At 40.9% G+C, this 125,593-nt stretch overlaps 1 long non-coding RNA gene across 5 annotated transcripts; it reads left to right on the top strand.

Moving 5' to 3' along the window:
* The first annotated feature begins 27,177 nt into the window (after positions 1 to 27,177).
* Positions 27,178 to 120,911, top strand: LOC111755362 (uncharacterized). Of its 5 annotated transcripts, XR_010049882.1 has the most exons (4): positions 27,178 to 27,332; positions 27,437 to 27,474; positions 113,227 to 113,336; positions 114,960 to 120,911. It is a non-coding gene; the product is annotated as an uncharacterized LOC111755362 (long non-coding RNA). The 5 variants fall into 5 exon arrangements; XR_010049884.1 differs by lacking the exons at positions 27,178 to 27,332; positions 27,437 to 27,474 and adding an exon at positions 38,968 to 39,405 and having other exon boundaries at positions 113,230 to 113,336; XR_010049883.1 differs by lacking the exons at positions 27,178 to 27,332; positions 27,437 to 27,474 and adding an exon at positions 38,969 to 39,405.
* The last annotated feature ends 4,682 nt before the right edge of the window (positions 120,912 to 125,593 follow it).

Genomic DNA, 125,593 nt, shown 5'->3' on the forward strand with positions numbered 1-125,593 from the left:
TAGGTGGGTCAAGGGCTCTGGTTTTAGAGCCGGAGTTCCAGTTCCAGGTGAGTCACATACTGACTTTGGGCAAGTCACTTAGCTTCTTTGAGAGCCAATCGAGGATTACAAATCGGGATCCAAGTAAGAGGTAGAAAGCAGGAAGCAGGGAGGTCAGTCTTTGGGAAATGGGAAGGGGTAACAGATGGGGGTGATGTGCTGTGTACGTGTATCACTTACCCACAAAGAGTGCATTCATGATGTACTGCAAACACGGATGAATAGATTAATAAATAAGTAGGTAGATAAAGAGCAAGGATTATAGTAATTACCTAGGTAGGTTCTTTCAAAGACTAAGTGAGCTGGATGTAAAGTGAGCACTTGATGAGCGTGGTATGAAGTTAGCAATCGTTACTCCCACAGAGCCACAACCTGCGGTTTTCTTACAGCATGTGGGAGTTGGCACTGGTGGCCACACCAGTCACAAACACCTCTGTGAGGTGCCATGTTTTTTCTTTGCAAAGTTTTTTCCTCCACCCTTGGGAGGTGTGCTTTCTCTTCCCAGTCTCTGCTTCCAGGCCCATGCTGAGCAGAGCATAGCTTCTGCCTGGTAGTGCTGCATCCCCCTTGTCCTAAGAGACTGCCCTGTCTGGGGTCCCCTGGGTGCTCTCAGGGCTTCTTCCTAGGGAAGGAGCTGTGTAAGCCCAAGAAGGGCTGTCGTGGATGCTCCTTCCTCATGCCATTTCCAGTTGGAGGAAAAGTTCTGGTAGGTTTTCAAGTTGAGGTCTGAGGCTCCTGTTCCTGGAGCTCTGTGAGGATCAAGATCATTGCTGTTCCCTCTGGAAGACCTGGTCTCTCCTCCATTTTTCCATGCCCCTGAGCTCGGGTTAATGTTTCGTTTCCTGTATTATTAGGGTTGCCCCTTCTTCATACATGGCCCCTTCAGAAAAGTTCCCTCTGCAAAACGCTTGGGTGAGCATGACTCACCGTAGCCAAGCGCCTTCTCTGGCTTTGCCTTGCTTTCTGACCCATACCCGTATTTTTCTAACACAGCTCTCTGGATATTTTCCCTGCTAGGTCACACTCATACTAAGCAATACGAAGTCAATAATCTTCAAGTTTGTCAATAACATCCCTTGTTTGGGCCAGTCTTGTTCATTTCCACTTCCCCAGGGTTAAATGATTCCACCGAGGACGTGTTCTTCCTCAGCCTAGCAGCTAATTTAGATCGGGAGCCCTTCATCTATTACCGTTCTGCCTGGTTCCCGGTAACAGAACTCATCTTGTCCTTGCCTTAGTCACAGCACCATCAGTTTTTAGAATTCATCCAACACTTTTTTTCAGTGTTTTATGCTAATCTTCTCCAATTTGTCCAGATTTGATGGACAGTCTTTGTATAATTGTCCTATCCTGAAAAGAGATTTCCCCAGTTGGTCTTTATGTGTGGTGCAAATCCCACCTTTACATGGTATTTCGGGTTCTGGCTCCTCTGGAGGGTTATTCTAAGTCTCCTTTCTAAGAGCTTGCCTTTATTCCTCCTTTAGGAATCACGGGACCCAAGGTACTGTTCCCTGGTTTTGTTGCAAGTGAAACATTTCCCTCTGTTACATAATAACCTTTTAAAGAGCATCTGGGTTTGAGCCTGTCTCTGTATTTGGCCTGCCTGGCATCTTTCTGTCTTTCATATTCGTCAATAGTCTGCTTGGACATGTGTCACTGTTCTGAGTACACCTCTTTCCTCCTCGAGCTGAATCAACTGGCTTTATTTTGTTTGCACCGCTATACCATTCTACTCTGATCAAAATAATTAAGTGTATTTTAAAATCACTTTACTTTCTCCTCAATTCCTTTAGCAAATTGGATTCCTAGATTTGTAAAACTCTCTGAGCAGTTTCTGTATTGTAATTCAGGACCACAGAATGTTCATTTTACAACAAAGCTACTGTTTTTCTGTTGGTGAAGACAGAATTTGGATTTATGAAATCTAGAAGAATGACCAAAATGTATGATAAACAAATTTAGAATCGACTTGGTTGGATTAACAGCCGAGGATGAAGTCCATGAATCTGAGACTAGCTCATCCAGGTCTCATTCTGGTCCCCAAATGCAGTTGAAAATAACATAATGAAGACTGGAAATGGAGCCAGCGGGTCTAGTGCTGTCTAGCCAGTCCAGGTATAATTTAAAGCCAGACTATTTCTGTGGTTCACATAAACTCAGCTGCCCTTGTACGTTAAAGAGCTGCCTTGCAGATTTACTGATTTTTGATTTTGTTTTTTCCTTCTGGTTTTTGAGACAGGGTCTCATTGCATAGTTCAGGCTGGCCTTGGACTCTCTACGTAGCCCAGGCTGGTCTTAACTCATGGAATCCTCCTGCCTCAGCCTTCTTAGTGCTGGGATTACAGGGTACGTCACCATGCCTGCCCGGATTTACTTTTAAAACATAGAAAAGCAGCAAATACTTTTCCACTTTGCTGAAATGACCTCATCCCACCTCAAACTTGTGCAAAGCTTTAGCTGAAGCTCTCTGTGTGATACAAAGGCAGCAGCAGCCTCTGCAGAGGCAGGTGGGACCCGCTAGCAGTTCACAGCCCTTCCCAGCTGCTGTGTGAGAGTCACGTTCAGCCCCTATCTGGCACTCGCTGAAGGCTGAGGCTGTAGGAAAATAATTCCAGCTGCAGTTCTTTGCTGTGAGCCCTCAAGTCCTAACTGTGTCACCCTTGCTTATTACAAAGTTCAAGGCTCCCTCTCTCTGTGCACAGAGCCTGCGGTGAAAATGTAACCACAGGCCTGTGTGTTCAGCCGTGTGATCCAACATCCCATGGAGGCTGGAAGCAAGCAGACCCCCACACCGTGGAGCCCTTTCACACTGAAGCACCAGCCAGAGGGAAGCCCTCCCCCAAATCTCCATCTTTGAAATCTGTTCTTCATAGTGACTTCTGGGTCTTCTGACCAACTTGGTCTCATAAGCATAGCACTTCTGAGTTTTGTGTGGCATCCTGCTGAGTGATTGGACCTGAGAGGGTAGTACGAGTACTACCAGCTGATCCGAAGTGAAGGGTTATCCTGGGAAACCCTGAACATGTGACGGATATTTTAAATCACTGCAGGCTTGTTCTTGCAAACTCTGCACTGGGCTCACTTTTCTGATTTTAAAACTTACTATAAAAAACAAAACAAACAAACCAACAAACCCGACAGCATTTCCAGCAGTGGGGCACCAGTGTGTAGACTTGCGGGGATGAACCCCCAGCCTGTGTGCTGCAGTGGCCAGCAGTCAGCCAGGGGTTTTCTAGTTTAATTGCAGTGTGTGCACCTAGCCATTAACCAGTGGGTTTAGGGTGCAATTTGGGTACTTGGTCTCTAACAGTTTTGCTCTCCCTGATACAGACAACAGAATACTTGGAGTCCAGAAATAAGCCAGTGCATCTATGATCGATGGCACCTGACGTTCAATAGATGTGCCAAAGCCAGTCACTGGGAAAAAAGTCTTTTCCAGCAGCGGTGCTGACAAAGTAGATTGGTACCTGTGGAAGGCTAAGTGTGTTAGACTCACACTTTGTATCTATAGAAATTAACTCAAATGAGCCAGAACTCTGTATGAGAACCAAACCCATGCAACTCTTAGAAGGACAGATGGGAGGGGGGTCAATTTTATGATACTAGATTTGGCACTGGAGTTTTAGACATCATAGAAAAAACATGAATAAAAAGCAAATAAGCACCTGGTAAATTACACTTCATCAGGTTTTATGCATTGAAAAAATCGGTAAGATAAAATATATAGGAACAAAACATATTTGCCCAATGAGATTGCTGTCAAAGGCTTAATGTTAACATATAAGGAACGCTCATGCTTAGTAACAAAAGGACAAACAAACTGATTAAAAATTGGCAAAAGACCTAAACAAAATTTCTGCAGACAAGATATCCACATATGAAAAACAGATCAGCATCCTTAGTCATTAGAGAAACGCAAATCAAAACCACAACAAAATACCACTTCACAAACACAAGCACAATGATAATGAAATACACACAAAATCACAAACGTTGGTGATGAGGTAGAGAAACTGGAACCATTTTACATTGCTTGTAATAACATAAAATGGCACAGCTACTTTGGAAAATCATGTAGTGGTTTCTGCAATAAAATAAAAACTGTATGCTGTTTTTGTAAGTACGTCTACATAGTAGCCAAAAAATAGAAACCAAATGTCTGGGCGTGGGTTAACATAGAAGTAACCTGTGATAGGTGTGTGTGGTGGAACATTACTCAGTCACGAAAAGGAGTAATGCAGAGCCAAGCATGCACCATGTGGATACATTTTGAAAACATTATCCTCTGTGAAAGAAGTCAGACACAAGACAACCCACTGCACGATTCCACTCCTACTAAACCCCGAATGAATACATCTATGGAGCCCGAATGAAGGTTGATATTTGCAGGGGCCTGGGTTAGGAAGAGCTTGGAGGAGACTGCTTTGCGTGTAGCTGGTTTTACTCGGGTATGAAGGCAATGTTTGGGAAATAGATAGGGTGACGGCTGCACACATCCAACCCTCTAAGTACCAGTGAGCTGCTCACTTCACAACTGTTGATTTTGTATTACGTCAATTCCCCCTTAAATCGTTTTTTAGGGAAAAAAGTGGGGAAGCGCTTGCTGCAGCTGGCCCAGCCAAAGGCGCCCACCTCCCGCAGAGCGGCTGCGCCCAGGATGCGCACAGAAGGGTTAGGGGTCGGGAGCCGCCTGGTGGTTGCGGCCACACGGAGCCGACCCGGTGCTCTCCTTGTCCTGGTTATTCACCCTCCTGTGCTGGCCCTCAGCTGCCGCCCTAAAGGAACCAGGTTCCCCGCGTGCCTCCGCGAGACCAGTGCCTCCCGTGGCGCTCGGAGTTTTCTGTCCTCCCGCTCCGAGCTCTGTGGCACTTCAGCCAGGCCTGTTACTGTGTCCCAGCGCGCGAGGCCCAAACTCTGTGGAGAATTTCACCATGACCCATGGGGCTGGCTCTCAGTGGCTTCTCCAATGTGTGCTTGTCTGCCGCCGCGTGCCACAGTGGGCTCCCCGTGCCACACGAATGCGTCAAGGGAGTCGCAGGCTGCTACCCTCTTTCAGCACTTGGGTGCGCAACGCGGCGGGGCTGTGAGCCATGGGTGTGCTCGGGCGCGATCACCCTTCAGAGGCCAGTGAGCCCTTACATAGTGCAGGACACTCCCTGTTCTTCCCTGAAGTTGGCTCAGTGTACACTGTACCCACATGCGGATATATTCTGCGCATAATAAATTACCTCATGTTTGTTAGCTCACAGTAACAAAGGGGTGCAGTTTTTCAGTTTTCTGTGTGTCAGGGATTCAGGTCTGGGCCCTGTGACTCTGAGGGCCAGGCTCCAGGGAGGTGACATCCTGCAAAGTTTAAAAACATTACTTCAATTTCACTTATTTGATCTACTCCAGTCACCTATTCATAAATTCTTTTGATTCTTTTGGCACGCATGCTATAAAATTTGACCACGTAATGTTTCTGTCACCTCTGGAAAGTCTTCCTGAGATGGTATGGTCCCCATTGCACTTTCTGCAATTGTCTACAATGATGTATTTGTTAGTGTTCTGTCAAGAAACCGAACCTGCTTGTCATCTCTCTCTGCCTCTGCCTCAGTCTCTCTCTCTGTTTGTCTCTCACTTTATTCTAAGCAACCAGCTCATGTGAGCAGACCCTGGCCAAGGTTTGCAGTTGGAAGCCAGCAGCCCAAGAAAACCAGTTGGCAGTGACAGGTGGCTCTTACAGGGCCTTTGTTTTGTCCGGGCTGTCATTTTGACACGACTCACATGTATCAAGAAGGGTAATTGGCTCTATATAGTCTACTGATTCAAATGCTTATCCTATCCAGGAACTCCCTCGCAGACACACCTAGAGTCATATCCAGCCAAGTGTCTATGCGCCCTGCCACCCTGTCATGGTTTTGTATAAGCAGGCACTTGTAGGTTCTTTATATAGTAATGATCTTCACTCAAGGGACTTACTTGTTTAATGCCAATCTCTGGTCTAGACTGGGCCATAGGTTGGAGATTGTATAATTGCTGTATTCACATTTAGCCCAGGGCTAAATAATGTAGCATTGGCACTGTAAGATGTGTAGTTCATGATTTAGGGACGTTGCCCTTTTCTGAAAAGCTTTGTGCTACTCTTTTCCATATAGCAGGAATGATTCCGGCAGTGAGAGACAGGCTAGTGAAAACACTTCCCTCTCCTTTCATGCTGTTATTATTCCTCGCCACTATCCTTATGTGACTGGTGCTGCTACTGTTCTGCCAGCTGTGGAACTGTGCAATCCTCCAGACAGTCTGAGCTCTGGAGATGGCACTGTCTTCTTAGCTAGGTGTGGAAACTTCATGCGAGCGTACCATTTAGGTACAATTTCTCTCACACACGTGCACGAGACCATTTAGGCACTATTTTTCTCGTGTGCATGTGCATGTGCCCATATAGGTACTATTTCACACGCAAGTGCACGTGCCCACGGAAGTACTATTTCTCTTAGGCATATACACACATGCCCGTGTCACTATTCTCTTACGCGCATGCGCACGTACCCACGTATGTACGTACTAATCCTCTTTCATCGTTTCTTCAGGACAGACATGGTGAGCCAGGTGGCGTCCGCTCGTAGGTGTGTTTGCCTTGCTCTGGGTTCTCAGCGATACCGTTTCTCTGTGACTTTAAGTAGGAACACGGTGAGAGAGGATGGGTTCTGAAGAGAAGGCCCGCATGGGACCCGCGGCTGGCTGGCGCCCTCGGCTGGGCGCGGGGCGGCTCCTGGAAGCTGCGCGCGGACATGTGATGCTTGTTACGGTGAGAGACCCAGCGTGATGGCCGGCTTGGTGAGCACTGGTGGTTTTCCTCCAGTTCACAGACCCTCTAGAACTTGTTCCAGAACTTTTGATGGAATAATGATGGAGCATATGGGTACAGTTTCTTTACAGTTAAGCATATGTGCTTCTCGTCGATGTCGGAAGCCTTTCCCCGTTTATTGGTATTTCTCAAGGTTTCCAAGATGTAAAAGTTGAGGCCTCTGCTGAGAAGGGCGCTGTCAGTGAGCCCGCTGCCGGCTGTGCGCTGGGTCTGAGGCCACCGCGGGCGACGCTCGGTGTCTCCCACCGACTTCCTGATGGCGGCACGGCCCTCTGGCTGCTTAGCCAGGTCTTACAGGCCAGCTCCCCCGCGGGTCGAGGGGGACTCGCGGGTTCCGGCTCTGCTCTGCCCAGCACTGCCGTCCGCTGGGTGCCAGGTGCGGGCCTCCGCAGCGGCCTCGCAGCTACTCACGGACCGGATGTCAGTGACCTGACAGTGATCTGTCAGGAAATCTCTTCGGAAATTTTGGGGGACCAGGAATCAAACTCAGGGTCTTGCGCGTGCCAGGCAGGCGCTTACACTGCGCTGTATTCCTGGCCCTCTTTTGAAGTTTTTAAAAAGACTTGACTTCTCTTTTATCTTCATGAGGGTAGGCTCAATACTCCTAGGTTTTACTGGAGTAAACTTGTTTCAGTATTTCCTATATTTTCCCTTTGTGTCTGTTTTCTGGTGTGTAGATGTCTTCATCCGTAGTCTCAGAATTTTAACACCAACAGTTTTATTTTTACTGTAATGACTTATCCCTGATCCGAGTATTGTTACAAGTCTATTTACCACTGAAAACAAATGACCTAATTGTTAATGTTGTAAAACAATTTCTTTCAAAGCTGATCACGCAAAAGAACTCGACTCCGCAAAGATTAGTTCACTTTCTCCTAAGAGAAGGAATAGTAGACAAAAATATATAAAATGTTAATTGCAGAAGGTTCTGTTTTATGAAAGAAACATGGAGGAAAAAAAAAATCTCTAAAGGGAACCCTCTGTTGTAATTGCTGAAACTATTACGACTTCATTAATCATATTTAAAATGTAGACCTTTAACTGACATATATGTTACGTTCTAAAGAAATTATAAAATGTAAAATGTTGGCATTAATTAACTCTTTATTCTCTCTCAACTAAGACATGTGTTTTTTAGGTATTATCAATTCTGCTTTTTAACTTAAGTTAAAAAACTTAACTTTTAACTTAAAAAAAGCTACATTTTTGAGATTTGTGTTTTTGTGATATACAGTGTATCAACAGAATTTTGAGACGTTTTACAATTATAACCTTATAATTTTGAATGTTGTTTACACTAATAAGGGCTTTGTACACTTTGTTTACTAACTATTGTATATGTGATTGCATAAGTTTTACCATTACATTTATCCCAACTGAGTCTAAAGTTAATTTGTGCCTCTTTTAAAAATACTTGGGTTAAACTTTCTAGAATAGCAATATAAATAAAATATGATAATTAAAATAATAAAAGTTATTAGTGCAGTTATATAATTATGTTGCTAAAGGCTGTTCTATTTTTTGTTAAATTTATGTCTCATGTATTATATTTTCTAAAATTAGCTCTAAGAAAATACATTTTTGCACAGTGCTTCATAATTTATAAAAGTATGTCATATACATGCAGTCTTTATATATCATTACAAATAAATAGATGTAGTTATGGTTAATTCTCTATATTTCTCTTAACTTTTAGATGCACATATGACAGTCCAATGCTTTGACACAATTACTAAATGTCAAATATTTTAGATGCCCAAGAAATTGAGTTCACAGAATACTTGTGTTTTCAAAGACAAGCAGCTTTGTGAGGGGGAAACGCGAGTTTCAGACAACAGAGGCCTGGTTTATTTCTACTCATCTAAATCGAGTCATTTAAATAACTGAATTGTGTATGCTGACCTGTTCCACCAGCGTGCGACTGGAGTGTAGGAAAAAAAGATGTATGCGGCGGTGTGAGTGGAAAGAGGCATAAAGCGCACTGGAAAACTACCAAACGTCCCCTGCAAATGGGCCCTATTCAGAATCAGTAAGCGTATGATGAGTGAAGTGGTTTTGAATATCGCCTTTAGATTCCATGCTGTTAGAAGGCCAGCCCTGAACATGGCAACTCTTATTCCACACACAGTACCTCTTCACTCTCAATTTAACCCCAAAATCTGATGAACCCATTACTCCATACTTGATTTCATGGAACAAGGAGTAGATATAGTTACAAATGATCAATCACAAGCCGTGAGCCAAAGCAGCAAGGCATTAACAATTCACACTGTCTCGGTCCACTGGCTCCGGCAGAAGATGTGCCAGCATATTTAATGCACAGCTACTTCGTTCAAGGAAGAAAAGACACAGCTTGGGCTGCCATTTCAAAGCAGAGAGGGCTTTCTGGGACGTCACACTGCCTGAGCCCCAAAGTCGACCTGCACATAACCAGCAATTAATAGCCAGGTGTCCCGGGGAGGTCACCATGCCTGGATTAAATCTGACCCAGGTGAAGGCAGCAGGACTGAGACTCCTGCCCTCCCCTGCACTTCTCTTCTGTTTGATCCTATCAGTGTCTCCCGTAGCACCAGTATAATGCTGTGGACCCCACGGGCAATGCTCCGTCAGTTTAATGGGATCACTGAAGAAATCCCACGCAGCTGTGAACCATCGCCCTAAGTGTAGCCATCCTGTGCCTGTCATTTTGTTCAGCAGAGGACAAATCCAAATTTGGGTAGGCATCGGTATTTAAGAAAACAACTGCTGAATCTTCTCTCATAAGTACCTTGGGGACGATGAGATTTGACATATAGCATGTAAACAAAAGTACACGTTAGCTGTTGGCTCAGTTTGGTTTGAATCAAAGCATACTCCTAGAGGTGGATTGACACGGGTGAGGAGGAGCTCTGTGTCTCTCCATAGACCTGGCCTCTGAGTGACGTGGGCTGATGACATGGGACTAGGTGGCCTAAGGCCAGTGCTGGTCATTGGGCTGGGGAGCGCTCAAACTTTGTATCTCTTACAAACTCATTTTCAGTTTTGTTTCTGAAAAACTTTTTTGATCAATATTACTTTCTACTTTTTGAGATAGGGTCTTGCTATGTAGCCTGGGCTGGCCTTGAACTCACAGTGATCCTCCTGCCTCAGCCTCCTGAGTGCTGAGATCACAGGTGGACAACACCACACCTGTCTAACACCACTTTAAAAATGAATTCTGTTTGACATGAAGGGAAATCCTCAGATGTCTTCTTAGCATGTTTCTTAACAGTGTCTGGTTGACACTGGTGGGTATTTCTGAGGCTGAGACCTGCAGCCCGATGGCCCAAAGCACACAGAAGTTTCTTGATTGCTAACTTGCTGCAGGCAGAGCTTTTCATTCATAATTTCATACACTCTGCCTGGAATGTGAACATTACAACATTGTGTACATTCTGGTTCTGTGTGCTTCATTGCATGAATTTTAACTTTTAACTGGAAGTGGGTTATCAGAGCCTTTGACTGTTTCCTGTGCTTTTTGAAAATATAGTAATAAAATATCCGGGTCTTTTTAGCTCTTCACAGTAAAGTCAGGCATGATATGCAAAGAGCTTTGTGAAGATGTCAGTGTTGCCATTGGTGACAGACGTCATCTCCAGGTAGAGGTCTTGAGGGACACCCTGTCTGTATCTCTTTACTGAGTCCAAGTAGCCTTTTGGCTTCTTGTGAGAGGGATTTTGGGTCCTTGTCAGAGCTTTTTCTCATGGTTTGGATGGGAGGCCCTCTTGGAAGCTGAACAGATTATGTTCATATTTAGTATTTGAATTCACTGTTTGGAGTCTCTGGAAAATCTTATTTAAAGTTATTTTGACAATATAATATTATTGTTTGGCCTTTTAAAATTTAATTTTCCTTCAGAAGCATAATTTCTGACAGAATAAAACAAAACTCTTATGGTAGATTTTCTACTTTTAAGACTACTCACCTGTGGTCATATTGCCAGATCTCCTACGGTTTTTTTTTTCCCTTAGTTCACAAAATAATGTTTTGAAGATAGTTAAAATAAAGCATCTGAACATGCACTAAATGTGCTTGGGCATTCCTGGGTGTGTACATTTATTTTACAGCTTTAGAGTACATTTTTATTAGGTTACGGAAAGTCATGGCTCCTGAGTGGTTCTATCCAGCTATATCCACAGTGTTAAAATCTACCCAGAAGCTTATGCAGTAGACCTGAAGCATTTTCATGTGCCCAGGAGCCTTTATTGAGCACTGCTCTTACAAAACTTAAACCAATTGTCAAATAAAAAGAATTTAGAAAAATAAAACCAAGTACTATGACTTCAGACTCCACCAGGCTGGAGGCTCACTGGAGGAAGGGAGTGGGGAGGGGTAAAGATAAAGACTAATAAAAATCAGTGAGGGAAATACAAAGGACCAAGAAGTAAAGGTATAAAAAGTGCCATCGGACACCCGTGGTGGCGGCTGATGATCCTACAGATCATGACTTCTGCAGAAGAGGTAGCATTTGATGTGAAGCTTGAAGGACGAGAATATGCTATCCACCAGGTGGAACCCGAGCAGACAGAACAACCCGCCTTGCTAGTTATGAAGCTGACATTGCCTCCCTTTTGGCCGTTCAGTCTGCTCACTGGTGGTGTGTTAGCCCTGTCGAGGCAAGCCACTGTTCCTGCTCACCCTCTAGTTACCCATCGTCCTCCATCTTTGCTCCAAACCCACTGAAAATTTGGATCAATTTTCCACATATCCTATAGACATCATGTGAGATTCATCAGAATGAGTAAGAAGCCTTTATTCATGGAACTTTTCCCCTTTCCTATGGCAGAAATGACGCTGTTGGACTGAAGCATGCATATCGATCCTTGTAAGGGATGACTGACTTCTAAGCATTTATCTAACGTAAAACGATGAGGGCTCGCTTAATGAGGAGACTGGATGTGCAGACAGTCAAGTAAGCAGGAGAAAAAGGCAGAATGAAATGCAGGGCTTGTAGCTGACAAGTGCCTCTGTACAGTTAGACCCACGAACCCTGGGAGACAGGTGGTGCTTCTGGGGAGCAGCTTGAAGGAGGTGATTTCTGGTTTGCAAGGACATGGGAGAGGACATGCCCCTCGCCCAGGGCCACCATGGGCCTGGCCAGCTCCGACCACTCTGAGCTGCGCTCTTCAAGCAGGAGCACTTCTGTGAACCTTTCTAAATCTTGCCTGTATTTATATGTCTTTAATAGAATGGAGTTTTACTTCAGAAAAAGAGAGGTGGACCACTCTACCCAGAGAAGAAAACCCTGGCTAGGAGCTCTTAACTGATATGAATTTAGGACTATCCAGTAAAACATAAATAATTTACACCCATGTTAAAATCAATGGCTGGGGTTGAAAAGTCAAGCAACCTTTTTTTAAAACAAAAATCAATGCTTCTGTTTTATTATTATTATTTTTGCTTCTATTTTAAAACTATATCTTAGGGCAAGGCTCTTTTTCTTTTTAATAACGGTGACTGCTTTAGTTCTAATTGCTTAATACATGTTATTTTTCAATATAGCATCTGAAGGCTGGTTTCTACTTCCTTTCCAAGTATTTAGACGTATCATTTTCTTCTGTTTTCTGTACCTTCCTACTTAGTGGAAACATTGTTCGTGGAGTGTGCTTTGTCCTCCTTTTCAAGAAGATCATCAAAGTTACTAGTTTGCAGTTTCCCCAAAGAAAGCGCTTCCTAATCCCCGGTTCAGAGGCTAACCTTTATTAGTGCTCTTGTGGGCATAATGAGGGCCCTGCTTCCAGCAGGGAGGTTCTGGAATACTGAACAGATTATTCAACAAGTTCAGAGCAGATTCTGAAGCCCTTATAGACCTGCTGGTGAATACTGCTTTCTTTGCCTGACTGTTTCTGGTTTCCATAGTATTCCTAATTACATAGCCCATGTGGTGCAGGGTGCTTTCCCATCCAGCCTCCATCCTGACACTGCGTACACTGTGGGATCGCTAACTTTTTTCCAAGTTGTGTGTTTTTCTTAAATGATTATGAAGAGTACAAAGTCTGAAAGAGGAAGAGTTCAGTGTTAGAAAATTTACTAAGTGATTTTTTTCTGTTTTGTTTTCAAATATATTATGCTAACAATGAATCAGAAAGTTACTTGTGAATAACATGGATGAGACATGGTGGCAACTTTCGTAACAGTTTCTCATGTTTATATTCAAGATGACTAGGATGTAAATATTTTAAATTTATTACTCAATTTGTTTAACTTTATTTCAATTTAATATCTACTTTTTTAATGTTTTTAAATGTTCAAAAAGTATACTAGGTTAAATGCATATTCCAATTAAAAGTAAGTTCAAATCTAAATACAAAGTTGTGTATGAATGTTGGAAGCCACATGTGCTGATGATTCTTATGTTATAAATTTTAGGAAAAATTTTGATTGAGTTTGAGTTTAGTACCTGTTTTTTTTTTTTTTTTTTTGAAACATCAAGGAATTCTAATTCTGAAAAGAACTTGGTTCTTTTGCTTGTTTTATAGTATATCATGTGATCTCATGGTTTTTTTTTTTAAGTTTGAGGCATTTGCTACAGTACAATTTACAGAGAAACATCAGCTGCTCTGTGGGTATGAAACTGAGCTCAATAGGTGAGTTTCAGGAATTAGTTTCTCCAACTGGCTGAGCCTCAGGCATGCATTGGAGAAGGTGCCTGACAGTCATGGGGTTGTTGCTCCCTTTCAACTTTATTTATATTCTACTCTAGTAGAATATAAAGTCTAAGAAAAGTCTTAAAATCTATTCTCAGTATTCTCTGAAGCGCTGAATATATTAGGCAGACTAAATTGTGCTTTGGTAGAGAATTGTAGCACTTAGTGCGCCTCACACATAACTTTTTAACTAAGAGCAAAATTCAGCAGAATACCAGTAGCCAAGGTCATTTGCATAACAGCCTCTCAGCGGCTCCGCTGAACCTAATTGTAATTCAATTTCCACATTACTACACTAGGCCTCTGCGTAAAATATGCAGCATATAACATAACCAACGCGCAGCCCATTTCCTCTCTGGTATCGATTTAATTTCCTTTTCTAATAGAGATGTGTATCAGAATCAAGAAGCCAAGACATAGCTATTTGGTATGTTTATATTTGGGTCACATGCATGTGCTTCATGAAGGCCATGTAGCAAAAAGTGATATCCTTTATTTTTTCCACGTGTGCCTAAGATTTTATTATTTCTTTATTTCTGGCTTTTCAGATGAAAATTAAATCTTGGAAAATGTGAGCTAGCTGCCATGTTATTTGAATATTTTATACTAGAAAGACGTTATAGGTTAATCGTGTGAAAAAAAGTGTATAAACATGTCTGTCAAGTCCATATAGATGTTGTATTACAGGCCCACAAGTAAATATCTTTCCTGTGTTTGCAAAACATACACTGGAAGAGCTTTCCTAAATCCATGACTCGTTTATATCCCAGAAACTTGGAAACAAGAGGGCATGGTGAGATGCTTGCTTAAGGCAGCCTCCTTATCTTTAAACAGTCTTACCAGCCTGTTTTCTGGGCTACTTACAGAATGACAATGAGAAGCCTTGAGAAGGGTGGCGTAGGGAGGTGTGGGCTTGTTTCGTGAATAATGTCCAGATGTGATGTTTTTGGTAGACAGACGCCACTACAGGAAGCTCTATCCAGAAACAACATGGATCGTACAATTTTATCAGGACAATGCGAGTTGATTTCAGCAAGGTTGGTTCCAACTCATCTGTGATAAATGAGAAGATAAGGCAATCAGTGCACACCATGACACTCCATGCAGCTAGTTAGACATACTTCAGAACTATTCAGGTGTGCGCACAAAGCTTCGGAGTCGTGCTTGCGCCGGGGGTGTCGCGATATAAATACATCCTTCATGGTGGCCACTCATATAAAGCGGGAATTGCCTCCCCAAGCCTTAACCCAGGTCAGATATAAATAATAGATGTTAACAGCGAGCTCTGGTATTGGGGCTGCCGCGGTCCAGGCAGTGTGTTTCGGTTGGGTCACAAGAATTCTTTCTTTCCTTGCTCTTCTCGAATAGCTCCTCTGCCTGAGAGGCGCCTGCACAATTCCATCGCACCTTTGTGGGGACCACTTTGGGTGTCTAAGGGAGAAGCCTCAGCCCCTCGGGAGCTCAGATGTATACTCAAGGAGTTCTTTTGGCCTCACGCCGATGATTAGTCTACAAAATAGTATTACACGCAGGTGAGTCATCCTTTTCCAGATTGCTTTACTGTGTGTTGTTGAAATGTCCTTGATTGCATAGGGACAGTGATTGACACTGTGTCACTGGGAAGCCGTGACACATATTTTATGAACTCAGGGCTGGTCGAGGAGCAGATGTGGCCACTGTAACCTCGAGCCGACACTAATGAGGCTGATTGTGTCTGTCTTGTGGTGTGGGTGTTCTGTGTCCCATCTCTGCTGCTCCCTCTGTGGAAATTCTGTGGACAGTTATCCTGAATGAGAAGACGAAAGCTCCTCAGTCATTTGCAGGTGTCGCCCCCTCCTTTCTTCAGTCTAAAATCAGATCGCCTTTACAGAAGTTGGGCTAAAATAAAACGGGTCATGTTCTGAGGCATGACATGGTAAATTAATTTCACATCAAGAGCAACTTTTTTATGCTTATTAACTTGTGGGTTTCAGGAGCAAAATGTAGAAATAGAAGTCATGTGTTTAAGCCAGGTTAAATTAGATTATGTCTTTGAATTCCTATTCACCCACTCCATAATTTGTGTGTGTAAGCAATTGTATATTTTTATAATTATTTGCATGGACTTTTGCCTTAAAATAGGACTCACGTTTTAAAGCAGAATAATTGATGCCCTTTGTAAAATCAAAATGGAGTCGCCACATTGTTAAAATCTTTGCACTTGGTTTTCAGGGTGAAATACATTTCTATCACGTTTAATAAGGACTCGGTTTATATTTTGAACTGGGAGGTTGCAGTTTAGAACTGGGCTCATTATCGCAGGCCACGAGCGGCTGAAAAATGAGTATTTTCAAAGCACCAGGCTATTTCTGCGGCAGAAAGGAGGGGCGGGAGGCGGGCAGGAAACTTGGGCGTTGGCGTTGACACAGCACCTCCTGCCGGCGGCTTCGGGGAAGTGCAGCTGCCCACGCCTGGAGGAGTGTGGATTGAGGGTTAGAAACCTCTCCTCCTGTGAGAAGCTTTCTGGTTTCTAAATGCGTTTGGTTTGCCCTTTAATTAACTTCAGAAACAGGACTGCTAACTGTCGTAGGTGAGGCTATTCGCATCAGTAAGTATAAAAAATTATAGGCCAGATTCTCATCAATGTTCATTATTAAACTACCACATACAAAACAGGTATAAAATATTATACATTATTGCAGTAGAAATATTATTTAATTTTGAAAATATGAGGTTGCAAAGTATAAGCAATTGCAATTCAATCATTTATTTGATATTCTGTGGTTCGATTCCACTTACTGGAAGGCTCACATTACTTAAGGAAAACATGAGACCATTTTTCCAGAGTAAAAAACATTGTTTAAATCAAATCTGAAGGCCAACACTTTCTAACTTTTATTGAAAGAGAGTGGTAGACATGATAAACATCTCAGAAAGTAGTGGCATTTTTTTCCTGCTATCTTACACATTTTAAATTTAAATTTATATAAATGGCTATACTAGCTTTAAAAGTTATGTTGAGAATTATTGCTTTGACTTAAAGAATCTCTCTATGACTCAAAATCGATGAAATACACATTTTATTAATGTGAGTGCAAACAAAATTTAACATGTTTAGTGTATCCAAAATTTTCTATTTGGACAACCTGTAAGAATTTCAACATCATGTTCCATTAAAGAATACTTTAAAAATTCCTCTTTTGCTATCTCTAACTGAAAGCTTTTACCTTTCACTAAGTTGTAACAATTCGAAGTGTCATAAAATGACACTTGTTTTATTTTAACCTATAAAAATGAAAAGAAATAGAAGTCTGCCCACTAGATATTTTCATGCAAATTTCTGTTTCTTTAGACTTGCTCACTTATTTGTATTTGTGGCTCTGTTCCATGACTGGTTATGCCATGACTTAATCTAAAATTATTTTCAGTGTTTAGAAGCATCCTTGTGGTGGTCTCATTATCTGGCCATGAGTGAGTGGTTAAATGTTAAACCTGGCAATGTCTTTATTTATCAGTAGGATTTCCTAGCAAACAGCCCTTTCACAGTAATGAACTTTATCTTAACCACATTTACTCCATTTGACCTTTGGGATAGATTTTTGTATTTAGTTTCATGTAAGATTGCTTTGAGGAGTGACTAGATAGGCAAAATGGAGATGGATGAAGACTTCTATTTCCCTAACAAATCCAAGTTTATAAAACACAGGATTTTATTAACTCTTGGTATCATTTCCATTTAGTCTTCTTCTGACATCCCATATAAAAACCATATTGTTTTGCTGTCTGTCAAAGGATCGTAGGCTTTAAATTTTGACGTTCTCAAAGGACATTTCTTTTAAATTAATTGCAATAATAGAGCTTTGAAAGAAACGTCAGGGCTGCTGGTTTTATGTTTATGAACTTACTCAATTTTTAATTTTTAACTTCAGCTTGTCTATTGCAGCCTGCAACTAAATTGTCTACCACATTATGGTGGTCACAAATACATACTGATTCGTTTGTATTGAAATGAGCTCTTATATTCAAATAGCATCGAGCCACTTAGTCTTACATCTATCACATTTATTTCCTTAAAAGCGGAAACATCTTGGAAATTGCTGAGAGCTAAGCAGAATTTATTTAATTGGTAATCTCCGAAATGGCAGGACTGTGAAATGTAGTTAACACTTTCAGGCCAGCCTGCGTCCAGCTCATTAGCATTCTTGCTGCAGAGCCACATTGGTGGGGGTGTTGGAGTAGGAATGCCATTGTGTGGAGTCCCAGTGTTTGGGGACAAACACTGCTGTGGAGGGAACGTGTGAAAAGGCCACAGTGCCGTCAGTGAATGAGAGGGGCTGTGCTCTCTGTGAGCTTCAAGCAGGGGAGCCGTCATTCACAGGCCTGCACAGCCCGCAGAGGCCAAAACACAGCCTGCAGCACCTTTTAAAATGATATTAGCGCGTTTTAAGCGTGATCTTCTCTATTTATGATCCTGCACAGAGCTTTTAGTTGCTGTCAGTAAACAAAATATGCCAGTGTGTTCACAAATACTGTAAAGATGAATCAAAGTGTGTGGAGCCGTGCCAGGGAGCCCTATGAATAATCATCCGGACGCCTGCGGGCCGGGAGTGGGGTTGGGGTTGGGGGACCCTCTCTTTTCTGGAGTCTTCCCAATTTGCAGACTTTGATGACCCCTCCCCCAATTCTTGGAGACTTTTACACAATGAATGCACAGCACTCTTCTTTCTCCCTCTCTCTTCTTTTTTCCTTAATACAATTTTTGGAGGAGCCGATCAACCTTCAGCGTGAATCACTCAGAGCTTTTCACAGTGCAGCGTGCTTGTTGGATGGTGTGTTCATTTCTAAAATGCAGAGGACACAAAGCCAGTGAGGTTTCCGTGTGACAGCCCCGTGCGCTTTGCTCTAATGAGGAGAGTCCGTCCCAAGCTGACAATCCATTTACCGCCACGGGATGAAGGGATCCGAAGGAGCTTTTAATTCTACACATTTTTGGCATTTTGGAGAAGAATGTTCAAACCTGAAATGAGACGTTAGCTTGCTTAATTATTTTAATACATTAAATAAGCAACAAAATATCCTCAAGCATGGTTTAAGGTTTTCAGGCATTTTCTAAACTTTGGCAATACATTAAAATGCATTAGCAATTGCTGTTTATGTCTGAAACTGTGGGAATGTTTTATTCCTGAAATTTTATTTTGAAAATGTGTACTTGAGCTGTTTGTAATAAACCATTACTTAATCTAGTTGGCTGCGAAGTATATAATTGGGCCCAGGCAACTTAAAATTTTTTTGTGTGTATATGGTCTTTTAAAATCAATCTAAGCGAAGTAACTTTCCTGACCGCTATTGTGGTCTATTTCTGAAAGCTCCATATTTGGTACATTGAGTTTAGAAATCTAGGTGCTAACTTTGTATTTCAGAAACTGGGTTGTACTGTTTCACTGGGAACCATATTACAGATTTATTTTGTAGGTATACCATTAAATAAGAAAATAATGTCTAATCTGAGAGTATAGTTTTTCAGTTTCAAATTAAAATGTCTTTATTAATATGCTAACCTAAGTTTTGCCAAAGCTGCTAGATTTTGTTAAAAATGTATAATGTTGGCTCTCTACATACACTTCCAGTAAGTTTATAATTAGCGGTGAAACAATAATGTAGTATATTCAGAACTGACTCAGCTCAAAACATTCCTGAATTATAGTTAGTACTGGCAGAATTTGTTCATTGTAAACACACTTTTAAAAGAGCTTAGTATTTTTCATTTTTCATAAAAGAAGTATAGAAAGTTTCTTTTTGAACCTGTATTTTAAGTCAGTCACAATCATTTATTGATCTTAACATTACTAAAAGATGAACTTGTTTTATGTCCTATACTGTATATATTTTAAAAATTGAATCTTGTCCTTGAATTAGCCTTTTTGGTACAATGCTCAGGATATTTAAATTTTGAACTAACTTCTTAGGTCCTTTAAGACCTTGGAATGAAATGTCTTAATATGTAAACATAACCTACTCTCAGGACCATGAACAAAGCGTGGTGGTCATTTCAAAATGAAAACTATTCTTGAAGGTTCTGATCAGTAATTTTTGAATATTAGGTTGTTTATAGATTTGAGTGAGTGTTGATCCCTCCCCCCCCCAAACCAAGCTACATTCTAGTTACTTGAAGTATTTTAAGAACCTTAAACTTGTGTCTTTTTCTAAGTGTCATGCTTTGAGCAGGCCTAACATCAGTTAAATGAAGTGAAAATTGCATTCTTGTCTTGATAGAGATGAAAATGGATTTCTGGTCATGAAATAGATGTAGTTGTCACTTTTTAAAAAAGGTGTCAGCAGTTTGCTTCAGCGAGTAAGGTGCCAATTCAGTATGGCAGTAAACTTGTGATCTGAGCAATCAATAAATGCTTCAATAACTTCTGCTTCATTACACTTATAATAAGAGGCTATAGATCCACGGCACATAAAATGTTGATAAAGAGGACTGCGTGGGGCTTGGCTGGGGCGCCTCACTGCAAGGACAGCCGGTACAACATTGCCATCTAGAGTTTGTGCATGGGTAATTATGGCAGAGGGGGCGGGCAGGGCAAGGAGGAAGACTGAAGTTTCCTGTTTTCCTTCATTTTCTGTGGCCCCTCCACCTCCACAGGACATTTCATCTGACTTGTCACGGAACTGCTGCTAATGTGTGTTCTTCTCCAGTCCTTTTAGAATTATACTACCAAATGTCACATGTGTATCTCTGGCTGAAGATTGAACTTTTTACCATAAAATAAATATTAACTCACTTTGGAAAGAAGTTTGCAATTTTTTTTTTTTGGCACGGCAATCAGTTATATAAAAACAGAATCTTAATAACCTCACAGTTGGGTGCCTTTCAATTAAAAATTTATGTTTGTTAATATTAAACACACCTTCAAAACTCAAGGGTCAACCAACTTCACAAATGGTACATTAAAAGAAATGCATCTTATTAAAACTATAAGGCTTAGGTAAGGAAGCTAGGTTGCCCTGATGATGTAATCAATTGTGAATGTATTGCTCAAGTGTGAGTTCCATTTGGGGATTATATAAGACTATTTCTTTATCTTTCATATTACAAAATATCACTGCCTGATTTCTTTAATAACAATTACTTCAATTATTTCATTTCTAAATGAAATTTTGGAATGAACTAATTTTGGGAGTGGTTTCAAAACGAAGCATTATTGTAACTCTGTCTTCCTTTGAACTTGGGAGTGCTTACCTGGAAATTCCATAAAACTCTGAATTCAATGCTTTATGATAGTCTAGGTAAGTAGCAATATGGCTATGGATTGATTCAAAAAGGAGAGTTGACTAATCTGGAAATGGTCTTTATCTTTACTTTCCATTTTTTATTTATGTAGACGGTTTGAATAAGTTTGTTAGACCTGGGCACTTAGTTTCTCTGGGAAGGCTTTGGCACTAATAAATCAAGAATGTCACTTTATAATATACTGTTTATGTATTTGTGTTTTCATAGGTCTGTGCATGAATGACTTCTATGCCTGTGAATAGTGGAAATGATTGTAACATTTTTTCACTTCCTGACCAGAATTTTATCCTCACACGTGCCAATGTAGTATCATCTCTTTATATTTAATTTAGTTCTTTAGACGAAGACACTGTATTTTGAAATTTATGGTCACACTGAGTGGGAAGCGTTGCTTTTAAAAACTTCCACATCTGTACAGAATCATTCTAGTAAGGTTGGTGAAAGTAGCCCTGACAAGTTTTCTTTAAAATTACGTAGCTACCTACAGATATTATTGCCTATGACTTTTCCGAAATGAGAGTAACTTTTATGGAGTTACAGCAGCAAAATGAAAGAGTGTGTCTGATAGATCCCTAAGCAGCCTCAGCACCCACAGGTGTTACTTGTAGGGAAACAATCACGCCATGACCAGCTGGTTAGCGGGCTCAGTGTTTCTCTGTGCCCAGCACCCCACGTGCCCACCCACTCCTTCCTGGACCAAACGCTCAAGCCTGGGGAATGGACATGAATAGGAGTGCTGCAGTCTTAGGAGAGGGCAGGCCAGCCCCTGGCCAGGGCTCAGATAGCATTTCCCATCTGTGATTCAAACGGATCGGGTTGTCAGCCAGGTCTAGTTACATCCTTGATTACTAAGAAAGCCCACTAATGATTGATAAAGGGAAACCCTTCAGTTCACCCAGGCACAGAGAGTCTAATGGTTTTCTTGGAGATGTAGGTAGAGTGGTCTCTTCTTACCTGTTCCTGATAAGCATCTGCTTTTAACAAATTGCTGATTTTAAAATAATAGAACTCATTCTTTATTCATATTTTATATACATGGTAGAACATGGAAATGAATACAGCATTCATTTGCTGCTGTCTTTGGTCAAGCATTCCCATGTTAACTGTACTAGAAAATGAATTTTATGTAATTTTCTAAAAAAAAAAAAATCAGTGGTCTCTTACCCTTGTAAGGGACCTGAGGTTTTTAAACAGCCATGGACAAAAGGACAGGGTAAGTCCATTTATGGACACTTACCGTACTTCCCTGGGAGCAAACACGGAGAGCTGGGGAAAGTAAACGGTGCTAGAAATATCTGAGACTGTAGGTTGGCAAGCTGTGTGGGTTTTATGGCTTCCTTTCCTGGAATGCTTGGGACCAGCACTGGTTTGGATTTTGGATCCTTTTGGATTTGGGAATATCAGCACTCAGAAGCTTTGGGTTTTGGAGCTTTTCTTATTTCAGATTTTTGGGCTTGGAATGCTGACTTACCCTGTACCGTCCAGTGCCCTGTCCTCATGTGCTTTTACGCTTGAGGTTAATGAAAGTGAAATAAAATTAAAAATTCATCTCAGTCTCACTGGCTGCATTTTCTGCTTTGCATTTCTGTGGTTTTACCTACTTTTGATACACATAATGAGTGGGATCATGCCATATTTGTCCTTTTGTGGCTGGCTTCTCTTAGGGTCGTCTCTCTGAGGTTGGGGCACGGTGTGACGTGGGATAGTATCTTCTCCCTTTGAGGGCGGAGTGACACCCTATTGTGTACGTTTTCCTCCTCTCTGTCATGGACATTTGGGGTGCTTCTACTTTTTGGCCCCTAGGAATAATGACGTGATGAGTATGTGTGTGCAAATGTTTCTGCCCTGATTTCTTTGGATATTTGCCCAGATTGGGACCATTGAATCACACGTCATTCCAATTTTGCTTTTGTTGCTTGTGATTTTGGAATCATATGCAAGGAATCGTGGTGATACGACACCCTGGACTTGCTTCCTGTCTTTCTTCCTCTGGGAGTTTGGTAGCTTTCCATCTTACACTGGAGTCTATCATTTTGAGTTAATTTTTCATGTGGTGTAACGTGAGGGTTCAGCTTTACTGTTTTACATGTGGATGTTTAGTTTCCCAATATTTTTTGCTGGAGAGACTGTCTGTTCCTTTCAGTGTAGTCTTTGTACCCTTGTGGAAGATTATCTGGCATTAAACAGAGATTTCCTTGTCTGTTATTTTTAGGATCTCATAATCTGTTCTGTTGGTCTCTGTTTTTCTGTTAGTAACAGACTCCAGTATGTAACAGAATGTATTCCAGTTAGTAACAGACTGTAATGAGTATGATAATAACTAAAGACTTTTACATAAAGTTTTTATTCTAAATTAGTTTCCTCCTGTTCCTAATTTGTTTGTTTGCTTTGTAGTTTACTTTGAAATTAGGAATTGTGACACTTTCACTTCTTCTTTGCAAGAACGTTTTAGCTATTTGGAACTTATTGAGAGTCCATGACAATGTTAGGGTTTTTTTTTTCCTGCTTCTGCAAAAACAATTGATTTTTTTTTTAAAAAACAGGAATTGCTTTAGAAAATGTGACCTTTTAACTGTTAAATCTTCCAGTAATAAGTATGGATTATTTTTCTACTCATTTGTGTCTTTGTTGATTTCTTTTAGCAAATTTTTATAGTATTCACTGTAAAAGTCTTTCATTTCTTTAAATTGGTTAAGTTTGTTCCGTGGTACTTTCTCCTTTTTGATGGTGTAGTAAAAGGGATTGTTTCCTTAATTTCATTTTTGGATTGATCATTGCCAGTATATAAAAGTGCAGCTGGGTTTTGTGTGATATTTTACATTTTTAATTAATTTGCTTAAATTATTAGTTGTAACAGCTTTGTATTATGATTTTGTACATATAAGATCATCTCATCTGTAAACAGACTTTCCTTTCTCTGTTTCAGATGCCTTTTATTTTTTTCCTTTCTGATTGCTCTGGTTGTAACTTCTAGAGTTATGCCAAGTAGTTAAGTAGCCCTGACTTGTTCTTGATCTTAGATGGAAATCTTTCATTTCTTGAAAATATTACTGTATTGAGTATGATAATAATTAAAGACTTTTACATAAAGTTTTTATTCTAAGTTAGTTTCCTCCTGTTCCTAATTTGTTGACTGTTTTTATCATAATAGTATATTGAGTTTTGTCATAGGCCTTTTCTGTTTCAATTGAGAGATTCACCACTTTTATCATTTATTTTATTAATGTTGAGTATTATATTGCCTTTCATTTGTTGCTGCATCCTTGTCTTCTAGGTATTAACCCAAATTAGTCACTGGTTCTTAACATTTGTGGCTTTTCTGGGTTCCGCTACCATTTGGTTCCTCAGAGGCTGTGTATGAATTTACAGGTCGTATATCTGTTTATTCAAGTCATAATTTATACCACATATTTTGTCTAATACTTTTCATTGAGAAATATTTATTTGGTCATTAAATATAGTGAATTATGTTGATGCATTTTTAAATATCAAAGGAATCATACATTTAATTATTATCATCTGAATGTATTTTTAATCAATTTATTACAGTGGTATTGATGATTTTTGTGCTTGTTATCATGAAGGATATTGATCCATAGTTTCTTTTTCTTATAGTGTCTTTGTCTGGTTTTGGTATTTAGGTATTTTTGGTATTTGGGAGGTTTTAATGTAAAGTTGCCTTGATAAAGTGAATCAGGAAGTATCTATTTCCTTTCTACTTGTTAAATCTGTATTATCACCATACTTGCTTTTCTTCTTAAATGTTTGATAGAAATCACTGGTGAAACCATCCAGGCTTGGAATTTGCTTGTAGACAGATTTGTTAATTATGAATTAAATGTCTTTAATATACACAGAGCGATTCACATGATGTAACTCTTTTGGGCTCATCTTTTATACTATAATAGTCTTTTTTCTCCTTTTTTGTTTTTGGTGCTGGTGTTTCAATCCAGGGCCTTACAAACATGCACTCTACCACTAAGTTACTTCCACAGCCCAAGGACTGTAAAAGTCTTTGAAGGATTTAAACTAAAAAAATTAATGATGTGAGGTTAATTGTGTCATCTGTTTGCTTTTTATGTCCTAATGAAACTTTGAGATTTCTAACCTTTTCATTTTCAAATTAATTGATTTAGTTAAAAGGTGACAAATTTTATATGTATTTTTCAGGAAATGTCTTTTGATTTGATTTTTCTATTTCTTATTTGTTCTTATTATTTTACACTTTGTTATCCTTTACTTCTGCTTATATGGATTTAATTGATACTACTAGTTTTTCAAAATAGATTCTTAAATCATTGACTTTAGATCTTTCTACTTTTCTAATATAAACAGCTAATGCTGTAATTTCCTTCACATCCTGCTTTTTGTGTGCCTACCCAATTTCAGTATGCTGTGTTTTTTTCTTCAGTTGAAAAGGTTTTAAAAGTTTCCTTGTCATTTGTTCATCTGTTGTTTAGAAGTTTGTTCAGTATTATCCACTTGTTTGAAGATTCAGATGCATTTTTGTAGCTTATTTTCCTTGTGGTCAGAGGACATACTATGTATAGTTTTAATTCTTCGAAAGTTTTTTGAGATTTGTTTTGTGACTGTGGTCTAAGTAAATGCTTCTTGTCTACTTTCTTTCTTGGCTGGCGTGTTCATGAATGTTAGTTTGCTCAAGCTGGCCTAGGGTCTCAGTTGAGTCTTCTGTTATCCTTGCTGTAGTTAAGGATTTGTCTGTTTTTCCTTTGAGTCTCATCAGAACTTTATACATATACTTGAAGCTGTTATTAAGTCGATGCACATTTAGAACTATTATATTTTCATGATAAATTGACTCCGAAAATCATTGTGAAATGTTCCCCTTTATTCTTGGATGTGTTTAGCATTCTGAAGTCTGCTTTGTTGTTTAAGAACATAATTATTTTACCTTTTCAAAGATGTTGTCATAAAATGCTATTTTCCATCTCTTTTGGGTGGGATGTAGCTCAGTGGTGAGACTTTAAATGTATCTGAGTCTTTTTGTTGATATGAAACTCTGTTCTTAATCATTCTCCTCACTGCCCAGTTGTTCTGCCTCCCACTTCTTATTTGGAGTAGGAATGTGTTTCTTCCTTTTATTTAAAATACAATAAAATATTTATACATAGAATATTAACATAAACAGCTGTGTAACTCCAATCCAATTTTATCAGATCCTTTCTTCAAAACATTTCCTCACTTTTTGTAGAGATAATCAGTTTCATAAATTCCATAATTTTATATTAGGAAATTTATCATATATATATATGTATATATATATCATATGCATGTACATCTTGCCTTTACCAAACTTTAGATAAATGACATATTACACATGTCACTCTGTACTTACGATATCTGTGAGCTATACTGATGTTGATATATAAAGTTATGCATTGACTTTTTAAGTGCTGCACAGCATTTCATTGTATGAATATTTTGTAATCTAATTATCTAATTACTTGTTGTCAGACCATTTAATTTCCAGCTGTTGTCTGTTGCAAATAATACTTTACAAGTATTTGTGTGTGTTACTTCTTCTTTGCATGTATTAAGATTTCTCCATGCTATATATCTAGAGGTACAATTGTTGTGAAAATAATACATATATCTTTGTAGAATGTGGCAACTGTCTTAGTTTGTATGTTCACCAGCGGTTTCCAGGATTCCCATTTTTCCTCATCTTCTCACATATGGATACATACACATAGACCTCAGTGGCTTATCTAATAATAGTTAATTCTACATCTGAGCAGTGCTAAGAACGCCAGTGTCGCTGTCGTGCTACACTCAGTAACTATTGTGACATGCAAAGGAGCATGTAAGCAAGAAGTTTATCATCATCGCCACCTTAATAAAGTTGCACAGACTGGCTGCCCACATGCAGTGTGTGGTGCAGGCTCCCTCCCCCACCCCGGGTGACCAGCCCTTTCAGGCAGGTCCTCCTAACCTGCACAGTGAGTGACTGGAGATGAGGGAGAGGGAAGGCAAAGGCATTCAGCTGTGTGGTGTATGTACCAACTCCATGCGAGGAATACAGGCACCACATAATGCCAACGTACACGAATAAAAATTTATCAAGAATGAGATGATGCCTAAGAAGGGTGGTATTTATGTTTTTCTAGTACATGGAAAACAAGGTTACCAGCTGCTCTTGTTACCGTTCTTTTTCTTTTGTCAACTCTAGTTGTTACCACCTCTGTCCAGCACCCCTCCTGGCTCTGGGTTCAGGACACACTTGTTGCCAAACCAGTGGCAGATTGAAACTTTGTTCAGGTTTTCTTTCTAAATAATTGGATTCTTCCAATGAATCTAACTTTCTGGTGCTCTGTCTTTCAGTGATCTATGTGGATGTGCCGAGTATCACCCTTGAATATGTCCTTTCTGGGGAAGCACTTCCCAAAGCCACTGCGCCAGAGTCTGTTCATATGCAGAGTCCAGGGGCTGGCGAGGGATCTAATTCCTTAAAGATGCTCTGCAGAGGATTCTGATAGTTAGAGTAAGTGTGCTGAGAATGTTTTTTCTTTCTATTGAACTTTTTTGGAGATCAGTTAAAAATATTCTTTATGACAAAACATTATCACTTTCCATTTCTTTTAACAGATCTTGTGTTCTTCTGCAGATGTAAATTTCACATAGAGGTAGGTTTTCTACAACTAAATTTGTGATAAAACGTTTACTCAAAAATTTTTGGCTGTGAATTTGTTTTACTCATTTTTTAAAAAATGTGGGCTATGTGTATGAATAGATATGCGTGTGTCTGTGTGTGTAGCATTCCTCAGGTGAGGGCCAGCTAGCCTTTAGAGCACTGTTGTCGGGGTGGAACTGCTCATATTGTCCTTCCTTCTCTGCTTCTTTAGGCTGTTCATGAGGTCTGCCTCATTATTTCAAGCGGCATCTCACATGGTCAGAAAATTCTACTCTCCATTTTCAGCAAAATTTTCCGGGATCCACCAGGTTTTCCTGAAAATCAGCACCTTATAGATTTGAGATATTTTCCAGATTTGTGGACAGGTCCTGTATCAGCGGTTAGGTTCCAGGGAGGGAAAGTGAAAGTGGAAAGCTTTAGAGTTATAAGGCAGATGAAGAGCTTGAAGTGTTACTGGGCGAAGTTAGACTCAAGTTGTAGTCCTCTCCAGCCTATCATCAGTGTGACATTTAGTGTTGTACCTAATTATGACCCATCTTACTTTATGCACATGTATTTATGCTGATATCATGAAGGATAGAATTTACTTTCTGAAGTCTTCTGCAGATGCCATTAGAAACTGGGCAGTAAATATAACCTGTGTAACCTGATGTCAGGAGAAATAAAATCAAGGAGGCATATTAATGACAGTAGCCTCAAAAGCGAGGTCTATTTAAGGAAAACAAAGTCTTTTGCTACATTTAAGTATGACCTGAAGCTAGAAGCATAGAAAATAGAATTTGAAAAGAAGGGCATTGGTTTTATTTTTTCTATAAACATTTATTGTTAGAGTACCAAGAGAAGAGTTTTTGAGAATAATCATTATAATGACTATATCTCGTATTTTATGCCAATATGTACACCATTTGCTTTTGTTTCTTGATATTTTAGCTTCTGTGAGGACTTCATGAGACGAGAGAATTCATCCCCCTCTGTTTGGGGCTCCTCACTCTGTATTATGTTGAATTCTATATTGACTATCTCAGGGAGCCTCTGTAGCCAGTTGTTATCTATTCCAGGACTTTAGTACATATTAGAAATGTTTATTTCTTATTTGTTCTATGTGCTTATGAAGCTTTCTATAATTTCTGCTTTGGAAATCTTTGGATGGTGGTTGATTTTTTACAAGCATAAGACAAAGGTTCAATATGATAGGTTTCTCCACATAGTAGGTACAAATGCCAGAGAAAACATTTCTGCATTAGAAATGCTGACGTTTCTTTAAAATATACAACAGATTTTCAAGAAGCCAGTGTCGACCTCAAGTTAACATAGAACCTTGATTGATTAGATGTGAACAGGGCTTCAGACCACACATTGTGAAAATAATAATTTTTAAAAGCTTAGTTCCACATGCATATTATTTTATGACATTTTTCAACAAAATAAAATGATTGCACTCGGTTACTTTTGTATCTTTAAAGTTAGAAAGAAAACCAAGTAACTTACATATATGATCAGATGTTGAATTGTTTATAAGTCTGTGTGTTTTACAGTTTCTTGTTTCTAAGATATCTTGTAGCATTGTAATGAATGCACTTTTTAACCCCGTATGCACTTGCCTGAAGTGGAACAGACCACAGTCAACTGGATGGACTGTAGAGAAGTGCACTGTTTTTCTATGGAAAGTATAAACAGTCTGCATCTTTTTGTATAGAGGTTACTTCTGGTTTTCTAGTGCATGTCAGTTTGTAGATAGATTACATGAACTACTTTGTGCTGTTCTTCTATACACTATCTATACTGTAAGCAGTTGTGGTTTTTCTTACTAAGGCAGGTTTGTAAAACCTACTTGAGATTTTTTATAAACCTCTATGTTAGAGAATTTAAAAACTTAAGGCTTTTCTTAAACTGACTTAAAATCATTTTGAAGTTCATATACTTCAGCTGGTCTTGAGTGGGCTTGTCTATTTTCAGAAGTAAACAGATGACATGTATTTCTGGTCATAGTTTCTTTATTTTTATAAAGGTGATCAGTGTGTGCTTTGACACCTTTGTGAAATGCATTTGAGTACTCTTCCCTTCTCCCCCTCCTCTTCTTCAGTGAAGGCTGAGTGTGTGTGTGTGTGTGTGTGTGTGTGAAATTCACCCAGCAGGGAAGAGTCTCCTTTATTGCCTTGTAGGGAAGATTCTCTTTATTGCCTTTTTTATCCTATTTGTAGAATTCTTTCTTTTTTTTTTAAGAGGATAAAAGCAAGGAAAATAAAATAGAATAAAACCAATCAAAACAAACCAGTGTAAGTGGTATAGGACTTCAAAACAATACGAAATCAACAATAGTTACCATCATGTTTCTTATTGTCTTCAAAATAGCTGCAAATACCTTCAGACGTAGTAAAAATCAAACAACAGAATAGAACCAATAAAAACAAAACAATGAATGCAACAAAGGATTTCAAAGCAAGAGAGCAGTAAATCCAAAATGGCTACCATAATGTATATGGCTATCTTTAAAATAGCTGCTCATGCCATCAGATGAAACAAAATCATACAAAGCAAAACATAACAAAACCCAACAAAACAAAGAAAATGATATAGGACTTCAACACAAAACAATAGGAAATCTGCAGTGGTTACCACCCTCAGAAGGACATCCCCACTAGATGCCATCCTCTGTACCACTGTCCTCCAAATAGACCACTGGCCCTACATCTGCAAGGTCAGTGAAACACTAGAAGACCACAGGCATCCAATTGTACTTCACCTCAATAGCTATCATTACAGGCTGTGCTTCTCCGGATCAGGTGGTTGCTTCCAGAGGAGTGGGGGGATTGGCTTTTCTTGTTTGCCATCCCACATGCTGGAGGGAGCTGGCGTCTGGCTGTCCCCCTGCCACTGGCGGCCTGTGCATGGCACTGTTCACGGGGAGGGCTTGCTTCGTGGTGAATCCTTGTTATTTTCCCCCGCAGTCCACAGATGGCCCCAACTTGTAAAATTACTTCTATGAGAAATGTATTCTGAACCTTACACTGATTCATAATGATATTTATTGAAACAAAATTCACTGGTAATGATAATAACAAAAATAAAGATTTAGTAACTGAACCTTGATGGGCAAATGAAACTGACTTATGTTTAGGAAAACCACTCCTAGCCTGTCCAGGCTGTGTAACCTGTAATTCCAGCTGCTCAGGAGGCTGAGGCAGAAGAAACACAAGTTTGAGGCCAGCCCGGGTGGCTTACTGAGACTGTCTCTCAAAATAAAAAATAAAAAAAAGAACTGGGACTCAGCAGTAAAGCATCCCTGGGTTTGATTTCTAGTACCAAAAACAAACAAATAAACAAATGCAAGGAGACTAGACGAGCACAGAGACCTGGCTGTGGCATGAGGGTCAGGGTAGCCTTTCCAAGGCTGTACAGCGTCTCTGTCCCAAGTGGGGAGACAGGGTGCAGCGGGGAGCCTGCCTGCTGGGAGTATGTAGCTCAGTCTACAGTAGTGCAAAGTGCCTGTCATGGGACTGTGGTCTCCAGGTGTCCAGTGCCTGCCGGGTTTCATTGTATGACGTGCACTCAGCCTCCCAGGGGATGAGTGGGAGGGGTCCATAGCCTGAGAGTCAGAGCCTGCGAGTAGATGCACTGTGGATGTGGACCTGCTGTTTGCAAGCTGTGCTGTCCACATTGCCACTCTGTGATGCGGATCTGCCGTGTTGCAGGCCAGGTCTTGGAGTGCCCTGGGCTCAGGAGCCTAAATTCAAGTGCTGCAGACTTGTTTAGCACGCACTCAGTGCCATGTTTTTGCATGGATTACAAATTAGTGATTGATTCAAATGTTGCCCTTTGTAAGCATCAGACATCTCTCTGTGCATCTGACTCTTGGGGTCACCAGCCTGAGTCTGTCTTCTAAAATCCCTCGCACCATGCAGAATAAGATGGAGATTCAGAGGAAATGTCAGGCCCAGATCAGCTTTCCCCGACCTCTCTTGGAAGCTTGTGGGGCATTGTCCTGTGAACTGTGTGGTTGGCTCTGCAGGCAAGGGTCACCACTTGCCGAGTGGATGTGGTCAGTGTGTGAGACAGTGTGGGCCAGGGTGCCAGCTCCATTTAGTGCAGAAAGGCCGTCCCATCTCCAGGCCGAGTGGAAGCTCCCGGTGTGAAGGGCAACTGAAAATAGTTCAGAATTTTAGCTAACTGGACACTATACCTCCATCTGCATCTTACAGCTAGCTCATGTCCACAGCAATTGAAATTATCAGTGTTCAGCTATGGTACTAGCATTGACAGATACTTATGTGTCAATTGTGTATACATGTTTCAGTTTGCCTTGGATTCGTTTTCTAAATATAGAACTTTTAAACTTTAAATTAATTTTAACTTACGTATAAAATCATAAAAATTGTAAGTGTTAACTGGGCATGGTGGCACATGCCTATAATTCCAGCACTTGGGAGGCTGAGGCCAGAGGATTGCCACAAGTTTGAGGCCAGCTTAGACTACAGAGTGAGTTCAAGGCCAGGCTGAACTACACAGAGAGGCTGTGATTTTATGCTTCATTAACAAAGTTTCTTATAACTAAAGTATTAAACATCATTGCAGGATGGTTACCTCAGTAAGTCCATAAGCAAGTGACCTGGTTTCATGACAGCCTGGGGGACTGTAAGCACGCACACTTCTGATTACGCAGACGAACTGCTTGCCACTCATCAGAAGGAACCGAGTCCCCACGTGGTCACTTCGAGGAGATGTTAATCATTTTGGTAGTGTTTAGAATGAACTCAGGGACTTAGGCATAAATACCTCTTTATTTTTCCATAATAAGTTAATATATTTTCCGTCGATGTTTTTAAATATTGAGATTGCATCATAGATGAATAAATGATCTGTAAAGTGACAGAAAATTTTGAAATGTGTGGTGGAAATCTCCCTCATTAAAAACCTTCCCTGAGATAACTGCAGTCAGCAGCATCTTCTGGGCACATTTGTGCATGCATGGGCCACCCACACATTGCAGCGTATTTATTCTTTTCACAATAATGTCGACCACATGCTTTTCCCTGTATCTGTCCCATGTCCCTGTCAGTTCATAGACGGTAACCACTTCCAGGGTTTGTGTGTATTGCACTGCATTAGGCTTTGGACAGGAAGGGAATTCTCCTTTAGGTGTTATGACAAGTGATAAGGACACTCGGGACCCAGGCAGGTGTGAACCCCAGCATTCATTTACTATTGCTGGTATTTGGGAAGATGACTTTGACTCGAGGCTGACGTGGTCTGGACCTAACTCATGCACCAGCATGCAGTGAAGAGACGGAAGTGGCACATATTTTTAATCCCAGCACTTTGGAAGGTTGAGGCATGAGGTTTACAAGTTCGATCCCCACCTGGGCAACTTAGCAAGACCCTGTGCCAAAATAAAAAAAAAAAAATAAGAAGGGCTAGGCATGCAGCTCAGTGTAAAGGCTCTGGTTTCAATAACTGCATAGCTGTATTCCTTCGTGAAGGACAGCACATCACCTGCCTGCAGGAGAGGAGAAGCAGGCCCACACCCTCAACTCAGGAAGGACGCGTGTGGGGAGGGAGGTAGGGACGTTGTACCGGCGAGCTGGTCTAGGTCCCAGCATCTGATGCACAAGAGAAAGACAGAGCCCACTTTGCTTTCTGGGAGTGCAGAGACACACATGCAGCACCTGCTGAGAATGCTCAGCGTCGTAGCTATATCTGTGTGATCACTGAGGGACATCGAGCTCACTTCCTGTCTCTTCTCCACCAGCAGTGCTGTACTGTGCTTCATGCCCTTACACACCTCTGTGGCTGGTGCTGAGCAGTGATGCTAGTACTAGGGTTATTGGAACAGAGGATATGCAGAGTTCCCCAGGTGTCACCTGCTAGCACACATCCTAACCTTTACTTACTGTGTCAGCCTGACACATGAAACATTAGATCACCTCCAAGCCCACTGATTATTAGGAAAGTTGAGGTGTATTTCTATATGTTTCCTGGTGACTTGAGTCTCCTTGGTAACTCACTCATCCATATTTGTGTTCAGTTAGCTCAGTTTGTCTTTGCGGTAGTTAAGTTGTAAATATTGTTTATGGGCTGAGTGTGTTTTGGGTGCATGTCATACCACAATGTAATGGGTTAATTTCTCCTGAAGCTTGTCATTGTCTTTTAAATTTTCTAATGTCCTTTGATGAACACAAATTAGATTTCTATTTGTCATTCTTTAGAAAGTGCTTTTTTTGTTTGCAAAAAGGTTTAAGATACTGAAATGATTATTCCATTTGGTTTTTTTTTAAAGAAAGAAGTACTGGTGCACATTCTTAAGTGACTAACTCTTTCTTTCTTGATGAAAGAAGCCTGTTTGATTAATTTCATACTGTGGTGGGGGCTAAGGGGAGAAAGCAACTCCTTGAAAAGCATCAAAGAAGCAAGTTGTGAAGAGTGTACACTGAATTTTTTTTTTTTTTTTTTTTTTTTTTGGTACCGGGGATTTAACTCAACACCTTGCACTTGCCAGGCAGGTGCTTATGCCGCTGAGCTAAATCCCTGGCCCGAGTGTGTGCTGATTTTAAAGATGCATTGCATATATGTATTTGCTCCTGACAAATACGAATGGCATTAATGAATAGGATGAGTGAATCTAGGATGTGCAGTCATTTGAGCTATCATAATTCTTTATCACAGTAATTGCTGTTGTACCAATAGGTTGTTGTTGTCCCAGAGGGACACAAAAGTCTGGGTATGTGGAATCAGTTTAGCTCTGACCCCAAGACACAGGCTGACTGATATGAGGACTCTTGGATATGCCCGATGAGTTGGGAAGATGATTCTCTGTAGATGAGAACCACTTTTTAGTTTGCACTTGAAGTCATAAATACATTCTGAACTAGCCAGTGGATCAACCAAGCAAATTATGCCTTGAAAAACTGGCTTTCTAAGGAGTTCTGTACCTCTCCTGCTTGGGGCCAAGGGCTGACTCCAGAGGCATGGAGAGGTCTGTTTGTTCATGAATCCTGGGAGGCAGGGATATGGCCAAGGTGACTTGGCCTCATGGTGGAATGCCAAATAAGAAGTCTGCTTTGTGCTTTAGGGGTCATGGATTGCATGATGATATCACAAGATAAGAATAAATTTAACGATTTAAGTTCTAGAAACAGTGCATGGCCTGTTCTGAGATCCACAGTAGGAACTCAGTGAGCACCCTATTGGTCATGCAGCTCACAAGCTTCCCTTTGAGATTTGTTTTGGGCCACACAGAGGTGCAATGTCTCGTGGGAAGCTGGAGTGACTGATTGTGTGTGGCACTGAGAATTCTCAGCCTAGGAAAGCATTCTTTACCAAAGAGACACTTTCTTCCTGCTTAGAAGAGCAGTCTTGGGCCATTCAAGAACAGAGAGGGGGACCAGGGATATAGCCACTGCCTGACATGCACAAGCCACTGAGCTTGAGTCCCAGCCCCGGGGACAGGGACAGGAAAGCCAGAGATTCTGGCAGCCTGAGGTTGTAGCGTATCACATGGACGATGAGTAACACATGAATGTGGGTGTGGGAGAGACTCAGATTTACAGGTGATGCCGTGGGTCAGAGGCTGGTGGGTATTGGTGCTTACTCACTCAGCAAGGGTGGATGCAAAGGGGGAAGGAATGATTACACGGCAGTCCGACTGCTCCATTGGTCCCCAGGTCACTGTATCTCCTTGTTCTGATGGCTGTTTTTTGGACTCCCACTCCCTCTCCTTCTTGTGCATTCATACTCTATCCTAGAAGAATACTCTATATTCTTTCTAATCTCTTCTGTCTCTTGACATCCTTTCCTCTGCGATGGAGGAAGTCATGCCAGTCACACAAAGTGCCCTGGTGCATGTTTAGGAATCCATGTTTTCCTCTTGAAAAGCACTGGGGCTTTTAGGCATGGGTGTGACATGAGCTCCTGTTTGCTTGAGATTCTGGGGCTGACCACTGTGTGGACTGGGGGAACTGGAGGGAGAGTGGACAGGTGATTACTGCTGGGCTGCAGGAGTGTCCAGGCAGAAGTTGGTTTGCACAGATTGTGTCGTGGAAATGACATGGGATGGTAAGAATCAGATTATATTTTGGAGAGGACTATATAGCTGGATTAAATTTTGGGGATGGAGGAAAAGAAAGGAGTGGAAGGTGTGTCCTGATTCTTTGGTGTGAGCCCAAAATATTGGCCCCATTGACTGCAATGGATAAGTACAGAGTGAGGGAAGGCTGTGGCAGTAGCTATTCAAGCAAGGGTGTTGAGCAGGCAGCTGGACAGAGGACAGAGATCTGAGCAAGGGACACAAATGATAGTATTAATGCCTAGAAAGATTTCCAGCCATGGTGCAGAACAAATAGAGAATGGGCAGGTGATACAGAATGTGGATTCTCCAAAGCCTCATGACCTGGCAAGGGGACCAAGCAAGAAAGCCAAGAAGGAAGAGTGGGGAGTACAGAGCTCGGAGAGAAAGTGTCCAAGCTGATACCCATCCTGTCCGGGGAGACGTGGGGCGTGATCTTTCCCTTGACTTGGGAGCAGGCCTGACAAAAGAGGTGACCAAGCCAGCGTGATACAGGGTTCTGTTTCCAAAGACATTAGGAACAGTCAGCGCCACTTTGCATCCTTGTGTTACTTCATAGTTGAGGGTAAACAATATTTAAAAATGCATAAGAAGATGAAGGTACGTGACAGTGCTCACTTTTACAAAAATACGACTTCTGTCAACAGAACAGGGACCTGGAAGGTATCATTAAACCAATTTCGATCTTCACATTTATAGTGAGGGAGAATGTGCAATTGTCCTATGTTCCAGTAAACAGAGAACACATCTTTTACCCGTCTGAGGTCACACACTCCTTAAGTTCCACCCACAAGGCCCCTTAAACATCCAGGGACCCAGACTGAGATGTCTGTCTCCAAGGACTGGGATGCTTCAGGTTAAACACCTTTGGCAAGAGTGATCTGCTGATGCTTATGTTTTGCTTGGCGCCATGAGTAGATCTTCTGGCAATGGCAGTGTGTGCGGGATTTGAGACAGTGGGGCCGGCTCCAGGCTCAAGGGCCAGGCAGCTTTGGAGGGCTTTGCGGTGCAGGATGGTGCACTGTAGAGGAAATGTCAGAATCCACACTCACATCCTGGTCTTTCTTAGCTCTGGCAGAAGCAACCTGAAAATCCAAAAAATGACTTATTTAAAAGCAGCTGCCACTTTATACTTTCAAGACACACAAGGAAAAAAAACCCCAACAATCCTGAGAGGCATCTAAAAGAAGCTGTGCCAGCTCTGTCTTCCTTAGGTGACAGTGAACCAGTCTTTAAGAATTTACAATGAGTGTCTTGTCTATTCCTTGCCCGCGTGTACGTCCCGCTCCTCCCATCTGTCAGGCGTCTCCTCCACGGCCCTTGTCTTCTTTCTGTGGGCTCACAGGCAGGGCTTCAGGTGGCCCAGGCTGTGTGGCCTCTCACTATTTTGTAGTTGCTTTTCAGTGTATTTTTATTTCAGGTCTATTTCAGGAGTGCTAGGAGGGGACAGAGGGTACAGGTGAAAGTGACAGCTGCCAGGAGACTTGAAGAAGCTCTTCTGGATGCAGGTACTAATTTGTGGATGTTATGACACTTTCTTCCTGATCCAAGTATTGCATTTTCTGGGCTTGATAGCTCTGAAAGTAACTAGATCCTTGTTTCTGAAAGAAAGAAGAAAGATCTTTCTTTTCAGTGCTGGGGAGTGAACTCAGAGGGTTGTACATGCTAGAGGTCTACCACTGAGTCATACCCCTGGCTTTTGAGAGTTCTAAAAAATACTTTAGTTACAGTGGAGAAATTAATACGATAGATTCAATTTCTTTAAAATGACCACATAGACAAAATATGCAGTTCATATACGTTTATTAATAATAGCAATACATTATTTTAATTGTGGTAACAATTTTAATTTAGTAATATTAAATGTAGCAGATATTTTACAACCTTCTTTCATTTAAGAAGTAAGGCAGCATATAATAAAAGACAGATCCAAAGAAATCATTGAAATAAGGACTAGTGCTTAAGTCACATTCGATCATTTATTCATTGGGTATCAAGCATGTGCCCTTTAAACCAGGGCTAGAATAATAACTATGATGACTCTGTTTCTGCCCTTTAATATGAGTGGAGTCTGACAGGACAGAGGACAGTCACGTTATGTTTGTGGACAGTCAAAGCTGCTGGTGTGAGAGGGAGGCATAGGAAGACCCGCCTGGAGGTGGTCTGGGGTTGGAAAAGCTTGTTTTCTTTGTTAGGTACCAGTAACGCTCATCCTGTTAGTAACTGTGTATTTCTAGGGTGCTTGGGAGCTTGACAAGTCCTAAAAAGGTAATACATAACATTTTCAATTATTAAATATCCTTAGAAGACAATAACAATGACGAACCACGATAGGCTGGTTGTTAGTAGCCAGTGAGAGCGTGGCGCAATCACTTTTATTGCTTTAAATGAACTTGTTGCCATATTTCTTGATGTAACACAGGAATTATCTGTTTATCAAAGCAATCTAGATGAATAAGTCATAAGACATTTGAGACTTAAAAAGCCAAAAGTGTTCCTTTTAATGTGAAAATTACACATTTGCCTGAATATAGGAATTGTGTATCTAACCTTATTTTTACATTAATTGTAGATCTAACAATTAAATGACTTGTTTGGTTCAATTTGATCTAACGATTTTAATTGGTTGAGTTCCTGAATCATTAAGAAATAAAGGAGAATGTTTTTCCTTACTCAAAAATTTATATTGTTGCCACAATGGCAGTTTTCACTGTTTTTTCAAAAATCCTCTTACTTTTTAAAAAAATTACTAAATATGTTCCGTAATGCTTGTCACACATTAATGTCAATGAATCTAAGCTATGTTTAAGTTACCCACTGGCATCTAGTAATTATCTAGAGCCATGAAATGCAAGGCAGTATCTTCTGATGTGTAAAATTTCAATCTTGAAGAGAATCTCTTAATTTAAAACCAATCTTTAGACAGTTTTAATTTAAACTTTTTTGAATTAAAAATTGTAGTTTCCTTAATTAAAGAAAATGCCCCTTTTGGTTAATTGTTTATTATGGTCCTGTATCCAAACATATTATAAATTGCTAGAAAGATGCTATGGTATATATATATTATCAAGGTAAGTTTCAAGTCATTAAAAAATCTTTCATTTCTTAAACAAAAATTTTCATTGTATAAAAATATTAGATTCCTTATAAAAGGTGACCTACTGAATATATATTAAAAGTACTTACTGAAACCAAATGATCTCATATAAAATTTTAGTGTTTCTTGGAGATATGTTCCTTCTACATAATGAAAGAACATTAAAATAACTTTTTATTTTGTCACGAGAACTTTTTAGCTAAATTTTGTTGTCAGTCCCCTTTGGGATCAGCATTACAAAACCCCAAATAGCCAAACCTGAGAATCATGTTGGTATCAGACACCAAGTATGTGAATTCTGATACCTTTTCATCACTTGTACACTAGGAATTCTATTTTTTAAATGATATCCTGCCAGCTTTTTCACAATCCATTAATTCCTGGATCAACATCAGAAGGAATGTCAGAGCAGAGTGAAATTCTTGTAAGACACAGATGTCAGGATCAAAAGTCAGAGACATTCTCAGAGCAGCAGGGAAGCCAGCTTGTTAGACTTTAATCGGAACAATTAGTATCTGCCATGTGACAGTCTCCATGCCCTGCCTTGGATTTCTCTTAAGTTCCAGGCATGCTGAAAAGATAAGAGTCTTCCAACTTTGATGGAAAATTTCGAAAGCTTGGCCCTCATTACTGTGGGCCGTGACTCTTTGGTTTTGTTGATCCTGGCTCAGTGTCCTTAGATGGTAAACTGTCTGCGCACTTAGAGAACTGGGGCCCGACTGCTGATGGACCTCGTTTTCGTCTTCCCCGAGGGGAGGTAATACAAAGTGAGTGGCTTTATGGATGTTTGTGATTGTTGCGACCCAAGAGGCTTTCCCAGCAATCTCCTTGCTCACTGAGGGAGGGCTTTTAAGGCTGGTCTCAGACTGCCCTGAGGATGGATGCTCTACGAATGTGAATCATTGATGAGGGAAAAAGTAATTAAAGTTGGATGGTGGTGGTTTCGTCAAAGAATGTTTCTGAAATCAGCTATGATATTTTTGGCTGTGTCCTCACTAAACCAAAATTTCCTTTGAAGAAAAATTCAATCTACCAATTTTCACTGCATATTGTCAGTGCACTAACTTAATTCATTTTCCTCCCAGTAATATTATTTTGATTTTTTCAGGAGGACTTTTGTAGAAAATCTGTAACAATTCCCTTATTCAGAGGTTAGCTTTGGGAGCATTTCCAGCAGCTTCCCTGTTGGTGTGCACCTGTGCTCCCAGCCTTTTGGGCTGCTCAGGTGGGAGGATCGCGTGATCCTAGGAATTTGAGGCCAGCCCGAGCAATGCAGTAAGACTGGATCTCAAAAACCCAGAACATGGAAACAACAACAGCAGTAATAACAGAACCTGTGAGACAATGACACTCATTTCTGCATGTGAGGAGTGGCCCTTTAAAAAGGAAGGGAAAGTAGTTGGAAAGATCCAGAAGCCTAACTTCCCCTGCCTTGGGCACCAGCCTCTGCTGTTGGCAGAAAGGCATCACTATCTCACTATCACTATCGTTAGGCAGCGACAGTTTAAGAAACATGCCAAAAACGCAGGGAAAGAGTGAGCGTAAGAATACAGCAGGACTGCAGGAGGAGACCGAGAGCCTGTGGTGGAAATGGGCAGGAATAGTTAGTTACAAGGACAGGCTGGCAGGTGGGAGGCGGGTTAGAAGCAGAGGTGTTGCCCCCACTGTAACAGGGTGTCCTCCAAATAATTATATTTTGATGTTGCCTACGGAGACTTTCTCAATAATATTAAAAATATGAAAGACAGTTGAGACATGAGACAAAACAGCTTTACTGTTCTGTAATACTAATTAAATTAAATATATTGTTAACCAAAAACTGACTCCCAGTCAAATCCCACAGTCATGCTTCCCAGCTGACATTCTGGCCCTGTGCACAGCAGGGAGTGTTGCAGGCCACGGAAACAAACGCAGGCTGAAACTGCAGTGGGAGGAGGAGCAGTGCTTAGCCCCTTGTGGGGACTTTAGAGACAGAGGCGGATTGCTGGGCAGTGCTGTCCTGTGGGGAGCAGTAGCCTGCTTCTGTGTCCCTGTGGGCCATGGTAATGTGATGGTGAAGATCACGGCCATGGGCTTTGTGCAGTCACTGCACACACCTCACATCTGGCCTCCTAACAACAAGGAAGCGTGTATTTTCTGAGTCAGAGACGACATACTGTGCTCCAAGAGCTGAGCCACGTATTTGAGGTTGCTTCACCAGGAAGCATGAGGCCAGTGCGAAGCTCCAGGCTCCCTCCTCTGCACAGTCATGGCCTCCCATAGTCCAGAGGTGGCAGAAATGGCAAAGTGACACCCAAAGATGCCTGCTGCTTTCTGTGGTTTGGAGCTTGCTGGGAGCAGCTTTTAGATTAGGACCACATCTCCAGCTCCGTTCCTCAGTGCCTAGGACTAATTCCCACCTGTGCATTGACAGTGCTAGGTGTGTGTGCTTACTCCAGAGCAATCAGAAGCCAGCACACCTTCCTGTAGACTTGAAATCCCTGGTGTGGATCTTGCCACTCTTGTGCCTGGGAAGGTAGAGGCGCGTGGTGAAGGAGTCCTAGGTCCCAGGGTTGCGATGGAGCCAGCCGCTCAGTAGATGCCTGTGTTGGATTAAATGTGAACAAGGTGTGAATATCTAGTGCATCAATCCACTGAGACGCTGAGTTTTGTTAGATCACCTAACAAATGCACTGAATCTGAGGAGATTCTGCCTGAGATGAGAGAAGAGGTGTGGTGTAGATTTAGGAGGACGTTATCAAGCATGATTATTCTGTACAAGACTGAAGACATGCACATTGTTAGGCATCAGCTGGAGGACGCAGGTGCACAGGGCTCTCTGTCCTTTTGAGGTGACAGGTGACAGGTAAGATCCAAAGGAGGATTCAGTTTATGTGCTGGTTGAGAGGACAGACATTTAAATGAGAAAAAGGAAGGTCTGAATTTAGTTGCAAATCTTACAACCTATGAGAATTTTAAATATTTCACTTAATGTCTGAGAGCAAATTTCTAGAATTTAGGGATAAAAATGCTTACTTGCTGTGATTATTTAGGAATAAATAAAATAACCAGTAAAGAAACAAGCATAGAAGCTATTACAGCTTCCATGTGGTCATTTTAAGTATCAGTATTACTATATTTATTAAGCATTTTTAGCGTTAGCAGAAAAGAAAGGGGAGATTAGAATGTTTAGTTCTATAATGAAATATTGAACTCTCCCAATACATTTTCTTTAAAAGATTTGATGATAGTTGTAATCATAAGGAAATGTAATCACAATTTATACCAAATGTAGAATGCTCTTGGAAGAATCATCTTGGACAGTATCTTTGAAGCACTTTTAGGTACACCTTAGGCTAAGCCAGTTTCTTGTGTTACATCTGTGACATAATAACTATGTATTTGGTCTCTGCCCCAGTTCCTGACATAGGTTCTAAAATCCTCACAATTTCTGCAGTGATGAGACAGCAGGGAAGTCTGACGTTGTGATACTTGGTCTCAGCCCAGGTTCAGCACACAGGAGTCTTACAGCGAGAGGACTTCCTTGTGGATGCTAAGGAGGTGATGTGCATTTGGGGTTCTGGGTTGGGATGGTTATCAGAGAGCCGAGGCACAACCAGAGACTTGGGAGTTCAGACATGGCCCCCCACACGACTTCTGGGGGGAGCAGTGTTAGAAATTACTTAGTCATGCGTGAACACGGATGTAACCAGTCATGCCTACAGGATAAAGCCTCAGTAAAACCCTAAATGGCAAGTTCAGAGAGCTTCTGGGATGAGGAGTGCATCCAGACACCAAGTGGGAGGTGAACCCCGGCAGCCCTGCTGCATACCCTGTTGTAAGCATGCCTTCCATTTGACAGTCTCAGAGTTTTAGTCTTTGGAGTAAACCAGTAACTGTAATGGAGGTCTTTTTCCAACTTTTGTGACCCATGATCACAAAGAAGGGACGCTCAGAAGGTTGCTCATAAGAAACCAAGATTTGTTGCAAGTTGGGTAGAAGTGTGGGTGATCTGGGGACCCCCTATTTATACTGGTGTCTGGGCCAAGGGAAGCCCTGTGGCATAGAACCTGGAATTTTTGGGGTCTGCACTGGCTTTGGGCAGCTGGTGTGAGGAATGAGTTCATCTTCAGGGCCCCCACCGGTGTCCAGGGAGTTAGAGACAGGTTGTTGTTGTAGGGGGAACCTCACATCTTTGGTGCTGGAAGTATGTGAGTATAGAGAAAGAGTGTTTTCCATTTACCTCCTCGTGGCTGTTTGTAGTCAGATGGATGAGGGCAATGGAATAAAAAAAGGCAGAAAGGTGCGGTTTAGGGAAGCTTCCCCACAACAGGAACAGGAAGTGAATGGAAGAGATGGTAGAAGGAACAGAAAGATATAGTCAGGAATCACAGCAAGGCCTAAGATCTGGGCTGAGAAGTCAGGGAGAAAAAAATTAATCATATTGGTCCTAGTTTATATGGAGCCAATAACCTAGTAGAAGTGGTCACTGTGTAAGTACACAAAGTTAAATGCGCAGTATGTTAGAGCTGGGGCGGAGTGTCACAAGCACAGGAATTGTATGCTGTGAGGGAAATGCCTGGAGATGCTGATGTGGGTTGGCAGGTGGGCTGGCAGAAGTACTCTTTACAACATAAAGGTGAGCAAGGAGTAGGAAAGAATCTCAGCTAGGAAGTCAAATCACTGTGTCTATCTCAGTGGCACTGCAGCTACTAAAAAATTACACTGAGTTCAAAGGGTGAAAATTCCCATGTAGGAAACAGAGGTTCCGAAAGAAACAGAGATTGGAACAATAGCAGATTGTTTTGTTTTGTTTTGTTTTGTTTTATGGTGAACTCAGGGCCTTTGCACTCAGTTGTATCCCCAGCCCTTTTTATTTTGAGACAAGATCTTGCTAAGTTGCCCAGGTGTGACTTAATTTGCCATCCTCTTGCTTCAGCTTCCCAGTGTGCTGGAATTTCAGGTGTGCATCACCAGAATTTCAGCTTGAAAGGGTCCTGGAGACAATTTAGTCACTCTCAATCAATGTCCAGATCAGACCTGGAAGTGAAATCAGTGCCAGACATTCCACAGGGATGGATGGGAGACCTTGGCTAGTGGCCACACTAAAGACAGCTCACTGAAGTTACTCCTGACCTCACCTGGTCCCCGCCACGCTTTGCCCTTGGGAAAGCAGCTGGCTCTAACCTCTTCTGCCTGATACAGCAGTTGCACATTAAGGGACTTATGCTAAAAATGGTTAGAAATGGAGTGGACATTACTTACCAAATTGTCACCATAGCATTATTTGTACTAAATATGAACTAAAATGGCCATCACCAAGGGAAGGTTAAATAAATTAAGATATCTCTATGTGATAGAACTGTGTGGCCATTAATTGAGTTTGTGGTGCTATTTTAATGATACAGAGAAGGCTCATAATATAATACTGGCTAAAAAGGTGAAGTTATGGAACAGAATAATAAATATGGCCACATTTTTATTCCACACGGGGAAAGGACACTTTTGTATTTATCTTTTTGTCTCTACCATACTTGTATCAATGCATATGATAGGAGCTCAACACACACATGTGGAATGAATGGCTTACTGAGTAGTGTTTTCACTTTCTTAAAAATGTCTCACACTTTTGAAGCTATGTTGATCTGCATGTTACTTTCCCCTCTTTCTTTTTCCCTCCTTTTAATTTGTGTATTGAACACTCCAGTTCATATGATCTGTAGAGTTCCCAGTGTTGATTTTGACAGTTGTTGTCAGGGCTTAGTTCAACCTGATTCTGTTTCTGCATTTCCTCTCACTGTAGATTGGTTCTGGAACCAAAGACCACCCACATTGGGCTGTAATTTTTGTCAGAACTGTGAGTGGCAGTGTCCTTCACGAGGAGACACATTAGTCAGTGGTCTTTATCTTTGTGAGCTAACAGCTGTCAATGCCCAGTGTCTCACCTGTATTTATTATTTTGCAAAGTGAGGACAAGTGGTTTGTTATTTAATGTGCTTTCTCATAGTGGTACTTCCTTTCTGCTATGCTTGGTTATCTAGTGTAAAGGGAGATAAGGTCTGAATTTTCTCCCTTTATTACCATCTCATAAATGTGTCAAATTAGGTTTATTCTGAATCATTATGAACTATTAGGATTAATCTAAGGAATCTGATTTTAATAGAAACTATAGCAAGTATAAGAATGAAAAATACTACTGATAAAGTATCAGCTTACCAATTACATCAATGCAGTGAAGAAATACATGGTTTGGGGATGCCTCACTTATTGCTAAATATTAAGTATTTCTACATCAGCATGATTGACATTCTTGTTTAAATTGTTTTTCCTCTCTTTGAAGTTGAGTTCTAATCCGCACACGTACCACAAGGAAAACACACATATTGCAAGCGTGTAGCTCTTTGTGACAGCAGAGAAGCATTCCCCTCCCACAGTCACCACTGTGTCAGCTGTCCATGGAGTTTCTTTCTGCACTTCCCTAAGAGGATTTCTATCTGATTCCTATTGCATTGATTAGTTTTATCAGTTCTTGAGTTCCATAAAAAAGCAATCATGCAGCACATGTCCTGTGGGCACCCCCCGGAGGTTCCCATGTGGCTGTGTTTCTGTTCATTATTCCAGATGGCTGCATAGCAGCAGCTGCACAACACACTACCCACCCTTCACTGTCACTTCCTGTAGTATCATTCCCTCTCTTTCTGATGAATCTGGGCTCTTTCCGTTAGTTTTAATTGTGAAAAGTAGAGTGTTCTGATGGATGTCTTTTGGTGGATATGTTTACCATTTCCTATGGAATAATACACATCTAAGGGTGGGATTGCAAGTACATAACCAGAGCAGATGCATTCCTTTAATATATGCTGATGTTTTCAAAAGCAGATGATCCAGTTTATATTCTTATCCCAGTGTATAATCATTCCTTTTCTTCTGTATATTCGCCAACACCTGTTATTATCAGTCTTTTCAATGTTAGCCACACTGATGTCTAGACTGTTGGAATAACTCACTGTCGTTTGGGGTCAATTCTTGTGATTTAATGTCTGTATGCAGTTTTCTCAGGTATTACCTTTTCTCAGGTATTACCACAAGAGGTATACACCTCTTGTGGTTTTGGATTCATTACATTAAAAAGATTATCAAGTGCCTACCGTGTGCAAGGGACTATTCTAGTTGCTGGCGGATAGAGCAGTTAACAAACCTGTTGGGTTCAAAGGACCCCCCACCCCCACAGTTTTTTATTACTTTATGGTGGCTATGCACATTCGTGGTTTTCATTCTGGCATGTCTGTCTGTGCAACACCATGCTTCAGTCATTCCCCTGTCACTGCTTTCTCTCCTTTCCCTCCTCTGCTTTGGCATGGCGAAGGGGTCAATGTGTGTGATGTCTTTGGATCAAATTCATGTACTGCTTTATTTCCTTTCTCATGCCTGATAATAGTCTCCTTTCTACTTCCTATCATGCTTTTTAGATTGCACCTATTAGGGAGAACATGTGATATTTCCGAGTCTGGCTTATTTCACTCTCCCTGATGATCTTTAGATCCATCTATTTTCTGCAAATTACAGCATTTCCTTCTTTTTATGGCTGAATAATATTCCAGTAGGTTTATATTTGTCATTAGTGTATATCACAAAGGTAAGGCTTTACTGTCTTTTTATACATTACCAGATTTTTCCAAAGGCTTTAAAAGAGTTTGTTATTATGTCTGATTTGGAAATGAAAGGATCGCTGCTGGCTGTGAGTTACTCTTTGCCCCAAGCTTCTAGACTCAGATTGAATCATTTTCCTGTTCGATTTGGTTTATTTTTACAACACAGAACTTAGTAGGCTGAGTAGAATGAGCAGAAGTCTTTTTCAGCCAAGAGTTTGCATCAGTGATTTGTTGGAATTCAACAACATGGTGCTGGACATCTGGGGACCTCAGATTCTGCCAAGGGCATCCCCAGAATCAGTCCCCAGGCTGGCTTCTCAGTCTCAGCTGTTGACCACATTTCCACCATTGCATGCAATGCTGTCATGTAGTGATTGCTCTCTCATGAACCCGCTGGTTAGGAGTGTGAAGTGTTTATGGTGGTGTCCCCATGGCTTCGCGTGCTGCAGTCGGAAGGTACCCAATGGAAAATGTGTTGCTAAGCAGTGCATGAGTTTGAAGTGGATTGCTGCTATGAGTAATGTGACAAAGTCATGAGCTGCCCTGTTGCATCCACCTGTCACGTTGTCAGGGGCCCCTGCATCATGTCATGTGTGTCACATGTGGTTATGCAGTAGCTGCAATGACCAGGCTGATCATTTCAACGTTGCAGGGTTGCTATTCAGGGAACTCTTCTGTTAGTCCACACCAGCCCCGAAGCAACACAGTAATGATGCTGGAATTCAGAGACACCAAAAAGACACTGTGGAGCGTGTCTTAGAAGAGGTGAGAGTTCCCACTTAAAGAAAGGAAACAGTCACATTCTGAAGGTGTTATGATCTGTGGTAAGAACAGATCTCTTGTCTAGGAAACTAAGAAGAAGGGAAAAGAAGTTGATGTCACTTTTGCTGCTGTGCTTCCAAATGCGAAACTGCCGGTCACAGTGAGTGGTGTGTGGTTGTGATAGCAAAGGCACTGAACTGTAGGGTGTGCTGTTAGTGGTTTCAGCCATCCCCTTGGGGTCTTGGAATACACACCCCATGAATAAAAAGAGACCACTAATTATTAAGAGGACCTGGGGCATAAAGGAAAACTATAGTCATTGTAATGAAACCTGAAAAAGATTAGTGAGATAATTTTCTAGATTCCTAGCAACCTTCACACTTCCCTTTCCTTGGATCTTGACATATATCCAGTGACAAATGGATGCCTCCCCTCCTTTAGCGGCTGAGGGCCAGTCTATAGCACGAGGACTGGGAACCCTGTTGCTACCATCTTACAACCCCACTTTTGAATAGCACTTGTGAGCATCACTTTCAAAATGCACGGCGTTATGTCAGACCATTTACCTGTGATCCAAGCACTGAGACGCAGCACTCCCTGGCTTTGTTTACAACTTTGATTCTACTGCCTGGAGCCACAACCCTGAGATATACTGAGCAGCTGGAAAATTTCATGCCCCTTCACCTTGTCTGTGGAATATCCAAAAATAGCTCTCTGTTGTTCATGTTTTCCAGCTGTCATAGCTTCCTCATGAATGCTACTGAATCTCTGGCAGGGTTTTAAAATTACCCTTGGAAGCTCAGATATGGCATTTTATTGTCTGCTTTGAGGTGTTTACTGAAGTGGAAATGAGTATCCCCAAATCTGACAGAGGTTTGGTGTAGAAGACATTGTTTTCTTTTGTACCCTCCATTCTTGCTGTTATAACTGGCCATGGAAACTAATAAACTGTGGCCTGTAGTATGAGAGTTTGCTTCCAGACTTCTGCTGCCATATAGGGGAAAGGTGAGAGGATCAATTACTGACAAATGTCCGTGTATATATGTGTTCATTCATTCATTCATTCATTTATTCATTATGCTTCTACTGATACTCCATTGTGTGCTAGGCACTTCGAGGACTAGGAGCAAAATTTATAAAGATGAAAGTTACGGGTGCTGGCTGAGACACTTATAGCTTGGAGAGGCAGTCCTTGTACTGGTCATGTTCTTCAGAGAAATAGAACTGATAGGACATATAAGCTCTCTATATAACGGTACCTCGGTTCATGAACTTAATTCATTCTCCAGTTCTAGAAAGATGGCCGCAGTTGTGTTCGTCACCCAGTGGATGCAAAGTTTGCAAATGGAGGCAAAATGTTCACATACAGAATTGTTCACAAACAGAAGCATTCATGAACTGAGGCACGACTGCAGATGGATTAATTTATTACGGGAATTGGCTTACATGATGTGGAAATCAGAGGTCCAGTGATGTGAATTCTGTGAAGTAGAGGGTGAGGAAGAGCAGCAGTAAAATACATGCTTCACCATCTGTCACCAAACCTTCTTTCAATGTTTACGTATTCATCTCCACCACCCTTTTGGTACCTTTTGACATTGTGTTTGAGATTCCAGGGCACTCTTCCCTCTTCCTGGATAATGTTTGCTGCCACATTCACTGCCTCTTTCTCTGAATGCATATATGTAGGCGTATGCCAGCATCAGGCTACAGGGTGTATTCTTAGAAGGCAAAATTGAAAGGTAAAGGAGAAACTAAAGATGTTACAGGAGCCATAGTTGAAAGTAAATGAAAGGCTGGAGACAAACTTTGCAACTTACAGACAAAAGCATAATTCTCAAGGCTCTAAAGCCCTTTCAAGTCAATAACAAATAGATGGAAAATGGAAAAATGGGCCAAGAGTGTAACTAATAAGTTTACAGAAATAAACACAAATGGCCAATAATACATTGAATAATGTTAATTGAGCTCAGATAATGAAAATGAAACTATGATGTAAAATTTCACCTATAATGCAAAAGATTAAAAAATTTTCTCACACCTGGAGTTGATGAGAGTGTGGATTAAGTAGTTACTTCCACTCACTATTTGTAGGATTATAAGTCAGTGGTTTTTTGGAGGGTGATTTGTATTATATATCATAACACGAGTTTGTTTTCACCAGTATTTGAAACGAGATATTCAATGTTCTTCATTCTAATAGTATTTATAATTAACAAAACAACCTCCACATTAAGTAATAGGGAACTGCTTAAATCAGGATACATCGATTGAGTTAAATATTATTTTGCGATTGGGGATGGATCACATGTAGTGATTAGTGTGATTCTGAATAATTATTGCTACCACTTTACTATAGACATCAATTTTTGTACACTGGGCACATTTAGTACTTTCCTTCTGACTATAGTCTTCTTGCTTGAATATAGAGTACAATTGAGATGCTAGCACATCAGAATGTGCTAGATTTGTGACACTCCTGTGTGTGCTGGCACTGGGACTCCTCGCCACACTTCTCTTAAGGAGCGAGGTACTAAATGCCAGGAGTTCCCTTAGGGTTATCAAGTAGTTAACTTCTTTGGCTGTGAGCAGATCATACACATTGTAACTGTCGGCATTTCCTGCTGTGAAGTAAAGATTTATAGAGGTACTGTGTGACACAGGTATTGTGCTGTTGTTCTGTAAATGAGACATTTGTGTGGGAAGAAGGTAGCACAGAGGAGGGAGCTGGGGGTTCCTGTTGCATCTATTAATTAATGTATGACCATGAACAAATTACCCATTACTGCTGAGCCTCAATTTTATCTACAGTAGGAATAATATGGTCAGCCTTTTTGTTGCTCAGATGATTGGATGATATATGGCAACCTACTTTGCCATAAAATAGGTGCTCAGTGACCTAGAACTCTCCCTGACATGCCTTGGTGAGAGCTGGTATGAAGTCTGTGTTACCTTCCCTACCGTAGATAGGTGGGCATCTATCGGATGCTCCTCATACTGGCTCAGTGGAACATATCCTTAAAATAAGTGGTTCAGGATTTGCAACCATTTGGAACCATGACTTACCGTATTTCTAGAGGCTTCTCACAATAATGCCAAAGGAAGAGTCCTTCCAGATCAGTCCTTCATGGTCTTGGTAAATATGGGAGACAAAATAATGGCCCTCAAAGATGCCCATGTCCTCTGTGTGTGTTAGCCAATGAGCCGAGAGAGATTGTACAAATCAAAGTTAGGGATCTGGAGGCAGAAGTCTGCCCTCGGTTTTCTGGGGGCCCCACGTAATCACAAGGGTCCTCAGAAGAGGGGCCGAAGGTCAGAGTCAGAGGAGGGGCGTGGGGACAGAACACAGTGGGAGAGGATTGTGAGGACAGATGCTGAGACTGGAGGGAGAGCCCTGGCAAAGGACATGCAGCCCTGGAAGCCGGAGAAGGCATGAGGACAGGCACCTGTCTTGTACAGTTATTTTTGGGTCTGTTTTTCTGTCCTAGAACTTAGGGAAAGGCCTTGTAGCTCCCTCACCTGTACCTGGCACACGCTATAGAAGGGCTGCAGAAACTCATTTTCGCAGTGTGCAAGAATGAGGGAATGAACGACACCATCTAACTGCTATGTGTTCTTCATACGCAGATGCCTGGATGGGGCTGGGATGGAGGAAGTAGTGGACTTCACAGAGAAGTCATTTATTAATTCTGTGATTGTGGGCATGAGTTGTTGCTTTTGTGATCTTACCTGCCTATTTTTACGAATTGGACCCTTAACAGTGATCAGATTAAATGAGGTGATATAAATACAAGTCTATGTAGTTAATGTAAATAAAATGGGCCACTATCTGGAGAAGGGATGGATTCCTATGACATCTCTTATTTAGTGATGGATGGCTAGCAACTAGATGATGGCATAGGCAAGGAAACAAATACAGTATTGTTGGGTATTCTTTTTACCAACTCTGTGAAGGTCAGTAATCACATACTTTGATTCTTTTTTTGCTTTCTGGTAGAGAAATGGCGGTGTATATTTTTAATCTTTAGAATCACTTTTTTGTGATGTTTTGAGTAAGTTTTTTTTTATCACAGGTTTATGTGTATTTTCTTTGACCTCTTTTAGGAAGAAGTTGTGATTAGAAACTTCTAGTGATTTCTTCCTCCTTTTCAGTAATTTTTGATCACTGATCTTATGAATGCTTTGAATTAATTAATTGGGCAAACAATTTTTGAGAGCAGGTGTATACCTTCACATTCCGGATTCAGTGTATTAGGAGCCTTAGGTTACCTGCTAGAAACCCGAGCTCTCCAATATGATCCAGTTTTGCTGTCTTTTTTGTGTCAAATCTTGTCTTCAGTTCATAAATCCAACCCAGCTCCTTCCCGTCTGATAGCCAACACAGCCAGGAATGGAATACAACTTTGGGATTAGTATCTGGCTCTGAAAGCAAGACAGAAAACAGGGTTTTTGACATACTGCTTTATTTTATTTTCCACACAATACCGTTACCGTGAGCCTAAAACCTTCTTGCAGATTGCCAAGGAAGGTTTTGGCAGTGAAAGCTTTATGATAAACAGCGTAGAACATTTAAAAAGTGACAGTGTTTCCCCACTGGTTCTTATTCTACCTCTGGGTTACAAATTCAGTGCTACTATTTGCTCTATGGAGACTGTGTTGGTCAGGGTTCTGGATTACTATACATGAATTCAGCTGCTCCCTTAATAAAAACACAGCAAGTAATGGAAAGATGGCCAGAAGGTGGAGAAACAGGCCTGGAGAATGTAGAACCCAGGGGGAAACATAGGCAAATGGCCCTGTGTTTGTCCTGAGTTGTCACCTTCGAAGGAAAGGTGGGGTGCACACAGGAGCTGAGGCCCTGCTCCCTGGGAAGGTTTCCCCTGGACTCCTGAGCAGGGAGACAGAGCTCCCGTCCCCAGCAGTGCACTCAGCAGCCACAGCTCCCTACATTAAATTGGAAGGGGTTTGGAAGGTGTTGGCTAGCTCAGAACAAGACCAGGAAAGAAGAAATACTCACTGTGGAGAACGCTGTGTTCCTGGCACCTTGGTTAGCACTCAGATTTAGTTGATCATTAGAGACATCTTTAAAGAAAATGATTGAATGTGGTTACCCAAGACAGTAGCTGTCGTGGCAGTGTCTGTTCAACAAGATGGGCAGTTTTTCCCTCAAAGACAAAGCCAAGGAGAGTTCATTCACCAGTATGACAGTTGAGAAGCAGTTCAAGAACTTTTGATTTTGTTTTTTCATTTTTTTGCTCTAAATACAGCCTCAGGGAATATCCCCAAAACAAGAATTCTTGAGCTTATTATGTTCAAAAAACTGTTTCATACACGAAGTTCACAACTTCTGTGGCTATGTTATATCAATGGTTCAGAGCTTTCTAAACTGTAATAGCACAAAGAAAAACCATATTTTAAAGAGTAAAAAGTCCATTAACCATCTGTGAAATTTTAATAATGTGACATTCAAATTAAGTGAAATGAAATTTCAAAGCATATGTAGGCTACAAACTAATGTGATTCTTTTTGAATTTGCATAGCCTGACTTTACAAAGACTTACATTGTTTTCTTGCCTCCTTTAGCTATTTAAAAACTTGTGTGTGTGTGTGTGTGTGTGTGTGTGTGTGTGTGTGTGGCACACGGGGCAACTTTACAAAATTGTTAAAATAATTTCATATTCATATTCATTGAACAGTTGTTGAGAATTAAGGCTCTTCTAACTATCTAGTCAAGTCTGTTCCTTGTAAGTTAAATTTTCATTTATTCTCTATTCTTCCATTTTAGGACCATGCCCTTAGACTGAAATGGGGGCTGAGGGAAGACTGGAACCTTGAGATTTATGCAAGTTGAAAATAGAATAAACTTTAATTTAGTAAAATGAAAGATGTTAAAAAAAGTGTTGGGGAGCTTGAAATTCCTTTGTAGGAATAGCACAGCTATAAGAAGAGGGCCAACACCAGGCATAGTGACACATGCCTGTTATCCCATCCACTCAGCAGCCCTAGAGGCTGAGGCAGGAGGATTGCAAATTTGAGGCCAACCTGGATAACTTAACAATACCTTGTCTTAAAATTTAAAATGAAATTGGCTGGTGTCTTGGTTACTTTTTTCTCATTGCTGGGACAAAACACTGATACCCAAAATGAAAGAAGGAAAGATTTATTTAGCTCATAGTTTGTAGGGTTTCAGTCCATAATCAGCTGGCTCCAAGGCAAGGTAGCATGGTACAGGTCAACACTTTAAGGCAGCAGCCAGAGCAAAAGGGGGCAGAGCAAGGCTCTTTTCCTCCCTTATATTGTCCACAGGCCACCGCCCCGCCATTCCAGGGCAGGTGCAGCACTCACAGAAATATCTGTGCCCTCCTCTTGTGGTTACTCACAAAGTAAGGATCCTGGCTCCCTGCTGAGTCTCTCAGTTAAACTTTTAAATGTCTCAAATTGACAAAATGTGTCAACTATAACATCTGGGAATGTGGTTCAGTGTAAACATTGGGTTTAAATCTGCAGTGTTACACACACAAAGAAGAAAAGAATTAGCTTTGATTTTTTTTGTACACTTGCCATAAAAAAAGGAAACCACTGTTAATCAAATGCAGGGTAAACAATAGCCTTAATTTTACCAGACCTGCGTTAGTGACTTTGGAGTGATACAGTCTCATGTATAGCCTTTATGCTGGCTTAGCCCAAATTCTTCCTCACTTTATTATCTTTTCATTTCTCTTAGGAAAGTAATGTTATATTCTGTAGTTTATGGTAAAAACCAAATATTTTTGCAACTGTAAAATGGTGTTGTAATATCAATGTGATTGTCAAACTAAATCAGCCTGTGTCTTTCAGGCACTGATATATGCACCTTGTAGTCTGTTTTTCCCTTTGAGAGTAGGGCTGTATATATAGTTTGTAATATTTCTGTGCATCACCTTTTGGAATTCTATTATTTATGTTATTGGAATGTGTGGTTGGGAAAATCCTTTTTTATAAGCACTTGTTTACAGACACATTTTTTATTGATGTTAGTAAGTAGGCAGTAATACAGATGGAATATATTTCAACTTGATCTCATTAATTTAATGATAAATTGCATATCCAGGAAATGTCTTTAATAGTCTTACTAGGCCACTTTAAGAGATAATGTATAACTTCTTATAATTTAATCTTAGAATTCTTAGTCTGAAACCAATAACTTTTTAAAAAAAGACAATAGGAAAGGAAAAATCTGGTTGGTAAAAGGTGTTATCTTGGATATGAGGTTTAGATGATAGAGAAAATATGTAATTTTCAAAATGATCATTAAGCAGCATGGTACAGATCATAATTAAATTGTACATATGCATATCTAAGCTATTTTATACCTTTTGCATGATAGAAATCTGTCACTCTGACCATCAGGGTTTTTTTCATTCAATCACTTGTTTTCTCTTCTATCAATTTCTCTTTTTAATGTATTGTAGAAAGTGAAATATGCCAAATGAATTTCTCACAGGAGAATAACTCTTTTGAGAGATCCTGAGTCTCTGAACAATACCTATTGAGAATGATTATTAGATCAGTTGACGTGTCTATACGCTCGCCTTGATGGGCTACAACTTGTCACTACTCTGCACATGAAACTTGTTTGAATGAAGGAAAACTTTTCCTAGAATGATCTTGAATTGAAATTAAGTCTGGAAGCTCCTGACTCTCTTGGCCAAATGGTGCAAGCTCTCTGTCTTCTAAACCTCTTGGTGATGCTAGGAAGTCCTGGGAAGTAGAATAACTCAGATCACTCCTGACCAGTGAGCTGCCCTCAGGAATGATGGCTGTCACTTCCAGGGCATAGCATTTGATTTCCATCTGGAGGCACCTAGCGCTCTTCTTCCTTCTGTTTGTGTCTGTTGGGTTGGAGTTGTGTATTGGAGTGAAGAGACACATGGTACCCAGTCATCCAGCCATCCTGTGATGGGCATGAAGGTTGAGTTGTTATAAACCAAGGATTTCCTGTTTACAGCACATGGGCCAAGTCATGGGTATAGCTCCCTTCTGTAGATTGTTTCCAAGAAACACAGCCAAACTGACTTGTTTATGTGTTGTCTATGACTTATTCTGCCCCACACACTGGAATTAAGTAAGTGCAGAAGAAACTATTGTGGACAGCACAGTTGAAAACATTTATTATTTAAACCTTTTTAAAAAAAGTCTCCCTACCATTTGAGGGATATATCCAAGACTGTTTTCTGATGGTTTGTGCTGTAAAGATGCAGGTGTAGAATTATCACATCAGGATGCTGATTTTCTTCCCCACTTTGTCTTATCTAGGCCCAAATATCAATGCTTTAATCTCAGTACCTTCTTGCACCAAACAGAAAGCAACAGAAATATTTATTCTGAAGATGGTGTGCCTGTGTGATACGTGGTACCTTTCTGTGATTGAGGTGGCTAGATTGAACATCAGATTGCATAGTATGAAATATAAATTTGTTATCCAGTGGTTTTTCTTAAATTCATGCTTATCAGGGACATGGGTACCTGAGCCTCATTACTCAGTCAGTGGAATAAGAATCTAGAAAGGCTGGTTTGGGGCCCGGTGTTTTTTTTTTTTTTGTTTGTTTGTTTTGTTTTGTTTTGTACCAGGGATCAAACTCATGACTCCATGCTTGCCAGTCAGGTGCTTACACCACTGAGCTAAATCCACAGCCCAGGTCCCAGTGTATTTTATAAGCTGTTTATAAGCTGGGTGTGGTGGTGCACATCTGTAATCATAGTACCCTGGGAGGCTGAGGGAGTTCAAGCCCAGCCTGGGTGCATAGAGCTGCACCCTGTCTCCAAATAAAAAATAAGAGACCCTGTCTCAAAAAAGAAAAAGGATTGAGAGTGTAGCTCAGTGGGACAGGTATTATTTCAGTCTTTAACCCTGAAAAAAAGAAAAGAAAAGAAAAGAAAAGAAAAGAAAAAGCTCTTTGTCTCTAACATGAAAATGAAATTGGGGTCTATGACTATAAAAATATGGGCAAAGTCTCTTCTTACAACATCTCCATTTAGTAAAGAAGCAAGGACTAAATAAAACAAATGTGCTCGAGGTTCCACGTAAGTGGTGTGCAGACAGAAAATGACGTAGTGAAACAGGAGTCTGAGATGCAAAGAGCTGGGTGGATGAGAGGGGAGAGCTGGAAAGGCCCGTAGAAAGCAATTACAGTAATTATGGATTAGGAGCTTGAAGCCTTGCCTAAGGTAGTTTTTCTGGAAGTAGAAAAAGGAAAGGTGTAATCCGAGAATTTTCACAAAGCCTTGCTGACTGGTAGAATCTAAAGGATGCAGAGAAAAGAGGAACCCGAGAAATTAAATGGCAGATTCCTGACAAATGAAAGGCTGCCTCACTTTGTTTCTTGCTCACTCACTTAACTTTTTGAGGGTTATGCTTAAAGTATGAAGATGTGACCTTTACCCAAGAAACTTAACATTAAAGTCAAATATGTCAGTGTTTAGCACTGATGCATTTTGGGTAATTTTTAAATCTCTCTTTGAATTGTGGTAACATACTGTCTTATCTGTTGATACAGTTACTTAAGCATCCAGTGGTTTTTCTTAAATTTATGCTTAAATATATCTATACCTCCTTTTCCAGCTTCCTTCTACCCACTAATGGGATAAAACATAGGTGCATAATAGTTGCATTTACATAAATTAATGATGTGTGTGTCATAGGCAATAGCAGGGTTATAGCTGATGACAGTTTCACAGACAACCTTTCTAGCTATGGCTCAAATTATAAGATGAGAAACTCAGAGAGAGGCATTGCTGGGACGTCAGGCCCAAGGACCTCAGAGGGGAAGTTCCTGACACTTTCATCTCATGGCCCCACTATAGCTACTGAAGTGTTGGCCATCACACATGCATATATGGAGCAATGGTTGCAGGGACTTCTAGAAGTTCTGTGATTCACATTCATTTCTGGTTCATTGGCCATTCCTGTATGCAGAGGAAGCTGGGGACTTTGCTGTTTCAGTGAGGCCAGGGCCTCGGGCACTGGGAGTGGGAAGTCACACAGGCCATTCTGCACTCTTTCTCTTTCTTTATGTTTTTGAAAAAAATTACTAAGCATCCACTATGTGTCAGGTCTCCTGATTATGGAACAAGATAACAGTGATCCCGCTTTCAGAGAGCTGAGAGTGTCTGGGAAAGAGGCACGAAGCAAGCATTACCTCACATACCTGTTTAAAAGAGAGAAAAGATGAAAAATAATTTTATAGCTTTTTTTGTTTTTCGTTTTATTTCATATTAATTTTCATTTATTACCTTGCATCATTATTTAGAAACAAAGCGATTATGTTATTAAATAAATGTATCCATCCTAAATACAACCAAAAGGTCCACTTTTATTTGATCTGTTTCTTAATGCAATTGTAAAGAACCCTCCAGATACTCAAAATTTTGTATTCAAATATGTTTCTGGCCATTGAATAAAGTATCTCAACTCAGTGGGCTTTGAACACTTTAAAATCAAGATCTAGAAATATTTTTAAAAACCAGAAAATTACAGAGAGTCTTATGAAGAGTTACATCAAAATCTGTCAAGAAATGTTAAATGCTTGAGATTATATTGTTTTCAAACTAACAGGGCAGGCTGCCTTGGCTTCAGGAGTGCTTGCAGAATCCACAAGACCCCCAGGTTACAGTCAAAGGGCGTTATTCTTCACAGTGCAGCAAGTGTCCTAAGCCAGCTTTGTACTGTTCTCTTGTCCCTAACCTTAACAGGGCAACATAGTGTGGCCCATGTGCAAATTCTACAAGCAGTAAGTTTGGGTTATTTCTGAGAAAACCCATGGTTAGCAAGTCTCTAATCTTATAAAGGGGCTATCAACAATCTCAATCTTTGTACCAGAAAGCGATATTATCTTTATTACCCCATTCAAGAAGCAAATCCTCGCTGCAGAGAGTCCCCCCATCTTTGAAGGTGGAACATTATTCAAGCAGCTTTGGAAAGACATTCTAGAACACAAGTCACCATGGCCTTGTCTCATCAGTTACCTAGGAATGCCAGAGGAGCCCGGGCAGAATTGTTCCCCAGCAGAGTCCTAACCTCAGCAAATATGTTTCTGACTCAGACAACAAAAACTGCCCTGACAAGCTGACTTTGGGTAGCATCGAGCCCATATCAATATTAGTGAAAGTGAGTGATCATTTCTGTGATGCAGAAGACGTTTCCTAAGGGAATCTGAGGCTGCTGCACCTTGGAAGGTCTTCCAAAGAAGCCAGTGAGCAATAATAGGCACTTACGAACAAAAGCTAGAAACCGTGTCTGATGTTAGTGGGTGAGGAATACAGCCATCTCCATGGCACTTTGGTTTCATTTCCAAAAGGGGAAATCAGAGAGTTCTTTTCCCCTCTCTGTGTCTAGTGTGGAGAACATCAAAGCAGCGTTCTATCCTTGTGTCCTCTCTCGGGGGCTCCGTGTGACTTGCAGGTGCCTGTGGGATCAAGTGAGTCCACTGCTGCTTTGTGGCTTAGTGTCTTTGGGGATGGGCCGGGGGTTCAGGAGGAGTTCTGGGGAACGTGGGAGTGATATTGGAACCCTCGACCTGGAGGAAGCAGGGCTGGGTGCGGAGTGGGAGGTAGCAGAAACCTGAGAGCCCTGGGGAAGCTGGCCTGGTGGCTTACAGGCTCCCCAGTCTTTGTTCTCTGGTTTTAGTCTGTCCTTGAGTCCTTGATATCACAGTCTCTGACACAAACAGATGATGTCAGCCAACCTAAACTGTATAATGTCTGCTATTTTAGCAAGGAAGGGGGTTTCTCGGACCAAGATTTCACCCACCTCTGAAGCATCACCCATTGACTACCCAGCGCACTGCATTTTCTGGGATTTATGAACAGTGTTGGTGGAGGGGGGTGGTTCTTCTACAGAACACATGAGCGACTCAGAACAAAGTATTAGTTAATGCTGACTGTTCCTGGGGCTCTTTAAGGTGCTATACTTGATTCATGTATTTTTTTAGAGACCATATGAGCTCATTCAATTCCCACAATTAAACGTAGGCCCTGTCATAATCCTCATTTTACCAGCATAACTGAGGAGAGACACAGCAGCAGCATTCTAGATATAGTTAGGGAAATCCTTGTCCTCTTGTTTTTTTTTTTTTTTTGAGATATGGTCTCGCTATGCAGTTCAGGCTAAGCTTGAGCTCATTTTGCAGCTCAGGCTGGTCTCAAACTTGTGACAATCCTCTTACCTAAGCCTCCTGAATGCAGGGATTACAGGAGTTCAGCCACCACACCCAGCCGTCCTCTTGTGTTTTATAATTTACCTAGAAAAATAAAACTAACACTCAAGTAGCGTAATAATATTGACAAAGAAGACGATTATAATGAAAGTGCCTGCATCAGAGCAGGTGCCAGAATGAGGGCAGCAGCGTGGCCTCAGCATGGCTCCCTAAGCCTTTGTTGTCCCGTCACAGGCAGCTGACCCTCCTTAGTTGCTCCGGCCGTTTCCCTTTACACAAACACTCAGACGCTCACGCTGTTTAGCACCAGGTCCTCTGTCTGTCTAAAACACTTTTCCTTGGCCGCTGCACCTGATACCTGAGAGTGAATCCCCCTCCAACTAGAACACTGCCATCTCTGAGACCCTTCCAGCATGGCCGAGGGTTCTTTCATGCCCACGTCTCTCATCATCCTTGACTTTGTGGCAATGACCCAAACTAGATTTAAATAATTTTTCTTTTTGAAAATCCATATTTAAAATTATTAGTGAATATTAGTTGTGTAGAACAGTAGGCCTCATATCTGCATATTCACACATGCAACATATTTTGCTGCCCTCGCTCAGTGACTTTATGGAGGTAAATGTAGAGTCTGTATTTGCCCAATTCTTGGTGAATTGTGGGATCTCAATTTTTTTTGAATGAATGGTCTATTCAATGTAGCATTTAGCTTATCAGAAAAGATCATATGGGAGAGGTCTAGTTTTTCATTGTCACTAAGGACAAGCTGTGTAAGAACTGTTGTGGAGAAAATGAGAGGGTCCTTGAGGTGAGAAGACTGCCTCAAAGTAGTATTTATAAAACCTAAGAGGTTATGCAAACCTTTGATTTCTTTAAATATGTGTACATGTATGCAAACATTGTATCTAGATAGACTTTTGCACACATTCCATATCCACACATATAAATGCATATGTTTGAATATTTATTCACCCACTTTCCTACAGAAAAACCAATGTTTTTTAACTTGTACTTCCAAGCGAACTCCATTTTATGCAATCTCAGATTTAATGCTGAACATTGTCAAGAATTTCTGTATCAATTTGAGTGGGGCAAACTTGCATAAGATTAAAACCTTCGGCATCCAAAAGAAGCACATTGAAAAGCTGATGTTCACCCCACTGTTGTTCTCTGTGCTTGCACATTGTGCACATTGCACAATGACCTCAGTGAGTTGAATTCCTGACAATACTCAGTTGAAGCTTTAAACAAAAATAAACTCACTTGGCTGACCTCAGAGGAAGTAGGTAGTTCAAGTCTGGAGTCACTCATTTTATGACTTTCTTAATCATTTAAAGTATACTTTTTTAAATAAAAAATGAAATGGTTCGTGTTCTTAGTAACAAAAACTAGTAAATATTATAAAAGAGTGTACTGAAACAAGTCTGCTTTTTTTTTTTTGCACCCAAAGGCACTAGTGTTACAGGCTCCTTAGGGATTCTTGCCAGAATGTCCCACCTATTACAAGCTTATAAGGACACTGCTCTTCTCTCCCTCACTTCCTCTATCCTTCTCTGTTAGTGATGGCATATTAGTTACCCTGCATGGTACCTTTTCTGTGTTTACGTATTTTGAGTAGCATCCAGTGCCTTGTATAGCTGACTTGTACTGTATGGATGTACCATAATTTATTCAACCACTTCTCTTGATAAACATTTGATCTTTATTTAATCTTTGGTTATTACAAATAACCATGCAACAAATATTCCTGCACTTTTTAGAGCTTTGTGTGAATTTACCTATAGATAATATCCTACAAATCAATTGCTAACTGTGTTTACCAAGGTCTAGAATTCACCTAGTAAGTAAGTATATCACATCATGGTACAATATTATTAAATAAACAGTCTAATTTGCACAGCATGATACAGCAGTAGTGAGTGCAGTTCCTAAGCTTAACATTTTTATTTCCTACTTAACTAGAATTTAGCACTCACTGTATTGTGCAGTTATCAGTTACTTTCATTGCTTTTTGTAAGCTCTGGATATTTTTTAGATCTAATTTTAATATTTATGCTTTGAATCCAACCATATTGTTAATGATTTAGCACTGAAAATTTTCCTTTATTCCTGGTTCATCTATGTGGATTTATTTTGTTGGAGCATATCCTGAAATTGCAAGGAAAGCTATTTAAAAGCTGTTACTATTTGCAGTGATTTTATGTGTGAATGAAAGTCACTGCAATGCTGTGTGAAGCAAGTTGAAATTAACAGATAAATTATTTGCTAATTTGTTACAAGAATCTGTAGAACTTGATGTGACATTTAAGCTTCATTGAGTAAACTTGATTGGCTTGGAAGTTGCCTAGGGGATTAGTAAAGCATGCTTCTGGGTGGAACATGGAATCATGTTAGGTACTATATTTGGTCTTTGGTCTCACATTTCTCGGGATTGTTCCCGCACTCTGCCTCCATGAACTGGTCATCTTTGCTCTGCCATCTCCTTCTGCCATGATCTTCGTGCCTTGGTCTCTGTTTCCAGGGTTAGGGTTAGGGTAATCCTCAGAAACTGTGAGCTGAATTAAAACTCTTCTTTAAAATGCAGTGTTGAATGTTGTGTGCCAGCAAATCCAAAAGAAGACTAACACAGAAAATTGATACTGGAGAAGAAGACTCATTGCTGTGACTGTACTTGACTGTGTGGTTTTGAAGCCTTTGGAACTGGCTTTTGGGAAGGATTTGGAAAGAGTTGGAGATATGTACTACAGAATCCTTTGACTGCTGTGTGGGAGCACGATGGATATTTCTAGGTGCACATCAGAAGACAAGAATGCTGGCGAGAATGTGAATGGTAAAGGCCAGGCTCAGGAGGTTCCAGTTGGGAATAAAGGTTCCATGGGTTGTTGAATTAGGCACCATGAGTATTATACTCTGGAAAAAAATTGGTACATTTTGCCCATGTCTTGAGGTTTTGTGAGAAACTGGAATTAAGGGTGGTGGGCTAATTGGTCTTGTGGAGGGAAATTCAAAGGCAGCCCAACCATCAGGCTGTGGCAAGGTGCTGACTGCTTTTATTCAGATTTATAGTGAGACTTTGGAGCAAAAATCAGAGAAGAAAAATTTGAAAAGCTTACATTTTGTCCCAGAAGGAGCCATGTATAAAGTAGGGGCCAAAAGAGATGTGGTTGGTGAAGGGATTAGCACCATTAAAAAGAAACCAAGTGCTTTGTACAGCAAGAAGAAAGATGCCTTGAGAGAATCTCAGAAATCAGTAAGACCCCAGCCACTGCAGGTTTAAGGGTACATTCGAGAGGAGAGTCTCTGAATTAACTGCTTGAGAAGGGATACCTGGGAAATTAGTTATCTAGGATTCATTTTACTGTGCTCAGCTGCTGAGGGATTCAGAGGCTGCTGCATCCATGGCCCCAGGGACTCCCAGTATTATCAGACCTTGGCATTATCCTCATGATGTCAATTTCACCAGTTTAAAGAATACAAGGGTTCAGTGTTCAGGGAGGCCTCTATCCCAGTTTCAAAGGAAGACGTGGGAGACCAGGCAAGGACTCTGAGAGAGCAGCATGTGAGGCTATGGGAATGAGCTGAAGGTACAGTGGAGACCCCAAGGAGTCTGAGATGCTAGGAATGTCAAATGTCTTCAGAGGAAAGCTGCAGGCCATGAGTAGAGGAGCCAGCCCGAGGGAGAAGTTATGTGGCTGCAGCAAGCAAGGTGATAGGCCTTAGCCTGTCCAAATCATCTGGAGCTTGCCTCTGACCACCACATGCCCCAGATGCTAGATACAGAGCTAAAGGAATAATGTTTGTATTGCTGTGTTTTGGCCTTGCATTGGTCCAATTCACTTCTATCTCTCTATTCCTTCCTTTATGAGTAGGAATGCTTATGTGTGCTTACCCGTGTCACTGTATTTTGGGATTTAGGTAACTTATTTTTGATTTTTATAGACATTTGCATTCAAGAATTTGCTTGCAGTTTCAGAAGAGACTTTTGAAAAATGCTGGAACCATTGAGATTTTGGGGAGGGCATTATTGCATTGTCAGTTGTAGGCAGGACAGTTGTGTCATGTTAGGTGGAATTATAACTTTGTTTTTATTTTGGAATTAAGTATGGTGTAGGGAGGTTTTGTGTGTGTGAACTGAGAAGAGGTGGAATGTGAGATGTGAGCTTCAGTGTGTCCTCTTGATTATCTGGGGAGCTTCCTAGGGTATTATTAAAGTACTGCTTCTGGGTATGTCCAGGTATGTCATAGAATTATGATCCTGGGTACTATATTTGGTGTCTGGCCCTTTTCTGGTGTCACTGTCTTGTTCTACTGCCAGAATGCCACAGACTAGACATTGTTGGTCCATCATACCCTTCTGCCATGATGTTACTACCTGGTAGACCATGTATTAAATCCTCCAAAATCATGAGCCAAATCTAACTTCTTTCCTTTGATTTATAGGCTTTGGGTATTGAATACCAGCAATGACAAAACTGATTAACAGGTGCTAATTTGTTACAAAAATTTATAGGACTTTACAATAGAAAAAAATGTACCTTAATGCAGGAAAATTATTTTTAAAAATAGAAAGTTGGGAAAGATCAGAATGTAGCACAGATTATGACAAAAAATTAGACAATGTGAGTCAAGCTCACTGAAGAGGCTGCAAGAAAAGGGGTGAGTCAACTGCGTAAGAACAGTGAGCTCTGTAAGGCACTAAACGTGTATTCTGTTGGTAATATTGTTTCCCATAGGGTATGGAATAATAACTCTGAGAGTGCTATACATGCATGTACATGCATATTGAAATTGAGTAATTATGAAAATGAAAAGCAGATGGTAGAAGTTAGGTTTCTTACTGTTGGAGTAGGAATTACAGCCAAGCAAGGGAAAAAGGCTGGAATGATCCATGTAGGCATGAGTTTGAGTTATTAGTGTGAACTCATGTTTAGTATGTATACATAAAAGTAGTTATAGATATGTGTTTACACCTGGGTTAATAAATACACATATTTACTTGCTCTTAGCAACTTGAAACAACCTAGGAGCAATAAGGCTCATTATGTCCAGATCTCGGTTTTTATTTTTATTTTCTTGTAAAAGGGAGTGGTGCTTCTTGGAGAGATGTAACATTTTAGGGTGGGATCAGTAGATAGTTAAGATAAACCTGGAGCCAGGCATGGTGGTGCACATGTGTAATCTAGCTGCTCACAAATCTGAGGTCAGCCTGGGCAACTTAGTGAGAACCTGTTTCAAAGTAAAAGTGGAAATGGGTGGCAGGTAATTCCGGGGTAGAGATTGTGCCTATCATGTGTGAGGCTCTGGATTTATCTAGATTCCATCCCCAGCAATGTGAACAATAGCAGCAGGCATGAAACATTACAATGCCCCAAAGTAAGAAATTGTTCTAAACACACAAAAGTGATATGTCAAATGGACAAAAGGGCCACTGAGAGAGCTTCCTTTGGCCAACATGGAATAATTTGAGTAACAAAATCAATTATTCACTAATTAGTATTTTGGCTATAATCTAATATATAATATAAATATGCATCTATAGTGACATAAAAGTGATTGAAGAAACAACTGAAGGAGTATAGACAACCCTGTGCAGAACAATTCCAGACAACTTATGTAGCTACTTCTCCCTGGAGATGGGGCATAGCTTCCCCATCTCAAGTGGGCTGGGCTGTGACATTCTTCTGAGGACAAAGGGAAGAAAAGAAACCTTACCATGAAAGCCTGTGACAACTGTGTTGGCTAAGTGGTCCACAGCTCTGAACCATATGGGTCTTGGACAGCACTTCAGCTCTCTAATCTTCCTCCAAGCCTGCCTTAATCACAAAGTGCATTGATAATCCTAACTGTCGAAGAGCCTATGAAATCCCTACCCAGTACCCTCCAGATTGTAAAAGTCTAAGAAATCATCACAAGCCAAGAAGAGTCCTAAAGAGATGCAGTGACTAAATGTAATGTGGTCTCCTGAGTGGCATCTGTTTTGGATTGTGTCTAGATGTCTCCCCAAGGCCTCATGTGGTCATGGATGGGGCCTTTTGGAGATGGTTGGATCTAGGGTGTGGGATGCTAGGATCAAGGATGCAATGCTGAGATTGATTCATGGTTTGGTGATAGGGTTACGGCTGCCTCACCCTGGGTGTGAGTGCTTCCTGGATTGAAAAGATATAAGGAAGTTGCCCCTTTTTGCTGCTGGTGCTTCTTCTTGACTTCACTGCATTTGCTGTCTTCTGCCCTGCCATGGACTGTTTTGTCTTTGTGATGCCTCTCTGCTATGCCACCCTGCCTTGTAGCCAGCCAAGTATGAATTGAAACCTCTACAAACTGTGAGCCAAAATAAATCTTTTCTTTTTAAACTTGAGTGTGTGGTGTTTTGTTTCAGTAATGAGAAAAGTAACTAAGATAGATCTTAGAGCAGGAGCAAAACAAGGAAATCTGAAGAAAGCATGTACTGCAGTAAATAATAGTAATGTATTGGGCTTAATTTATTAACTGAAAGAAATGAACTATACAGATGTTATATAATAATAAAGAAACCTGAGTTTGGTATATACAGGGATACTTTACCAGGGATGCTAAACCTATGGCATGCATGCCACATAGCCCTCTCTGTCAGCGTGCAAACCAAGTCACCCCAGCATGGCCATAGTATTTCTTTTAAACTAAACCTCAATATTCAGCTTTAACTGCAGTGTTGGCAGTTTGTGATAAACAACTGAGTTTTGGGTCGTGTTTGGGCAGTTGTCTCTAAAAGGTTCACTGTCACTGCCCTATGCTATCCTTGCAAGATAGCTGTAAATCCAAATCTATTTTAAAATGAAAGTGATTAAAAATAAAATCCCAATTATAATATTCTTTCCATCACAAAGTAATTACAGATATCTACATGTATTCTGCCACTTCACAAGGCTTAGATTATGGATGCTTTGTAATGCAAGAGACTTTGAAATAGGGAGCAACTTTATTTATACCATTGTTGGAAACATTCTTTTGATTTAAATCTTGTATGTATTCCAAGTTTTGGTTAAAATCTCAAGTAATTTTATTTGGAGGAGTTGATGTCAATCTGTACCTTTCCTTAGAAAGATTTATCTTCAGTTGCTTTAACCAACTATCCCATGTACATAACATAACCTTAGTTATTTTACCTTATGTTATTTATACATAGCAGCAAGTCTGTATTAAACTGTTATTTAAAAACACATTTAACAGTGGAAACAAAAAAGACAGTGTGAAATAGAAATGAAAGGACTTACTTTGCTATGAAGCCTGGCTGCTCACAACCAGGAAAGCTGCAGTGGGGGGCAGTGCTTGTTTTCATTGTAGATTTTTGGTTATTTGAAGAACTGGGTTATGCTTTATGTGTCTAAATATTTTTTCATGAATATCATCATCTTTTAAAATAAACTATATAATTAGATAAATGCAGTATTCTTAAACATATGTTGTTTTTTGCATCTTTAATTTCTGTATGAATTTTATACATTTTTATAGTATTTTAAGCTCTTTTTACACATTTTAATGTTCTCAAGGATTTGTGAGCATTTTAAATAAATTTTGATAAGTGCATAGCTCAACAGAGGCTAATGCAACATCTGAAAAAAGTATTAAACTGCATTATAGTAGAAAAGGCACAAATTTTTTTTGAATTAGCATCATGGCAGAACTAAAAATTAGGAAAAAAATAAATGAACAGAAATGATAAAAACAGAAATGCATATAATTCTTTAAAAATTGAAGACATTAATACTTATTCGTGATCTCTAATTTTCATTTACTGTAGTAGTAAACAAATGGTATGTATGTTGCCTGGTAGAATAAACAGTTGTGTCTTTGAACTCATAAGAAATAGGGCCTTTTCTTTGTTTTATATTGTGATTTACAAGTAAAATACTGTTGAATCAAGTACCGGCTTTGAGTTTGGTTCCAGAACCGGGCATCTCACTTGGCTTGGCATGCTCTCAGGGCCTGGTGGGATGGTGTCAGTTTTTGTGGGTCCCAAACCATGAGTGAGCAGGTTTGGGAACTTGGAGTTTCCATGGAGGCCTGGAAGCATGGGGAAGAAAGTGCTATGCCTCACGGCTGAAAAAACAGCATTGGCAAAGTTGAGTTGGGAGTCAAGTCTGTGGGCTAAGGTTAGCTTGGACAGTGGGTTATCTGTATCTCGGATTTCTAATCTGCTAATTCTTATATGTTGTGATAATTTTGTGATTGCCCTTAGACGTGTAAAAATGAATGTGTTTCTCTGATAAAATAGAGACTCCAATATATTTGTATTTCGGTGTTAGTGTTAGCAGTTCGGTGTTAGCAGTTGTTTTGTACAATGATATTTTTGGAGAGAAAATTGCAGTAACAGTGTGAGAAAAATTCTTAGGAAATTCATTGTTGATTTTGATTTATCTGAGTCCTGTAATTATCTTTAAGTAAACCCCCATATGCAAACCACTGACAATGTCAGTGGTATGACTACTCATGAGTTATGATTTAGCTAGGAAGATCTCTTAAATAGATATGGTGCATTTGAAGCCCAATAGACCTAGAGAGACTGAAAAGATGATGCGAATTTTGAGTAATGGATAAAATAAAAATAATTGTAGGTAAAATCCTTTTCTAATGAACTGTTAATTGTTCAAGCCATAAGTGTCTGAATGTAGGAATTAAACTGAGCTGTCTGCTGAGCTTTAGCTATGACAGAAGTTTAAAGTAGTTATTAGCATCCCCAGCTGCAGTACTCTATATGCTACATCATAGGGGTTGACTGAACTCTCAGCACATCACTACAACTTCTTCTTTATGTGTGAGTACCAAACCATCTCATTTTAAAAGCCCAAAAGATCTGAGTGCTTCTTTTATGTCTTTATGTTTAGCATAAACAGAATGTTATCCTTGAAAAAAAACAAAGCAATCCACATACTAAATATCAATTAGCCACCACTCAACTCTGACCTTTCATGGTAGATTAATTAAATACTATTACTTTTTAGAGCAATATATATATATATATATATATATATAGTTGTTAATATGGCTTGGTTATCTCATTTAGAAGAATATATGCATTCCAATACATTGAGTATTTTCTTTCTGGTGAAGTGGAATGCTGTGTGGTCTTTTGGTTGAGAGTAGAGTTTTTTGGAGGGATTGGCCACATTGACTTGATGGTATAATGCTAAACATAAGTAGCAATGTAGAAAATGCCACCACCACCCCAGCTTATGCTGAAGATGTTTGCCAACACAGAATTTGTTCACTTGCACAGTGTATGAGGGCAAAGTCCTTTGAAGTCAGAGGCCATTGCTTGCACCGACTTCAGAAAAGAAAGACAGCTTTAGTCAAAGAAGCAATCCAGTGCGGGATATTGATTTGGCAACATCACAGCTGCTTCTAATAAGCGGGGTGCAAGGGCCGTTTCTGTGGGGCTGGAATTACTTTTCGATTGTGGGGCCACCACATTGGTACTTTTATTTTGCTGTGCCACCTTCGCTGATCAATACTGCGTCGTCCAGCAGACAGTAATTAGGTTTCGGAGAGCTGCTCAACAAAGATCTGTGTTGACTGCGATAGACAGAGCCAGGGAAAAGGTCACACAGAATCAGCAGCCAACTAAAAGGTGATGGGTAAAGAAAAGACCCCTTGCCTGAGAAGTACTTAGCTCTTTTTTAATTACTGTAATTTTCAACAGAAGTCAGAGAGTGAGATGATGAAGTGAAGCACTTTCCTCCCTGCTGTTCCTGATGAGGCTTGATAGGCCTCGAAATTACGCATTGACTCCCCGTTTGATTTCTCCCAGTGTTTAGTGCTAATAACCTGTAGGGCCTCTTTTTTTTTTCTTTGTACCTCTCAGTCCTAGTGTCACCGCTGTAATTACACTGTGTGAAATCTGCACTGCAATCACAGCTGCCAACTCACAGCTTCACAGGCTGGGTCAGACTGAGGATGGCGAGAGGAGAAAAATAGCTAATAGCGAAGAAAGGGGGAAAGGATTTTTCTTTCTTTCTTTTTAAAAAATTTTGGCAATGTTTATAATGAATTTTAATAGAATCTCATTTTTGCAAACTGTGTACAAACATAAGGAATTTCTAGAAGCAGTGCGGGGTGAACGATCCTGATATTCTTTATTCAGTAAAACTTTTAAGAAAAAAAATATGGTGAGGGCCGAATGCAGATCGTAGCGTTGCTGATGCTTTGTTAATTCAGAGTGGAGAGCTGGGGCTCAGGGCTAGTGAATTCTGTGATAAGGCAAACAAAAATGTTTCCAGATAATATGTGTTGTCTTTCCAACAAATATCCCTCCCTTAATCTATCTTCTTGTGCTGTGAGAGGGGGATTAGCCCTGAGAGTTCAAGTAGCACCTCTGGGGTGAGTCAGGTACTGTCGCCTTGGATTTGCTTCCTTGGAGAGCTGGATCCAGGCTCGGGAGCAGCAGCCTGGACGGCAGCAGCAGCCCTCTAGAAAACCTGACATGTTCTTTAGAATCTGTAGTTCTTTCAGGCAAAGAGGTGAGATTTTCAATTATAATTGGATTCTAGTTACTAAACACATCTGTGATCCTCCATAGATCTGTTACACAATTAATGCCAACTGCTAAAGCATGTCACATTTACATAGCATGAATTTTTTATATTAAAATGTTAAGATAAAAGGTTACTAGAAACATAGGTGTCACAAATCAAGTAACATCATAGCTCGTTAATCTACCAGGTCTGGGTTCTCAACACATAATGAGTACTGTAGTAAAAACAAATACTAAAAACGAGTTGTGTCTCTTGTGTGTCCGAGTTGTTGGAGTGTTTCAACATAACTGAACAAGATATTTGAAATCATGTATTTTCAAATGTGTGATCAGTATTAAGACATTTATTCAGGAAACATTCATGTTTATTTGATGCAAAACAGGTAAATCTTACTTAAATGGTTAAGTATTTATAGTCATCTATTAGTAAGTTTTATATTACAGAAACTTCAATTTTATAGAAACTAAGGTGATTTTAAAGTTAACTGCTGATGCATTGCTGTGGTAATAGGAAACTAATGAACTAATGGGAATTAATTTCAGTGTTATGACCATCGATTCACTAATTGCTGGAGGTTGTTACCAGCCCACATGCAGAAGATGTGCTGTGTATGGCATTAAAGGACATGAAACTCGGCTTGGCCTCCTCACCTGGGCTCATGCCGCCACACGCTGGCCCATTGATCACATTGGTGGGGGGGGGTATCGTTGGGGGGGTTTGCACTTTGGAACCCTCTGGGGACTCGTCCTCTGGTTGCCTGGCATTTCCTATCAATAGGAAACAGGAAATTCCTTCCTGACCTTGAAAATTATCATTTGCTTTCTTGAAGCATGAGATTCGATTGGCCTAGCAGTCTTGGCTCACACTTGCCACCTGCATGTGAGTAATGGTTCCTTTTCAGGCATGGTGTTTGACTCTGTGACCTCTCACGGAAATGAACTCCAGATGTAGGCTTGGCACTGGAAAATAAAGATGGAGTTCTTTGAATTAGATAGCAGGAATATGAGCTAGGAACAGCTTATCTGATTTCTCTACGAATGCAAATCTGCCTGGGTCAGAGAGTAGATATTCAAATAGTTCCAGGAAGCATTTGCCCTTTGAAATTGCACTTAAACATCCCACAGTAGTGTTGTTTTGTCTGGATCAGGTGATACAGAAAGTATTTTTCTTGAAAGCTCAACTGGAGGAATAAAGCAGCCATCTTGATGAATTATCATGTCAGAGTTTTTTTGTTTTGTTTCATTTTTTGATGCCAGGAGTTGAACCCAGGGCCTCTCACACATGCTAGGCAAGTACTCTATCCTTGAGCTGCATCCCAAACTCAGGACATCTCTTTTGTTCAGTATGTGCAATTTGTATTGAATCACATCTAAAGCTCAGCTCTGTTTTATGAGTTCTTCAATAATAAAACTATCTGCACAATATTTTACAGCTCATGATGAGATTTTTCACATTTAATTAAAGTTATTTGATTATCCTAGTAGTCCATTAGATAGGTATTACAATTATTGACCCAAATTCCCATTAGCCTTGAAAATAATATTAGGATGGAATTAATAAAATAGGAAAGCGTCTGGCTTTAAGTGTTCTATCAATGGACAAGTATAGTGGAAGAATAAGGGAGGTCTTATTAGGGTATAACTTGATAAAATTAAATGAATAGATATAAATTCACTATAAATCAGATTTAACCAGTCTTTTGTGTGTATATATCCTGAGAAGTCATGCTTAAGTTTGAATGAATTAATATTGTTAATTTTATTTCAGTTGTGTGCATGTTTGAATTTAAATATAATGGTTCAAAATATTTATAATGAAACTTTTATGTTGTTTTTTATTTAATTGTTTGAGTTTGAAAGACATCTTACATTCTTTCAAGGAAAATTATTAAAAACTAAGAAAGCAGTTTTTGTCAGTCTTACATAGTCAGGGAGTAGAATGGTAGCAGGGTTGGCATTATATTGATTAGGGCTCATACAGTCTCAGTAAGACAGGAAGAATAGTGATCAACTGCTGCTAACAGTGAGCTGTAGAGGTGCAAATTGTCAAGTGGATTTTAATTGTTCTCATTATAGAAAAATAAGCACATGGGGTAATGCATACTTTTCCATCCGATTCAGTCATTCTATAACATACGTATTTTAAGACATCATGTTGCGTATCATAAATATTTACAAATTTTGCCAATTAAAAGTGTTTTAGTATTAAAAATATGTTATGGCTACTTTTTAATGTTGGTAAAATGCTATAATGTCAAATTTTCTTTCTTTCTTATCTTTCTTTGTGGGAAGGATCTGCTGACTGAACCTAGGGAATTATGAATGTGAGACACAGGCTGTATCACTGAGCTACACCCCAGCCCATGGTTTAGACCTTCTTAACCCTGAGGATCTGTGTGTTATGTATATCCATGACTCCGAAGCCATCACAGCTGGGCATCTCAGGCTGTCTGCCTTTCTGGACTCATCACACATGCACCCTCTGTCCGTCCCCACCCTCAGCCCTGGGAACCATCTTTCTGCTTTGTGCTGGGAATTTGAGTACTCAGCAGAATACTCTGTATTCATTATTTCATGACTTGCTATTCCGGTTGGCATAATGTCTTCAAGGTTTACCCGTGTTTGATATATATATATATATATATATATATATATATATATATCAGAATTTTTTCCTTTTAATATTCCTTTGCACATATAGACCATATTTTGTTTATCTGTTCATTCACTGAAATATATTTGGGTTTTTTCCTCCATCTTTTGGCCGTTGTGGTTATTTCCGCTACTTTTAATTGAAGAATTTAGTCTTTAAATTGAGTCATCTCAGTGGGTAAATGTGTGTTTTACAGCTAGAATGTGTAAATGATTAATTCTTTTTTATTGACATCCATTGCCATTCCTTTGATATTCTTAAAATATTTTATTTACAACTATCCATTGTCTTGACCTGAAAGTTTTCTATTGTACTGAGCCAGCTATGCCCAAAGAGCTGAAAAGAAAGGTGTATATCATAGATCATTATCATGGAGGAGATGGAGGCTGAATTTAGTATGCAGACTTGAATTGTTTGTTCTGTAGAATGTATATACATATTTAAAAATTAGCATCTATAACTAGGGAAATTTTTATGTTAAATTCTGGATTTCTGGTTTTTCAGAAAATCTGGAATATCTGGCAGCACATTAAACCACTTTCCCACGTTTTCTGGGGCTAAGTAGCAGTTGCCACCTTTAGACAGAATTGGAAGTTGTTAGTGGAACACTGTTTTAGTTACCTTTCTCATTCCCAAGATACAGTAACTGACAACCACAAGTTAAAGAACAAGAGGGTTGTTTTGGCTCACATTTTATAGAGCTTCAGTCCATAGCTGGCTGGCTCCTAGGCAGGGTGGCATGGCAGACAGGCCTGGTGGAGGAGGATGGCTCACGGCATGGAGGACAGGAATAGAGGGAGAAGGAGAGAGATGGATCCTCCCAGCCCCCCATCCCAGTGACCACCTCCTTCTATATCCCATTTAGCTGTGAAGTCACAGTAGACTAACCTACTGAAGAGTGTCTCATCCTTCTCTGCTACTTCCCAAAGTTCCACCCAAAGAGCACAGGAGGTCTAGGGCCCTTCAGACATAAACCATGCCACCCTGTGGGCATGCAGCCTGCCTGTCTCTGGAGCATGTGCCCAGCCCTGGCCAGAGTTCCATTCTCCAGAGCTGGGTGGTGCTGGAAGAGTGAGAGGTCCACTTTCTAGGGTAAAATTAAGGCTGGATTTCATAAACTCAGTACAAAAAAAAGACAGCAAAATGACCCATTTGTAACTTTGGTATTGATTACATTTTAAATGGTAATATTTCGGTTAAGTAAGATGTATTTCTAAAATAAATTTCATCTTTTTAAAGCTTTTGTTTTCTTGGAGTTTGAACAAATTATCATTGAGCTGGTGATCAAACCCAAGGCCTCACGCTTCTCTGCTGCTGAGCTGCAACCCATTCCCTTTGAACCTATTTCACTGCTGGCACTGGGCCAGCTCAGGCGATGCGTAGATCGTCATGTTGGATTTCTCCTGGGCAGCTACCATCATCGATTAAGGCCAAATCCAGGGATCCCCACGCCTGTGGGCTGAATCTCACTGGTCACCAGTTGGATGTGATTAGAAAGCCTAGCCTGGTCTTCACAGGTGGACACCTGTAATTTATCTGATGAGAGGAAACACTAGCTTCATACTCCACTTAAATGAAATGTTATTCTCCCCAAATAATTTCTTTCTTGTCATTAGCAGATTTGTATTCCAAATATTACATCAGTTGTTAGTATAGTACAAATTTGTGGAAATTTGTTTTATCTCTTGTTCATTTTTTTCTTTTTTGTCTCTTGGCCTCAACACCTAAAGCATTATGGTCTGTTTCTTCATAAAACAGTCTTCCAACAGCTGGCCTGCAGGCTGCTGGTAAGGTAGCTTTGAAAGGAATCTGAGTGTAGAATCAGCGGAACTTTGATACCAGTGGACACGTGGTCCAGTTTTATTCACTGATCTAACATCTGAGTCTTAGTTTTATCATCTGTAGAATGGTAGTAATGATTCCATGTAAAATTGTTTTGAGGACTACGACACTCCTGAGGTGGTTTGTGAAACAGGTTTGTGATTCTGATACTTCCTCTGCCTCTGCTGGGCTTTTCTGTCCATGCTGCCTTGGGTCAGCCTTTTCTGTTCTTAGCTTAGTAGTCATGTATCTCAGAGAATCATTTCCTTTTCTGGCCCTGAGCTTAGGGTAGCTCTCCCTAGGAATTATGCGCTCCCTATTTTTGTGCCCATCCTACTACGGTCCTTGTCCTTTATGTATCTTCTTTCTTTCTTTCTTTTTTTCCTCGTACCAGGGATCGAACTCACACCTCATGCTTGCCATACAGGCACTTAAGCCACTGAGCTAAATCCTCCACCCTTGTGTATCTTCTTTCTAAGATGTTAGGCTCCATGAGGGAAATGTCACTTGTTATTCATCATTTCTTTGAACTGACAAATAATAACTATTTAATAATTTTTTTTAATGCTGTCAGTGATACAAATTGCTGTATATGTGACATAAAACAGCACAGGATTCAGAGGAAGGGTATTTATTTATTTTTTTAGGATGATTTCAGAGTTTGTGTCTAGATATGAATCATTGTCAAACTTAGCTGTTCCTACTACAATACTTTCTCTTTTTTTCCCAATGCTGGGGATCACACCCAGGTCCTTGTGCATGGTAGATGAGTGCTCTGCTACTGAACTATGCCTCAACCCTACAGTACTTTCTTAAAGTAATGAGAAATACAAGTACCATAAAGCGCAGTGGACCTACCTAGCACAACGCCCAGCATGGAGTAGGTGTTAATGTTTTCTCTGTCCTCTAAGGGCAGACAATGGTGACAAATCAGAACAGTGAACGCCAAAACAGCAAGAGAATATAGATCCCAGATACAATTAGAAGGTCAAAGTTTAGAGACATTAAGTGAGTCCCTCTTATTATCAGATTCAAATTCTCAAGAATAAAGTTTTTAGCTCTTTTTTTTTAAGTGAACAGAATTTGAACTAGAAAGGAACAAAAACTTAGAATCTAGATGAAGTTCTGAAAACCAAAACTAAAGAAAAAATACCCTTGAAGTGTTGATTAGTGACCAGTTGATACCGTAATATGTGTTTGGCCATAGTTGTTTCCAGTTGGAGTGGCATAGGTGGCTCCAGGGACCAGGTGCACGTGGTATGCATGACAAGGGCGCTATAGGAGGCTTTGCTAGCACAGCTGGATTCAATAAAGAAGATTCAGTGCCAGGCTCCCCCATGTGTCTTTTCCTAACTTCGTGAATTTTAAAAGACTACATTTACATGGTGAAAGTGGCTTCAGAAGATGAAGTCATTTCCCCCTTCATCTGGAATGTCTGTCTTGGTCAGTTTTCTTTCCTTGTGACAAAATGCATTAAAAATGCACCCTCCAGAATGGAGGGTGATTCAGCTGAGGCTTTGGAGGCTGGAAAGTCCAAGAACATAGTGTTGCCCAGAGATCATCTTCAGAGGACTCTCTTGCTGCATGACACCATGGTGGGGGCTCACAGGTGAGGCCCAGGAAGCTCGTCAGAGGGGCCTCACTTTTAGAGAAGGCCACACCTTTGATGACCTATTAACCCATGCACCTGAACACAGGCTTCTTATGACCCAGGCACCTCCCAGGGGCCCCATCTCCAGATATTATGAATGTGACACCTGGGACTAAGTGTCCAACATGAACTTTGAGAATAGCGTTACAGGAAACAACAGTGTCAAGAGTGAGTGAGTGAGAGAGTGTGTGTGTGTGTGTGTGTGCGTGTGTGTGTGTGTGAGAAAGAGAGAGAGAGAGAGAGAGAGAGAGAGAGAATATGAGTGTTTTTGCATGCATGCATATGTGAGTGACATGACCTGACGTTGTGGGGATATATTTTTTACCCTCCCCAATCCCAACAGAATCTAGGGCCATAGCCCTGTAAACATGGTAGGAAATCCCAGATGTAGGGCAGTGAGCTCCACGTGGGACAGACTAGGAAGGGTGAATGGGGAGATTTTCCCACATGCACCACTTGGAGGGTCTCGGGGACCTCTATATCTCATGAGAGTCACTGTGGCATTATCTCAGGGAGCATCATAGAGGAAGGAGGAGGGGGAGATGGTGCAGGTGGAGTCAGGGTAAGGAGCGGGGTTGTAATCTGCAGAGAGTCGGGAGGTGGTGGAGGGCTTTGAGTGGACAGAGTAAAAGTAAACTGCTCAGCTTAAAGGTTTTTGACCAGCATGGAGAGAACATCCAGATTTTAAGGTCTGTCTTCCCACATGGTGGCAGCCTACTGGTGAGGAACAACAGCTTGACCCATTGAGTGGGCAGAGCTTGGTATGTATTTCAGTTAAAGTTCACAGGAAGACCTTGAGGATCCTGCTTTGTTTGTGGCTGAATTAGTGTGTCCACAGATAGACGGTGCTGCTAGGTAGTTTGCCATACTTGTTAGCTCTCAGCCAGGACAGATGGAATGGGAAGAGGACAAGTGACCTCCCGAATGGCTCCACGGGCAGCAGGGAATATGAGGCACACCTGTGAGGTGGAAGGACTGTGTGAACACAGTCGGAGAGCATCTAGGTTGATGTTTTGGTAATGGCACCTTGTTCTGGGAACGGAAAGACAATGACAGCCTGCCTCTTGCAAGGTGACCTCGAGAAGGGTTAGGGAGGAATTCTGTAAGCAGAGAAGTAAGGAAAGGTGAGTTTCCCCAGACATTCTTAGTACTCAGTTGTTTATCAGCCTAAGTATTTCACACTCACTCATCCCCTGCTTTGAACAGATAACATGTCCACCCTGTGATGAGCACCACATGGGGCAGCGCCTCGCTTTCCATGGCAGCCATCTCCTCTTTCCTCTGAGATGTGATTGCTCTCTGTCTTCCATCCTGGGGTGCAGGGGTGGCTGTGGCCATGTTTCATGTTCTCCCAGAACAATGGAGCAAAAACTATGGATCCCCTTGCCAAGAGGCTGTGGGATTATGCAGAGAAAGGGTAATATGCTCCATTCCTGTCACTTGTCCCACCACCTGGCTTGCATGGTGACTAGAAGAGCTTTAGATAAAAAAATTACAGGTGGCCTGAATCAGGTTGAATAAAAATTTCAAAACCTTATTTTTATCTTTAATTAATAAACGGTAATTGTCACATGTTTATCATTGCTTTGGGAGGAGATTAACCACCTCCTCTTAATGATTTTGAAATATGCAACAGTAATATTAAACAGTTCTGATGCTATGTGATGGATTACTGAAAGTTATTCCTCTTGTCTAACCGAAGCTGTGTACTCTTTGCCCAAGAAGTGTAATTGGGGTCTGTGTAAGTCATTTTAAAAGGCATTTGAAGGCATTGATGTACACAAAAGCAAGTGGTCAAAAATACGATATTTCAGTTAATATAAATTCCATATATCTTACATGCATTTATATTTCTATATATGTGTATAGGAAAATTCTTAACTATTGCATACTTTATAATACTATTAACTGTTATACACTTAATAATGCCTGTGAGTACTCATTAGTTGCTGTATTGATTGTGTTAGAACACATTACTAGATATTTTCACAATACAAATGACATTGTTTTTGATCTTAGAGACAAGATGAGAGTTGGATAAATCATTTTAATAAATTTCAATAATAGTTGCTGATAGCCGGTGGATCTAAATCCAGTTTCTCTTTTGGACAACAGTCAAAAATAAATTCTCCCGAACTAACACCTCCCCATGCAATGTTTTCTTAGTACTTTTATTAAAATTCAAACTAATAGAATTGCTGTCTCAACTCTGGATTTGTGACGATGCTTCGCTCTGAATCTGTCACTGTCTGGCTATCGCCTCCTTTTGTTTCTCATCTTTTCCAGGTGCCTCATGCATAGTGAAAAATCCTAGGGCCAGAGGCACTCGTGCCTGGATGTTAATCTCGTTTCTCTGTTCTCTTTGTCTTGAGTTCTTGGGCAAGTCATGTAGCCTCTTTGGCACTGTTTTCACAACATGCTGAGATTTATTCTTTTCTCAAGGACTGAATAATTCTGTTTATCTCAGTGCCCTGGATGGTGTGACAGTGAGGGTCCACGCCTTATGTCTGCTTCATCTTTGTTCTCACCTTACTGCACTTTTAAGAAACAGTCAACAGCTGAATGTGGGCACACACCTGTCGTCCTAGCAGTCCGGGAGACTGAGGCAGGAGGGCTGCAAGTTTGATCCCAACCTCTCCTACTTAGTGACTCGGCAAGACCCTGTCTCAAAATTTAAAAAGGGTTGGGGTGCAGCTCAGTGTGAAGGCCCTGGGTTCAATCACCTGATACTGTAGCCATCAGTCGGTGTGCACAGAGCTGAGTGCAGCTGTTAAATGAGAATTCGGAAACCTCCCACTGCCCTACATTAGCTGACTACGTCCTCATTCTTAAAGAAATGTAATAGGTAGTTGGCAATTTTAAAAGCAAAACTGATAGTTTAAAAAATCTTTTTGTTTAATTTTTAATTTTAGGGTTCCCCTTGAGTTATAGTTTATCTTTAAAGATTGAGATGACATTAGCAAAAAGACAGCTATGTTGGGGCCAATGTGATGGAGGACAGATTGGAGGTGAGTAGTGGAGGTATTGATGGGTAGTGAGAAAAGAAGCACTGCTACAGGTAAATGTAGTGTGTGGGCAGGCCAATTTGGCAGAAATTTAATAACTGGAGGCAAAAGGAGGTGAAGAAGAGCAGCAAGGGGGCAGCATCACCTATGAACTCACTGCCCTGTGACGCTGTTCCCAGGATGTTGACGAACGTGTACCCTTTTTACTCAGATGTACTGGTATATATATGTAAATATATTTAAAATTGTGTTTTCTTTTGGAGGCCTAATTTTTCACTTAATATATTGTTACTGTTCATTATTAAATAATCCATAGCATTATTTTAAATAGATCATGATATGCTGGTCAATAGGTTTAATTGTGAACCCTTACATACTGTATTATAGTTGAAACAATACTTGTCATCCTTTTAGTCAGTTTCTTAGACTACATATCTGTAATTATTTCTGCTGAAAATTTTATATAAGTGGAATTTCTACATCAAAGGTTGTAAACATTTCTAGGTTTGATGTTTACTGCCTGACTTCTCTTGGCGAAGGTGTAGCATTTGTGCTTTCTCCAATAATACATAAAAGCATCGGTTTCCCTGTATTCTTAGAGCTGTGAGTCACTAATTCTTAGTATTACTCTTTGGCTATTTGACAAGGTAAAACACATTACCTCATTATTTTAGATAATTTGCTTTATTGTTAGTAATGTTGAAAAGTTTTTGTATGTTTTCTTTTGCCACTTACATTATTTTATTTTCATTGCTCTTATTTTCCTTATTGTTTAGTTTTTATTAACTATTTTTTAAATGTATGTAAAAATACTCACCACATGTTAAGCATATTAACTTATTGTTGTCCTACAAATATTTCTCAGCATAATGTTTTATTTTAAAATCCTTTCTGAGATACTGTTCTGGATTTTAGTTAAAACTATATATATATATATATATATATATATATATATATATGGCTAAAACAAAAGGCCTTTTCCTTTTAGGTTTTGTGAAGTCAGCTAAATTATCTTTATGATCTTCTTTAGACTATTTAGATCCAAGGAATATTTAGTTACCAAATGTGTGTGAAGTAGTGTGTCCAACCTGCTTTTTAAAGTGTTAGTCTGGTGTCCTGTCCAATACCAATGGCTTCATAATTCACCATTTCTTATTGATTTGAAGTTTCAACCTCAGTTCCTTATCTGAACCTTCTCTATGAGGTATATTTAAGAATTAAACATTTTGTGGATTTTAGAACAATAATACAAACTATATACCATATCTCTATCTATCTTTATATATCTATATCTCTATATGTATATCTATAAAATATACTATATAACCACTCCACGGAAGCCTGAAATAATTCCCCGGAATAAAATGTTTTAATATGTTTCTACTGAGACATTCACACTAAATGGCATAAATTAATTCTTGCTAGGTTTTGTTACTGGCTGAGTTGTGAGGAACAAATTTCAGTACTCAGAGCTTTTTAGATTTTGGAGTTGAGGATAAGAGATTGAAAATCATTACCTCATCTGGCATATAATAAAGGCCTAGGTATTAGTTTTGCTGTTTTGATCTGATATTAGTTTTCCTTGTCTTCTTCCATACCGTGCTGATTCACTGCTTTAGGGCTATGTGTACTGCTTTTCTGACTTTTACTTTAATTTGGCTTTCTTGTTTCTTTTTCCAAAATTCCTTGGTCATTATTGTCTGTATGAGCACAGCAGTATAGAATATCTTTTGAGGACTTTCTTGAGGACACAATAACATTGCAAGTTCTGAGCTAATGGGTGGGAGTGCACAGCTGGTGGTGGAGCTGGTGGAGCTAGTGGAGCTGTGTTGATAGAGACTGAGTTGTGTTCCAGTGTCTGGGCTGACTCCTGATGGCTCCGGTGGTCCCTCCTACCTCCGGAAGTATGTCAGACTCAGCCTCCCTGTGGTGCTTTGATGTCACTAACACTATCTCCTAATATATTATAACTCTTCGGCTCCTTGCTGTAAAAATCCCATTTATCTTTAGGCTGTAGCCTAATGTTTAATAAAATTGCTAACCATAGAACCCCTATCCTACTACTCCCAACAGTAGTTTGGGAGAAAATTGATAATGAAAAATAAAGTTATAGAGTGCCTGAAGATTCTTGCCTGTCACTAAGGCAATGCTAGATTTTACTGAATGTTTGCTCCCTGCCTGGTCTGTGGAGCAGCCCTTACAGGGGACATAATTAAGGGTTGGGAGTAGTCCCTTACTTGAGGGATAAGTATAAGCTAAGCAGGGAATTGCTGAGAGCCAAACTGCAGTTTTCAGTGGAGTGTGAACCCTCTCAGGATGCTTGGTTGACTGATACCTGTGCTCTCAGGACCGCACAGTGCTCTGCATCCACACTGGCACTTCACAAACATGCTAGACAAAGGACTGAAAGGAAGGAGAGGCTGGGGACACTGTCTGCTGGATTCAGCAGCAGATTTCGCCTCCTTTGTGCATCTGGTGAAAGGGTTGAGCCAGAATGGGCTTCACTGATGAGGTTGAATCAAACCTGGGCTCTGAAAGCTGGCTGGATGAGAGGAGAGGTGAGAATTTACCAGGAGAAAAGCCAAAGACGGGAAGCAGCATGTTGGAGAAACCAGTCTGGAGGGCACTTTGCTGGGTAAGAACTGGAAAGGGGCTGACTGGAGATGTGAGGTGCATCAAGCCCAGCCTAAGCCATCTTGAGTCTGGGTCTACTGGGACAGAGGTCTGTCTGGCTTGTCCCTTCTGGACCCCAGAATCCTAGCTGCAGCTCTCAAGGAGCTCCACACTCAGCCCTTTCTGTTGGGCTCATACTTTCTGGTGGCGCTTCTAGGTGGGTCCAACCTAAACTCAACTCCCTCTGTTATGTTCCTCATTGTCATACAGAGAAGCCATATGGAGAAAGCTTTCTTTACACTCATACTGTGGTTAACATGTCTGAACTGGATACATTGGTGGCAATGAAGAGAGACTCTGGTGTCCTAAAGTCACACAAAAGGGGCATTTTGTGTGAGGACATGTGTGACATGTTTGTTAAGGTCTACTGGTTGCTATCCATGGAAGAAGCTGTTTCAGAGTAACTTAGGCAGAAACGTAGTTTACCAGGATGGCAGTGGGGTACATGATACTCATGGGAAGCCAAAGGAAGGGGGTGATCACCTGGCTGTAAGGGGTGCTCTTTGTCTCAGGTTCTGCTAATGGGGCACACTTTCTGCAGCTGTTCATGTCTGACTGGGTCGCCTCAGGACTGCTTCTCTTAAAATGACTAACTTGGTGGGGACCAGAGACCTGCCCTGTGGCCAGGAAAGGACAGTTCCTCCAAAATTGCACAGTGACAGTGGAGAAAATGGAGGAAGGAATCAGTGTGACAGGACATCATGACTACAGTTTAGGGTACGGATATCCCTAAACATGATAGAATACCTGGGCAGACAGTAATGACGCCAGTCAGGACCAGCTCAGTGCTCCCTTCCCACTGAATGTAGAAGGGCTGCAATATATGATGACTTAAAGAAAAGAGATTTTAAAAGCAAATAAATTCAAAGTACTATGGAGAATGCTCTTTTGTATCTTTTCAGACAATCATAACTATTTAAAAATATTACTATTTAAAATGACAATTATATGTTAGTTCATTAGTTACCACTTTACAAATTCCCATACCTTTACAAATTCCCATAAAAACTGTCCTCAGAAAGCCACAGGTTGTGGAAGAGTAGCTTTTTTCAAAGAAGTAGCAAGGGAGGGAGAAGGATTGCTAGGGTCTCGGAGCCAGAATTCACAGCTAGTTTGGAGCCGAAACCTTCTGTTCCCTCCTCGAGATGAGAAGCAGCACCCTGAGGCTCCTTATAAAAGGACTTAGGTGAGGCTGTGCCATGGGAACTGGGGCTGAGTCAGGACCCTGAGGGCACCCAAGATTCAAACTGGGTGAAGCAGGTGGGGCTTGAGGATGGAGCTGTGCCCTTGCAGAGGAGAAGCCGAGTCCTTGTTTGGGTCCTCAGTGTGGTCCTGGTGCTTGGCTATCCCCTCCCCTTCCATCTGACCTCTGCAGTGGATGAAGAATGGGCTCCCACTGACTGCCCTGTGCCTTCAATCAGATCCCTGCTTTCCCAACTGCATCACTGAAGCCCTTTTCCTGGGCTCAGCCCTCGGGGCCCAGCTCCTCTCTCTTCTCACTCCCCAGACCAAGTCAAGACACTTTGCCAATTGTACTTGGGTATAATTTTGTCAAGTAATCACAATAATATTCATTAATAATAATGTCCCTCCCTTAGTTCCACATCTCTATTCTTTTCTATCCAGACAGTACTTACCATTCAGTCTCTCCACCTGCAACCATTCCAACCCTAAACAATATACTGGCCTCCCTGCTTGTGGGTCGGATTATTCATACTTCTGTTTGCTTGCTTTCCTCTTCACTGAGACATGATGCCTGACATCTGCAATTTAAAGAAGGAACATTTATTTTGGTTCACATTTCAGTCCATAGTTAGCTGACCAGTGCAGCAGGCATAGGCACAGAGGCCTAGTGGAGGAGAGCTGCTCAGGGCAGGGTGGAAAGGAAGCAGGAGAGAGAAGGGAGGAGTTGGAAGGGAGACAAACACTTCTAGGTCACCCACCCACCACTTCCAACCAGGCCCCACCTCCTCACAGCAATTAGCAATAGCCCGCCTACCCCCCTGATCCAGTCACCTTCCAAAGGTCTTGCGCATGATCAGGGGAGGCTTCAGGGGAACCTCTATGTAATCTACATATAAACCACAACAACTCCCATTTAGTAATTATGATCTTCATCAGACCAACTATTACTTTTCACTTTTTATCATCTTTAAAAATGGTCTCCATTCCATGGGATACTTGGATATTAACCTGTTTGTATCTGGAAAAAGCCAAGTTTCGGGTGCTGCAGGGGGAAGCAAGGGCCAATGTGTCATGCTGTGGTTTTTCACATTCTGGAAGGAATCGGGATCAAGTGGACTCAGTTAATGTCCTTTGTGCCCTCCTTGCCCACAGCTGCAGCTTTATCTAAGTGAGTTTCCATAGAGATTCCAGAGGCAGGAGTAAAAAGATGAGAAAGGCCATTAGTGAAATGGAGATGCTTGGATTTGTTTCTACCAGCCTGATTACAAACTTTGAGACTGTTCTTGTGCTCTTCATTTATTCATTTCAGGGTCCTGAACAGCAGTGGCTGTTAACATATACTGAGATGAGAAATGTAAGGTTATTATAATATTTACGGCTTATGAATGTTACACTCTAAATTATAGATACACTCTAAATTATAAAGGATATTCAAGTTAACTTTTATGTGTAAGATAGCTGGACTTATAACAAGTGTTGAGAACATAAAACCATTCCTTAAAGTTCTGTTATCTTATCCAAATGTAATACCTTCTTCATAAATTTATTTTTATCTTCAGTAGAAATGAATAAAAGAAGTATGTGAATGCATGTACATACACACACACACACAGACACACACACACACACACACACACTTTGAAAACCCATTTGAGAATCCCGAGCATTAAGAATCAGCCTTACTTTTTATGCCAAGAACAGCTAGCATTTATTTGACATGTTGACCTGTTCATCAGTTTGATTTTGTACATTTGAACTTTTCAAATCACTGCCTGAATTTTGGATTCATCTCTGTTGACAGGCACAGAGCCGAAAATATCAGCCTTGTCCAATTTAAAATCATCCAGACTCATTTATTCTTTCGCTGAATATTTTGTTGGGTGGCCCCTCTCGATCAATTCCACAGTATGTTTCCTGATGCAAATTGCGAAGGCTGACAAATTCCAGAGTTTTTCCTGATTGCCCATGATAGGAAATAGTCCTCCCCTATCTGCCCCCCACCCAACTTTCCCCAGCAGCCACCCCCAGTTCCCATACATAAGAGGCAACCGAGGATGGCCGCAAACAAAGGGCTGTCCCAGGGCTCAACTCCAGTGACATTCATCCTGAGAGAAAGCCAACTTCTTCAGCCCCACAATAACACACAATGCATTATTGACTTGTTTATATACGGAGCTCCTTTCAGTAACTAACCCTAACCCCCACAGTCTGGACAAATGATTGATTTCGTGGTTAGAAAAAGAGAAAGCTCTCGCTCTAAACTCTAGTGCAAACCACTTCTCCCTCGTTTGTTCTGTAACTGAATAGGACCTTATTAAAATGCACTTTCCAAAAAAATACCTGCAGCTGGCCTTTATAATCATGTTTTGTATATATAAATAAGTAATTTGTCCCAGTCTTTTGTGTATTAATAGACCATTGGGAAACTTGTCAATATATATGAAGGCTGATTATCCTGTTGTTTATGTTAAACTGTTTTTGATCTGCATGTGAAATATGGCTCAAATCATGTGCAAATAGGTCAATATTTACTGGTGAAAATCTTAGATTTCCGATAAATTCAGTTTTCTTGTCAGGTCATCTTGATTTTAAAGGAGATTATACTCAACGCATATTTTGCATTTAACATTCCAACCACTGTGTAGTTGTTGTTCTGAATTCAGAGAAATCTACCTGGAGACCCTACCTCAGGGAGAGCTTGGTTGGAGTGAAAAGAATTTTTCTTTTGGGCTCACTTCTTTCTGCAATGTCAGGATCAGTCAGGTAGACAGAGCATGTCAGAGTATTTGAATTACTGTACTTTTCCTAAACTGTTAATAATTGAAATATACAGTGATAATTTAAGAGTAATTTTCTTCTGCAAGTTATATTTCATCATGATAAAATTTTTCTACAACCTGTATGATTTTTATAAACACATCTGGAAATATTCCAGAGGGAGTTAGAAAGAGGAGCTGGCCACTATTCAGGATAGTCGCGCAAGGTTCCCACTGTCCATCTTTCTTCAGTTGGAGGGCTCGGGCTGTGTCTCCGTCCTATGACCACAGTAGAGCTTTCGGAGCCAGAAGAATCCAAAAAATTCCTCAAAATTGAAAGTACTTGCATTTACACTCAAGGATGACTATTTCTTTACTTAGATCTGTGAATTATTAAGCTATGCCTCGTTAGGCTTCAGCAAGGTAACAGGCCTGCTGCCTTAGTGTTAATAGTTTTAAGGAAAATAAAGAGAGTCCGAGAGATCACAGCCCATGGACATCATTTCCATGGACTCTGTCACTTCAGGTATCCTTTGTGTGGATATTTGTTTTTGATTCTCAAACTGCTTGAGGTGAATTTATTTGCTTTATCTCATGCTAATCTAACCAGACTGCTTTCATGAAGCATTTTTGTTTGGTTTTCTTTGACAAAGCCATTCTATTTTCTGGTTCTACCCTTTCTGCTTTGGTTTCTGACCAGTCTCTGCATATTTGGTCCTGGCTCTGATAAATAGAGGATGAGCCCAATTTTAGCTTAATAATGGATGGCAGCAAGGCCTGGCAATGTCAGTGAATTAAACCTTGCTCCTCAGTGTGTTAGATTTTGATGTGCACAGTGAATATTGGGGAGTGGGGTTCCTATGCCGAAAAGAGACAAGGCACAAAGAGGAAGCAATTGGGCTTTTGCTTTCCCCATTCAGTGGAGATTTGGCTTTTCCAAGTTATATAAAAACTTTAACCATCTTTCTTGTTTATATTTTTGATTTTTAAAGTTTCTTTGCTTTTGAATACCTGAAAAAGCAGCCTTAGAAATCTCAACTTCATCAATAAAAATTATTTCATTTGAGATATTTGAGCTAAGGACAAAATCAGAGGCTTTGTCTAAGTTTGTCTTAATGAAGAAATGTGATGTTCTCTTCAAAAGTGACAGGAGAGAAGAAGCCTGCTATTGTTGTCATGTCGTGGGTTTGAGGGAAAGATGCTATTAGCACTGCATATTATTAATACCTTCAGATGAAAATGCAACTCTCTCGATTGGGCTTTTTACTGTCAATGATTTCCTCTAGATGATTATATTACAATGTGCCTTTTCTGGGAAGGGCTTTGCTAGTCCAGAAAAGACCCCGACCATGTGTCCTCAGGGTTCATGGACCAGTCTTCAGTTCCCTGGACTTGCCGTTGGGCACTGATGCCATTCAGCAAGAACTGTATGCAGCCCTCTCTGCTGACACAGATTAGTGTGGGGCTTCTCTGGAAGCTCTCAGAACGGAGGTGACATTTCTCCAGCTGGGGTGCTTTTCACGGTACAGAATCTTCACCTTTGAAAGTCTTGGACGCAGTTCTGAACGTCATAGCCCTGGGAAACCTCATTAGAATCTGATCCACCTGCTGCACTACCAAAGGGTTTCAGGCTTCTGATTTTGTTTGTTTCACTTTCTCAAAAAAGAAAGAAAGTAGATCTGCCTTGAAAACTTTTTGTCCTTGGAAATTGATTTTGTAAAGGGCAGGTGAGCTTGATGAACATTCTCCTGATGCTGCCTGCTACACTCCTCTCCTTCCATGATGTTAATCCCTGATAAATTATGAAAGAGTCTCCATGCACATGTGTGGAGGGCTCACACATGGAGCTCCAGGTGTGGAAGGTGAATTTGACATTGAAATGTTCACAGTATTCTGCCTCTTGTGTCACTTTATCACAGGAACCAATATTTCTTGGGCAGACTGATTCTAACAGTGGTCTTTCATGATTTATTCCCTTCCTCCCCTCCTTCTTTCCTTTCTTGTCCGGTACTGGGAGAGAACCCAGGGCCTCACTATGCTAGGCAAGCACTAGGCCTTTGGCTTCTTTTGCTTTTCATTTTGAGAGGGGGTCCTACTGAGTGCCCAGGCTGGGCTCCCGTTTACAGCCCTGTTGCCTTGGCCACCTCCAGCTGGAGGTACAGGCTCATGCCCCATGCCTGGCTTCCATAATGATATTGGAGAAGAATCCTTTATCTTTGATTCTTGATTGAAGGTAGAGGTTGGCAAGCCGCCAAGAGCTGGCTGAATTCTGCCTGTTGCCAGTCTTGTGTTATTTTAGTTTAGTTTCATGGAAGGACAGTTACATCATTTCTGTGCTCTGTATTTCATGCTGTACTAGCAGTGCTGAGTAGTCACACAGGGACTGCAGCACCCTCCCGCCCCTGAAGCCTCAAACACTGAGCCTCTGGCTCTGTACAGAAGCGTGTGCCAGCTCTTTGGCCAGGGTGACCACGGAATCCACCGGATGCCAGGAAGTCCCCTACTAACTTAGAACGGTGACGATGCCAGGGCTGCATCATAGCGCCTGGACGCAGTGTATCAGGCCGGACCCTGTCCCTGCATATGCATGCACAGCTGGGGCGATGAGGACAAGCCTTTGGGCCCGACTCCTGCTGCTTTACCCAAATGCATGGGTGTGGCAGCTTAAGGACTGCGTATTCCTCTGAGCTCAGATAGGATGAGCCTGGGAGTGCCGCACAGCAGTCACTGGTGACACAACACCGAGGAAACCAGACTGCGAGCCAGGGTGTTCACGGCAGTCTCAGCCTCAGTGGGCACGCGCGATGTGCAGGGCCCTGGCACAGGAACCGCTAAGTGTCCAGCCTGGAGGGTTCTCTGACAGCTTTTGTTCGCTCTCTTTCTGTTAGTGTCACTCTATTGAATGGATATTATTGTATGAGTTAGCTTTTTTCTTTTGTTGAAAGATCTTATTTTGTTTCCATGAGGATTATTTGTAAAGAAATAAAGCATGGGCTCCATTGGCTTTTAAAATATGGGGTGGGCCACAGGAGCAGAGCATTCATCTGAGTTTGTAAATGAGCGTGTTGGAGGACACTCAGGTGTTTAGATGCCTGATCTTTTATAATGAAATACTGTATTGTAAATCACTGAAACATTCAAGTGTGTTTGAACTGTCCCTTTGGACTTCGGTCCTTCACTTCTTATCCTGAGGTAACAGCAGCCGGCTTACCCCTACTTCCAATGAAAAAGTTTAACAAAATATCAGCCTAAGTTTTAAAAGTTGTAAATTCATTTTAAAAATCCTTTTGAGAACTTACTAGTGTCTAACGTATGCTAGTAAGGGCTTGGCTGTTCCAAGTCATATTTAGGGATCCTAAAGACAATGAGAGAAAGTGCAAAATTCAGAATGTTGAATGTTTTAAATATAAAAATGATGTTTCTGTTTCATCTAAGTCCACTTGCATATAAGTACTGGTAATGTAGGTATAAGTCACCTTCAAGAGTCTAAACCTGTTATTTGAATAAATGTTCCTATGAGGCATAAATAAGGACCTGTTTATGAATTGCGTTCATTTCTTCTAGTTGAGTCTGGCTGTGAATGGACAGAAGGAGAAAACTGTAGAAAAATCATTCTTTCAATGACAGCAAAGGCGTACCATGTGGCGCAAGAAGTCTCTTCTCTTGCAAACCATGTAAGACTACAGTGAATGCTAATTTTAAAAAATCTACTATTGATGAATAATAACTTATGGAAAAAACTGATGCAAACTAGAAAAAATTTTATTGATGTAGGCATCCTGAGAAATAAACATGTTATTGACAGAATGAATCAAATCATGACTGTCTAAAGAAATATGAATATTTTCCTATAAGTTTCCCAGACTGGTAAATTATTACGTGAAACTTGAAACTGGAAATTATAAAAGGGAACTTGCCAACATAGGTAAAACACACATTTTTAAAAACTGGTAATAAATATAAATCTTATTTTCAGTATCCAACTTCTCTGAGTAGAATTAGCATTTTGAGTTTTAGAAAGGTTGTATTTTCTCAAAGGAAAACTGTAGTTTACAAATGTCAAGGCTAAGTGAGCTAATCATAAGATTCTGTAGGCAAAATTGTAATGAAGAACTATTAAATCAAACCTCTTCTCCCCAAAGCTCATGCTGTGACATCGACAGCATATTCCATAAATGAAATAATAATACAAAATTGATGTTAGACAAAAAGAGGAAAAGATTTTCATGTAGTTTCCTGGGACACAAATGCATTTAACCTTGCTGAGGAATGAACATGAATTCACTAATTTCCATATACCACTGTCAATAAATAAAATCTGTAAGCAGTTTAAGAAATAAGCTAGCATGAATATTTGAAAAATAAACTTCTCATGTAATTTTTAAAATGTTTGGGCAAATAAATATATTTAAAGCATAGACTATTCTTTTAGATGAATTTACAGAGGTTAGTAGTATAGTTATCATATATATATATATATATATATATATACATACACACACACACATATATACATATACCTATAAATATATAATCTCTTCCCTCCTTCCTTTTCTCCTCTCTCCTATCCTAGTTGTTCTTTCCTATTGAGCACTTTCTTTCCCTTTGTGCTTTCATTGATTGTTTGAACTTTTTTTTCATGCCCGTATCTTGCAATCTGAACAACTCCTTCTAATATAACAATATGTAATATGTTAACTAGTGTTAATTTTCTATTGTTTTTTGAAGTTCTGTATTGTTTCTATCCTTTGTTTTGTTTTTTAAAATAAAAAAGTTAAAAAAATCTATGGAGGTTTTGCAGTTTTAATATTTTGTTACCATTGTATTTCTTTATTAGCTGTATGTTTCATAATAGACAGACATGATACACACAATTTCCCTATATGAATTCAATTCTTCTATGCAACCATGTTAGTATTTGGGATATATACATTTAGTAGTAGAGTTGATATTGTATGCATTAATTAGGATTCTCAAGAGAGAAATTTTCATGAAAAAATTAAGCTTGAATAATTTAAAAAATGTAATAAGTAACCATTGTATAGATTTATAGTTATAGTTCTTTGATATTTTGTGCACAATTACTATATTGGACCTGAATTCTCCAGTGGCCCAAGAAAATACTCATTTTGTATAGTTTTTGATACTACTTCATTAGCCACATTGGGCATGAAAATTGTGTCGTCCTGAAAGTACAATAGCCCTTACACTTCCTTGGTATGTTTTCTTTATTCTAATCATCTCTATGTTTGTTCAGCACTATGCACTTTAGTGTTCTTTCTTCACTTCACTTTATTTGGACACACATTTACTTTATCAGCTACAGTTCAAAATGTCTTTTGTTTGCTTCAAAAGGCAAGTCCATGGTAATCAGAAAGTCTGAGTAATGGTCTCTGAATAAACATATTCCACAGCCTATGAAGACAATTTGTAATTCCCTAAGTGATCATTTGGAAAGTGAATCTGCGATTTGGCTATATGAGTTCTTATGTTTTGACTAGGAAAAGTCAGGAACACCTATAGAGAGGTGAAATCCTAAAGGAAAAGACAAATGAAAAATTTTAGGGGAAATTATTTCAATTTTTCCTACAGGTATTTTTAAAAAACCAAATGCAACTTCCTACATCTATCTCAGAAGCCAAATTAAGTATTATAACATCTGAGACTTAGTTTCTATTCTGCTGCCTGCAATTTTGTCTTAAGATGTTGACTTGTTTTCCATGAAATCATTCACATGGAACCTGAGAGCGCTAACAGTCTACACATCCTACAGCTGCTTAGAGATGATGTACGTTAAAGCGCATCCAGCTTTTTGGAAACATAAGTTATTCTTTCCAGTTGAGAAGTGCGTCATTCCAGGTTCTGTGCAAAGTAGGCTGCAGGGTGGGACCAGACATCCATGGTTTATTAGAAGAGGTCCTCTGAGGGAACAAGGAGTGCTAGGAAGGCTGAGACTGCTGTCAGAGCCACAGTGCTCGCCCCAGGAGAGGGAGAGCAAAGCCGGGAGGTGGAGGCGTCCTGGGCTGCCTTGCAGTCTGGGGAAGCAGAATGCTGCTGGGTCTCCTCCAGCCAAAGGCGGCCTGCCAGAGACCTAGGGCTCCTGGGTTGGGTGTTGGTGTCCTCCTCTGTTGGTACCAGCCATGGCCAATTTCAGGCACAGAACTTGCCTATGCCTCTGCGCTTTCCTGGCTCCCTCAAAAGGTGTGGGTTTCAGCGTTCCATGCCGTGCACCTAGCCCTGTTCCCAGGTGCATTAGGAAGACAGTCCGCAGTGGGAACCTTTCGTCCTGTGGACCTGAAAATACAAACCTTTGGGAGCTCAAAAAGGTGAAATAGTTGCAAAGTGTCTTTTAAGTTATTTGTGCTATCTATTCTTGCCCTCATGGATTTAACACCTTGAAATTTTCACTTTTGTTACAAATGATATATCTGAGAGTTTCCCAATTGTGAAAAGAGGAAAGGAAAGAAAAGGGGGAACACACACACGCATACGCATATACATGCTAGTTAAGATGGTTACACAGCTAGTTGCTCTGAGTGCATCAAAAAGAAAGATTCATGCCAATGTTGTCTGAACATTATTTCATGCCTCTCTACTCTGAATGACTACTATGATAGCAGAAAGACACAGTGTGTTAATTATTATTCCTCTCGTATTTGCCTGAGTTGAAACTTGATTTTATTTTATTTCTATTTTTCTTTTTCTTCTATTCAGAATAAAATAAATAAATAAATAAACAGTTAATATCAATGATACATTTTCATATTTGGGAAAATATATGCTGTAAAGTGTTCATGCCACAGAAAATCATAAATAGTGTGTCTGGAGGACAGGTGCTGACCCTGCCTTATAAAAACACCTGTCGCCCTCAGTAGGTAGGCCAGTGCTCACGATGGCTCTGCAAAAGGGGTGAATGTTGCTTTTATGCTGCAATTATCTGTAAAGTTTTGTGGTGGCGGAAGTTTTTGCAAAAAGTGGCTTTTTAAATTGCACAGAAGAGGAGGTATTTAAAATGCCTCTGTTTTCAATCCCTTCTGTGAGCAGGTGGGACATGGAATTGTTGACCAGGCCTGAGGACAGCACTAAAGGACCTCTCATTGGAGACAGGATAGACCCTTCCATCCTGGAAGACTCTTAGAGACAATTCCAAGTTTGGTAATAGTAGATGTGTCCAGAAGGGGAGGTGCCAAGCCCTTTAGGCTTCCTGGTGTTGATACAGCCACTCAGCCTCCAGATCCAGAGATACTCGACTCTGCCCCAGGACTCCAGCATCTCTCCCAGTCCTTGTTCATCAGTTCAGGTGAAGACCTAACAGTTCATGTTTTCACTTGTACAACCTTGTATTTGTGTGCCTTAAAGAGAGAACAGATACTAGGAGGTTTACATACACAATCTCCCTGCCCCATGCCAAGTTCATTGGAAGTGTATATGTTGTTCCTCAGAAAGTGGTTTGGTCTCAGCACTGAGCTGACTTTTGAAACCATCCCCTGTGTTACACACCAGAATGACATTCCTAGCATAGAGGCTGCCACCTGTGCCGACTCCAAGTGACAGTTCTGCACAGTTCTCTGGAGTTTCTGTGGACTCAGAGCCACACTGTGTGCAGGCTGGCAGCTCAACTCATCACTAAAAACACAAGAACTCTTGGAAGAGTCATTTGTGTTGGGAGACCCACAGGACTCACCTTGGAGAGCTTAGCAAGGAGCAACTTGAGTGTGCGTCCCCCTCAGGAGATTAGAAACAGGCTGATGTTTTGTGCTAACTATAAATCAGCCTGAGCCTTTCATTGAACCCCAGAGTTGCACACATGCATCTTATTAACATGACCAACTGCCCTGGGTGTTCTCCAAAGAACTACATGTGTGCTTTAGATGCTGACATTTTCTGAGAAGTTTGGCTGATTTCCCCACCAGAATATTTGATATATATATTTTGCTACCTCCTACCCATTTGTCACTCTCCTGATTTCTGTTTAAGTGTCACTTCTGTGCTGCATTTCCATGGAGGACGAGGACTAGAATGGGCAGGCTTTCTGCACATGATGAGATGTTCATTTTTTCAGCATATGCATACGTAAGCCTTCTCCCGTGAATGGGCCTGATGGGGTCAGATAATGTTTAAAGGGAAGGGCTTTCTGTCTCTCAGGCCTCCGCCTTTCCACATGGATGCCTCCACACACACAGACTGAATTATGAACAGACCCATTAATGCTGGGGTCACAAAAGGTCAAGTTTTGTCTTCTTTTACCCCTATTCACATTGCCTTTGTAGAGAGAGAGAAAAAAGAGGATTTGCAGGGGGAAAAAGATTTATGATAAAGAATTTTAAAGAACATCTCCCCCCCACTTTTAGCAACATCTGTGATTTAGAAAAAAAATCACATTATGTAAAATAACCCAGGAGTTTCATATTATTTACCTGACTTTAGGCTATAAGCTATTTCACGTTTAGTTATGATATAATGATAACTGAGAACAAAACATAGCACTTTGAGAATAAAAGAGTTTATGAATATGTAAAGTAACAAAGTTTGCGGAAAATTGAATGGAAACATTACAAAAATGTCCTTGGCGGGATTCTTTATATATTTTATCCCATGTTGAAGACATAAATTAGTCTTTGCTAGGACATATATTTGATAGTTTGGAGTTAAAAACAAGTGATAATTGGTGTAATTATGGTTCTCACACTTTAATCCAGGGGTCAATGAAAATGGCAACAATGACAGAAAAATTTTTGAAGCAACAAAGAATTTATCCCAGATGAAAATTTTAAGACTTTAACCAATAGTCCTTTAGCATGCAGATGACATCATCAATTGTATGGTTGACTGATTTCTGATGTCACATGAAATCCTCTATCTGTTAAAGGGTATGAATTGTGACAGTGGAACCAGTCAAGTATAAAAGTGCTCTCAGATCAAAGTCTGAAATTCTTCCTTTTGTTTTTGTAGCTTGGTATTTAACACAAGGTGAAGTACATAAAATTAGAGCAGTGTCCATTAACAAGACACAGCACATTATCCTTATTAAACTCTATTAGCAGCACAAAACCCTACTTTCCTGAATCAGATGCCTCCTGGATGGATTCAGAGAGGACCAGCACTTTCCTGAGAAGTCTTTCCGCTTAGGGCCTTTGGTGCTTGTGTTTTAACTTCCTCAAATCACCTGGCAGCGAGCCCCCGGCTTTGGTGCACTTCCTGCCACAGTGCTAGCCATCAGTCTGGATCTGATGGGGCCAGCAAGGCCGAGGGCAGGCAATGATGCTCTCGGGCCGTGTGGGATCCTCTGTCATCTCCATTTCTACAGTGGGACCACTTTCTTAGAGGGTGGGCAGTACTGCAGCAAGTTCAGAGATTCTTCCCTAGGAGCCTTGCCTCGCTGGGTTTCATGGCCCATGAATGACACTCTCTTTTTCTCTCCATGTTTTTTCCTAGTCTGTATTCATTAGTTATTTACTGGCATCACCTCCTTCTTTTGATTTCTTCCATTATCTTTTTCCTTTTCTTTCTGCTTATGCTTTCTTTTCTCTATTTTTCTGTCTTTTTATCTCTTGCATCTCCCATGCACACCTTCCATGCTCATAATTTCCTGAGTTTTGTCCACTGGTTGACTATGGCTTCCTTATGGATGCTCCACAGAAATTGTCATGGGTTTTCTTTTCTTTAAGGGTTGTCAAGTAGTGTCCTGCTAGACAAGTTATGTAGGGCTGCACAGACTTAGTAAAAAGTAGTATTAATCAACTTGTGCTAGATTGTGCTGCCTTAGTTAATGAACAATCTCACAATCTCAGTGACATAAAATAAATTATTATTTGTTGTTCACCCTCTAGGTTGGTGACAGGCTGCCTTTGACTCTGCCCAGTAAGTCTTTCTTCCTATGGGATGGAGTCAACAGAATGGCTTTTTCTGGGATGCTGCTGTTTTCTTGGTGGGAGAAAGAGTTTTGGGGAAAGCTGCATAGTGGCTTTTACGGCTTCTGTGGAAGTAGCAGAGGTGACTCTTGTTTGCATTTCATTGGACACAGGAAATACATGGGGACTCTGATGTCATTTGTGTATCTGTGAGAGAGGTTCAACACATCTATATGTATATTTTCCAAGACATAGGACCTGCTGTGTGAAGTGGGGGAACTCTTGGGAAAAGTTTGTGACTTCACTAGAGGGACATGGTGCCAATGCAGGACCAAGTGCAGTACAGGACTCAGGTGCCCAGGGCTGAGTGCCAAATGTCCACACTTGCCTTTCGCGTGCCAGGGATCTGGTGCAGGAAGTTGGACTTCAGTGGAGAAGGAGCCCAGAAGGACAGAGGCCTTGTAATAAGGGGAGCTGGACTGTAGGTTTAGTGCTGATGCTGAGTGTCCTGCATAGATTAACTTCTGGACCCAAGTTTCCGAGGTTGGTGTTGATCATAAGAAAATTAATACATCAAACATTGTCTTACTGATTTCAATGTGCTCTTAACAGGAGGGCCTGTGCTCACGTGTGGAGTGTGTAGTAGTGAGAAGAGACCTCTTGTTGAAGAAGAGGGACCTGGCATCAATCTTAGCATTATGACACAGTGGGGATCAGGTTATAAGAAGCCCTTAATCCTGAGTACCAAGTGGAGAAGTCAGGTGGAGCCAGCACGGGGCTCAGCATACTGTTGAAGGTAGACTAATTCCTTGGAGTTGGGAGGATGGATTAGAGACAGAGCTGGGAATAGGGACGCTACACAGTGAGTGTTGGGGATCCAAGTGTGGGGAGAGGATGAGAGATAATGGTTTGGACCACAGTATGGCTTTTAAGAAAGGAAAGAAAGGATAAAAGGTATGTGCATTCAGGAGTGTACAAGATGTGACGCTGGGACTGACTGCAGACCCCCGGTTATTTATGGAAGTGAACTTTCCTCAGACCACAGCCAAGTCCCTTCTCTCACATACTGCATGTACTGCTTTCCCAGTCCCGCTGCAGGACTGAACAGTGTTGATGGCGACCTTACGGTTCACAAAGCCAAAAATGTTTACTATCTGCCTCTCTACTGAAAAAGTTTGCTAACCCTTTATTTTGAAGAAAGGATGGTTTAAAAGAGGGAAGATGAATGGAGCACACAGAAAGGAAAAAGAGAGATGTGGGAGAGCAAACCAAAAGCAGTCACTTTAAAGTAGTTTGTTTGTGTGCACATATACTCGTAAAGCTTCTGGTAAAAGTGAAGTACAATTAAAGTTTCTGACCATGTGAAACTTCAGTCATGTTTCTCTGTTACCAAGGGCACACACAGGTACAAGTTGAACTAATTAGGTCAAGTACAATAATGAATGCTGAAGTCACATGGTTAATAGTATAAACTTGTTCTCAGTGAATTCCCCAAGGCTTCTGCCGAAAGGGTAGAAGTCATATTCTTAATATCAGAGCTGGAAAACGAGGTGCAATGAGTCATATTTGGTTAATAGAGATAGAAAGAGGATGAGTTGTTCATACATGAGAGAATCTTTGAAAAAGGATTTTCCATTTCATTTGTAGACATTGAAGTGAGCTTGAAAAGCTATGCACTAAATAGTATAGGATTTCTATCTGCCTTGTGAAATAGTGCTAAGAACAAGAAAAATAAGCCCCCCCCCAAAAAAACCAATTAGGACTGGATATATGGAAAACACTATAATAATATGCCAGTGCACTGGGGCCCAGCTCTAGCTTAGACAATGAGCTGTCTGTTTGTAAATCTCCTTCAGTGCTCAATATGGTTAAGGCCAGCTTTATTCTTCACTTAGAGATGACGGTTTTATTACCTGTTCAAAGTCTCCTAATCATTAAATGGGAGAGCCAGGATTTTAACCCAAGATTCTGAAGTGCATGCTCTATTCAGAGTCATTATTGATTCTAACTGGGTCTCACTTGATTGTTCACAAGGATCTCCAGTAAGGTGGATTTCTTTTGAGCGTTGTTATGTATCTGGGCTTGTGGAAGAAAATAATAGATAGAATGTAAGTTTATGAAGACAGTCAAGAGTCAAAGAAGGGTCATGAATTTTTAATTTGTAAACTATATAGATAAAACATTAATTTGTTCTTTATGAGTCCACAGCATGTCATGAAAAAGCCTGTAAGTCAGTCCTAAATACACCAAGTAGGTCTAGAAATTTAAACATCAAGGGCACATGTTTACAAAGTCTTTGCTCTTTCTGGAAAAAAAATCTATGCTTTATTTTGACATGATATACATTTAAAATATTGTCAGGAACAGAGTATTGTCTTTGAACTATGGGTCTTTCAGAAAATTGCATGAATGAAATTTGGAAAAATATTTTTCAGAGCATTTGGGAGGAAATAACAGGTTTATTTTAATAGTAGACAAAGTTTTAATAAATTTAGCATAGTGTTAAATTTTAATGTAACAGTACAATAAAATATTCTGAAGAATAAGGAACACATGGAGGAATGAAATATGGTAGTAGGCTATCTACCTTGTATTTTTAAAGTCTTAGGAGGGCTTCATTTCGTTCAACAGAACTCCTCTGCAAACTTGACTTTCCATACCTGGAGGATTGCTTTTCATTACATAACTGTAAATGGTGATCCAGTCCATATTGCTGGAGTGAAAAGGCTATAAATGTTTTTGTAAATACAGTTTGCTGGTGGAAGAAATGCATGTACATCCCTCCCACTCTGCTTACTTGAGGATAGATCTGGGCTCCAGTTCTGCTATTGAAGGCTTGCCTCCCCCTTCCCCAAACTAGAGCCTCAGAAGACCTAATAGGTGAGACATCAACAATTACTTCTTGCTAACAAGTCTGGCAGTTTAACCCCTTCAGGTGAGCAGGCTGACGGATGAAGTGCAGACAGCTATCAAAAGCAACAGAGGTCATCCTGCTAAACTTGGCCCCCAATTACAGGCTGGGCAGGAGCAATTCTCCTCCAATGTCTCCCAACACGTTAAAAGCTTCTGGCCAGCACGCTGGTCCCAGGAGGCCTGCAGCTTGAGGTATGTGTCACGCTGTGACTTCCACTGGATTCAGGCAGAGGCGAAGCCACTCTCCTCCACCTCACGGATTGTGATGTTGTTGCTCTGTATTTCCTTTTGTCTTGTCCTTAAGGCTGGAGTTTGACTTACAAGTGTTAACATTACTATTCTGGAAATAGATGTTAAAGGAAAATCTAGAGGCCCTTGACATGCAACTCTCTAAATGTGAGCTAGCATTCAGCCCAGGAGAGTAATTTTAATGAGAAAATTTAATTAGGCAAACATTGGACTACTTCTCCAAGCAACATATGTTTTTGTAGGAGTCACTGTGTATTTCCATTTCTACAAATAACGTATTTGGAGAAATGGCCCATCTTTAATGGTTGGCAGACGGCAGCAGTAGGAACTGGAGGTGAAAGGCCAGGTACCTGACTGATGTTCAAACCACATTTCCAGGGAGAAGGGTCTGTACTGGGCAAATGTGACACATGTGCGAGTTCACATGGTAAAATCAATACTTCAGAATACACTGGCGAGAAAGGTGAATTGGTTATTTGTCAGGACAAGATGGCTAAATGCCCTAGACTGTTTGCTACAGCAGCTTTAGATAAGAGAAAGAATAAATCATTCTTTGCTGGCGTTGTATAGTTGGACACTTTTCATAACAGAATATTCATGTGTGTCAAGTTTACACAGCTCTATAATTTATCTCACATTTCAAGAGTTAAAATCTGAGTTACTCAAAAGTATGGCTTTTTCCATCTAAAGTATACTGTTACTGCAACTCTTCACTTCCTTCTGATTATTGTTATAGAGATATGATGACCTTCAAAGTTGCAATTTAATTATTCTTTATCACTACAATTCCTCTTTCTTACCGTTCAGTTTTATTCTACAACTCAATAGCATAGACATTTTGTTTCTGTCTGTAACTTGTTTCTAGTAAGGACCTCCACAGGTATATTTTGAATGAGAACAATGGCCATCTGCTGACTGGGAAATGTGGCTTGGTGTTAACCATGGCAACGTGTTTCTCCTCCTCTGTGCCAGTCAGCATGGGGTAGGGAGGAAAGTCCGAGACTCCAAGGCCAAGGTCTCCCATGCCCAGTAGCAGTGTTCTGCGCAGGCTTTGTATTGAGGTCCATTCTTCCATTTGCAGATACTTGCTATCAAGGAGGTGGAGGGCTGCTTTAGGACTACGGACCCGCACTCATTCGTAGAGGAGCTATCACATGAACTGTGTCGTGGCTCGGAAAACACTCCGTAAACTACTGCTTATTTCTTGAGTTTCTCCCGTCACTCATTTACATTAGCACGCTAGCTTGACAGCAAATATTTAACTTTACAACCTGACTTGTTACTCTCCATATATGCTTGTCTTTTAACATGCTTCAGAATTCTTTCCATACCAGCAAATTTAAAGCAAATTTATAAATGCCAAAGAGTTGCGTTGCTGTATTTTTGTATACCTGCTGTACTGTCTAGTACAGAAGCCACTGGCTATATGCAGCTGTTAGAATTGAAGTTAATTAAAACTTAAAGACCCAGTAAGATACAACATGATAAAAGCAATGGAGACAGAAGAACAACAGTTTGATGTGACTTCAAAACAAGATGATATTAAATCAGCACTAGCTATTATGATGTCTTATTTAATCATGTTGTATCATATTGGATTTTATTATATGTGATAGTATAAACAAATTTTTTATAGGCAAAGAGATAATATAGAAACCATTGTTTGTTTTCTGTTAGCTGGTTCTAAATACCCTGTAATACTTTCATCCACTTGAATGGTTTCACACTGTCTTGATATGTTTGATGCTATAGTATATGAAGTTATACTCAAATATTTCAAGGAAAGAGACACTATGGTAACTACTATTAAGTCGGGTTATCTTGTGGTGAAACACTGTGTTGCTTAACACTGTGTGTGGTGAAACACTGTTCTGACCTGTATTGTTATGTTGTTATGTCCTCTTTTATCTCAATCTCTCCCCTTTAAAAAAATTTATTTATTTATTATTATTTTTTTAATTAAGGGAAAAATTAAAAAAAATAGCAGGATATATTTTAGTAACTTTTTTGATTTCCTATTAACTCAATTTGAGGCCCTGTATTGCTCTCACCATCTTGTTTTGACTGATTTTACTCTACTCTGTTCTGTTTGATAGTATCAAGTTTGAGGTTATAGGCAACTACCTTGAAGGCAATAAGATTCACTATGATGCTCATTCTGGTTTGACTATTATCTTTTTTTGAAGTTCAGTAATGTCTCCAATGTTTAGGTTTTATTGGTTTTGTTCCATACTGTTTTGTTCAATTTTATTATACCTGATGATATAGGCAGTTCTTTTTAAGGTAGCAAGAGGCATTATGGTAACCCTTGTGGATTACCTTGTATTCTGTTTTTACATCATGTACTATGTCCATCCTTTGTTTTGACTGACTGCTTTGTTTTGTTACATTTGGTTTTATTCTCTTCCAAAAAAAAAGTAATAAGAACTGTGGGAGTAATAAAACCCAAAATGTGTAAATGTTATTGTAAAAAAGAGAGGAAAAGAAAGTGCTCTAAATGATACAACTGCAATGTGTTTAGATGTGTAAGATAAATGACCATATTACTAAGTTATAGTTGGATCATTGAACACCACTGTTTGCAGTCTCATTGTTTGAATGTCCACTTTACTTTGTATGATTAATTTTGTAACTTGAACAACTATTTCTAAGATGACAATATGTAATCTACTAACTAGTGATTTCTTACTGTTTATTTTTTTGAAATTCTGTATTGTACCCTTTTACTGTTTTGTTTTGCTTTTTTTCTTTAAATAAAATTAAAAAAAAAAAAAAAAACGTAAAGACCCATTGTCTCCAGTGGTTTGCCTGAGATCTTGTGGACTTTACTACTGAGAATCCTATCCCTGGCCGACTGGGTGATTGTCAACTTCCTCCTGTGTCTGGAGTCCCTTTTCCCTGTTCCAGGACTTCTCTTTCTCTGATTCTGTCCCCAGGAAGTGTTCAGCAACGTCTGCCTCTATCTCCTCTCCCCAGTTTTCCCTTTGAAAAGTCAGATTCTCTCAGAGAACATATTCCTCTCCCGAACCCCAAGAAACTCCGACCGGAGCCCATGCCTGGGCCTCTGCGGTAAGGGGCAGTGGGGTGAGAGTTGCTGGGAGGTCTTGAAGAACACGTGCTGCTAGAGTCCGAGGATTCGTTCAGTGTGTGAAGGCTGCTGCATCGAAGGTGCAGTTCCAGGAGCTCTGCGAGCCTGTTGTCCAAACAGTCGTCCTTAAATCTCACGCACGCTTACAATTAAACAGGGCCTAGCAAACACAAAGGTAGCTGGCATCTTTGCCTTCCAAATTGCTTTATAATATTTTATTCTTACTATTCCTTTGAAGTTATTATGTTCACTTTTATTTTTAGTGAAAACACTATAGTAAGAGTGTGCTTTTTTTTTTTTTAATCATGTTTATTTTCAGGGATGACTTGTAACCTGAAATTGACCATAGGCAGAATATCTATACAAGAGAAATTGGCGGGTGCTACACACGAGGGCTTGATTTAATGTTCTGTTGTTATCTAGGTCCGGCCATCGACCAATGTGACCTGATATTTAAAAGTAAAGTCTTACTAGGACACAGCCCTGCCTGCTGCTCATTGTTCATAAGACTGCAGTGGATTGGAGGCTTGGGGCAGGCATGACTTGAAACCCTAAAATATTTACTCCTGGGCTCTTTGTAGGGCCAAAGTTTGACTCCTAGTCTAGACTTAAATATATGATGGAAAAAAATCCATAATGCAGAATATATTTAAAAGAGCAAAATTTCAATAGCTGTTACATTGTGGCTAGCATAAAAAATCGCAGTATCTTTCCAGTATACAATCTTTCTTGAGTCAGCAAAGGGCTTGCTCATGTGTTGGTTCATGTGTTGGTTCATGTGTTGGTTCATGTGTTGGCTCATGTGTTGGCTGGCAAGAAGAGTCCTGCATGCACTTTCTCGTGTGCCTCTGATTCCTGTGGATGGGAATGGCGCTGGCACTCAGGTCAGTCGTAGCCTTGGGTAGGATGTGGGTATGAGACTGAAAACATCATGAGTGTTCTGTAGGAATCTGTTGTCTGATGGAGTTTGCAATTTGTAGACATATTTTATTATTATTTGATATTTAGTGCTGAATTTTTAAAAAATCAGTTACTACTGGCATAATAGGTGTGGTCCAGGCGTGAATATTTTTAAAAACCTCCCAAATGATACTGCTTTCAGGCTGGATTGTGAATCATATAGCAGGATTTTCAAGGTAAGCTGCAAAACATAACCAATAATTCTCCACAAAGAAATCCTATTTCCAGGTCACTACTCAGCTGAAACTTTTGTCTGTATTTTTACGTCAATAAAGTAGAAGAAGCCAGCAGTGAAACCATTTGTCCTAAAACTATGGAGAGGGAGAATTTTCACCTTTGAACAATAGCAACAAAGTGATTGAATTTTTATTTTTTATTTAGCATTTTTGAAGTTTTCCTTTGCAAGATGCATTTTCAGAAGGAAAATCCGAGCGTGAATAGAAAGCTTCCTGTGGTTGGAATGGCTGGTTCTGAGTAGGTAATGAATCAGCCAGCCAGGTTTTGCGTGGTAGGCCCACAGCTGTTTAGCATCTTTCCCCTGATTAGGTGACTGCCTACACTGCGCTGGGTAGGTAGGCTGTGGTCTCCGGCTGACCTAACTGCATACCTCTACGGCTCTAGCATGTGAAGACAAAGTAAGTGTGGAACTTTTCACACGAAGGGTGGGTTTATGTGACACAGGCATACCTGGGTCTATGTTTTAATTTCAACTTCTTTAAATTTTCTGATAATAGTTCTATCATTTATTAAAAATGATGCAACAATCAGTAACATGCTTTGTTTTTTGAAAAGAAAGCTTTCTGGCCTCTGATTAATTTTTCACATAAGACGATTATTAAATAGAATGGCAGTAATCACTGGACTCAAGCAGTGACTACCCTGAATGGTAATAAAGCACAAGGTGTATGAGGAAGTACTGGAGACAGGGAGCTGCATGCCGGATGTGTACAAGGGCCTGGGCTTGATCTGAAGAATGGAAAGCACAGCACAGCACAGCACAGCACAGCAGAGCAACTTGGTATTTGCAGAGATGGATTCCAAAGGTTCTTGTAAAAGTAGTGCTTTGGCTCAGAGCTTTTCCCTCCTGGCCTCTGTCAGAGAAGGAGTGGGCATAAGGTGGAGGAGCTCTACTCTCTTTCCTCCTGTTACTTCCCCTTTGTCTGTCAGCTCTAAGGATACGTGTTCTACATACATACGGAAACTGTTGTACTACCTATATTGTAAGATTTTCAAATTAATGTGAATTTGTTGAGACCAGTTAAGAGAATCTCATAGGCATGAAAATAAGGATAGGCGGCTGAGTTTCTTGTGCAAGTCTTCACTTTCCCTTCTTTCCCTTGGTATCTGTGAGCACTCATCTCTGCAACTTGCCATGAGATCTTTTTCCATTTCTTGCTACTTTCCACAAATGGGATCTCTTTTTACTTCTTCAAATGCACATGGAAAGAAACTGTGGCCCTTTTTCCTGGGCTTCAGTGGGCATCAGACTGGAGCCATGATGTCTCCTGGAGAGAATGAAATTGTTTACAGAGAGACTGTGTTTGAGTTGATTAGGTCTTGACTCAGTGCCCAGAGCAGATTCTGTGGCCAGGGGGTTGGGACAGGGTGAGAGCCATGTGCTGCCCTTCCCAGGGGTAGGAGGGAGGGACACAGGGACGTTGCTCGCAGAAGGCCCAGTCTGTTCACATGGTTCCTGTGTAAGTCACTGCAGTACCATGAGGTCCCAAAGCCCTACCTGCAGCGACATGTTCCCCATCAGCCTCCTGCCCTTCTTCTTGTCGGGAATGGGTGCTTGGCCTGACGGGAAAGAAACTAAGATCTGTAGTTTTCTCAATTAGCTTTTAGGGCTGCAGTAGCTAGACAGTGAGGATGGAACTTGGCATGCAAAGTGTGCCTTTCTCATTCAGAATCACTTAGAAATCTTAGAAATGTGTGTGTGTGTGTGTGTGGGAGGGGAACTCAGTGTCCCCTTTGGGCGGGAGGGCGTGCTCATGTCAGTTGAGCAAAGCCCGTAGCGTACCTCCTTTTATTCATCCTATAATCAGTTCATATCAGGTGCCTGGTCAAACGCTTTTTGAAAAGCAGATACATTTTCCATCTATAACTGAAAGATGAGCCTAGTTGAACTTATTTTTTTCTGTTTTCTATTTATTTTGATCTTTAAAAAGGGTGAGAAAAATGAAGTTGGGGAGGCAATCAACTTTCCAATCTCTCCTTGTGGATTTAGTTTGTCACTCTGTTGCATATATGACGGAAGCTGCAGCTCACTCAGAGCATTAAAAAACCTGCCATGGCTGGTGGCAGCTCTGGGACAATGGCTCTCAAGGGAGGGTGAAGGCAGCCAGTGACTTGGAGTCTTCGCTTTTGCATGGTGGCCTTCACCTTTCTGTCCTGTCATGTCCTTCACTAATAATTTAAAAACAGTGGCCTTTCCTAAGGTCTTCACAAAGGCGGTCAGCTTTATCCCCATGGCTGCCTTTGTCTTTCTTGATATTTGCAGCAGAGGCACAGTGTGGTGCCGAGCCTGATGGATGCAGGGAATAGAGGACACACGGCTGCTCTTCCCTCATCTGGTGATACACGGAGGACACCAACTGTGATTGCACTGTCCCTGCGCAGTGCACTCAGATCCATTCTCTTGGGTCCATGCAGGTTCTGACTGTGTTTGCCTGATGGTTGTACTCAGCGTGTACCACTTTCCCGGAAGCTGCTCTGGTAATAAGCTGTTCTGACCAGATCTTCCTCACTGCTGTCACCACCCCTGCCACTCTAGGGCCCGGGGACGTCTGTACCAGGGCTTAGTGCCTCTGCCTGCACATCCCCACTGCTTCCCCTGAACTCCTCCTGCTCCTCCTCCTCATCCCCATGGAGATGCTGTCAGAAATGCTGGTGTCTCCCTGGAGAGTGGGGAAGAAAGGACTGACAATGGAGGGCGTGAGTGGATCTGCAGGGGACGGTGGGTAGCCAGGGGGGTGATCGTGAGGGAGGATGGATGAGCTGGAGCCTGTGAAGTGTGAGTAGGTGGGAGACGGCATGGGAGACAGGGACAGGGCCCTGCTTTCACCGGAATTGGTGCTTTTCACACACAATTGGTCAGTGACGCGCTGTGGGATGTCTTCTGTCTGCCCACAATGGCAGATCCAGTTCTGTGGGACCTGGAGCTGGGAGAGTTGAATTGGGGAGCAGGGAAGCTCTTCTTAGAACCAGGTCCAAGAATAAATATTCAGAAGATAAAATGAATCACAGCAGAGCAATGGGGCCTTAGCGATTCAGGCTCCTCCGGAGATCTTTTCTCTGTGCCTGGATAGAAATGAGTATGTGAGGACATTTCCTGGTTAGTCCCCAGCATCCTTTCCTCCCTTGTGGCATTTCTGGGACTCCCAGGACCTGGAGTGAATAAGGAACCTGGCGTTTAATCTCCATTAACTGCTGGGGGAAGCAGAGGATATAGTAGTGTTTAGTGGCCTGGATTAAAACAACACTCGGCAGGCTGTGGTACAGAGATTTCTGGCCTTTCTATTTGTGTACTGTTTGTTGTATTGGATTCCTGTAGCATAAAGAAACTTAAAATTGTTGACAATCCAGAGATTTATTTTTAAATAATGTCTTTGTCAAGCCCTGAATTCACCCACCGGTGTTAGCCCTTTAATAATGTATATTCTGCCAGCAAGAGGAAGAAAAGAGATTTTAAGTGAGGTCCATCATATCCGCACCTCCGTAGTGTGTGTTGTCCACAAGGCCACGGGGCATTGTGGGAAGAGGCTGGTGCCCAGGCCCCTCTCCGTGGCCCACATCCATGACTGTTTTCATAGCGTTGGAATGTGACGGCTTTTGCTGACAAAACTAATGTGTTAATCTTCCTAGCTTTTTACCACAATCCCATCATTTTACCTGTGTGTGCCTGTTTCAGTTAGCAAATGGACTGACTTGTGTGATATCAGAAAAGAGGCTGAATTTATCTCTAACACCCTCCTGGCCTTTCCTGGCTCAGGATACCTGAACACCACTCTGGGGGAGAGGGTGAGGAGGGGGAACCAGAGCACCAACACACCGTTGGAGATTTGTACTCAGTTTTGCACGCATTTAAAATGTAAAGTCCTCCAACCACTTACAGTAATAGGAATTCTATTAAATGTTTCCAAATCCATGACACGATGAAAAGACTGGAAGGAGATGACTGAGGGTATCACTTATAGAGCTGTCGGAGATTTCAGGGGGCTGGTGGACAGACTCATCATGATTCTGTGTGCACATTGCGTTTTGTTTCCACTGCACCTTCTTGGTCCTGTCTTTTCTATTTGCTACTTCCCCAAATACCTATTTATAACCCTGAACAGTTCTGCTTCACTTAATTCATTTCAGTACACAATGAGAAAACAAATACAAGCTACATCCTCAGAATCAAGCAGGAAAATATGCCAGCCTGACCTTCCCTTGAAAAAGAATCATGATCACAGACAGTGGCAGGATCTCCAAGGTCAGCCTGATTCCAAGCACATTCATGAAATGTTGGGCAAAACATTATGACGGTGACCAGTTTTTATGCGTGGATTCTACCCTAATGGGCCCAAATTGGACCACCCATGTGAAGGACAGAGAGGCTGAAACTGCATGAGTATCTTCTTCTGTCTGCTGGGATGGCTCCCATGCAGCAGGCCCCGAGACCTCTCATCTCCTTTTCTTTCCGTGCTCCGTCTCCTGACAGGTATCTGCAGCCAGGTGTAAATCGGCATACAAGGTGGTGCAGTCTTTCTTCACTGCATCTGCTACAAAGACCTGGCGGGATTGTGGGCCTGGTAGAGCCATTGGTGGACATCGGCTCCCACGCGGTGCCTGCTGTAATATGACAGGCCTTCCCTGCTGTCTGACATCACGGAGGTGCACGGAGAATTGCCAGGTGGGCAGTCAGTGGGGAGAGCGGCAGGCCAGAGCTGTCTTCCTGTCCCAGCAGCGACTCAGACTAAACGTGGCCACTGAACCTTGCTGTCGCCGGCACACACACTCTCTCAGGGAGACTGTCCTTCTCCATCGCAGTTAATTTGTCTTTACCTCTCAATTAGCTTTTGCACAGAGAGCTTGATAGGCTCAAGTCGCTGAGATCCTGTCCTGCATATGTTCCCATCCCCTGCTTTACTGCTGATGTCTGTGTTAGCCCTGCTCCCCATGGGGATTTTCAAGCAGCAGTTCTTCGTTCGGGTATCAGTAAATGCAGGTTTTCTAGCAAGGGCAGATGAGGTGACACCGTTCCTCCTGCTTAAGACTGCTATAGTGTGATGATGTTTCATGATAAAAAGTGGGTTCTTTAATACGAAAATGCTTTGTTATAGAGAGTGAGTTTTTGAATAGGTTTTAGTTACCTGAGTAACCATCTATGGTAGGGACAATTTATATTTACAGGCATATTTCATGTAAAAAAGAACAAACTGAGTAGCTTTAAAACTTACTCTATCAAAAGTTGAAAATGCGATCTTAAAGGATAAGAATTTGCTTTGGTTTATGTTTAATCTGGTAAGGTTCATTTCTCCTAAGAAAATAAAATTTGGGGGTACATGGCTGTGGTTTTTTTTCTTATTAAAAGCCCTGTGGCTTTCTATTAAAATAACCATATTACTGGGTATGGTGGTGCATGCCTATAATCTCAGCACTCTGGAAGGCTGAGGCAGGAGGATTGAAATTTCTAGCCCAGTCTGGGCTTTAGCCACTTAGACCCTGTCTCAAAACAAAAACAAAAACAGAAACAAACAAACAAACAAACAAACAAAAAAACCCCAAAATCCCTCCTCAAACCTTTATTTATCAAGTTCTTATGTATTATGCTTGATATCATACTCAACTACCGGCAGTACCCACAGATCTGATGTTGTAATCCAAGTTAAATTTAATTTCAAGCAGTAAATTAATTTAACCAAAGTGAAATTCTTGTTGGATTTCTCCTTGAGTTAGCTTCATGACAAAGGGCTTATTGAGACTATGTACCTTAGGACAGGATGGCTGCTGCCATCTCCTCGGGAATTCTGGATATTTCCACAGGTCGATTGCAGTGTGAGTTGTAGCTGGATGAAGAATCACACTGGAGCCCATGCACTGTGCCCGAGGCAGCTTCTCTGCCACTGCACTGACACCTGGGTGCGGGAAGAATCTTTAAAGCACCAGGCCAGCAGCAGGGCCACCCTGTCGGCTCTCCGGGGTACCACATTGCAGGGCTCTGCACCCTCTCCTCTCCCAGCCTGCCCCCAATCCGGCCTTCACTAGGGTTCCTAACGTTATCCTTGCTTCCAAACGTACCCTCAGGAAAAGCAGTGCCTCAGTGAAGATAGTGCTTTTCCGACATCTTTGGTTGAAAGTCTTTCTTGGAGTCCACTATAGAAAATGGATGAGAAGGTCTCTGGCATTTGAAGCCGGGACGGAGTTGCTCTCCCCCTCTCTCTGACTGCTGCCCATCTGAGGCTGAGAACCCCAGCCCCTATGTCCAGCCACCAACAGTGCCCCTCCTGTCCCCTCACTGCCGTGTGTTGTGATTGAGACTGACTGCTCAAGGAGCTCTCTCTCAAGGTGGGTCAGGTAATTGGAGGTCCAAGCCTTTTGGCCACCCCAAAGCCCGAGCCCAGGCAGCCCTCACTTTGCCTGTTTGTAGGTGCTGGGCTCTGTTGTCAGCTACAGTAGAAGCTTCCAACGCCTTTTTCCAAATAGATGTCTTTCTCTTAAATATGCTTTCGCTGGGTGTTAGGAAAATATGATTTGTTTTTTGGTGCAGGTAATCGTTAGATGGAGAAAGTTTACCGATTACATGATTTTTTTTATTTAAGTATACGTTCATTTTCCAGGACAAAATATATTGCCTCCTTCCCTATTAAATACTGTTTAAGAATATTTATATTAGGCATTAAGATACTTTTTTGTATATGTGGTATAAATACACAAATTCATTATTAGTGTTTTGTTGTCTGAATATTACAACTTTAATATTCATTTAACATTGAGACATAGGCACTGGTAAAGATTTCATGAACAAAACTCCAGTCACATGACAAATACTACAAAGAATCACAGTAGCTTTGTAGTATAATTTTAAGACAGGGATTGTGATGTTCCCTGCTTTGCCTTTGTTGCTGAGAATTGTTTTTGCTATTCTGGGTTTCTTCTGGTTCCAAATGAATTTTAGAAATGTTTTCTCTAGTTCAGTAAGGTTTACTAATGGTATTTTGATTGAGATTTCATTAAATCTGTATAGCAATTTTGGAAGTATGGCTATTTTCACTATGTTGGTCCATTTTCTGATATTCTTTTTAATTTCCTTTTTCAGAGTACTGTGATTTTCAATGTACAGGTCTTTTATTTTCTTTGTTAGATTGATTCCTAAGCAGTACACATTCACTGGAAAAAGGGTAGCTTCTGTAACAAATGGTGCTGGAAAAACTGGCTTTCCACATGCCAAAGATTAAAACTAGACATGTCTATAACCATGCACTGAACTAAAAAAAAAATGGATCAAAGATCTAAATATTAAAATAGAAACACTAAGTCTACTGGAAGAGGAATAGGCAGAACTCTTGAAGACATAGGTACTGGCAAAGATTTTATGAACAAAACTCCAGTTGCATGGCAAATACTACAAAGAATCAACTACTGGGATCTCATCCTACTAAAAAGCTTTTGCACAGCAAAAGAAATCACTAACATAGTAATAAGACAACTCACAGAGTAGGAGAAAATTTTAGTCAGTTGTCCGTCAGACAAAGGACTTACATCTAGAACATATAAATATTTGAAAAAAATCAGACTCCCTAAATTTAAAGATCTAATCCAAAACTGTTCATCTGAGTATGCTCTTCTCAGATGAAGAAATACAAATGGCAAGTAACTATATGAAAAATGTTCAACATCACTGGTCATTTGAGAAATGAAAATTAAAACTGCTGAGATTCCATCTTACCCCAGAAAGAATGGCTGTCATCCAGAAACCAGCCAGTACCAAATGCTAGTGGGGCTGTGAGGAAAAAGGAGCCCTTCTCCGCTGTTCCTGGGAGTGAAGACTGGTGCTACCAGTCTGGAAATCAATGTGGAGATTGCTCAGAAACCTAGGATTAGAGGTCCCATTTGGCCAGCTATTCACCTTCCAGGGATGTTCCCTGAAGTATTAACAAGCTCATACCACAGCAACAGATGTACAGCCATGTCTGTAGCAGCAGTTTTAAATAGCTAAATCTTGTTAACAACTCAGATTCACATCAACCAAGGAGTGGATAAAAAAGATGTGGTTTTTTAGTACAATGGTGTACTCAGCAATAGAGAAGGATACACTTGGGACATTTCTAGGTAAAAAATGGGTACACTTTGAGACCATATTCTACAGTGAAATAAATCAGACACACATGCATAAATACCATATTGTCTCCCTGGTGTGAGAAAATAAAAGTAAATAAGGACCAAAATGTACAATAGATGTTGTGAAATAGGAAGAAATTGTTCAAAGGAAAGAGAAACTACAGAGAGAGGAGTTAGAAAGGAAGGAAGAGAAAAGAAAAAATTATAAAATAAGGAAAAAATGGAAACAAAGCTTTGTAAACAAGGAGGGGAGGGGGGTTGAAGGGAAAGGAAGTGACTAGGAAAAAAAGGACTAAGATACATCACATACAGGTACAAATTCCTTATGATGAATGGGATCATTATGTATATCTACCTTGGACAAATAAACCTAATAAAAAAGTATAAATCCGAGTTATTTATAAGAAAATGGATGCAATTTGAGACTATCATGTTAAGTGTAATGTCAGAAACGCAATGTGAGATATCACACAGGTTCTTATATGAGCAACCCAAAGTAGACATAATTTAAAGAGCAGATTAAAAGGTAGATAATAGGAAACGGGGAGATAGATAGATCTTATGCAAAAGAAAAAGGGAGCAGAGGTGGAGAGAGGGCAGGCAAGGGAAATGGTAAAAGAAGAATTGAGATGTGTTTTGTATATTCAGCAGCTTCCCAGGAGGGGTGGAATTGATATGTACTGCTCACATGAGAACGCGGGAAGGGCCACCCTGCTCCAGCGCCCCCCTGCCCTCGAACCTCTGCATACTGCCCCCTCTGCTCCCCAGTCAATTTCCTGCAGGCAAATCCTGGTCCAGTGTCTGTTTCCAGGGGACCCCAGGCCAAGACAACCTGCAAGTTGTCTTCAGCGCTTACCACACTCACCTGCAAAGGCCAGGTGTGCTGTGAGGTGGCTTTTATTCCTTTGCTGCAGGCGGCCTCAGGTGTAGATCCTGTTTCTCTTCCCACTTGTGCATTCAGCATTGTCATTTGCTATTACTGCCTCTTGACAGCATTGTATCCAGAAGTGTTTGGAAGCCTGGCTCTTTGGCCTTCTGCTCACGGTCTGGGGAGCTTCCTGGGAGGTCTGCCTGGTGGCCGTGGAGGGGTTAGGGACCTGCTGTTTCTCGAAGCTGGCTCTTAATTACACTTAAGACATTAGAGCCCAGAGAGATGATGTGCTGAGCATGACTTTGCCCAGCGCTCGGCAGAAATCGTTGGCGATGCCTGGCGCTCTCGTTGAAGGTTGGCTCCTAACTCCACATTCAAGTCTGCTTCCCCTGTGTGGTCCCTGGCTTTGTGAAATCTTCTGAGCCTGTGAAATCCTTTTGGAATTCTGTCGTTGTTCGTGTGCATAGTTATATTTTCACTGGTTAATGTCCATCCATAAATGCAGAATCATGTTTCAGTAATATTAGCTGATATTTCATTTCCCAGCCCCATTAGTAAATAAAAGCAAAAGACGTTTCCCCTGGAATGAATGCTGGAAACTGACCACCTTCCTGCATGGCTTGGTAACACCTGGTCTCAGCCACTCGGGCCACCTTTGCCCTCAACCGTTTGTTCCCAGCCCAGCAGTCATGGTGGTTCCTTAAGGACACAAGCCAGATTCTGTTCTGCTCTGCTCCACACCTGCCAGTGATTTCCGCTTTCCGCCCTGCAACTCCCTGATTTCCGGTTCACCCGTTTTCGCCATCTGTGTAGTCCCGTCAGCTTCCCCTGGACATGCTGCCGCGCAGGGCTTTTCCCCAAGTGGCTGCCAGCCCTGCAGTGCTCCTCCAGGCTCTCTGCTTTGCTGTCCTTCTCACTTCTGAATCTTCACCCCTAACAGTTCCTCTCTTAGTGTTTCTCCTGGTCTCTTGGCTCACATGGTAAACAGCACCCATGTTCTACTCCCTGACCCCAAGCCTCTGTCCCCTTTCTTATGTGACATTTACTGCCTTCCTGCTTACTCAGAGTGTGATGATACTTACCATGAAGCTCGAGAAACTTCAGCTTTAGGGCTTCTTCCCTGCTTAGGTCCCTTCCAAGATCCTGGGCGGGACCTTAGCCCTTGTGTGGGAGTTTCTGTGAATTTCACAAACATAACCTATTTTTCCCATAGTTGGTTGAGCCCACTGTCTTTTGCCACTGCAGTTTCCTCTCTTTCAGGCCTCCCTTGCCTTGGATGGTATAGAAGTGGCTGAGAGCACTTCCAAGGTCTGGCTTGAGAGACCAAGTGGGAGTGCAAGAGCCAGCTCTCTTGTCACTGCCCACGTATACCTCGGGGAGCTGATTTACAAACAGAAGAGGTTCGATTTGGGCCACAGTTTTGGAAGTCTCAGTCTCTGATCCAAAGGTTCTGTTCTATTTATTGTTTATGTCTGTCCCTCCCCTTTGTTCAGCAGGAGACAGATGCCCCAACAACAAAGGCTGAATTCACCACTGCATATGGTGGGCACTTGGTCCATATTGGGTGAATGAATGAACTGATGGACTGGCATTACAGTGAACGGTTAGTGACTGTCTACTTTGGTCCTACTCAAGAAATTCAATATCAGATGATTGTAATTGAAAAGTAAAAGTAATACCAAGGGGAAAGTGGAAATGCTATGGAGCCTGGATTCCACTCCCGCCTAAAACTCTGCACTTGGGTGGTGACGTTCCTGTTCCCAGCTGGCATCCCTTCAGAACTCATTAGCCCCTGTGCTTCAGGGAGATCTGGGTCAGTGTTTTCTGGGCCGCGTGGCTTTCCTCCTTGGGACCCACATGGGCCATGCTGGCCTCGTGCCTCAGCCTCTCATACTGAGGGTTTCATTCTAGAGCAGGAGGCCACGCACAGAGCCACTGAAAGCCAATAGTAGCCAGCTTCTTCAGAGCCAAAGTTGAGCCAGCAGTGAAATAAAGGTGACTCTTTTTCATTTTCCTATATCTCAGCAATCATGGAAATGCTGCTCAGAGCACTATCTTTGTTCAAGCATTAGAAATAAAAGGACTGCTTATACACAGGAGAGACAAATACACATACAGGACTGATACCATTTTAAAATGGATATATGTACACATTACCATAAAACTTAAGAGCTAGAGGCAAACCTTAAGAGAAGCAGAATCCAACAGGACCTGGATAATTTAGTTTTGGATAATTTTATTTTTGTAGACAGATTGCAAATGCACTGCACACGTGGCTAATGGACCACAACCTTTTCTCATTTAAATGCCCAAACTTTTACTTGACCTTTGAAACACCCTTTTAAAAATGGCCTCGGAATATTTTTGGAAGCTTTAGTCTATTTCTGTTTTTGTTTCTGGCCAACACATCTCAGGACGCAGATGGGAGGTCTCCTGCCAGGCCCCAGGGAGTGGAGTGGGGAGCAGAGAGGGTGTGCGGTGTGACCAAGTCCTCATGTCCCGGCGTGGCTGGTGGTGCCCGCGGGCACTGCACAGCATGCAGCTGTCCCGCTCCGTGTCCGCCTCTCATCTAGGGCATCAGCGAGTTTTGCACCTGAGCTTTGTCAGCCTCACTAACCTTGCAGAATGGGTGCCTCTGGGTTACTCCCCTCATTGTGAATCTGTCCATCATTTCAGGTTTGCTCCAGATTAGGGTCCCGAAGAGACTGTTCTGACAATATGATTCTCCGCTCAGCTGATTCCCACAAACACGAAGGCCACAGTTGGGTTCATAAGATTCTTTGCAAAACAGATTTCTTGCTCAGTGCTGTTATCATTTTTTGTTTTTTGTTTTTTGTTTTTTGAGACTATGCACTCCAGGCTGGCCTTGATCTCACTATGTAGTCCAGGCATGGCCTTGAACATGGCCATCTTCCTGCCTCAGCCTCTTGAATGCTAGGATTGCAGGTGTGAGCTACCCTGCCTGGTACTAGAATTGTATCTTCACTGAGAAAAATTCATTTTAAAAATTCTCAATTAGAAAAAGATCTCATCCAGAGTGCAATTGCATGGCACCAGAAACTCTGTGAAAAACCTAGATTGGAGGGAAACCAACAGTTCTTAAGGTTTTTATTCTTTGTTTTTCTTAATCATTTTTTTGTGAGTGTCTGAAACCTAAAGAAGCCATGGAAACTGATGAAAATATGGAACAGTCTCCAAATGTAAGATGATTTTCTTTATTTTTCAGTGTCATTCTCCCTCTCTGGAAACAGCAGTGGAAATGCAAACATGGCCACATGGAGATAACAGGTGTAGCAGATCTCGAAGAAAAGAACTTTCCGGGAAATCAGAGTAAAAAGCAAGGATTTCAACCATTCAGCAGTCCCACTCACACCTGCTCGGCTGTCTCCCCCAGGGCAGTGGGCCTGCCTGGGCTGCAGAGTGGACGGTCCCTGCTGGTCGCTAGTGTGGCACCCTCCTGCTGCAACTCTTTGGTGCTTTCCTCTTCCCAGTGAGTGCTATGTGATGTGATGCTGGGAATTTCCTCCCACTTCTCTTCAGCTTCCAGGATGTGTACACTCAGAATGGATGGCTTTCACCGCACTGTTATGCAATAAATCTGCCAGGCTGAATTTCCTTCAGTGAGTCAAAAGATGAGCCAGAAGCGGGTGGAATTTAAATATAGATCAGGCGTCCCTCATGTGATCTGGCCTTGCGGCTTTGAAGACTGACAAACCAAGCCCATGAATTGGTTGCTAGTGGACCTCTGCCGAGTCTTTGCTCATGCACCCACTGTGGGCAATGATTCCTTTGATACCCAAGTTTGCTTCTGTTTTACCTTTGTAGGGAGCATGAGCTGGTTAGGCACTGAAACCACAGGAGACCCAGGGCCTGGCTTCTGGGTGTTCTCCTAGTTCTTCTGTCAACTGCTACTCACACATGTTCCCTCCTTGACTTGGTTCTTGCCTTGCACAATTCCCACAGATGCACATAATCCTCACGTGACATGTGCTGTGCCCGCACAGTCCATGTGTGTGAATATGTACATCTGTGTGTGTGCGCTTATTTTTTTCAATGTGTTTGTTTTTCAGGTATTTGAAGATGGTAAAGGGCCTGGGGAGACCTCTGTTTAGAACAGTAAAAAAGATTTTGGATCTAGTAGCTCAGCTCGATATGACAGAATGGCGGAAAGTGTGAGCCTACAGTTTGTTAATGACCCCAAATGTTTCCTAGGTTACGTGGAGCTCATTTAAGTGATGACATCCTAAAATTCTTTACCAAAGATCAGTCATTTGCTGGTCTGTAAGCCAAGGCTCGGTGGATTATCCCCCCTAGACCCACATAGCCACATCCGACACTCCATGTACTTACATGGGCCCGGGCTTGGATGCATCAGGATTGTGCTCTTTTTGCTGTCTAGCAAGAAATGACATGGTCTTCTATGGAGGGGACACTGGTGGTCTCAAGGGCTTCTGAGCCCAAGACCCTGTTCAGGGACACAGCTGTGGTCTTTGCCATGCCCATCTTGAGCAAGGCCAGCTGGTGGACCTCAGGCATGCTTATCTTTGCCTTTTTCCAGACAATTGGGGTGCTTCTCAGGCAGAACCAGTGTGTCCAGGAACTTTATCTGGGGCCTTTGTCTTGCATGGAAGGACTCTGAATGCCATGTCCTTTACCAGTTCGGGTTATGTGCCTGAGTGCACATCCATCCATATTTTGGGCTCTGCCTTCCTACCTTTGCCCCAAGCTTTCTCCCTTTTGCCCCTTCTCTTCAGCATATCAGTCTCTCTGGTAGTATCCATTACCTAGGCTTTGTAGCCAATCATAGTCTTGTATGTAAATTGGGAGCCTCTCATTGGACCATTGGAGACCAGGAAATGCCACTGTGCTGATTTAAAGACCCACCCAGGGACTTCTGGTTTCTTACACAAATCCCTATGACACAAAAGCCCTCCTAGAATTTTCTACCTATCTCTATCTCCACATTCTCACATGAGTGTATTTTACTTCATGCTGAAATTGAAGATGGTGCTTATGTTATTACATGCAAAGATGTTATTATAGAGAATGTTTTGTCTTGACCTAGGACACACTGCTGTGATGCTCTGCTTCTGTGGGAAAGCTGGGGGTTTGGAGCTTTGATTAGTTCCTTGGTGGGGACCCTTGCTCCACCCATGCCCCACTGCTCCCTGTGGGGACACTCATCTTGCATATTAGCCGGAGGTGCTTCGCACTCTTCTCAGATCTGAGCAAATCCTTACCGTGTCAAGGCTTGGTGATGATAGCCTTGAAGATAGATGGGGGAATATTATCACAATTTTTGGTTTCCACAGCCTGGCCCTCACCTATGACCTAAAGATGAGTGGCACTGAGCCCCGTACCTCCTCTCGAGTGCTCATTTTCTGGCCCCTAAAGTGCAGTCTGTCACAAATTGAGCAAATAAAGATTGTGCCACAGCTCCTGGGCAGGGAATTTGGTTGAGTGGTGGAGCTCGTGGCCACGTTTCCTGGCACCCAGGCCCTGAGAACTCCCATTTCTTCTCTGGATTTCTTTCCTTAGATCTTCAGTTTTTTCTTGCACAAAAAAGGTGATGGCCATAAAGCAAAATCCCTGTGATTTAAAAAATGATGAGCATTACACATTTTCTCAAATAGTAGTGAAACAACACAGCAAAGCTTCCATTGAGACCATGCAGAAATAAATGCAGGGCTTTGGAAATACAGTCTTAGGTTGCAAAACATGCTTGTGCCTGCAGTGATAAAAACAAAACAAAACAAAACAAAAACAGATTTTTACTAATGCTCTTGCTGCTAGCCACCTCCAGAGGATGGTTGTCATTTTTAATTCAAAGGATTTGGCTTGGCTGGAGGATAAGTATTCACCTGCGTGAAATTTAAAAAACTTTGTCATTGCCAGCCTCTCTGATGCTCAGTGCTGAAAGTCTGGTTAAATAGAGCATCAAAAAGTCAGAGTTGGGGACATCGTGGTTTGTCTTTAATTTGGACAAAGCCTCATATTCTTAGACACTCTGTAGTTGCTGATCCAAGACATTATTTACATAGCAGAAGCTTACAGCCCTCAATGAGGCACCTGACAGGGACAGGAGGACTGAAACGTCCCCTTTTTGCCTCTGATCCTCAGAATTTAGCACTTCTTAATATATCTTCCCTAGAAATTTGTAGAAGGAGAAAAAAAGAAAAGACAGCATCACAGTGAGGCGAGAAAAGACCAAAGCACACCTGCATCCCTAGAAGGTCTGTGGAGTCCCCAGAAGCTGAGAGACATAAGAAGTGACAGGAAGTACAGGGAGAAAGCTTGTGACAGGGTCTCAGGGAACTGAGTGGGAAGGGGCCAGACCAGACACGGAGACAAAGGTGAGACCGAAGGATGAAAAGATGCCTCAGAGATACCACTGACTGCACGCTGCATTTAGATTTGCTTTAACTGTGGAATGTGGCTCAAATGAAGATTATCTGGATAACTCAGAGTAGCTAAACGTAAGGTAGATGCAGACATAATCAGTGCTATGATTTAAAATGTTAAACAGCAGCGCTCTGCGTTGCTCTCATCTGGGTGTCTCAGTTACACCTTGGAAACACCATCTCTTCATGTGAACACAAGCTTGCAAGCACATGGCTGCTTGTACACACACAGCTGCTTATAGACACACGGCTGCTTGCATGCACACGGGTGCTTGTATACACATGGCTGCTTGCATGCGCGTGGCTGCTTGCACACACACAACTGCTAGCCCTAGTCTTCGGGTGCTTCTGGGAAGGTTTCCTCTGTGTGGGCCAATGTGTGTTGAAAGTCACGTTTACTTTGCAGCCATGCAAATGATGAATTGCATTGTCTTACCATTGGTCACCTGCCGTTGGTGGGGACAGGGTGGTGCACAGTCACGCTGCTTAAATCTGGTCAGGAAAGGCCCTAACAAAGTGTGTCGCTCAGATGGACAAGCAGAGCTCTTCTCAGGGAAGACTGCTGCCGGGCTAGACGCTAAGTGCTCTTTCTGAGTCTGTCACACATCTGCCTTCAGTCCCTGTGCCAAGGGGTCAGAGCTCAATCACAAGCCTGTGGCACCCCCTGCTGGTTAAAAGCCCGTGCTTGTTTTGTTACTTTACAGAGCTAAACGTTGCTGTCATTTCACACTTCTTTTAACATTATTCGTGAATTTAATTATCATTTGTTTGGGCTGCATTTGTTATAGATCAGAGACAGTTTACTACTGACACTCTCGGTTTAGACTCTTTGTCTTCCTCCCACCCCCTGACCCAACTCCACCAGTGACTCCTTGGGATCCACCCGAGGCTGCGGCTCTTCCGTCGGGCCCCCCGGGCCTGCTTCTGCCTCAGCTGGCTTTCCCACAGGGACAGCAAGACAGTAAGAATCTGCTTTCACTAAAGAACAGCAAAATATTCGGGTCTCTCATGGTAAAATGTGCAGGTGGGATCAAAGCAGTTCTCCGGTTGGTCCTGTCTTTCCGGGGCGAGCAAATTTAGCAGAAGGCCTGGAGGAGCCAAGCAGCACCTCTTGGGGCATTTAAAGATTTTCTGAATTCCAATAAAATTTCAGGGCATTTTTCCGAGACAGTATTGTTTGTGGACTGTGATCCCATGTGCATGCTCTCTCCCTCTCCCCGACTTCCTGTCTTAATGCCTTGTCATAGTTCTTGAAGTCTGCCTGTCAGCACAGCAAGAGGGATTTGTTCATGTCTGAGTAGGCACCTTAATGATAGCAGATGGAAACGCCGCGGGGGGCCGGCCCATCACACTGTCATTGTCGCTGGCTGCCCTGACCCGCTCCCACTCCGCTATTTTTTTGTCCCTTTTTAAAGGAGAAATGGATGGTAATTGAAAAGGATCTTAAGCAAGATTTATGAAGCCCCAGACAACACGATTCCCCACTCTCTCTCTGTTTGCACAAATAAAGTCTTAACCTCGTAAGCACTGGTGACAGAACAGAGAAAGACAAATTGGTAAAGCACAGAAGCCCCATCCTGCCAAAGTTTTGGTCCTCAGATGCGCCTCACGTTATCCCACAATAATTACTAGTTATTGCTGAGCTTTGCGTACATTTTTGTAGATTGGTAAATTCCTGCATAGAATTATTTGCCTTTCCAAAGAAAGGCAAAAGCTGCTGTCCGCAGCTCTGATGAGCAGGGCTGTTGTGCGAGTATCTTGGAAATGTATGCATATTTTGACAGGGCATTTCCTGAGGAGCTCTGAGGCTGCCTGTCAGGAAGCTCCAACACACTTTCCTGCCTCTCTCACTTTTAAAAATTATTTTAGCTCACTATTTAACTGCAGCATAGTATAAGGGCAAACAATTCTACATATAAGGTGTGTGATTGGTTCTATGTTAATTATAATGAGATAGTATAGATAGATCTGAATCTTAGCAAACCTAGAGGCTGACTGGGTTTTCCATATATCCAGATCTTCAAAATTTCAAAGACTGAAACAAAAATAGCCTCAGAAACTCACAAAGGTATTGGAAAAGGTTAGTAGGATAAATTATGGTAGCAGGTTATAGAATTTTCTTTCATCTACCAGAGTTGAATAAAATTAAATTGTTTATAGTGATTTCTTATGCTGTGTAATTTATATAATGAAAAAATCCATAAGGAAAGATAATTTTTTTCCCTGACAATCAATTTTCAAAATCTAATTTAATTATCTTGTGAGTGGGATTGCTTTTATGATGATAAAAATAATAACGAACTTTAAAGTGGCAAAAATTCTTGACTTAGCAAGTTCTTCCAACTGCAAGAGTAAAACTTTAATAAATGTATGGCAATATTATTTTTTTCATAGTATCATTGTTAAAGTGAATGTAATGATTGGCTAATTTTGATGTTTGTTATAATATTTTAAAAAGATTACACTTTTTCTTGGCTAACGATTGTATATATGGAGTGACGAATGTACGGTCAATATGCTGGAATATTCCAAAATCAGCTGAGGATTGTATCTGAAAAAATTTATAAGTGCATGTGTTTATTTGTATGGCATTTTTTTCTTTTAGTGTACTTTTTAGTTTTGAAAATAAAGTCCTAGTCTTACAAGCACCATTATCACATTTTGCCACCATGAAACTTTAAAAATTTGTATGTCTAACAGTTATTGCCATTTAGTATAAAATGTATCAAAAATGTGCAATCTATATTAAGTAAATACTGCTTGTTTTTAGAAAGTAATTCTAGTGTGTCTAATTTCTGTTAGCATCGGGGCAGGCTCAGGCTGCTCATTTGGCAAAGATAATTTTGTCCAGTATTTGAACCCTTTAGTCACCCCTCCCCAAATTCTTGTTTTGAAAAGTTTCACATGAGCAGAGAACCTGAAAGGGACTGTACTGGGCACACATGTGTATTTCGCCTAGACTCGCACATTGGAAGAGTTTTCCATATTTGTTCATTTCTCTTGCATCTGCCTTTCCTCTCTCAAGAGGTTTGAATGTATTTCCAGACAACAAATAAAATTTCACTCCCAGATCCTACAGATAACTGAAAAACAGGCCTTTCTAATGCAGCCAATATTAATGTGTGTTTATCTAAGAAGCAGTCTAGATTCAAGGTCCCTAAATTTTGCTTTAAAGCTTTTTATAACTCAGTGTCAAGTAGGCTTCCTGGATGGCATTCAGTTATTTTCTGTAGTTGTTTTTAGTCTAGAATATTCTCTCCACCTTTGTTCTGCTTTGCTTTGGTTTTCTTGACACTGATTCTTAGATTCCCCACACGTTGGACTTGCAGCAGTGTCTCCTCATGGTGGGACTCAGTATGAACATCTTGGGCGCAGGGAATACTGTGGAACCCTTTCCTTCTGGAAATCAAATCTTTGTTTAGAGAGAACCAATTCAGAGGAGAAAAAGGCTTGTAGTTGACACAGTGACCATTTTAAAATTTATGATCTGTTTTCAATTTGGCTTTAATTTCCAATTCATCTAAAACAGCACGCATGACATGTAATATGAAAATCGAATCCACATAACACTTGGTGAGCTCAGAAATAATAGTTGTTTGTAGCCAAATATTAAGGACTCAGATTTTAATTATTAGCTCCAGAGATCACTGTGGAAGCATCCATTGGATTGCAGTTATCCTTGAAAAATGAAAATTATATCAACAATTGAGCATTTTTCTCAACTAAATGCTTTCATTATTGCATATTTATTAAAATTACAATGTTGCTAGTGTTCTTGGTGCATTATGAATCAGCTAAATAAGCTAATATGTACTTTTCAGATATTGTATATGCTATAAACAGTAGTACTGTTTAATAGGAAATTCACATTTCTAGGTTTTGTTAGAGAGACTGCTACGCATAGTGTTTATGTGTGTTCAGATTTTAGTGTCTCCATAGTTTGGCGATAGTATTGATATTTTTTTCTGTTTCCAGATCTCCACTAATCCCTGTTTTCACTTTGACCTTTGATCAAGTGACTGCATTTGCTAGTGGTGGCACCACAGTCCCTTAAAAGACCATGTTGGAGTCTAGAGTTCTGCCACCTGGAAATGAGAAGTAAATTAATCTTATTTGTTGATTAAAGTAACACAGTCCCTAAGTCTGGGTTTCCCAGACTGTGAAAACAAGAGATGTTCTTGGAATTGCCTTCAGCCACTCTCTATGTGTGACCCTCTACCAGTGTACCAAGGTCCTGCCCAAAGGCTCATCACTGCCTTTCCCAGTGCTAAGAAGTCTTTCAGGGCAATGGGCAGCGTGCAGTTTCTGCTTTGTGGAAGTAACAGCTTTGTCAGAAGTGGAAAAGCTGTTTTGTAGGTTATTTCCAAATCATTTTAAGTGGAGTCTCATGTTCTCTGTATGAATGTTCACAGTTCACTGTTTCATTTGCTGATTATAAACCTAAAAAGAATTGTTGTGCTGGGGCCTGGTGGACAGGAGGAGCCCAAGGTCCAGGAGCACCTCTTTTCTGCCGAGGCTGGGCTCTCTGGGAATTGACTGTAGGCCACATACAGTTACAAGTGACTTGGGTAAGAATTTATTTAGCTGTCAAAACGATACCTTAAATCTCATTGCATACTAATATTTTGTTACTCTAGTTTTCAGAAATAGAATCCAGGACCAAAATAAGTAACTTGCCTATAGCCATGCCCAGGTCGAGTTGGAATTCTGCACTGCATTATCTGTTTGACAGTCCAGTGCTTGAGCCCTGCCCAGCTGGCTCTGATGGGACTCTCCACGATGACTGAGGCACCTTTTCCCACTGTCAAGTCACACTGACTCCTCATGTGACTGGGAAACTGATGCAAAAATTTTATTTAAATGGGTTGATATTTAAACAGGCCTATGGGGTCAGTGACGGGCATGTTGGTTTCTGTGGCACCATACTGACTTGTGAGGTTGGGTTAGGTGACATGGGTGAGGTCCTGTCCAGCCTGACCAGTTGACGACTTAACAAATCACGCTCTCCTTAGTCTGTAGTAGGAATGGCTGCAGTAGAGGACAGATTCAGAGAACGAAGGGCCGCACAGCCCAGCTGGTGGGAGCCAGTTGTGAGCTGTGTCTGGAAGGACCAGCTCCTTGCGTTTCCTCATTTAATCAGTAGCTCTGCCTCCCAAAGTGATCATACTTTTCAGGCAAGATGAATCTATTTCTTCTTGTTCTCTTTATAGATAGCAAATAACTCCTAGGCACTCTTGTTGCAGGCACTTTTCGCTTATAAGATTTATTTTGAGTGCAATAGTATTTTAAATGGTTATTTTCCAGATTTATCCTTTTAAATTTTACATTTATTTTTAATATTTATATTACGTGTCAATGTAAATATTTCACATTATACATTTTTAATGTTTTTACTTCATCTAGTCCTTTTTAATTGTACTTCCCCAGGTATAGTAAAAGCTATTTTACTGAAGTGGTTCAACTCAGCTTGAGATGCTTGAGGGCAGTAATGCGAAGCTGTCTAACTGAATGCAAACTAATTTTGTTAGATTATTTACTTAATTTTTATACTCCATTTGAATTTTGAATTCAAATTGAAAGAAAAAGACAATTTCACATCTTAATAATCATGCTTTCACTTCTCAGAATATTGACAAAAATTGCTATTATCAGTCCCATGACTGGTTTCTGTTGGATAGCATGTGGTACCCTAAGTCCTAACATGCAAAGGTTGAGCTGAGTAAAGACTGAGTTACTTGTGCATGTGTACCCATGTGTGTGCATGTGTACATGCTTGAATCTAAGACTTCCTGTGTGTTGGCAAGTGCCCTACTATTGAGCTAAACTCCTAGCCCTAAGGTAAATGATTTGGCTGAAGTAAGAGTGAAGAGCTTGTGTTTTTTCCCATGTACCCAGTAGACTGCAAGAACTTTAAGAGACTCTTGAAAATCCAAACTAGGTTGTGTAATACAACCACTATACACATGAAAATACCACTATTGCTCAAAGTCCCGGGTATAGAATACAAACTTAACAAACATGTGCTTTCCTCATGATTCTGTAAGATTAAAAATCATTTTTTTGATTATTAATTACTTGTCATGGAATCTCTCACTATCATAAACAGCTGCAAGGTAAACTTTTAAGGCCTTATCTTTATAAGCCAATTATAAATACTGTGGCACTGTATAAAGCTCCCTTTGAGAAGACTCTGAGTTATACACTTTATTTCTCTTACTAGTAGAGATTAAGATGCACACATTGTTATACCAGTAAAGCACATTATAGTTAAATTGCTTATTATTCTAGCCAAAATAATTGCATATTTCACTTTACTTAGCTGGGAGGCTGGTGAAAGATTTCTAGTCAACTTCAACTGTAGCGATCAACAGATTCCTGACCAATATGAAAAGGTGAACTTGCAAAGTCATTTCCTACACAAGGCCAGGTTCTGTTTATTGTACCTAATAACATGCATTTTACATATCAGATAGTCCATATATTATGAGCTTAGTGGATACTTGTGAAATATTTTATGTTGTTTGCTTAGCAATGTAACTGAATTTAATGTATGTTCTGTGCTGACAGCCTAACCCAGGTTTCCAGGCACCCTAACACTGGGCCCTGTCCTAAGTCCTGAAAGTTTTATCTAGAACTGTAAGTTGTTTTTTAAAATGTTAGAGCAAATATTTTTCTTGCTTCTTGTTAAATACTTCAAACTGAAACAATATGTAAAATCCCTACCCATTGGAACTGCCTCATTGAAATCCTGTTTCTGTCATACTTTCTTTGTTCCAGTTGTAAGTGGAGTTGTCGATGTCTTTAAAATAGCCCTCGCTTCTCAGGGCTGTAGATTCTGATGGGCTCTCTCTATGGTCAAGATATCAAAGGATGTCAATTCTTTAGCAAACTCCATTCATGGTGACTCAGGCCAGATCTGTTTATTAATTTACATCTTTGCCTATTATCAATTTATCCTAATAAAGATTTTTTTCCCTCAAACTGAACCATGAAAGGTATGGTAAGTATATTTGCAAAGAAGGAAAAATTCTCTTGTATCTGTGGCATTCATTTCAGCTGTATAAACTTTAGTTTATGAACACAAAGAAGTCAGAACCAAAAGGTCCGGGCAGAAATAGAGAAGCCCACAGAAAGTAAGACTCCTGTGGCCCAGGGTGTGTCCTGTGTTTCTGATACAAGGCAGAAGACTCTGTGCTCCAGCTTTTTCTTCTATTCTTGTGTGCTATTCAGGGAGTCTCTCTATTGTGTCCAAATTCATATCGAAAATCTTGGCTGTTTCAAGCAGCATATGAATCTAAATAGTTTTATAAAAACCAAATAAAAATATATCTAGTCTTATTATTTAGCAAATTTGGAAAATAACAGTAAATGGCATACTAATTAATGTTTTTTATATTTTATATTTACCTAACATTCAGCTTTCTTTACCATAAGTTTGAATCTTGGTATTCTTCATTAG

The sequence above is a fragment of the Cavia porcellus genome, unplaced genomic scaffold (genome assembly GCF_034190915.1).
Source record: "Cavia porcellus strain 051 isolate PalLab524CR breed Dunkin Hartley unplaced genomic scaffold, mCavPor4.1 scaffold_9, whole genome shotgun sequence".
Classification (NCBI taxonomy): Eukaryota; Metazoa; Chordata; class Mammalia; order Rodentia; family Caviidae; genus Cavia; species Cavia porcellus.